The 144,179-nt window shown below is 37.4% G+C and overlaps 1 protein-coding gene across 1 annotated transcript; it reads left to right on the forward strand.

The window, feature by feature from the left end:
• Nucleotides 1-17,989: 17,989 nt before the first annotated feature.
• Nucleotides 17,990-109,508, forward strand: KLF8 (KLF transcription factor 8). The gene is given in 6 exon segments (XM_053201645.1): nucleotides 17,990-18,089; nucleotides 48,678-48,751; nucleotides 72,470-73,031; nucleotides 75,878-75,989; nucleotides 76,633-76,772; nucleotides 103,019-109,508. Coding segments are annotated over 6 exon segments (1,170 nt in total). The 3' UTR covers nucleotides 103,201-109,508.
• The last annotated feature ends 34,671 nt before the right edge of the window (nucleotides 109,509-144,179 follow it).

Raw genomic sequence — 144,179 nt, forward strand, 5'->3', positions numbered from 1 at the left:
TCATTATTGGTGTATAAAAATGCAACAGATTTCTGTACGTTGATTTTATATCCTATGCCTTTACTAAATTTGTTTTTCATTTGTACGAGTTTTTTGGTGGAGACTTTTAGGTTTTCCATATAGAGTATCATGTCATCTAAAATAGTGAAAATTTTAGTTCTTCCTTAGTTATTTGGATGTCTTTGTTTATTTTTGTTGTCTGATTGCTGTGGCTAGGACGTCCAATACAATGTTAAATAACAGTGGTGAGAGTGGACATCTCTGTCTTGTTCCTGACCACAGAGGAAAATCACTCAGTTTTCCCCACTGAGGATCATATTAGCTGTGGGTTTTTCATATATTGCCTTTATTATGTTGAAGTATGGTCCCTCTAAACCTAATTGTTGAGGATTTCTATCATGAATAGATGTACTTTGTCAAATTCTTTTTCTATGTCAATTGAAATTATTTTATAGCTCTTACCCAGTTTGTTTTATTAATGTGGTGTTGGTGGATTGATTTACAAATATTGAAACACTCTAGTAATCCATGAATAAATCCCACATGATCATGGTAAATGATTTTTTAATGTCTTGTGGGATTCAGTTTGCTAATATCTGTTGAGGATTTTTGCATCTATGTTCATCAGGGATATTGGCAAGTAGTTCTCTCTTTATTTGGTCAATCTTTTATCTGGTTTGGTATTGGGGTAATGCTGGCTTCATAGAAGGAATTTGGAAATTGCCCTTCCTTTTCTATTTTTTGGAATATTTTGAGATGAACAGGTACTAACTTTTCTTTACATGTTTGCTAGAATTCCTCTGGGAAACCATCTGGCTCTAGCTTTTTGTTTGTTGGGATTTTTTTTTTTGATTAGTGATTAAATATCCTTGCTGATTATCAGTCTGTTTACCTTTTCTACTTCTTTTTGTTTCAGTTTTGGTAGTTTACATGTTTTGAGGAATTTGCCCATTTTTTCCAGTTTGTCCAATTTATTGGCATTTTTTTCATAGTAGTCTCTTATAATTGTATTTCTGTGCTGTTGGTTGTTATTTTTCCTCTTTCATTTGTGATTTTTGGGTTCTTTCTCTTTTCTTTTTGATAAGTATTGCTAGAGGTTTATCACTTTTTTTTTTTTCAAAGAGTCAGCTCCTCATTTCATTGATCTATCCTTTGTGTTTTTTTTGTTTTGTTTTTTTTTTTTTTAGTTTCTATATCACTTATTCGTTCTCTAATGTTTATTATTTCCTTACCTCTTCTGGCTCTTTCCTTCTTTCTTTCTTTCTTTCTTTTTTTCTTTCTTTCTTCTAGCTTGTTTGTAAGTGTAGGTTTACATAGTTTATTTGGGATTTTTTTTGTTTCTTGAGGCAAGCCTATATTGCCATATTATTCCCTCTCAGAATTGCTATTACTGCATCCTAAACCTTTTAGACCGTGGTGTTTTCATTTTCATTTCTTTCTATGTATTTTATATTTTGCCTTTGATTTCCTGGTTGACCCATTCACTCTTTAGTAGCATGTTGTTTAACTTCCATGTGTTTGTGGTCTTTCCAATTTTTTTCTCATGATTGACTACTAGTTTCATAGTGTTGTTGTCAAAAAAGGTGCATGGTATGATTTCAATCTTTTTGTATATGTTCAGTCCTAATTTGTGACTTTATATGTTATCTATTCTGGACTACGTCTCACGTGCACTTGAAAAGAATGTGTATTCTGCTGTTTTAGGAAGGAATGTTTTAAATATATCTGTTAAGTCCATCTGGGTCAGTGTGTCATTCAAAGTGTGTCATTGTTTCCTTATTCATAATCTGTTTAAATGACCTATTGATGTAAATGGAGTGTTAATGTACCCTACTATTATTGTATTATTATCAATTAGTTCCTTTCTGTTTATTATTAATTGTTTTATATATTTAGGCATTCTGTGATGGGGACATAAGTATTTACAGTTGTTGTACCTTCTGTTTTAATTGTCCCCTTTTTTATGATACATTGTCCTTCTTTGTTTTTGTTACAGTCTGTGTTTTAAAATTTTGAGTGTCCAGGGCACCTGAGTGGCTCAGTCGGTTAAGCATCCAACTCTTGGTTTTGGCTCAGGTCATGATCTCAGAGTTCATGGGTTCAAACCCCACCTTGGGCTGTATGTTGCCAGTGCAGAGCCTGCTTGGGATTCTCTCTCTCTCTCTCTCTCTGTCTCAAGATAAAAAAAATATTTTTCCCCTTCCCTTCTCCCATGGTCTTCTGTTAAGTTTCTCAAGTTCCACATATGAATGTAAACATATGATATCTTTCTCTGACTGATTTATTCACTTAGCATAATAATCTAGAGTTCCTTTCACGTTGCTGCAAATGGCAGTATTTCATTCTTTGCCATTGACAAGCAGTATTACATTGTATATATAAACCACATCTTCTTTACCCATTCATCAGTTGAAGGACATTTAGGCTCTTTCCATAATTTGGCTATTGTTGAAATAGAGGTAGGGAGGCAAACCATAAGAGACTCTTAAATACAGAGAACAAATTGAGGGTTGCTGGGGGGTGCAGGGGAGAGGGGAATTGGGTGATGGGTATTAAGGAAAGCACTTGTTGGGATGAGCACTGGATGTTGTATGTAAGCAATGAATCACGGAAATCCACCCCCAAAACCAAGAGCACACTGTATACACTATATATTAGCCAACTTGACAATAGATTATATGAATAAATAAATAAATAAGCTTAAAATAAAAAAATAAACTCTAGTTTGTCCAATATAAATATTGCTACTTAGACTTTCTTTGACATCCTATTGCATGATAAATATTTCTTCATTCCTTCACTGTCAATCTGTAGGTATCTGAGGACTAATTTGAGTCTCTTGTAGGCAACATGTAGATGGATCTTGTTTTTTATCCATGTTATACCCTATGTCTGTTGATGGAGTATTTATTCCATTTACATTCAAAGTAATTTTTGACAGATATGTGTTTAGTGCCATTCTATTACTTGTTTTGATGTTGTTTCTGGAGATTTTCTCTGGTCCTTTTTTGTCTTTGTCACTTTTGGTCTCTCCTTTCCACTTAAATAGTCTCCTTTAATATTTATTGCAGGGCTGGTTTAGTGGTCACAACTCCTTTAGTTTTTGTTTGTCTGGGAAATTCTTAATCTCCCCTTCTATTCTTAATGTTAGCCTTTTCTTGGCTGCAGATTTTTCCCATTCAGCACTTTGAATATATCATGCCACTCCCTTCTGCTTGCCAAGTTTGTGTTGAGAAATCTTCAGCTAGACTTATTGGTTTTCCCTGGTATATTATTAACATCTTTTGTCTTGCTTCTCTTAATGTTTTTTAATCACTATATTTTGCAAATTTAATTACAATATGTCTTGGTGTTGGCCTGCTTTTGTTGATTTCTATGGAAGTTCTCTATACTTCCTGGTTCTGGGTGTCTGTTACCTTCCCCAGATTAGGTAAATGTTCAGATATTATTTCTTCAAGTAAAATTTCTGCCCCAATTTCTCTCTCTTCTTCTTTTGGGACTCCTATTATATAAATGTTATTAATTTTAATGGAGTCACTGAGTTCCCTGAGTCTAATCTCATATTGCATACTTCTTTCTCTCTTTTGTTTTGCTACATTACTTTCCATTACTTTGGTTTCTAGGTCACTAATTTGTACCTCTGCTTCTTCAAGCCTTGCTATTCATTGCATCAAGTCTGTTTCTAATCTCATTTATTGCATTCTTCATCTCTGAATGATTATATTTTAACTCTCTTATCTCTGTCTCCCAGATGTCTTCTTTCCTGAAGTCCAGTGAGTATCCTTATGATTGTTTCTTTATATTCTTCATTGGGCATTTCACTTATATCTGTTTTGTTTAGATCTGTGGCCATGACATTATCTTGTTCTTTCATTTGAGATACATTCCTCCATCTTTGCATTTTGTCTAAGTTTCTTCCTTCTTCTCTGTGTTAGAAAAGCCAGTTTTCTCTCCTGCTCCTGAAAGTACCGGCCTTATGAAGAAGAGGTCATGTAGTGACCAGGGCCTGGCACTTCATGGAGTATCTCCAGTGTGTGCTGTGTGTGGTCTGATGTTGTATTTTGGCTGTTCTGTCCTTCTGACCACTAGTCTGCAGAGGCTCTACTTACCTGCTCTGGGCAGTGTTTGGTCCCTGGCCTGAATGTGGTGAGTTTTAACTAGGTGTGTTCCAGTCTGCCTAAAAATGAGACTTGACACCATTTCTCCCAGAAATGGTGCCATGCAAGTCTCTCTGGTCAGGAAATATGGTATTTTCAGGGGCTTATGCTGGTCCTCTGGGAGAGGGACCTTCCTTGCTGAGTCTGCAGTAAGCTTCACTGAGAAGAACATTTCTAGCAGAACACAGGAGTGTGGGGCTTGGTGTAAGCAAATTAGTCAGCCAGTGTCTGTGGTGCACTTCTTCCCACAGGTGGTTTCTTCATATCACTGTTTCCATGCTGTCTGCCCCCAGATTGTTTGCCTGCCTTCTCTCCAGGAGCAGTGCAAGGTCCTCTGGATTCTTTCCCAGCCTAGCCCACTGACACTTAAAACTCTAGACTTTAAGCCCTTCTGGTTAAAAGAACTCACAAAATTCAGTCCCTCTTGTTTCCCAAGGCAATGGCTTTGGGGATCCTGCTCCTTGTGCATTCCCCTGTGTGCTTCTCGCATGCACACCTTTCTCCATGACCATGGCTCCCTCACCTCCACATCACCCACCATCCATTTCTTCCCTAAGACAAGTCTCCACACTTCCACCTTTCTTTGATGTGACCTCTTCTCTCTCTTTATTTGTCAAGTTCACTCTGTCAGCTTTCAGGTTGATTTCTGGGGTATTTTGGATGATTTGTTAGTTTTCTAGTTGTGTTCATGGGACAAGGCAAGCCTAGGGTCCTCTCCCTTCACCATCATCTTCCAAACTCTTCTGCTATCCTTTTTAAAAATTAAGTTGTTTTTCTGTTAAAAATGTGTGACATGTATGTTAAACAAAATTTAAATTATAGTTTAAGTGTATTTATGTGTCCTGTTTTTACAGTTAACATTATTACATAAATATTTTTCATGGTCACTGAGAATTATTGAAAAACTTAAATTTTAATGGTTGTATAATATATCATATGGATATACTATAATTTAGTTTCCCAATATCTTGTGTATGTTTAGATTATATATAACTTTTCATTATTATATTTAAATGTAGGATGACCTTTGTCCCATCTCTGATTTTCTGGTGATAGAAATATTTATAGTCACACTTGCAATTGCTTACCTAGTAAACAGTATGTAAAAGCATCTTGGTCTCTGTGAAATAGCATCCCAAGCCTGGGTGTTATTCTCGTTCTGTTCTGATCTACCAAGAAAGTGGAGTGTATTGAAACCATATTATACAAGGAATGTGTTAAACAGGGATGTCTATGGGAGAGTAAAGAAAGTGAAATATTTGAGGGGCTGTAATATGGAAGAATGAGTAGCCTTGCTTTGTGTTTCTCCAGATGTCAGTTCCAGGACTAATAGATAGAAATCTCAAGGAGGCATATTTCAGTTCAAAATAAGAAAGGCTTATTTTTATATAGTGCTTACTTTGTGTCAAGTACAATTCTAAGTATGTTGCATGTACATGTATTATGTTGAACATTATCCTGTGAATATCCTATGAGGTAGTTACTATTATTAATTTTATGTTATACAGACACCAAAACCCAGATATGTTAAATAACTTGTCCAAGGTCACACAGCTAGTAAATGGTGAAGCCAGTAGTCACATCCAGCCCTTGTGGCTCTAAATTATTCCATTCTACTTTTATTGGGTACTTGTCATATAAGAAGCACTGTGCTCAGAGCTAAAAGTATAAAGATGATTGGATTACTGATGATTGAACTCCTGACTTTGAGGTACTAATAGTCAAATGGACAAGACTGTCATACAAAAAAATAGGTGTACTATAATGTGGTCAGCTTCATGAGAGAAGTATTTCAGTGTGCTATAAGGGCTGGAAGAGGGCCTCTTAGCCCAAAATTAAAGTTCAAGGAAAACTTCCTGTTGAAGTATGTTCAGAAATGGTGTAAAGTTTCATCTAGACCCAGTGGAAAACTTACATTTTCTATTAGCAATTTTCCCATGGGCACAGGAGGCAGGCTTGCTATATATATATTGATTCAGGGGTTACACCTTCTCCAAACCAAGGAAACCAATAAAAGAACTCCTGAATTAGGAGAAGAATTGCATTTAGTCATGGTTTGCTAAATTTTATTTATATTTCACCTTCATGATTTAGATTTTAGCTGTGTATCACATGTATAATTATGTACTTAATATGGTTCCTTAAGTAAACTTATTGTAGTAAAATTATAAAAAATTGTTAGTACCTCCATCCATGTCATTGCAAGTGGCAAGATTTCATTCTTTTTTATGTCTCAGTATTCCATTGTATATACGTACCTCATGTTCTTTATCAATTCAGTGAATGGACACTTGGGCTCTTTCCATAGTTTGGCTCTTTTAGATAATGCTGCTATAAACATAGGGGTGCATGTATACCTTTGAATTCATATTTTAGTGTTCTTTGAGTAAATACCTCATCATGCAATTGCTGCTGGATCATAGGGTAGTTCTATTTATAGCTTTTTGAGGAATCTCCATACTGTTTTCCAGAGTGGCTGAATCAGTCAGAGACAGACAAATACCATATGATTTCATTCATATGTGGAATTTAAGAACCAACACAAATGAGCAAAGCTGAAAAAAGAGAGAGAAGCAAACCAAGAAACAGACTCTTAACTTTAAATAACTGATGGTCACCAGAGAGGAAGTGCATAGGGGGATGGCTTATTTATTTATTTATTTATTTTTATTTATTTATTTTTCAATATATGAAGTTTATTGTCAAATTGGTTTCCATACAACACCCAGTGCTCAACCCAAAAGGTGCCCTCCTCAATACCCATCACCCACGCTCCCCTCCCTCCCACCCCCCATTAACCCTCAGTTTGTTCTCAGTTTTTAAGAGTCTCTTATGCTTTGGCTCTCTCTCACTCTAACCCCTTTTTTTTCTTCCCCTCCCCCATGGGTTTATGTTAAGTTTCTCAAGATCCACATAAGAGTGAAACCATATGGTATCTGTCTTTCTCTGTATGGCTTATTTCACTTAGCATCACACTCTCCAGTTCCATCCACGTTGCTACAAAGGGCCATATTTCATTCTTTCTCATTGCCAAATAGTATTCCATTGCGTATATAAACCACAATTTCTTTATCCATTCATCAGTTGATGGACATTTCGGCTCTTTCTATAATTTGGGTATTGTTGAGAGTGCTGCTATAAATATTGGGGTACAAGTGCCCCTATGCATAAGCACTCCTGTATCCCTTGGGTAAATTCCTAGCAGTGCTATTGCTGGGTCATAGGGTAGATCTATTTTTAATTTTTGAGGAACCTCCACACTGTTTTCCAGAGTGGCTACACCAGTTTGTATTTCCACCAAAGGTGCAAGAGGGTTCCCATTTCTCCAAATCATCTCCAGCACTTATACCCTCCTAATTTCTTCATTTGAGCCACTCTGACTGACATGAGGTGATATCACACTGTGGTTTTGATTTGTATTTCCCTGATGAGGAGAGACGTTCAGCATTATTTCATGTGCCTGTTGCCCATCTGGATGTCTTCTATACAGAAATGTCTATTCATGTCTTATGCCCATTTCTTCACTAGATTATTTGTTTTTTTGGTGTGGCATTTGATGAGTTCTTTATAGAGTTTGGATACTAGCCCTTTGTCCGATATGTCATTTGCAAATATCTTTTCCTATTCCGTCGATTGCCTTTTCATTTTGTTGATTGTTTCCTTTGCAGTGCAGAAGCTTTTAATCCTGATGGGGTCCTAATAGTTCATTTTTGTTTTTAATTCTCTTGCCTTTGGAGATGTGTCAAGTAAGAAATTGCTGTGGCTGAGGTCAGAGAGGGTTTTTCCTGCTTTCTCCTCTAGGGTTTTGAAGATTTTCTGTCTCACATTCAGATCCTTCATATATTTTGAGTTTATTTTTGTGAATGGTGTAAGAAAGTGGTCTAGTTTCATCCTTCTGCATGTTGCTGTCCAGTTCTACCAGCACCATTTGTTAAAGAGACTGTCTTTTTTCCATTGGATACTCTTTCCTGCTTTGTCAAAGTTTAGTTGGCCATACTTTTGTGGGTCTAGTTCTGGGGTTCCTATTCTATTCCATTGGTCTATGTGTCTGTTTTTGTTCCAATACCATACTGTCTTGATGATTACAGATTTGTAGTCAAGGCTAAAGTCTGGGATTGTGATGCCTCCTGCTTTGGTCTTCTTCAATATTACTTTGGCTATTTAGGGTATTTTGTGGTTCCATACAAATTTTAGGATTGCTTGTTCTAGATTTGAGAACGATGTTGGTGCAATTTTGATTAGGATTGAATTGAATGTGTAGATAGCTTTGGGTAATATTGACATTTTAACAATATTTATTCTTCTAATCCATGAACACGGAATATTTTTTCCATTTCTTTATATCTTCTTCAATTTTCTTCATAAGCTTTCTCTAGTTTTCAGCATACAGATGTTTTAAATCTTTGGTTAGGTTTATTCCTAGGTTTATTATGATTCTTTTTGCAATTGTGAATGGGATCAGCTTCTTTTTCTTTCTGTTGCTTTATTATTAGTATATAAGAATTCAACTGATTTCTGTATATTGATTTTGTATTCTGTGACATCGCTGAATTCATGTATCAGTTCTAGCAGATTTTGGTGGAGTCTATAGGGTTTTCCATGTACAATATCATGCCATCTGCCAAAAGTGAAAGCCTGACTTAATGTTTGCCAATTTTGATGCCTTTGATTTCCTTTTGTTGTCTGATTGCTGATGCTAGCACTTCCAACACTATGTTAAACAATGGCAGTGAGAGTAGACATCCCTGACATGTTCCTGATCTCAGGGGGAAAGCTCTCAGTTTTTCCCCAATGAGGATGATATTAGCTGTGGGCTTTTCATAAATGGCTTTTATGATGTTTAACTATGTTCCTTTGATTCCAACTTTCTCGAGGGTTTTTATTAAGAAAGGATGCTGAATTTTGTCAAATGTTTTTATGCATTGATTGACAGGATCATATGTTTCTTATCTTTTATGAATGTGATGTGTCACGTTGATGGATTTGCAAATGTTGAACCAGCTCTGAAGTCCAGGAATGAATCCTTCTTGATCATGGTGAATAAAACCTTTTATATGGGGTTGAATTCGATGTGCTAGTATCTTGTTGAGAATTTTTGCATCCATATTCATCAGGGATATTAGCCTGTAGTTCTCTTTTTTCCCCTGTGTATCTGTGTGTTTTGGAATCAAAGAAATACTGGCTTCATAGAATGAGTCTGGAAGTTTTCCTTCCCTTTCTATTTCTTGGAATAGCTTGAGAAGGATAGGTATTATCTCTGCTTTAAACGTCTGGTAGAATTCCCCTGGGAAGCCATCTGGTCCTGGACTTTTTTTTTGTTGGGAGATTTTTGATAACTGATTCAATTTCTTCACTGGTTATGGGTCTTTTCAAGTTTAATATTTATTCCTGTTTGAGTTTTGAAGTGTACGGGTGTTTAGGAATTTGTCCATTTTTTCCAGGTTGTCCATTTTGTTGGCCTATAATTTTTCATAGGATTCCCTGATATTTGCTTGTATTTCTGAGGGATTGGTTGTGATAATTCCATTTTCTCATGATTTTATCTATTTGGGACATCTCCCTTTTCATTTTGAGAAGCCTGGTTTATCCATTTTATTTATTTATTTATTTATTTATTTATTTATTTATTTTTTCAAAAAACCAATTCTTGGTTTCATTGATCTGCGCTACAGTTGTTTTAGATTCTATATTGTTTATTTCTGCTCTGATCTTTATTATTTATCTTCTGCTGAGTTTTGGGTTTCTTTGCTGTTCTGCTTCTATTTCCTTTAGATGTGCTGTTAGATTTTGTATTTGGGATTTTTCTTGTTTCTTGAGATAGGCCTGGATTGCAATGCATTTTCCTCTCAGGACTGCCTTCGCTGCATCCCAAAGTGTTTGGATTTATGTATGTTCCATTTCATTTGTTTCCATATATTTTTTAAATTTCTTCTCTAATTGCCTGGTTGACCCATTCATTCTTTTTTTTTAACTTTATTTTTTTTTTAAACCTTACAACAAAATTAGTTAGCATATAGTGAAGCAATAATTTCAGGTGTAGATTCCTTAATGCTCCTAACCCATTTAGCCCATCCTCCCTCCCACAACCACTCCAGCAACCCTCAGTTTGTTCACCATAATTATGAGTCTGTTTTGTTTTGTCCCCCTCCCTGTTTTTATTTTTGTTTCCATTCCCTTATGTTCATCTGTTTTGTCTCTTAAAGTCCTCATATGATTGAAGTCATATGATTTTTGTCTTTCTCTGACTAATATCACTTAGCATAATACCCTCCAGTTCTGTCCACGTAGTTGCAAATGACAAGATTTCATTGTTTTTGTTTGCAGAGTAATACTCCATTATGTTTATATACCACATTCTCTTTATCCATTCATCCATCGATGGACATTTGGGCTCTTTCCATACTTTGGCTATTGTTGATAGTGCTGTTATAAACATGGGGGTGCATGTGTCCCTTTGAAACAGCACACGTGTATCCCTTAGATAAATGCCTAGTAGTGCAATTGCTGGGTCGTAGGGTAGTTCTATTTTTAGTTTTTTGAAGAACCTCCATACTGTTTTCCTGAGTGGCTGCACCAGCTTGCATTCCCACCAACGATGCAAAAGACATCCTCTTTCTCCGCATCCTTGACAACATCTGTTGTTGTCAGGTTTTTAATGTTAGCCATTCTGACAGGTGTCAGGTGGTATCTCATTGTGGTTTTGATTTGTATTTCCCTAATGATGAGTGATGTGGAGCATTTTTTCGTGTGTTGGTTGGCCATCTGGATGTCTTCTCTGGAGACACGGGAGACACTAGCCCACGGGAGAGGGTAGGAAGGGCGGAGAGGCGGTGCACACTACACGGACTGGTGGGAGGGAGCCGGGGCAGAGGGGCAGCCTGCCAACCAAGTAGAGCCCCCGAGTCTGGTTTGCAAAAGCGGAGGGCCCAGAAGGAGTGTGTTCCGACAGCAAGCGGGACTTAGCATCTGGGAGGTCATAAGTTAACAGCTCTGCTCGGAGAGCGGGAAGGCTAGAGGACAATGGGAAGGAGAGTTGCTGAGCCCCAGGACGACAGAGCTCAGTTTGGCGGGGAACAAGGGCGCTCGCCAGAGCCATCTCCCTCGCCCATCCCCAGCCAAAATCCCAAAGGGAACCAGTTCATGCCAGGGAACTTGCTTGCTCCTTGCAAACACCCAAGGCTATACTTCTGTGGAGCCACCCCTCTGGTAGCAGGTCTGACTCCCTCCCGCTGCCACAGGGCCCCTCTTAAAGTGGATCACTGAAGGAGAAGCAAGCTAAGATTGCCCCTGCTGCCCCCGTGCACCTTGCCAACCCACCCCAGCTAATACGCCAGATCCCAGCACCACAAGCCTGGCAGTGTGCAAGTAGCCCAGACAGGCCACACCACCCCACAGTGAATCCCCCCCCATGAGAGGGGAGGAGAAGGCACACACCAGTCTGACAGTGGCCCCAGTGGTGGGCTGGGGGCACACATCAGGTCAGACTGTGTCCCTGCCCACCAACTCGAGTTATACACCACAGCACAGGGGAAGTGCCCTGCAGGTCCTCACCACTCCAGGGACTATCCAAAATGACCAAATGGAAAAATTTCCCACAAAAGAATCTCCAGGAAATAACAACAGCTAAGGAACTGATAAAAAAAAAGATTTAAATAGTATAACAGAAAGTGAATTTAGAAAATAGTCATAAAATTAATCGCTGGGCTTGAAAACAGTATAGAGGACAGGAGAGAATCTATTGCTACAGAGATCAAGTGACTAAGGAATAGTCAGGAGAAGCTGAAAAACGCTCTACACGAGATGCAAAATAAAATGGAAATGACCACAGCTCGGATTGAAGAGGCGGAGGAGAGAATAGGTGAACTAGAAGATAAAATTGTGGAAGAAGAGGAAGCTGAGAAAAAGAGAGATAAAAAAAATCCAGGAGTATGAGGGGAAAATTAGAGAACTAAGTGATGCACTAAAAAAAATAATATACACATAATTGGTATTCCAGAGGAGGAAAAGAGAGGGAAAGGTGCTGAAGGTGTACTTGAAGAAATAATAGCTGAGAACTTCCCTGAACTGGGGAAGGAAAAAGGCATTGAAATCCAAGAGGCACAGAGAACTCCCTTCAGACGTAACTTGAATCGATCTTCTGCACGACATATCACAGTGAAACTGGCAAAATACAAAGATAAAGAGAAAATTCTGAAAGCAGCAAAGGATAAACGTGCCCTAACATATAAAGGGAGACTTATAAGACTCGTGACTGATCTCTCTTCTGAAACTTGGCAGGCCAGAAAGGATTGGCAGGAGATCGTGAATGGGATGAACAGAAAAAATATGCAGCTGAGAATCCTTTATCCAGCAAGTCTGTCATTTACAATAGAAGGAGAGATAAAGGTCTTTCCAAACAAACACAAACTGAAGGAATTCCTCACCACCAAAGGAGCCCTACAAGAGATCCTAAGGGGGATCCTGTGAGACAAAGTACCAGAGACATTGCTACAAGCATAAAACATACAGACATCACAATGACTCTAAACCCATATCTTTCTATAATAACACTGAATGTAAATGGACTAAATGCGCCAACCAAAAGACATAGGGTATCAGAATGGATAAAAACACAAGACCCATCTATTTGCTGTCTACAAGAGACCCATTTTAGACCTGAGGACACCTTCAGGTTGAGAGTGAGGGGATGGAGAACTATTTATCATGCCACTGGAAGTCAAAAGAAAGTTGGAGTAGCCATACTTATATCAGACAAACTAGACTTTAAATTAAAGGCTGTAACAAGAGAGGAATAAGGGCATTATATAATAATTACAGGGTCTATCCATCAGGAAGAGCTAACAATGATAAATGTCTATGTGCTGAATACAGAAGCCTCCAAATATATAAAACAATTACTCACAAACATAAGCAAACTTATTGATAAGAATGTGGTCATTACAGGGGACGTTAACACTCCACTTACAGAAATGGATAGATCATCTAGACACATGGTCAATAAAGAAACAAGGGCCCTGAATGATACATTGGATCAGATGGACTTGACAGATGTATTTAGAACTCTGCATCCCAAAGCAACAGAATATACTTTCTTCTCAAGTGCACATGCAACATTCTCTAAGAGAGATCATATACTGGGTCACAAAACAACCGTTCATAAGTATACAAGAATTGAAATCATACCATGCATACTTTCAGACCACAATGCTATGAAACTTGAAATCAACCACAGGAAAGAGTCTGGAAAACCTCCAAAAGCGTGGAGGTTAAAGAAAACCCTACTAAAGAATGAGGGGGTCTATCAGGCAATTAGGGAAGAAATTAAAAAATATATGGAAACAAAGGAAAATGAAAATACAACAATCCAAACGCTTTGGAATGCAGCGAAGGCAGTCCTGAGAGGAAAATACATTGCAATCCAGGCCTATCTCAAGAAACAAGAAAAATCCCAAATACAAAATCTAACAGCACACCTAACGGAAATAGAAGCAGAACAGCAAAGGCAGCCTAAACCCAGCAGAAGAAGAGACATAATAAAGATCAGAGCAGAAATAAACACTATAGAATCTAAAAAAACTGTAGAGCAGATCAATGAAACCAAGAGTTGTTTTTATGAAAAAATAAACAAAATTGACAAGCTTCTAGCCAGGCTTCTCAAAAAGAAAAGGGAGATGTCCCAAATAGATAAAATCATGAATGAAAATGGAATTTTTACAACCAATCCCTCAGAGATACAAACGATTATCAGGGAATACTATGAAAAATTATATGCCAACAAATTGGACAACCTGGAAGAAATGGACAAATTCCTAAACACCCACACTCTTCCAAAACTCAATCAGGAGGAAAGAGAAAGCTTGGACAGACCATAACCACCGAAAAAATTGAATCAGTTATCAAAAATCTCCCAACAAATAAGAGTCCAGGACCAGATGGCTTCCCAGTGGAGTTCTGCCAGATGTTTAAAGCAGAGATATTACCTATCCTTCTCAAGCTATTCCAAGAAATAGAAAGGGAAAGAAAACTTCCAGACTCATTCTATGAAGCCAGTATTACTTTGATTCCTAAACCAGACAGAGACCCAGTAAAAAAAGAGAACGACAGGCCAATATCCCTGATGAATATGGATGCAAAAATTCTCAATAAGATACTAGCAAATCGAATTCAACAGCATATAAAAAGAATTATTCACCATGATCAAGTGGGATTCATTCCTGGGATGCAGGGCTGGTTCAACATTCGCAAATCCATCAACGTGATACATCACATTAATAAAAGAAAAGATAAGAACCATATGATCCTGTCAATCGATGCAGAAAAGGCCTTTGACAAAATCCAACACCCTTTCTTAATATAAACCCTTGAGAAAGTCGGGATAGAAGGAACATAGTTAAACATCATAAAAGCCATTTATGAAAAGCCCACAGCTAACATCATCCTCAATGGGGAAAAACTGAGAGCTTTTTCCCTGAGATCAGGAACACGACAGGGATGCCCACTCTCACTGCTGTTGTTTCACATAGTGCTGGAAGTTCTAGCATCAGCAATCAGACAACAAAAGTAAATCAAAAGCATCAAAATTGGCAAAGATGAAGTCAAGCTTTCGTTTTTGCAGATGACATGATATTATACATGGAAAATCCGATAGACTCCACCAAAAGTCTGCTAGAACTGACACATGAATTCAGCAAATTTGCAGCATACAAAATCAAGGTACAGAAATCAGTTGCATTCTTATACACTAACAATGAAGCAACAGAAAGACAAATAAAGAAACTGATCCCATTCACAATTGCACCAAGAAGCATAAAATACATAGGAATAAATCTAACCAAAGATGTAAAAGATCTGTATGCTGAAAACTATAGAAAACTTATGAAGGAAATTGAAGAAGATATAAAGAAATGGAAAGACATTCCCTGCTCATGGATTGGAAGAATAAATATTGTCAAAATGTCAATACTACCCAAAGCTATCTACACATTCAATGCAATCCCAATCAAAATTGCACCAGCATTCTTCTCGAAACTAGAACAAGCAATTCTAAAATTCATATGGAACCATAAAAGGCCCCAAATAGCCAAAGTAATTTTGAAGAAGACCAAAGCAGGAGGCATCACAATCCCAGACTTTAGCCTCTACTACAAAGCTGTACTCATCAAGACAACATGGTATTGGCACAAAAACAGACACATAGACCAATGGAGTATAATAGAAACCCAGAACTAGACCCACAAACGTATGGCCAACTCATCTTTCACAAAGCAGGAAAGACGATCCAATGGAAAAAAGACAGTCTCATTAACAAACGGTGCTGGGAGAACTGGACAGCAACATGCGGAAGGATGAAACTAGACCACTTTCTCACACCATTCACAAAAATAAACTTAAAATGGATAAAGGACCTGAATGTGAGACAAGAAACCATCAAAACCCTAGAGGAGAAAGCAGGAAAAAACCTCTCTGACCTCAGCTGTAGCAATCTCTTACTTGACACATCCCCAAAGGCAAGGGAATTAAAAGCAAAAATGAATTACTGGGACCTTATGAAGATAAAAAGCTTCTGCACAGCAAAGGAAACAACCAAGAAAACTAAAAGGCAACCAACAGAATAGGAAAAGATATTTGCTAATGACATATCAGACAAAGGGCTAGTATCCAAAATCTATAAAGAACTCACCAAACTCCACACCCAAAAAACAAAGAACCCAGTGAAGAAATGGGCAGAAAACATGAATCGACACTTCTCTAAAGAAGACATCCGGATGGCCAACAGGCACATGAAAAGATGCTCAACGTTGCTCCTCATCAGGGAAATACCAATCAAAAGCACACTCAGATATCACCTCACGCCAGTCAGAGTGGCCAAAATGAACAAATCAGGAGACGATAGATGCTGGAGAGGATGTGGAGAAACGGGAACCCTGTTGCACTGTTGGTGGTAATGGAAACTGGTGCAGCTGCTCTGGAAAACAGTGTGGAGGTTCCTCAAAAAATTAAAAATAGACCTACCCTATGACCCAGCAGTAGCACTGCTAGGAATTTACCCAAGTGATACAGTAGTGCTGATGCATTGGGGCCCTTGTACCCCAATGTTTATAGCAGCAATGTCAACAATAGCTAAATTGTGGAAAGAGCCTAAATGTCCATCAGGTGATGAATGGATAAAGAAATTGTGGTTTATATATACAATGGAGTACTACATGGCAATGAGAAAGAACGAAACATGGCCCTTTGTAGCAACGTGGATGGAACTGGAGAATGTGATGCTAAGTGAAATAAGCCATACAGAGAAAGACAGATACCATCTGTTTTCACTGTTATGTGGATCCTGAGAAACTTAACAGAAACCCATGGGGGAGGGGAAGGAAAAAAAAAAGAGGTTAGAGTGGGAGAGAGCCAAAGCATAAGAGACTCTTAAAAACTGAGAACAAACTGAGGGTTGATGGGTATTGAGGAGGGAACCTTTTGGGATGAGCACTGGGTGTTGTATGGAAACCAATTTGACAATAAATTTTATATATTGAAAAAAAATTAACAAAAGAAAAAAAAAGAAAAAATATGCACAAAAGTAGAGAATACAGTAGAAAAAAATTAAAAATATTTTCAATTAAAATTTAAAAGAAATATGAATTTTTTCATTTTCTGTATTTAAGAAAAAGGAAAAAGAAAAAAGATAAAAAAGAACCAAATAAAAGAAATAAAGAAATTGTTAAAAAATTTGAAAAAGTGAATACACTGTAGTAGACTGAAATAAAATGATGGGAGTTAGATAGAATTTGAAAAAAATTACATACAGGCAAAAAATACAGTAATAAAACTAAATAAAAATATTGTAAAGATATTGAATGTAAAAATAAGGTTTTTCTCTTTCTTCATTCAAGAAAAAGAATAGAAATGAAAAAGAGAAAAAAAGAAAAAAGCGAAGAATAAAGGAAATTGTTTGAAAATTTGAAAAGGTGAGTACCCTGAAGTAAAGGGCACTAAAATGAAATGATGGAAGTAAAGTAGAATTTGAAAAAAAATACACAAAATAAAAAATATAGTAACAAAATTAAATACAGATATTTCTAATAAAAATTGAAAATGAAAATGTGTTTTTTCTCTTTCTGTATTCAAGAAAAAGAAAAAAAATTGTAGAAGAAAAAAAGGAAAAAGAGAAAAAAAATGGAAAAAAATTGAAAAAATTTGAATAGGTGAACCTGTTAACATATTGAAATAGGACTGAAATTACTTCGTTTTCCCCTAGAGGTCAGTCCATGTAGCTCTTTATAGCCCATAAATTAAGCTGGTGGTGAGGCTTGTGTTCCAGAAGAGCAAAGTTGGCCCATTTGGGTGGAGCTCGGTGTAACAGCTCCACTCTCAACTAGATAGCGCTACTCGCTTACTTGGGTGGATTGTTGCGATGTGTGTAGTTGTGCATGTGCATGCGCATGCACGGGAGCAGTGAAAATGACGCCACCCAGCTACCCAGTCTGTTTTCCTGGATAAGCATTCACGCACTGGTCCTCTGACTTCAGCTCTCATCCACTCCCAGCTTTTTCACTCTCTGTGACCAGGCCCCAGGCAGTACCTGTCTCCCAAGTTTTGTCTCAGATGTGGTTGTTTTCCCCGGCCCCTTACTTCTGAAGGACTGCGGCTTGACCTGCTCCTCCCCTCCATATGCAGGACGGTATGACCAAGCAATAGCTGAATGAGCAATGGCCGAATGTCGGCTGCACCCAGGAAGGCCAGATGGACCCTGCTGTTGCCAGTACCCGAGACTGCGGCCAGGTGCCAGCCCGCCCCCCCAAAATATTGTGAGACAGTGTAGAGTCAGCATTTCAGGGACCATGGATAATTTCAACACACTTCTGGCACCAGGCTTCACCCTCAACAACCTTGCACCAGCATCAGTGAATTTGGCTGCCTTCTGGGATCTGCTGGGACCAGGTGTATTCAACTGTCTCTACCAAATGTCCTTCCAGCAGTGGAACTGCTTTTCCCCTTGTGGTCTGAGAACCTCCTGGACCCCACTCTGTTCCTAGGGATTCATTTTTCCCATCAGAGCACTACCAGGTATTGAGCTGCAGTTTTGCAGCCTTTGTGGTCCTCTGGTTTACAGTCTTAATGGAATTTAAACCCTCTCCTTTCTCCCTTCTCCCTTTTTAGTTTAGTTGCTGTGGCTGTTTCTAATTTTCCACTTTCTCTCCAGCTGTTTTTGGGGAGGGGTGCTTTTCCCATATGCTCCCCACTCCCCAGTCTCTGCCTTCTCTCCTCCCACAAAAGGGGTTCCCGAACTTTCACGGCTACTTGCTCCACAAGCGCAGCACTTCATGTCGAGTACCTACTGAATTCTGTGGTTCACGTTGTGCAGATTGTTGTGTTAAACTTCCAATCAGTTTTCTAGGTGTGCAGGATGGTTTAGTGTTGGTCTGGCTGTATTTCATGGACGTGAGACATACCAAAAGCTTCCATGCTGTTCTGCCCTCTTGGCTCCTCCTGAAAACTTTTTCAACCCATTCATTCTTTGGTAGGGTGTTCTTTAACCTCCATGCTTTTGGAGGTTTTCCAGATTTTTTCTGTGGTTGATTTCAAGTTCCATAGCATTGTTGTCTGAAAGTATGTATGGTATGGTCTCAATTCTTGTATACTTATGAATGGCTGTTTGTGACCCAGTATGTGATCTATCTTGGAGAATGTTCCATGTGCACTTGAGAAGAAAGTATATTCTGTTGCTTTGGGATGCAGAGTTCTAAATACATCTGTCAAGTCCATCTGATCCAATGTATCATTCAGGGCCCTAATTTCATTATTGATCCTGTGTCTAGATGATCTATCCATTGTTGTAAGTGGAGTATTAAAGTCCCCTGCGATTACCACATTCTTATCAATAAGGTTACTTGTTTGTGATTAATTGTTTTATATATTTGGGGGCTTTCATATTCGGTGCATAGATATTTATAATTGTTAGCTCTTCCTGATGGATATACCCTGTAATTATTATATAATGCCCTTCTTCATCTCTCGTTACAGCCTTTAATTTAAAGTCTAGTTTGTCTGATATAAGTATGGCTATTCCAGCTTTCTTTTGATTTCCAGTAGCATGATAAATAGTTCTCCATCCCCTCACTCTCAATCTGAAGGTGTCCTCAGGTCTAAAATGGGTCTCTTGTAGATAGCAAATAGATGGGTCTTGTTTTTTTTTTTATCCATTCTGATACCCTATGTCTTTTGGTTGGAGCACTTAGTCCACTTACATTCATTGTTATTATCGAAAGATATGGGTATAGAGTCATTTTGATGTCTGTAGTTTTCATGCTTGTAGTGATGTCTCTGGTACTTTGTGATCCTTGGAGCATTTCACTCACAGAATCCCCCTTAGGATCTCTTGTAGGGCTGGTTTAGTGGTGATGAATTCCTTCAGTTTCTGTTTGTTTGGGAGATCCTTTATCTCTCTTTATATTCTGAATGACAGACTTCCTGGATAAAGGTTTCTCGGCTGCATATATTTTCTGTTCATCACATTGAAGATTTACTGCCATTCCTTTCTGGCCTGCCAAGTTTCAGTAGATACATCTGCCACTACTCTCATGTGTCTACCTTTGTAAGTTAGAACATGTTTATCTTTACCTTCTTTCAGAATTTTCCCTTTATCCTTGTATTTTGGCAGTTTCAGTATGACATGTCATGCAGAAGATCGATTCAAGTTACATCTGAAGGGAGTTCTCTGTGCCTCTTGGATTTCAATGATTTTTCCTTCCCCAGATCAGGGTAGTTCTCAGCTATGACTTTTTCAAGCACACCTTCAGCACATTTCTCTCTCTTCTTCTGAAATTCCTATGATATGGATGTTGTTCCATTTGATTGCAGCACTTAGTTCTCTAATTCTCCCCTCATACTCCTGGATTTTTTATCTCTCTTTTTCTCAGCTTCCTCTTTTTCCATAATTTTATCTTTTAATTCACCTATTCTCACCTCTGCCTTTTCCATCTGTGCTATGGCCACCTCCATTTTATTTTGCACCTCATTTACAGCATTTTTTAACTCCTTATGACTATTTCTTAGTCCCTTGATCTCTGTATCAATAGATTCTCTGCTGTCCTCTATGCTTTCTTTCAAGTCCAGCGATTAATTTTATGACTATTATTCTAAATTCTTGTTCTGTTATATTGCTTAAATCATTTTTGATAAATTCGTTAGTTGTCACTACTTCCTGGAGTTTCTTTTGAGGAGAATTCTTCTGTTTCCTCATCTTAGGTAGTCCCTGTGGTGTCTCCAAACTGCAGGGCACTTCTCCTGTGCTGTCCAGAGTAACTTGTGTTGGTGGTCGCAGCTGCATTGAGACGCGATTTCTGTCCCCAGCTTACCACTGGGACACAGTCAGACTGGTGTGTACCTTATGCTCCCCTCTCCCAGGGACAGGACTCACTGTGACGTAGTGTGGCCCCTGTCTGGGCTGCTTGCGTACTTACAGGCTTGTGGTGCTGCTTTGATGTGATCTGGCCAAGTGCATATTAGCGGGGGTGGATCCTCAAGGTGCACAGGGGCAAGAGGGGCAAGCTTAGCTACCTTTTTCATTGGTGGTCACCTGCGGGAGGGGCTCTGCTGCACCAGAAAGGAGGCAGGCTCCTCGGAGGGCTGGATCCACAGAAGCACAATGTTGGGCGTTTGCATGGTGCCATCAATTTCAGTGATGGGAACTGTTTCCCTTTGAACTTACGGCTGGGGGATGAGAGAGTGAAATGGTGCTTGCCAGTGCCTTTTCCCCCGCTGAGCTGAGCTCTGTCTTCCTGGGCTCAACAACTATCCCTCCTGGGGTCCTCTCACCCTTCCTGCTCTCTGAGAGCAGACATATTGACTTTTAACATTTCAGATATTAAGTGCTGCTGGCTGTCAGAATTCATGGAATCCAGCCCCTCCACTTTTGCAAGCTAGACTTCAGGGGCTCTGCCTTGTTCGGTGTCCTGCCCCTCCACTTCCCCAGCTCACTTCCGCCAGTCCATGTAGCATGCACCATCTCTCCACCCTTCCTACCCTCTTCTGTGGGACTCTTGTCTAAGCTTGGCCCCAAGAGTCCATTCTGCTAGTCTTCTGGCAGTTTTCTTGGTTATTTAGGCAGATGTGGGTGGAATCTAAGTAATCAGCAGGAAGAGGTGAGCCCACTTCCTCCCACGCTGTCATCTTCTCCAGCTCCTCCAAGTTGTCATTGTTTTTCTTCCACAATCTTTTTATAGGCTTTCTCCTCTCAGCTAATTAGATTTCCTTCTCTAAAATATCCTTATATTTTGCTGAGAGTAAACTTAGCACTCTCCTCTGGAATGTGTAGTGAACTTAACACTGGTTCAAAATTATCAGAGGGGTAAAAGGTCTCCTTTTAGCTGAGCCCTTAACGGGGATATGTCCTCTGGGAAACTGCAAAGCAAGAAGAAAGTGGGTGAGGAAGGCAATTATGTCCCCATTATATTTGAGGTATGCATGCTTTCAGCTACAGTTTTGTTGTTCCATTAACAACAGTAATTTAAGAATTCAGACTTTAATGATTATGTATTGCTTGACTTCCCTCTTTTCCTCAGACCAGTTTTACCCTTAACTCTCCTCACTTTCTCCATACTTCTCTTTAGTTTCACCCTATTCTACCCCACATTCTTCTCAGCCCCAGCTTTCCAAACCCTCTGTTGTTGTTGTTGTAGTTGTTGTTTCACTAGGAGCAGTGAGGGTGGAGCCCTCTTACTGTGGCTTTTCCTCCCCTCTCTCTAGTCCTCAAACTGGCTCCACCCTAGTAGTTTGTCAGCTGGTTTTCAAAAAAAAGGAAGGAGAAGCAGAAGGATGAAGAGGAGGGGAAGAGTAAAAAGGAAGAACAGCATCTTGTGGGCCCTGATACACTAAGTATCTGCATATCTTTGAGCTGTTGTTCTTTAGGTTCCATGCCTAATTTAACTCTTATACTCATCAACTGTGTCTTTGGGTATAGAGGAAAGCATAGGCTATTACTTCAAGCAGGCCATCTCCCTAAGACTTAGGATGGGCTGAAAGGAGCCGAAGATATTGCCAGTCGCTATTCAGTTTATGCTTTAAGCCAGCTTATAAAAAAGAGAGCCTGTGGTTCTTCCTAGAAGGAGAGAGAAACTGATAACAACTTTTAGTTCTTCATACATCCTCCTACACACCCTTTTTTATGACTTCTACAATGCCAGCCACATGATGATTATTGATGTGTCAAGAGGCAAAGAATATAAAGGAAAAGCTGTGCCTTTGCCCTTACCTATGGTCATGGGGTACACAGTTCCCTGTGAGCCACATTTGAGTCGTAATTTGAGACAGAAGCCAAGTCTAAAAGACTAAAGGAAAATATGGACTAACGTGCTGTGTTTCATTAACTAAATTTTCCTTCACCAGAGCTTCTTGCAAATATGAATGTTATCATTTCTCCCCCTAACAGCATGGTTCTTGGTATAGTGCAGTGCTTAACACATTTTATTGACTAAATGGATAGAAGAATGGACAGGGAAGAATATTGTGTTTATTTTCCAAGTTTCAATAATTTATTTATGTTTTTAAAAATTTGAATTTGCCATATGAGGTTTTAGTTTTCCCCACAAATATGGTTGAGGAAGTATTACTAAAAAGCAAAGAAATAAACAAAAAAAAAACCCTAGGGTTTAAAATAAATTAAAGACTGTTAATAAGAATGTAAACTGTTTAACTATCTGAAGATGGATATTGCTTTTTAAAAAGCTTTTACAGATTGGACAAGGGACTCATTATTACCTTGAAGCACACCTAGCCTACACAAGGAATTGTATTGGCTACTCTTTAACATTTATTTCAGTTATATGCTGATTTTCATCTGCACATCACAAAAATGGTTTAATTCTTGCTATAGACAGTTCATTGTCCTTTCATGAACTTGAATCTAATAGAATATTTTCTACTATTGTTGAAAATAGCATTTGTTGGAGTGATGGGAATCCTATGTTGTGTACAACTCCCAAAATTTTATACACTGAGATTCTAAGTCTCCATGGGATAAAGTGATTCATTTTTAAAGAATGTGTGGAGAGTTGTACACTTGCCTATATGGATCCACGCCAATATATCTTACCTTGATGGCTAGGCAGATGGTGGAAAAACATGATATAGTAAGACAGGGAGTTCTTTATAACCCCTACTGCAAGGATATTCTTTCATCCAATAGGGATATTATTTCATTCAACAAATTCATATGCATGTTAACTTAATCTTTTCCCCTTAAATTTTCTCATATGTAAAATGGGGGTAGTTACAATACCTACCCATAGGTTATTAGAAGGATTCAATAACTTTATGTGTGTATATAAAATATATAACATATGTACATAATATGTATATACACATATATATGAATATAATTCAGTGACTTTAAGTGTATATAAAATATGTAACATGCATATATATATCAGATATATGTATATATAATAGAGAAACGGAGAGAGAGAGATATGCTTAGAACAGAATTTGACACATAGTTAATGCTCAATAACTGTTATTGTGAATAATAATACCGGATACCCAGGTTACAGATATGATAATGCCTAGTGCCTAAACTCAGGAACTTTATAATGTAGTGGGGTGAGGCAATTCTGTCAACAAATATGGTAGAAAAGAGCACAGAGGAAGCAATGGTCAGTTTACATGAAGGAATTAAGGAGGGAAGGTGGATAGAGATCTTAGGCCATTTCAAATAAAGAAAGCAAGATTAGCCAAAGTATAGAGGATGGAAGAAGCCTGTCATTCTCAGGGATTTGTAATACAGGTAAGCAGCAAAACCTCTGCTGCTTGAGAAGTAGTTAGAGTCCAGATCACAGCAGGTCAAAGATGATTCCCAGGGTGCTGCCTTAGATGCTGAGGTGCCTGGTGATGCCATTCAAGTAGTAAGCTGGTGAAATACAGCAGGAATAACAGAGAGTTTGGGACAGAGTAAGAGAAGATTATTAGACGGCATTCAGGTAGAAATATTAAGCCAGTGGGCATATATGTGTTTGGAAGTACTGGGCTCTGAATCTCAAATTCCTTATTTGAAAAAAAGGGGGCGGTCTTGGGGAGTATCATAGTACTTACTTTCCAGGGTTGTTATATAGCCTGGATAACAGGTTGTCACCTAGCCCAGTGACTTCCCCATAGTAGGTACTGAATACACAGCAGCTATTATTTATTCTGCCCCTCTGCTCTATCTCTCCCCCTGTTTTGTTTCTTACTTCTCTTTCCTCTTTAAAATAATTGTGGTAGAGGGGCACCTGGGTGGCTCAGTCAGTGAAGCGTATGGTTTTGGTCATGACCTCATGGTTCATGAGTTTGAGCCTTGGATCAGACTCTGTGCTGACAACTCAGAGCCTGGAGCCTGCTTCAGATTCTGTGTCTCCCTCTCCCTCTGCCCCTTGCCGGGTCACACTCTGTCTCTCTCTCTCTCTCTGTGTCTCAAAAATAAATAAACATTTAAAAAAAATTTTAAGAATTGTGTTAGAGAAGAGACACTGAAAAGAGCTTGTGGTTGTTTGTGACTTCCTGACCTCATTTTAAAGTGAGCTGGAGAAAGACTTCCAGGCAAGGGCAAAGAAATCCTGGAAATGTGACTGTTATCCTATGGATTCAGTTCTACAGGAATCTTTACTGATGCGCGGCTGACAGGCAGTCTCAGGGGGTTGAGAAATCCATTCTTACAGGTCTGGTATCTGGGAGATTAAAAGCTTTCTGTATTCACAAATCCCTCAACTCTTTCTTTCCCACCCACTCTCAGTTCCTTCGCTTATCCCTTATGAGAAAATTCCACCAGCTCCATTTTCCTTTGCTCTTAGTCTCCTCCCTTAGAAGATACTGTGACCTCATGGAAGCCGAAGACAAAGGATGGGTGTGTGACTGCTGATTGGGAAGAAAAAAGTTCCGATACTAGAGACTGGGTAGCAGTGTGATGCCATTTTCACCGCTCCCAAGCATGTGCCTACGCACCTACAAGCGCCACAAGGATCCACCCCAGTAAGCTAAGCAGTGCCATCTAGTGGTGAACAGAGCTGGTAACCAACACCTGCCCAACTGGGCCAACCTCACTCTTCAAGAACACAAGTCTCACCTCCTGCTTAGTTTATGGACTATAAAATGCTTCATAGTTTGATTTATAGGGGAAAATGAAGTAATTCCAGTTGTATTTAAGTCTGTTAGCCAGTCCATCTATTCAATTTTCTTTCTTTTTTCTCTTTTTTGTTTCTTTTCTTTTTCTTGAATACAGAAAGAGAAAAAAAATAATTTTTTATTTTCAATTTTTATTAAAGTATTTTCTTTAATTATTTTCTACTATATATTTTACATTTGTGTAAATTTTTCAAATTCTATTTACTTCTATTTTTACTAGTCTACTTCAGTGTATTCATTTCTTCAAATTTTCAAATGATTTCTTTGACTTCCCCCTTTTCCATTTTTTTTCTCTAATCCATCAAGCTATTTTCAACACAGAGACCAAATCACCTAGGATCTAGCATCATTTATTCAATTTTTATGTGTGTGTGTGTGTGTTTGTTTTCAATTTGTTAATTTTAATATTTTTTTATTTTGATTTTTTTAATTTTAATATTTTCTACCTCATTAATTCCTTTTATTACTTCAAAATGACAAAATGAGGGAATTAACCCCAAAAGAAAGATCAGGAAGAAACGACAGCCAGGGACTTAACCAACACAGATAAGCAAGATGTCTGAACCAGAATTCAAAATCACGATAAAAAGAATACTAGCTGTAGTTGAAAATAGACTAGAATTCCTTTCTACAGAGATAAAAGTAGTAGAAGCTAGTCAGGATGAAATAAAATGCTATAAATGAGCTACAATCTCGAATGGAGGCCATGGTGGCAAGGAAGGATGAGGCAGAACAGAGAATCATTGATATAGAGGACAAACTTATGGAGAATAATGAAACAGAAAAAAAGAGGGAGATTAAGGCAAAAGAGCATGATTTAAGAAGTAGAGAGATCAGTGACTCATTAAAAAGAAACACCATCAGAATCATAGGGGTCCCAGAAGAGGAAGAGAGAGAAATAGGGGTAGAAGGGTTATGTGAGCAAATCATAGTGGAAAACTTTCCTATCCTGGGGAAAGACACAGACATAAAAATTCAGGAAGCACAGATGACTCCCATAAGATTCAACAAAAACTGACCATAAACAAGGCATATAATAGTCAAATTCACAAAATAGTCAGGCAAGGAGAGAATCATGAAAGCAGCAAGGGGAAAAAAGTCCTTAACTTACAAGGGAAGACAGATCAGGTTTGCAGCAGACCTATCCACAGAAGCTTGGCAGGCCAGAAAGGAGTGGCAGGATATATTTAATGAGTTGAATCAGAAAAATATGCAGCCAAGAATTCTTTATCAATCAAGGCTGTTATTCAAAATATAAGAAGAGATAAAATGTTTCCCAGACGAAAAAAAAAAATTAAGGGAGTTTGTGACCACTAAACTAGCCCTGCAAGAAATTTTAAGGGGGACTCTCAGAGTGGAAAAAAGATTTAAAATATAAATTTAAAAAAAAAACAAATAAATAAAGACCAAAGTCTAGAAAGGACCAGACATCACCACCAGAAACTCCAACTCTACAAGCAACATAGTGGCAATAAATTCATATCTTTTGGTACTCACTCTAAATGCCAATGGATTAAATGCTCCAATCAAAAGACATAGGGTAACATAATGGATAAGAAAACAAGATCCATCTATATGCTGTTTACAGGAGACCCACGTTAGACCTAAAGACACCTTCAGATTGAAAGTAAGGGATTGGAGAAACATCTATCATGCTAATGGTCAACAAAAGAAAGCCAGAGTAGCCATACTTATATCAGACAATCAAGACTTTAAAATAAAGACTGTATCAAGAGATAAAGAAGGGAATTATATAATATTAGGGGTCTATCCACCAAGAAGACCTAACAATTGAAACTATTTATGCACCAAATGTGTAGAAACTTAAATACATAAATCAGTTAATCACAAACATAAAGAAACTCATTGATAGTAATACCATAATAGTAGGGGACTTCAATACCCCACTCACAACAATGGACAAATCATCTAAACAAAAAAGTCAACAAGGAAACAATGGCTTTGAATGACACACTGGACCAGATGGACTTCACAGATATATGCAGAACATTTCATCCTAAAGCAGCAGAATATACATTCTTCTCCAGTGCACATGGAACATTCTCCAGAATAGACCATACACTGGGACACAAATCAGCCCTAAGTAAGAACAAAAAGATCGATTTCATACTGTGCATATTTTCAGACTACAATGCTATGAATGTGGAAATCAAGCATGTGAGAAAATTTGGAAAGGTAACAAAGATTTGGAGATTAAAAACATCCTACTAAAGAACAAATAGGAAAACCAAAAAGTTAAAGACGAAATTAAAAAGTACATGGAAGCCAATGAAAATGATAACACCACAGCCCAAAACCTCTAGGACGCAGCAAAGGCGGTCATAAGGGGAGAGTATATAACAATTCAGGCCTTCCTAAAGAAGGAAGAAAGATCTCAGATACACAACCTAACCTTATGCCTTAAGGAGCTGGAAAATGAACAGCAAATAAAACCCAAAACCAGCAGAAGACAGGAAATAATAAAGATTACAACAGAAATCAATGCTATCGAAACAAACAAACAAACAAAAAACAGTAGAAGAGATCAATGAAACCAGAAGCTGGCACTTTGAACTAATTAACAAAATTGATACACCACTAGCCAGTTTGATCAAGAAGAAAAAGGATCCAAATAAGTAAAATCAAGAACGAAAGAGGAGAGATCACAACCAACACAACAGAAATAAAACAATAATAAGAGAATCTTATGAGCAATTATAGGCCAATAAAATGGGCAATCTGGAAGAAATGAACAAATCCTAGAAACATATACACTACCAAAACTGAAACAGGAAGAAATAGAAAATTTGAACAGACCCAAAACCAGTAAGGAAATCGAATTAGTAATCAAAAATCCCCCAAAACACAAGAGTCCAGGGCCAGATGGCTTTCCAAGGGAATTCTACCAAACATTTGAGGAAGAGTTACCACCTATTCTCTTGAAACTGTTCCAAAAAAATGAAATGGAAAAAAAAACTGCCAAACTCTTTCTTTTTTTTGTCTTTTTTTCTTTTTTTTATTATTTTTTTTCAATATATGAAATTTATTGTCAAATTGGTTTCCATACAACACCCAGTGCTCATCCCAAAATGAGCCCTCCTCAATACCCATCACCCACCCTTCCCTCCCTCCCACCCCGCATCAACCCTCAGTTTGTCCTCAGTTTTTAAGAGTCTCTTATGCTTTGGCTCTCTCCCACTCTAACCTCTTTTTTTTTTCCTTCCCCTCCCCCATGGGTTTCTGTTAAGTTTCTCAGGATCCACATAAGAGTGAAACCATATGGTATCTGTCTTTCTCTGTATGGTTTATTTCACTTAGCATCACACTCTCCAGTTCCATCCACGTTGCTACAAAGGGCCATATTTCATTCTTTCTCATTGCCACGTAGTATTCCATTGTGTATATAAACCACAATTTCTTTATCCATTCATCACCTGATGGACATTTAGGCTCTTTCCATAATTTGGCTATTGTTGAGAGTGCTGCTATAAACATTGGGGTACAAGTGCCCCTATGCATCAGTACTCCTGTATCCCTTGGGTAAATTCCTAGCAGTGCTATTGCTGGGTCATAGGGTAGGTCTATTTTTAATTTTTTTGAGCCACCTCCACACTGTTTTCCAGAGCAGCTGCACCAGTTTCCATTACCACCAACAGTGCAACAGGGTTCCCGTTTCTCCACATCCTCTCCAGCATCTATCGTCTCCTGATTTGTTCATTTTGGCCACTCTGACTGGCGTGAGGTGATATCTGAGAGTGGTTTTGATTGGTATTTCCCTGGTGAGGAGCAACGTTGAGCATCTTTTCATGTGCCTGTTGGCCATCCGGATGTCTTCTTTAGAGAAGTGTCGATTCATGTTTTCTGCCCATTTCTTCACTGGGTTATTTGTTTTTCGGGTGTGGAGTTTGGTGAGCTCTTTATAGATTTTGGATACTAGCCCTTTGTCCGATATGTCATTAGCAAATATCTTTTCCCATTCTGTTGGTTGCCTTTTAGTTTTGTTGGTTGTTTCCTTTGCTGTGCAGAAGCTTTTTATCTTCATAAGGTCCCAGTAATTCATTTTTGCTTTTAATTCCCTTGCCTTTGGGGATGTGTCAAGTAAGAGATTGCTACGGCTGAGGTCAGAGAGGTCTTTTCCTGCTTTCTCCTCTAAGGTTTTGATGGTTTCCTGTCTCACATTCAGGTCCTTTATCCATTTTGAGTTTATTTTTGTGAATGGTGTAAGAGAGTGGTCTAGTTTCATCCTTCTGCATGTTGCTGTCCAGTTCTCCCAGCACCATTTGTTAAAGAGACTGTCTTTTTTCCATTGGATCTTCTTTCCTGCTTTGTCAAAGATTAGTTGGCCATACGTTTGTGGGTCCAGGTCTGGGATTTCTATTCTATTCCGTTGGTCTATGTGTCTGTTTTTGTGCCAATACCATGCTGTCTTGATGAGTACAGCTTTGTAGTAGAGGCTAAAGTCTGGGATTGTGATGCCTCCTGCTTCGGTCTTCTTTTTCAACATTACTTTGGCTATTTGGGGCTTTTTGTGGTTCCATATGAATTTTAGGATTGCTTGTTCTAGTTTCGAGAAGAATGCTGGTGCAATTTTGATTGGGATTGCATTGAATGTGTAGATAGCTTTGAGTAGTATTGACATTTTGACAATATTTATTCTTCCAATCCTTGAGCAGGGAATGTCTTTCCATTGCTTTATATATCTTCAATTTCCTTCATAAGCTTTCTATAGATTTCAGCATACAAATCTTTTACATCTTTGGTCAGGTTTATTCCTATGTATTTTATGCTTCTTGGTGCAATTGTGAATGGGATCAGTTTCTTTATTTGTCTTTCTGTTGCTTCATTGTTAGTGTATAAGAATGCAACTCATTTCTGTACCTTGATTTTGTATGCTGCAACTTTGCTGAATTCATGTATCAGTTCTAGGAGACTTTTGGTGGAGTCTATCGGACTTTCCATATATAATACCATGTCATCTGCAAAAAGCGAAAGCTTGACTTCATCTTTGCCAATTTTGATGCCTTTGATTTCCTTTTGTTGTCTGATTGCTGATGCTAGAACTTCCAGCACTATGTGAAACAACAGCAGTGAGAGTGGGCATCCCTGTCATGTTCCTGATCTCAGGGAAAAAGCTCTCAGTTTTTCCCCATTGAGGATGATGTTAGCTGTGGGCTTTTCATAAATGGCTTTTATGATGTTTAACTATGTTCCTTCTATCCCGACTTTCTCAAGGGTTTATATTAAGAAAGGGTGTTGGATTTTGTCAAAGGCCTTTTCTGCATCGATTGACAGGATCATATGGTTCTTATCTTTTCTTTTATTAATGTGATGTATCACGTTGATGGATTTGCGAATGTTGAACCAGCCCTGCATCCCAGGAATGAATCCCACTTGATCATGGTGAATAATTCTTTTTATATGCTGTTGAATTCGATTTGCTAGTATCTTATTGAGAATTTTTGCATCCATATTCATCAGGGATATTGGCCTGTAGTTCTCTTTTTTTACTGGGTCTCTGTCTGGTTTAGGAATCAAAGTAATACTGGCTTCATAAAATGACTCTGGAAGTTTTCCTTCCCTTTCTATTTCTTGGAATAGCTTGAGAAGGATAGGTATTATCTCCGCTTTAAATATCTGGTAGAATTCCCCTGGGAAGCCATCTGGTCCTGGACTCTTATTTGTTGGGAGATTTTTGATAACTGATTCAATTTTTTCGGTGGTTATGGTCTGTTCAAGCTTTCTCTTTCCTCCTGATTGAGTTTTGGAAGAGTGTGGGTGTTTAGGAATGTGTCCATTTCTTCCAGGTTGTCCAATCTGTTGGCAAATAATTTTTCATAGTATTCCCTGATAATTGTTTGTATCTCTGAGGGATTGGTTGTAACAATTCCATTTTCATTCATGATTTTATCTATTTGGGTCATCTCCCTTTTCTTTTTGAGAATCCTGGCTAGTCAATTTCGTTGATCTGCTCTACAGTTTTTTTAGATTCTATAGTGTTTGTTTCTGCTCTGATCTTTATTATGTCTCTTCTTCTGCTGGGTTTAGGCTGCCTTTGCTGTTCTGATTCTATTTCCTTTAGGTGTGCTGTTAGATTTTGTATTTGGGATTTTTCTTGTTTCTTGAGATAGGCCTGGATTGCAATGTATTTTCCTCTCAGGACTGCCTTCACTGCGTCCCAAAGCGTTTGGATTGTTGTATTTTCATTTTCCTTTGTTTCCATATATTTTTTAATTTCTTCTCTAATTGCCTGGTTGACCCACTCATTCGTTAGTAGGGTGTTCTTTAACCTCCATGCTTTTGGAGGTTTTCCAGACTTTTTCCTGTGGTTGATTTCAAGCTTCATAGCATTGTGGTCTGAAAGTAGGCATGGTATAATTTCAATTCTTGTAAACTTATGAAGGGCTGTTTTGTGACCCAGTATATGCTCTATCTTGGAGAATGTTGCATGTGCACTCGAGAAGAATGTATATTCTGTTGCTTTGGGATGCAGAGTTCTAAATATATCTGTCAAGTCCATCTGATCCAAAGTCTCATTCAGGGCCCTTGTTTCTTTATTGACCGTGTGTCTAGATGATCTATCCATTTCTGTAAGTGGAGTGTTAAAGTCCCCTGTAATGACCACATTCTTATTAATAAGGTTGCTTTTGTTTATGAGTAATTGTTTTATATATTTGGGGGCTCACATATTTGGTGCATAGACATATATAATTGTTAGCTCTTCCTGATGGATAGACCCTGTGATTATTATATAATACCCTTCTTCATCTCTTGTTACAGTCTTTAATTTAAAGTCTAGTTTGTCTGATATAAGTATGGCTACTCCAGCTTTCTTTTGACTTCCAGTGGCATGATAAATAGTTCTCCATCCCCTCACTCTCAATCTGAAGGTGTCCTCAGGTCTAAAATGAGTCTCCTGTAGACAGCAAATAGATGGGTCTTGTTTTTTTTTTTTCCATTCTGATACCCTATGTCTTTTGGTTGGTGCATTTAGTCCATTTACATTCAGCGTTATTATAGAAAAATATGGGTTTAGAGTCATTGTGATCTGTATGTTTTATGCTTGTAGCAATATCTCTGGTACTTTGTCTCACAGGATCCCCCTTACGATCTCTTGTAGGGCTCCTTTGGTGGTGAGGAATTCCTTCAGTTTTTGTTTGTTTGGGAAGACCTTTATCTCTCCTTCTATTCTAAATGACAGACTTGCTGGATAAAGGATTCTCGGCTGCATATTTTTTCTGTTCATCACATTCATGATCTCCTGCCAATCCTCTGGCCTGCCAAGTTTCAGAAGAGAGATCAGTCACGAGTCTTATACGTCTCCCTTTATATGTTAGGGCATGTTTATCCCTTGCTGCTTTCAGAATTTTCTCTTTATCCTTGTATTTTGCCAGTTTCACTATGATATGCATGCAGAAGATCGATTCAAGTTACGTCTGAAGGGAGTTCTTTGTGCCTCTTGGATTTCAATACCTTTTTCCTTCCCCAGTTCAGGGAAGTTCTCAGCTATGATTTCTTCAAGTACACCTTCAGCACCTTTCCATCTCTCTTCCTTCTCTGGAATACCAATTATGTGTATATTTTTTTTTTTTTAGTGTATCACTTAGTTCTCTAATTTTCCCCTCATACTCCTGGATTTTTTTATCTCTCTTTTTCTCAGCTTTCTCTTTATCCATAATTTTATCTTCTAGTTCACCTATTCTCTCCTCTGCCTCTTCATTCCGAGCCGTGGTCATTTCCATTTTGTTTTGCATCTCGTTTATAGCGTTTTTCAGCTCCTCCTGACTGTTGCTTAGTCCCTTGATCTCTGTAGCAATAGATTCCTGCTGTCCTCTATACTGTTTTCAAGCCCAGTGATTAATTTTGTGACTATTATTCTAAATTCACTTTCTGTTATATTATTTTAATCCTTTTAGATCAGTTCATTAGCTGTTGTTATAATACTTCATGGAAGGGTTGTTAGAGGGGCGATGGGCTAAATGGGTAAGCAGCATTAAGGAATATACTCCTGAAATCATTTTTGCACTTTTTGATAACTAAGTAGGATGTAAATTTAAAAAATAAAATTAAAAACAAAAAGAAGATACTGTGTCCTCACTCTCCTGGCTGGTGTCATACTGTTACCATGGAGAGCAAGGAGGTTAAATAATGCTTCCAGTTGCCGGCTTTCTTGCTCTTCCCTTACCCCATTCCTCTCTTCTTATGGAGTCCCCCAACACCCCCCCCCCGCATCCCTTTCATCCTTCTATGGTGAGTTAATTTTACCAGAATGTGTAGATGACCAGGCAGTGTGATTGTAAGCCTCCTCCTGGGAAGGATAAAGAACTGTAATTGGAGTTATATCTGCTGCTGCTGGAGACTGAGAGGAGGCTCCCAAGGGCGAGGTCAGAGCTCCCTGCCCAGAGCCCCACCACACCCCCTCCCTTCTCCCTTCCTGTTCTCAGCCCCACACTTCTCCACCTCCTCCCTTTGTGGCTGCCTGTCCCATTTTATGAACTCCACCTTTACCAAAGTTACATCTCTTTGGGTCTAGCCAGGCCAGAGACAGAGTCACTGCATCCATTAAAGTTACCCAGTGAACAATTTAGGTTCTGATCCACATGAGCACGGGGTCCCCAATGGGACAACTAGATGCCTTTAAGAAACCTTGCCCCAGAGGGGAGCATGGGTGGGTCCGTGGGATAAGCATCTGACTCTTGATCTAGGCTCAGGTCATGATCTCATGGTTCATGAATTCAGCCTGCACTGGGCTCTGCACTGATTGTGCAGAGCCTGCTTGAAATTCTGTCTCTCCTTCCTTCTGCCCCTCACCTGCTTGTGTGCTCTTCTCTCTCTCTCTCTCTCTCTCTCTCTCAAAATAAATAAACTTTAAAAAAATGGAAGAAACTTTCCCCACAGAACCAGCACCAATAAGTGACATTTTTTGCTGAAGCCTCTCCCCTGAGCAGAGTGTCTGGTGGTGTGTCTACATGTTTCTATGTTTCCACCAAATGTAGGCATGTTCTCCCTGCCCTGGCGTTTTTGTTTTTGTTTTTGTTTTTTTGGTAGGCACTGGGGTGCGCGTTGTCAACTTGCAGCAGTAAAGGGATCACCTTGTAGTATCGTCTCGTGGGTTCCTTCCCTTAGTAATTTTATTTTATTTATTTTTATATGAAATTTATTGTCAAATTGGCTTATATACAACACCCTGTGCTCATCCCAAAAGGTGCCCTCCTCAATACCCATCACCCACCCACCCCTCCCTCCCACCCCCCATCAACCCTCAGTTTGTTCTCAGTGGTGGGTTCCTTTCTGTCTTAAAGGATTCCTTCTCAACCTCAACGTTTTTTCAAGTAGTATTTTGAGATTTGGCTTGGGTTTTTTAGCTCCTACCCCAGTCCTCTTTTTAAGGGTATATGGAGCTCAGAGATGGGTTGAAAGTGGGCCTGGCCAGAACTGAATTAGCAGAAGTGAAAGGGAAACAGGAACCCCAGCCTTGGCCACTTACACCTTATTTTTAGCCAAGGAAAAGATCTGCATTGGAAGCAGGGGGATGATACTTTTTAGGAAGTCTATTTTGCTAATCTACCATCCACCAGAGTTTGGGGTTTGATGCCTGAGAGCTTTGTTTACCTTTTTCCAAGAGTAGCACAGCTGTGTCTGAATTGATTCCCTTTGCTCTGGCCCTCCTCCTCATTTTCCAGCCAGGAGGAAAACAGGAGGTTGGGGTAGAGAAAGAGAATGCAAGAGTTAGTTGCTCAGTGCGCTGACAGGGGCAGGTGTGAGAGAAACAGCTGTTTAGCAATCAGCTCAGGAGTATGAGCCTCCCAGAGGACAGCATGAGCTTCAGATACTTCAGGAGTCACCAGCTAGAGACATGGGCGGTAAGTGATTCCCGGATTAGAACCCACTCACTCCTATCTCCTGGATCTCGGTTCTATCCCCCACTCCCATTTCTCTTTAGGTTTTAGCAGTGGACAGGCAGGTGGTTGAGGAATGAAGGATATAAACACTATATGGAGTCAAATGAAACTCAAGGAAAAAATGACTGCTAAGGGTTGAACAAAGAGGGGCTAGGAAAGGGAGAAGGACTTTGGGGGAGACTCGAGGGAGAAATGAGGGGGGAGCATGAATGGATAGATTTGTCTAACTTAGTCTGCCCAGGCTTGGCATTCTCATTTCTCCTTAAGGAGAGGTTTGTCTTTGACTTAACCCTACACAGCCAAAGTTACAGCCAGAAAGAACAGGGTTCAGAAGGCCAACGTTCCCAAGTAACCCCCTAAGGAGTAGCAGGTACCTAGAGATGCTTCAAAAGGGAAAGAAGAGCAGGCAGAAGGTTAGGTTTCCAGCCTAAGCTAGTGGGCTCACTGACCTGTGGAGCCCTGGATGCCGCCTCTGGGTAGGAGCTGCTTTGGGCATGCCGGCCCTTTAAGGAGGGGCTGGACTTGGTTAGAGGAGGAACCTAGGTCCTAACCAGGCTCTTTAAGACATGGCCATGGGAGTTGGCTCATCCGTGTAGGTAGAAGATTGGGCTAAATTCCTGAGGTTGCTGTAGTGAATTAACTTGCAATGGTGATTTGGAAGAATTGTCTTTTTGTGGGCTTTTTCTTTAATTCTAAGAATTTGAGGAAATATAAATACAAAAAAATATGTAAAATTCACTCTTTGGAAAAAATAAATCCAAACAAATGGTAAGGGAATGATCACATATTTCCTTTGGCATTGTCTTTATTGTAAAGAGAAAACATTTATTAAGCACCTGTATGATGTCACTCAGTGTGATAATAATCGTACAAAGAGAATAATCTCAAAGTTTGAATTAGATACTGATACAGACTGTGATGGTGTAGAGTAACAGACAGATCTGATTTGAAACCCAAAGCAGATTTACTTACTGATTTACTTACTAGATGCATGAGCCTTGGGCATTGCTTTTCTCCTCTAGAGAATGTGGATTGATTATCTTATCTCAAAAGATATTTGAGTAGATTAAATACCATAGTGTATGTGACAGAGGCTGCATATGTATCTTAGTTTTACTTCATCTTCCTATTCAGTTTGAAACTCTTTCTCTGCAGCACTACTGATATAATTAGTGTTTTGCTGTTTTGTAAAATTCCTTGCAGATGGGGTGAAAGGAGACCTCAGAAGAATGAATTAGCTTGCCCTATGGCTGAGGCTAGAATAATGGTTTTATTTGCTTGTGATTTAACATTGTTCCCACTGGACTTTAGCACCCCTGAGAGAAAGGGCCTCTGGCCTGCCTTTCACCCTCATTCTTTGGGCAACTTAACCAGGATGCTATAACCAACAGGACCTTTGGACAACAGGAACTAGTGACTCACAAATGACCTCATCCCATTCTTCAGAATTTGTGAGGGGATCCCTTGTATATGAGGGTTGTTAATCTTTGGTGACTGTTGGGGACACAGAGAATGGGCTGGGAACAGTGTCTTCAGGTTATCTTTGAGGACAGAGAGCAGAAAACAGGAAGGATAGAAATATAAATTCAAAAGTAAAAGTGACATGTATATCCTCAAGACCAAGCTGGTTAATGACTCTACTTCCAGAGCTCTGGGGAGTAGTAGGTCCCTCTTGTTTAGGCTTTCAGGATACATTGGAAAGAAAATTGGGGAAAAAACATTCTTCTCTCCAGCTTGTGTGTCTGATGGTGAGAAAAATCTACCATTTATCCTTTATCATTATTTCAGGGGTATCATTATTATTTGAAACATTTATATATTCACCCTTGCCTTGAGTCAGTTGTAGTTTATTACTTCACTTAAATTGATGAGTAATGAGAAAGTTGCCTTTAGCTATATAATTCATTTAGCAACTGTGTATTGGCATACTATATATCAGGAACTGAAACAATTGTTAAAAAGTCATTTTCTATTCCTTATTAAATGTCTTAAGTCTTAACTGTCTTCAGTGTCTTCTTCTTTGCCTGCCCCTCCCATCCATTTTAGTCCTTGACCCTCGCATCAAGCCTTCCTTATATCCTCAGCTATTCCTTAGACCTTGTACGTTACTGTCTGTTCTGCTCAGTTGATACTTACCATAAATGAACTTAGAATGTACTTACATTCATTACTTTTTCCTTAAAACAATAGTTATATTATTCCCTCAGTTATTAACCCAAAATCAAATGCCATTTATATGAAACTTTCCCTGATCCTTGCATATAGAAATAAATTCTTTTGAGTTTCCATAGCATTTTGACCTGCATTATCTGAAATCTACACTATTGTCTTCCCTGTATTATGGTCACTTGTGTACATGTCTAAGCCCCTGCCCCCTTTTCAGACAGAAAAAGGATATGTACTATTATTGTATCTTCAAAATACTGACCCCATTACCTTTCCCATGTAAACATTTGGTACATATTTTATAGATGATCTTCTAAGATTTAGATCCAAAAAGTCATGTTTTTGTTAGTGAAGGAAATCTTGATTGGGATTTTTGACCTAGATGATCATATAGTAGAATTGCCATCTTAATACTAAGTAGAGTGTGAATGAGTAACTATCATATTGGGCTCACTAGTTTATGCAAAGAAAGTGTGAGAATTTGTTTGATTTACTTTCTGGTGCTCATATAATAATCTTTTCAATTTGGATTTTTATACCTGAAGTTGGGTTTCGGATGCATGTATTATTCCCAACTCACCTTTGTTATCTAGCCTTAGCTTCCTCACCTCTAAAATAATATGGTAACTTGTGATTATAAATAGTGTAAGTAAAACATTGGACCCCCATCTGACTTCTAATACATATTTCATAATTGGAGAGTGTCATCATTTTTGTTATTTTAAGTAATTTATTTTATTTAAGTGCTGCTTGTGTGTTTGGAGAAGAAGAAGGTAGAGTGGTGGGATAAGACTCTGGTTTTAAATGTCTGTAACATGCTAGATGCTTTATATAATAAACTAAAAGAGATTAAATTGTACTTTGACCAAGTATGTAAGGTGGGAAACTAATCTCTAAGATTATTAAACATTTTAAATTAAGAAGATATAACCTAACTCTATAGTCAAATCCAGGTATTTGATACCAATCCAGGTATGAAATCATTAGCATTTTGACTATTTTGTTGTAACCTTAAACATCATTTCTAAATAGAATTTGTCACTACTTCTAGACTCTTTTCCCATCTCTCATTCCAAACTTTTCCTTTTCATCTCCCTGGTTGCACAACTTACCATCATCATAACTTTAACAAGGTTATTTAAACTCTGCACTTGACTCTTGTCATTCATGAATTGAGGTTACTAATACAAACTACCTCATAAGGTTGCAGTAGGGAATAAATATGTTATTTTTATACAGCACTTAGAATAAGTGACAGTGTAGTAAACAGTGGGGGAAATATGGTTGTTGTGGTTCCCATACTCCATGCTCAAAATGCTGGCATCAACTTTTCCTTTTTCTTCAGTTTGCTTATCTACTTAGTTGCCAAGGACTGTTATTTTTTCCCCTTTGTATATAGCATCAGTTCCTTTCTTTTTATTCTGCAACCACATTAATTTAGTCCAGAGGTACAAACAACTAGCCTACAGAGTAAAAACAGCTCACACACGTTTTGCTTGCCCTAAATAGGTAAAAATTTCATTTTAAAATGTATTTAAATTGGTAATGCATTCTACATTGCTCAAAAATCAAAAAAGCACAAAAGGATATACAGTATTGAGTCTCCCTCTTAGTCCTTTCCCCTTGGCACTCATTTTGCCTCCCTGGAGGCAACTCTAAATTTATCCATTTATTAGAAATCCTTCCACAAACATTTTATGCATGTCATAAAAGAGTAAATCTATATATTTTTTCTTCCCCTTCCCTTTTATACACAGTTATGAAGACACTCTACATATTTCTTTGTTTACTTGAAAATATACTTTGGAGACCTTTCCATGTCTGGTGTAAAGAAATCCATTTGTGTGACTGCATAGTTTTTCACTACAGTTGATGCTTGAACAACACAGATTTAAACTGTGGGTCCACTTATACATGGATCTTTTTGGATAGATACAATACAGTACTATAAATGTATTTTCTCTTATGATTTTCTTAATGCCATTTTTTCTAGCTTTATTGTACAATTACAGTACATAATATATATAACATACAAAATATGTGTTAATCATCTGTCAAAAGTTATATATGGATTTTTGTCTATGCAGAGGTCAGTGCCCCTAACTTCCTTATCATTCAAGGGTCAACTGTATATGGATGAGCCATAATTTATTAAGTAGTCTTCTACTGAGTGGGATTTAATATATTCCCCAACTTTTGAAGTGTTGTTTGTAAGAGCAATAATAAAAAAAAAACCTGTAAGTATGTGTATTAGTCTGCTAGGGGTATAGTAACAAAATACTATAGATTAAGTGGCTTAAACAAAAGGAACTTATTTTCTCACAATTTTGGAGACAATCAGGTTGCCAGCATGACCATGTTTTTTTTTTTCTGGCTTGCAGAAGGCTGTCTATGCTTTGTATGCTTATATAACCTCTTCTTTGTGCTCCTGGAGAAAAAAAGTGAGTTTTCTGGTGTCTCTTCTTATAAGGACACTAATCCCACTGGATGAAGGCCTTACCCTTATGACATCATTTAACCTAATTAATTCCATAAAGGCCCTATCTTCAAATACAGTCACATTTCAGGTTAGGGCTTCCACATATGCATTTGGGAGTAGGGAACACAGTTCAGTCTAGAGTATGTCAGTTTTCCAAGACCCATACTTTAAAAAAATGAATGATTGCCAATATTTCAAAATCATATTTTAGTTAAAACTGAGAATTCCAGCTTCTGTTGAATAATCAGAAGATACTGGACCAGTATTTCTTCTTGTCAACAATTACATGGAGTTGTTGTTCCTTCCCTCCCCATCTGGCCTAGTTGACCTTAACCTGCCTGGACCCTGTAGCTATTGAGTTTGTGACACCTATGTAAGCTCTTACCATGAAATAAATAGAGTATTCCAGTAGCTTCTAGTTCTACCTTGATTCTTTCTGACTTCTACGTTCTGTAGACCCCTGCCAGGACAACTTCCTTAAAACACACTTCTTAAATTATGCCATTGTCCTTCACTTTGCAATCATTTCCTGGGTGCCTACAAAGTTCTAGGCATGATACTAGAAATTGGGGTTGGAGTGGTGAATAATTAGGATGGAACGCTGGCCTTCATACAGTGTATAGTCTACTTACTCTTCCTCTCACTGGATTTCCTTTCTGTCTCTTCTTGACTGATTCTAGATCCTCAAGGCCCACCTCACCACAGGTCGTTTCTTAGGAATTTTTTCTGACTATTCCACTTTTAGCTATCTCCTCTTCTAATTAGTGCTCATAGCCTCAAATCATAATCCAGCACTGCAGCATCTATTATCTTGTGATGTTTTGTTGTTATTGTTTTATTCTTAATTTTACCTCCCACACAGACTTGGAATCTGAAATCTCTTTTTTTATTTTCCAAAATAAGAACAGCATGCTCTATATAAAAGGAGCACCCATTGATCAGGTTTAGCTAATTTTTTCTCTCATGCTAGTGTAGACTCCATGTTGTAAGATCTCCCAACTTTTTCAGAAAAGCAAGAAATGGAATTTAAAAAAATCTGCTTTTGATTTTAACTTTTAACATCATTGTGATAATAAGCCAACATCTACTGTGAGCTGCCAATTTTCTCTATCTGACATAGACTACAAATTCCCTGAGGGTAGAAACCAGGTAACGACCAGGTGGAAATCTGCCGTTATCTGCTTTTCCCTCTCATACATACACACAGTGTCTACTACAGTGTTGGATATTTAGTAAGTTCTCTGTAAAGACTTGATTATTATCAGTAAGTTCCTCTTTAAGTTGATTATAATCTCCAATAATAATATAACATTTCTGCTTTCTTTAAATTCCTAACATGTGCCTTTACAAACAATTGTCAGGACAGTCTTCTTCTCTACTTCCTTTTTTCCCAAATGTAACCATGCAAATTCCTTGACCTAGCTCCATTTTTGTATTTTAAAAAGTGACCCTTTATTTTTCTAGAGTATCTTTATTTTATTTATTTATTTTTTGCATTTCTCTTCCATTTTACTTCCCTTGAATACAAATTCACAAACAAGGTGCAGTATTCTCAGAAAGATCTTCACAATGCTGAGCATATATTTAACTTTTATTTATTTGGGACTGATTATCCTAGTTATTTTTTTTTTTCTGTGCTGCCAATAATCTTGTTGTTTCATGTTAAATTAGAATGGGAGTGTATGATATGAATCTATTTTTTCTTGTTTTTTTAAACTAATTCTGATAAATATACACTATATAGTTATTTAGTTTTTTGTAGTTATATTCTAGAATCAATATGTAGCCTTAATAATAATAATAATAATAATAATAATATAATCAATATGTAGCCTTGAGAAATAATAATCAATATGTAGCCTTGATGATTATTGGCTCCTTTATTAAGCTTGCCTCTTGGTGGTCCTACAAATTGAGATGGCCCAAGACTCTTCTAGAATGCCTTGAGTTGGTACTTCTGAGCCCAGGCAGTGAGTGGAAATGCCATTGAACAGATAAAGTCTCTACCCTTAGGTACCTGTTTTTCTAACCATGGACAAGGACCACTGTATTATTGTTTTGGTTGCTGCAGTGGCACCATGTTTAATTTGCTAGAAGAGACTGTTACATGAAATAATGGTATCATTAAGTGAATTGCATGAGATTTTACATGTTATAGAGAAATGAGCTTATACTACTGTGGCTCTTTGTCCTTTTCCTAAACTGATGCCTCAGTGCCATGCTGAAGCTCTGTATTCTTACAGGTTTTGTCTGATGATTAACATCATGATTAAGGGTAATCCTTTAATACTCTTTGCAAATTTATAATAGTAGACCTCACTGCTAATTTAACATCTGCTAACACCTCAAATCACCTCCATTATCATGATATTCAAATCATCAAACTATTCCAAAGTACAGGATAGTAGAAAGTACTTTAAGCAGTTAAAAAAAAAAAAAGCTTTGGTATCAGACATCATCACTGGGTTCAAATCCCAGTAATTTACCAGCTTTGTGACCTTGGGGTTAATCTCCCTGGGCCTCTATTTCATCATGTGTATAATGGAATCAACAATAGTACCTACTTCACAGAAATTGTGAAAATTAAATATGTCCTATTAGAAATGCCACAAGAATGAAGTAATATGATATTTGGGATTTGCCTAAAAATACCCATTGAGGTGGGGAGAGTGTGTTGGGGGTACAGATGAAACAAAAATTTCTATGAGCTGAAAATTATTGAAGCTAGTAATAGGCACATGGGGGATCATCTTTACTTTCGTATGCATTTGAAATGATACATAATAAACAAAAAATTTTTTTTAATGCTGTGGGAGTGATACTCAAGTTTACCTAATAGTTTGTGGAGAACTTGTTTTTCTTGACTTCAATTTCATAGATTAAGAAGAAATTTGGAAAGATATTATACACCTTCTTTCCATGTCCCTATCATAGAATCATATGTCATACAATGTTATAACTGGAAAAGAACTGAAAAGGGCTAAGTAGTTTACTCAAAATGACACTGCTAGGTAACAATGGAGCCTGGACTAGAACCCAGGTTTTCTAGCTCCTAGTTAAAAGATTTTCCCATTTTTTGACACTGTCTCATTTAATTATAGCACTTTTGTTGCGTATAAAAGTAGTTATTATTTTTTTAAAAAAATTACCTTGGGGCGCCTGAGTGGCTCAGGCGGTTGAACATTCAGCTTTGGCTCAGGTCATGATCTCACAGATTGTGTGTTTGAGCCCCACATCAGACCCTGTGCTGACAGCTAAGAACCTGGAGCTGATTCAGATTCTGCATTTCCCTTTCTCTCTGCCCCTCCCCTGTTTGTGCTCGCTTTCTCTCTGTGTCTCAAAAATAAACAAACATTAAAAAAATTTAAAAATGAACTTATACCTTGTGGTGGGGGTACCAGACAAGGGGACTAGTTCTAATACTCGGAGGCTATATTCATATAATATACTTTCAAAGTCATAGTGAGCTACTTCCTGAGAAGCCACATGTGAGGGTTCTTTGAGTTTGGGTTTTCCAATGGATCCCGTGGTGATAGGTGTGACCTTGTTTGGGGGATCTGAAGATCTTGCAATCTCCTTCTATTTTTTTAATGTATTTTTTTTTATTTTGAGAGAAAAAGAGAGCACAAGTGGGGGAGGGGCAGAGAGAAAGAATCCCAAGTGGGCTTGGAGCCCAGTCTGGGGCTTGATTTCATGAATGCTGAGATCATGACCTGAGCCTAAATTAAGAGTGGGATGCTTAACCGACTGAGCCACCCCACAATCTCATTCTATCAGATACTTTCCCTCCAGCAACCATTCACTCTCCATTATGTGATCTGCTTCAAGCACAAGCAGGGGGATTCCACTGACTCTCAGGTCAAAGAGAGTTATAGCTTCATTATAGCTCTAGACTGCTATGGTTCAAATCTCAGTTCTGCCATTTACTAGCTTGGTGATTTGGGGATAAACTACTTTATCTCTCTGTGTTTCAGTTTCCTCATTTTAAAAATGAAGAAATAATGTGCCCAGTCAGAATTATGAATATTAAATGAATTAATACAAGTATTTTTTTTCTTTTAACAGAACAGTACTTGGTACATAGTAAGTACTCAGTGAATGTTGACAATTATTGTTCTTTTATCACCATTCTGTTTTTAATGTCATGCTGCAAAGTAGCCTGAAGGTTTTCCCAGAGGCCTATCCCAAAAGTACTTTCTATTCCCCTGCAAGATACACAATTAAACTGTCTGAAAATATATGTGTATTCTAGGTGTTCTTTAAGTATCTTTTTCTAATATTAAAGGCACAGGTAATACTTTTAAAAAACTACTTATAATCTCAAAACTGTAAAATACTGATTTTCATTTTTCAATAGTTCCAGCATTTCTTATAGTTCAGAGGCTGAAGGTGAATGGCTTCTCCTCAAGATCTGCCAAAATGATTGGTTTGTTGTCCTTAAACTTGTTCTTCTTTTAGAAGTTTTTGTTTTGTTTTGTTTTGTTTGTTTCATTTTATAAAGGTGCTTACCAGATTTAGGATATTGGAAAGCAGTGAGGAACACTGCAATTTGAGTGAGAGGATAAGAATTCTAGCTCTGATTCCATTTCTTCTAAGCTATGTGACTTTGGGCCTCCAAATTCATTATCTGTTAAATGGGAATGATATATGAAATCTATTTCTTTACTGTAAAATCTATGTAGATACACATGAGGAATTATTATTTGTGTTGTCCAAATTCTCTATCTTGTTGTTAAGATACTAGGTACCTTCTTAAGTCTGTTTTAGGGCCCACAGTGCTTTGCTTGATTTTGAAGTTGTGGGCCCCAGTGACTATTCCTTGGTTTCCACCTTAAAGGTTTGACTGCTCTCTTTATCCCTAGATTTTTTTTTCCTCTCAGGACTGACCCAAGAATAAGATGTGGTCTATTAGCCAGCCACCAACTCCTGTACCTTAAAGGAACTGTTCACTTTCATAAAACAAACAGATCACTATGGAAAATGCTACTTTGGTAAAAAAAAAAATGGAAACATGACAAAAGTAATATAATCATATCCAATTTCTATGGTCATAGTCCCTGGAATATGGTTTGTGATGTTCTGCATATATGAGATATTGATATGCTGTGGATGAGGCTCAATCCTCCCTATCTCCTCTTCTATTTCCTCTTCCAGTACTCCCTTCCTTAGGAGAAGGACCAAAAATTCCAGCTTCCAGACACAAATGCTTGAAGAGTCCAATCCAGGCTGAAAAATGGTTATTGTTTCAATTAGGTAATTTGCATTTCTGAAGCTCTCCTCCTGGTGTAAGTGACATCTCAATGACCCAAGACACTCTAAACCCTTTTGGGTATTTCCTCTCCACTTTCTTCCCAGCTTCTGTGCAGCTGTCTCGTCCCAGACAAGGAGCAGCAACTCCAACTCTAGAGAAAAGCAAAAGGCTTAAGAAGTCCTCTTTTTTTTTTTTTAAGAAAAACTGAACTTTAAGACCATTCTGTAGGCCCAAATTTCATTCAGTTTTAAATTTTGGCTGGCTAATTATTAAAACTTTTGTTTGTTTGTTTGTTTGTTTGTTTGTTTGTTTTAAAAAAGCTTTCTGTTAGCTTTCTCTCTGTGCACTCCCACCAACATTTAGGATGTTGTCCAGAGTTACCTAATGGCTATTCAAATTTTGCTGTTCTTTAAGTGAGAGGATACTAACAAGAAATGGCAGAGACATTCCTAATTGCCAGCTATCCTTTTTATGTCATTTGACTAACATATTGGCATTAGGGATGGGGCAAGAAGTATTATTAGACTCTTTGATTATTGCTGTTAAATAATATTGATATTATTTAACATTACAATATAATTGCTGTTAAATAACCTTTCTTATTTCCATGACCATTCATTGGGCATTAATTAGTACATTCTATGGAGGAGATATTCTGCTAAAAGATACAAGAGACGGTAGGCAATAGATACTAATTATTGAAGGGCTCAGTTGATGGTGAGGGAAACAGACAGACAATGCCTCCTTGTGCCAGGAACTGTTGTAAATACTTGAGCACATATTAACTTGATAAATATTTATTACAACTCTATAAACTGGTACTATTATTATTCTCATTTAACAGATAAGGAAACAGACACAGGGAGGTGGAAAAAACTTGTCCAAGGTCTTATTGTTGAGAAACTAAAAAGCCAGGATGTGACTCTAGGCACTCACTCTAGAGCCCACACATCTTTACCATACTTAGGTAGCAATGTACAATATGGACTAGAAGGAAAAGTGACTAGGAGATGATGAAGGACTACATTTAAGAGATATTTCTGCTGTAAAATTTATTTCAACTGATGACCAGTTGGCTGGAGATAAGGAGAGAGAACTCAAAGGTGACTGATTCTCGGGTTTCTATACTGAGACTGGCTTGATGATGGTGCTGAAAATTGAGATTGTAAACATAAAATGAGGAGAGGTTTGTGAGCACATTGAGTATGAAAGACTTGTTTGATGCCTCAAGAGATAACCTTCTGAGCTAAAGCTAAGGATTCTGGCCTTCAACAATAATAATGCTGGTGATGATAATAATAGCTAATTATAAGAACTTTTATATGAAAAAAAGTTATAAATGAATTTCCATGTACTAATTCATGGGATCCTCATAGTAACCCTATTAAATCAGAACCACCACCACCACCACCACCCCACTCCTGGAAGGTAAAGAAACTTAGGCTCATAGGGACTAAATAGCTTGTCAAAGTCACTCTTCTTCCTCAGCCCTGCTATCTTATAAGCCACAGGAATTGAAGAAGACCAATAGGAGATGACTCTTATAAGTTTGTCTAGCTAAAAATAATGAGATCTAGTCAAAGGATATGTGAATGGAAAGGAAGAACCAAATTCACTCCACTCTCTCCTACAAATGTTTCTGGCAGCAACCAAGCAAACTCTCCTGGCTTCACGGTGCCCAACTGTGACTATATGACAGTCATCTGACCTAACATTCTTTTTCTACCATTGTATTTCCTTTTCTCCCCCTCTTCCTTGAAATCAGAAAAGGCTGCCCTCTCTGGAAACTCACACTTCATAGCTAATTACACCTCAAACATCTCTTACACATAACATCTCTAATTTTCTTTCATTCTTTCCCACTCTTGTCCAATTCTTGTACTTGAGAAAACACATTTCCTCATTCTCCTTTTCTGTCACTCATCAAAAACCTTCATAAATGTGTTGAACACCTACTATGTGCCAGGTACCATTATAAGATCTTGAAATACATCACTAAGAAAAATATCAAAGATGAAAATCTCTGCCTGCAAAGAGCTTACAGTCTAAAGGAAATCGTATTTTTCTGTGTCTGACTTATGTGTTCATTCTTTTCACTGCTTCCTCCATTAACAGCGACTTCACCCCCCCCCAAGAGGCTTCATAGAAGCCTTATGACTCTGCAGAAAATAGTTTGAAATATTTTAATTCTAGAAAGAAAAGTTGGACCTTCCAAAAAAAAGTCCTTGATAAAGATTATGGGATGCAATTCCTGGGCATCTATCAGGTCAGTGATCTCTGCTACACTTGCTGACTCTATGTCTGGTTGATCCAGATCCCAACCTGATAACAATGTGCCTAGCATAACTTCTGATACATAGTAATTATGCAATAAATATTTAGTAAATTATTGATGTATATGTGAACAGTTCTACTCATATACTTGGATGAAAAGAAAAAAGAAAAGAAGGGAAGAGAAGAGAAGGGAAAAGAAAATCTATGTGTTTTCAGATAAAATTGAGGCTATTTTAATGTGTCAAAATTATCCAAACTCTTTGATAATGGCACAAAAGTTTTCCTCATACTCTCAATAGAAGATTCTTTGTGTGTTACTTCCATCAAATTAGGAATGGTTTCCTCAATTCCTGACATTCAATAAATAAAGGATTATTTTTAGCTTATTTTTGCTTTTTTTTGTGTGGCTATAATATAATTTTGTATCTTTGTTCATTGTATATTTCTTGTATTTTAACTGCATTAGGTATTAAATGACTATTGTGAATTGACCTGTAAAATGAACATTTTTATGGGTAAATGTATTTGATATCAAAAACAATTAACTGATTTATGGACTACCTTTTGAAACACAATCAGGTCATAAATGAGGACACTAATTGTAATTGATTTGGAGACACTTAGTATGATCTAAAATCTGATAAATTAAGTTATAAGCAAGCTATGGATTTATCTTCTTTGCCCTATGTTTTCCTCTTTAGTGAGATTAGACTGTAGATCAATCAAAGGAAATCTGGTTGAAGAAGTACTGGTAGATGCTTCTGGTGGGAATGATTGTGATTGTGTAGGGCAGCATAATGAGGCCACCAAGTCTTTCCTTTTTATAGAAAGACAAATGAACAAGGAAATAGAAGACTACTTATACTAAGCCTACCTAGCTTGTGTGTTTAAGAGAGATAGACAGAAAAAACTTATTTAGAGAGATTTCGTGCTAATGTGTTAACAAGCTCATTAGGATAAATATCCATACAAGTGTATGGAACTCCTTAGAAGGAGAACTAGACCAGGAAGGGGGAAATTATGTCACTATGCTGGTATCCTCCTTATGGATAGGGCTGGTTGGAGAGATTGGATTCTCATGTATATAGGATTTTGGGGGGCGGGGGGGCAGCCAATTCCATTTTGATGAGTAGAATATACAAATTAGAATGTTGTCCAAACACTGACTTCTCAATATCTAGTAAGTCTGAAAAGTAATGTTCATAGAATGCAAACAGGTATAACCAAGGGTAAATGGCATACGGTATGCATGTAGAGGATTAGATATTATTCTAAAATTGTGTTTCCCTTGTCTTTTTTTTTTCCAGATATGGATCAACTCATAAACAACTTGGGGGTCTAACTTAATTCAGAAAGTGGCTCAATGCATGTCTTCAAACAGGTCAGTTATCAGGAAAATGAGATGCTAATAATATTGAACCATAATAGTGCTGAGTACCTGGCAATCATTATAGAGCTAATGCTCGTTTTTTTCCTACATGTTTTTTGTAGCGTGTTGAGGACTGAAAAGGGGTGAAGGAAGGGATATTTCTAGGAAGTACCTGAAAGCTTGGGTTTCATGTCTGAATAAAGAATAGATCTGACCTAAGAGAAATATAGCCCCTGGGATCAAGACTATAGGGGCAAGTTAGACACTTGGTAGACAACGCCAACCATTTACCTAACACTGTTCCATATTTCAGGTACTATGAAGATTAAATAAATTGTCTTACTTAATCTTCATAATAACTGTTGAATAGTGTATTAGTTAGGGTTCTCCAAAGAAACAAAACTAACAGAATATGTATGTCTCAATCTCTCCCTAGATGATAGATAGAAAGATAGATAGATAGACAGAGAAATAGAGATATAAATTAAAATATTTATCTATATACAACCTATATCTAGCTAGCTCGCTAGCTATTTAGAGAGAGAGAGATTTTAATGAATTGGTTCACATGACTGTAGAATTCCAATGAGTTCAAAATTTAATAGGGGGTAGGTTGATAGATTGGAAAGCCAGGGAAGAGTTGCAGTTCCAATGACAGTCTGCTGGTAGGGTTCTTTCCTGCTTGAAGGGGCTTAATCTTTGTCTATTAAGGCCTTCAAGTGATTGAATGAGGCCAACCCATATTAATGAGGTGGGTTGCTTAACTCAAAGTCGAGTGATCTAAATGTTAATTTCACCCAAAAAATATCTTCACAGAAACATTCAGAATAATGTATGATCAAATATATGAGCACCATGACCCAGCTAAATTGACACAAAATTAACCATCATGGATAGGTTTTATCAATATTCCCATTTTACAGATAAGAAAATTGTGACCTTGGGCACTCCCAGGACAAGGATTGTTTTTCAAAGACAAGCATTCTGTTAGAATCAGAAGTCCCATTTTGCTCAGGGTTAAGTTGTAAAGTCACCCCATGAGTGAAACACAAATACAGTCAAAATTAACCTTGAAAAATCCCTTAAATTGTCTATAAAGTTGAGTGAATATACAGTTTTGTATATCCAATAACTATCTGTTTCTTTATTTAAGTCACTAGATTAAGTATCTGGCTTACATTTAAGAGTCATATTTTACAAAAAAAAAAGTTTTCTTTGATTTTTTTATGTATTATTATTTTTTAATATGAAATTTATTGTCAAATTGGTTTCCGTACAACACCCAGTGCTCATCCCAACAGGTGCCCTCCTCAATGCCCATCACCCACTTTTTCCTCCCGCCCACCCCCCATCAACCCTCAGTGTATTCTCAGTTTTTAAGAGTCTCTTATGGTTTGGATACCTCCCCTTTTTTTTTCCCCATCCCCTCCCCCATGGTCTTCTGTTAAGTTTCGCAGGATCCACATAAGAGTGAAAACATATGACATATGTCTTTCTCTGTATGACTTATTTCACTTATTTCACTTCTAACACTCTCCAGTTCCATCCACGTTGCTACAAAAGGCCATATTTCATTCTTTCTCATTGCCAAGTAGTATTCCATTGTGTATATAAACCACAACTTCTTTACCCATTCATCAGTTGATGGACATTTAGGCTCTTTCCATAATTTGGCTATTGTTAAAATTGCTGCTATAAACATTGGGTACAAGTGCTCCTATGCATCAGCACTCCTGTATCCCTTGGGTAAATTCCTAGCAGTACTATTGCTGGGTCATAGGGTAGTTCTATTTTTAATTTTTTGAAGAACCTCCACACTGTTTTCCAGCATGGCCACACAAGTTTGCATTCCCACCAACAGTGCAAGAGGTTTCCCTTTTGTCCACATCCTCTCCTGCATGTAGAGTCTCCTGATTTGCTCATTTTAGCCACTCTGACCTGTGTGAGGTGGTATCTCAGTATGGTTTTGATTTGTATTTCCTTGATGAGGAGTGACGTTGAGCATCTTTTCATGTGTCTGTTGGCCATCTGGATGTCTTCTTTAGAAAACTGTTAGTAATGTCTTCTGCCCCTTTCTTCACTGGATTATTTGTTTTTTGGGTGTGGAGTTTGGTGAGTTCTTTATATATTTTGGATACTAGCCCTTGGTCCGACATGTCATTTGCAAATATCTTTTCCCATTCTTTCGGTTGCCTTTTAGTTATGTTGATTGTTTCCTTTGCAGTGCAAAAGTTTTTTATCTTCATGAGGTCCCAATAGTTTATTTTTGCTTTTAATTCCCTTGCCTTTGGAGATGTGTCAAGTAAGAAATTGCTGCGGCTGAGGGAAGAGAAGTTTTTTTCTGCTTTCTCCTCTAGGGTTTTGATGGTTTCCTGTCTCACATTCAGGTCCTTTATCCATTTTGAGTTTATTTTTGTGAATGGTGTAAGAGAGTGGTCTAGTTTCATCCTTCTGCATGTTGCTGTCCAGTTCTCCCAGCACCATTTGTTAAAGAGACTGTCTTTTTTTCCATTGGATATTCTTTCCTGATTTGTCAAAGATTAGTTGGCCATACTTTTGTGGGTCTAATTCTGATGTCAATACTACCCAAAGCAATCTACACATTCAATGCAATCCAAATCAAAATTGCACCAGGATTCTTCTTGAAGCTAGAACAAGCAATCCTAAAATTTGTATGGAACCACAAAAGATCCCGAATAGCCAAAGTAATATTGGAGAAGAGGAACAAAGTGGGAGGCATCACAATCCCAGACTTTAGCCTGTACTACAAAGCTGTGATCAAGACAGCATGGTATTGGCACAAAAACAGACACATAGAAGAATGGAATAGAATAGAGACTCCAGAATTGGACCCACAAAAAAAGTTTTTCACCATTAAATGGTTTTGCCTTTGTTGTACAATTGAATTTAAGTTACATGTGCATATGTGTGATACTCCTTTGTACTGTGTTAACACCAAACCTAATTTGAAATTTTGTTTACCTTGTAGCTGTTGCGAATTAGGGACTATTAGCACATCAACACTTGCTAATTGTTGGCAAAACATCTGCTGGTTGCTGGTGCTAAGTCATAATTAATACTAAAAGGAAGCTGAGTATAAGTGTTAGATAAAAATCTATTGGACATGTAATAAAAAGTATCCTCAGTGAAATGTTGTCAGGTATGCATAGCTATTTTATTATGAAATCTCAGCACACCTCAGTACAATTCCAAAAATATTTTTCCATGCATTGTTAAAGTATACTAATTTTCCAGAATTTGAAGGAACTTTGAAATTTGTTCAATGTATATAATATTCTGGATAGTAGATGATCTGAGAACTTTTTGTTTCTTGCCATTTCCAAGATATCTTGTTTTTAGTAAAGGTACGGTGCTTGTGGTTACATGACCACAGAACACTGGCCATATCCCAGGGAAAAAAGTCTCAGAACTTCTGTTCTATAAACTGCAATGTTGGCAACATTTAGGTGGGCAGACACCTACTGTTTTGGCTCATTATATGATTTGTTTATGTCACGAGAGAGGATTAGTGGGTGGCTGTCTAGCTCAGTACACACATGCTGCTCCCCCTTCTTTGAATTCCTATATACCATACCATATAATGAATATATTTGGTTGTCACTATCCTTTGTTTATAGTTTCTGATTATTTCCTAGAAGTAGGATTTCTTGGACAAAGTATATGAGTAACTTTAGGGTTCATATTGTATCATACATGTCTCCATCATCCAATTTAATATTTATTAACATTTCACATGTATTCTCACATAATTGCATGCTCTCTCTCTTTCACTCACTCTCTCCATCCCTCTAACTCCCCGCGCCTTTCTCTCATTTCTTCCCTTTCAAAGTAATTTGCATCAAGAAACTTCACCCATAAATAACTTAGCATGCATCACCTAAAATGACATTATCCTACATAACTACATCAACAATATTATACCCAAGTAATTAACAATATTTTAATAATATTATTTAATTGGGTCATATATTTCTAAAAGATCCTCAGTGACACCTTTTTCACACCTTTCTGCCTTGAATGTTCTTCAGTTAGCCTGTCTAATTAGCCAAATTCCACACTTTTCTTAGGGCCCAAATTTCACTTCCATCTCTTCCATAAAGCTTTTACTGATAATTAATCTTACTAATCTCTAGTGCACTGGAATTCCTGGCATGCTAAATTATCTGTACCAGTTACTCATGTGGCTCTGTTCTCACCTAATTATCAACTGATTATATATATCTTATTTTTACAGTGATATTTTTGTTTTCCAAAATTCAATTATGTATGTACCACTTATACAATTTCTGCCATATCCTTATTATGGATATTATTTACATACCTTTAGAAGATTAGTGCAGCGACAAATAAATAAATACCTATACTGGTTCTGTCCTAAGCAATCTGGAGAATTCAGGTTTGATGTGGAGTATTGGTTTCCCAGGGTTGCTGCAAAAAATTGCCACCAGTTGGGTGGCTTAAAATAACATAAATGTATTTTCTCACAGTTCTAGAATCCAGAAGTCAACAATTGTGTCATCACTAGGATCCTTTCCTAGGCTTTAGGGGATAATCTGTTTCTTGTCTCTTCCATCTTTTGGTGGATTCAGGTGTTCCTTGGCTTGCAGACTCAGCACTCCAGTGTCTACCTACATCTTCACATTGCTTTCTCCTGTGTGTCTCTCTGTGTGTCTTTGCTCTGTGTACCTATTTAAAGACAATTGTCATTGAATTTAGAGCTCACTCAAATAATCCAGGATAATCTCTTTTAAGATCCTTAGTTTAACTATATCTGCAAAGACTCTTTCCAAATAAGGTAATATTCATGGGTTCTAGGGATTACGATGTAGACATATATTTGGGGGGAACATCATTCAGCCCACTACAGTGTATTATACATTTACATATATTTCTAATATATAGTAAGTAATGCAGTACACAAAACAATTATAGAACTTTGAGAAAGAAAAAGTATTTCATCAAATTGTGTTTTTAAATTTTATTTTTTAAATCTATTTACCTAAATTCAAGTTAGTTAACATACAGTGTAGTATTGGTTTCAGGAGTAGAATATAGTGATTCACCACTAACATATAACACCCAGTGCTTATCCCAACAAGTGCCCTACGTAATGCACAGCACCCATTTAGCCCAACCTCCCACCCATCTCCCCTCCAGCACCCCTCAGTTTGTTCTCTGTGTTTAAGAGTCTCTTATGGGTTGCCCCCTCTCTCTTTTTATCTTATTTTTTCCTTCCATTCTTCTGTGTTCATCTTTTGTGTTTCTTAAATTCCACATGTGATAGCAAGCATATGATATTTGCCTCTCTCGAACTTATTTCATTTATCATAATATACTCTATTTCAATCCACGTTGTTGCAAATGGCAAGATTTCATTCCTTTTGATCACTGAGTAATACTCCATGGTATATATATATATCATCTCTTCTTTCTCCATTCATCAGTTGAGGCACATTGGGGTACTTTCCATAATTTTGCTATTATTGATAGTGCTGCTCTAAACATTGGGGTGCATGTACTCCTCTGAATCAGCATTTTTGTATCCTTTGGATAAATACCTAGTAGTGCAATTGCTGGATTGAAGAACAGTACTTTTTTTTTTTTTGAGGAACCTCTATACTGTTTTCCAGAGTGACTGAACCATTTTGCATTCCCACCAACAGTGCAAAAGGGTTCCCCTTTCTCTGCATCCTCACCAACATCTGTTGTTTCCTGAATTGTTCATTTTAGCCATTCTGATAAGTGTGAAGTGGCATCTAATTGGGGTTTTGATTTGTATTTCTCTGATTATGAATGATGTTGAGCATCTTTTCATGTGTCTGCTAGCCATCTGGATGCCTTCTTTGGAAAAGTGTCTGTTCATGTCTATTCTGCCCATTGCTTCCCTGGATTATTTGCTATTTCGGTGTGAGTTTGATAAGTTCTTCATAGATTTTGGATACTGACCCTTTATTTTATATGTTATTTACAAATATCTCTTCCCATTCTATCAGTTGCCTTTTAGTTTTAATGATTGTTTCCTTCACTGTGCAGTAGCTTTTTATCTTGATGAGGTCCCAATCATTAATTTTTGCTTTTATTTACCTTGCCTGTGGAGACATGTCTAGTAAGAAGCTGCTGCTGCCGAGATCAGAGAGGTTGCTGGCTGTGTTCTCCTATAGGATTTTAGTGGTTTCCTATCTCAAATTTAGGTCTTGCATCCATTTTGAATTTATTTTTGTGTATTGTGTAAGAAAGTGGTTCAGGTTCATTCTTCTGCATGTAGCTGTCCAGTTTTCCCATCACCATTTGCTGGAGATACTGTCTTTTACTCATGGGATACTCTTTCTTGTTTGTTGAAGATTAGTCGGCCATACATTTGTGGGTCTGTTTCTGAGTTTTCTATTCTGTTCCATTGATCCATGTGTCTGTTTTTGTGCTAGTACCATACTGTCTTGATGATTACAGCATTGTGATACAATTTCAAGTCCAGAATTGTGATGCCTCTAGCTTTGGTTTTCTTTTTCAACATTCAGGGTCTTTACTGATTCCATATAAGTTTGAGACTTGTTTGTTCTAACTCTGTGAAGAACGTTGGTGTTATTTGGATAGGGATTGCATTGAATGTGTAGATTGCTTTGTGTAGTATTGACATTTTAACAATATTTGTTCTTCAAATCCATGTGTATTGAATGTTTTTCCATTGCTTTGTGTCTTCTTCAATTTCTTTCATAAGCTTCCTATAGTTTTCAGCATACTGTTGTTTTACCTCTTTGGTTTGGTTTATTCCTAAGTATCTTATGGTTTTCGGTGCAATTGTAAATGGGATCAATTTTCTATAGTTTCATGCCAGGTAATAATTTTTCCATATTTTCAAGCTAGGTACTAATCAAATACCTAATGAATTAATATAGCCACACGTATACATACATACATACATACAAGCAACATAAATATGTACATATCTAACCTTATTTTGCTTGGATGCAGCTACTCTGCTTGATACTTTCTCTCAGTCCTTTAGGACTGCTTATTAGGACTGTTCATTAGTTTGTACAAAATGAATAATTCTATTGTCTCATAGTGCTACATTTCCAGGTACTATTGAGATGGTGATGATGTAAAATTTGAAATCCCTCTAGGTTTAGGTTAGGTCTAACTGTTAATAATACCCAACTCCAATCACTTCTCCTTCCTCTAATACATATACACTTGAAATCCTTATTGGAGAAGGATTAAGGTTTCAGAAAGTTAAACTGACTCTTTGACTTAAACAATGAATGTGCACATATATTTCTGTATTTACATACTTGTGTACCCAGGCATGAAAATAATAAGTTTAAACATAGATTAAAGCTAGAAGGGACCTGTGTACATGAGCAGCTTTCCTCTTTCTGTTTAGGAGCCTGGGTTTTATCTTAACTACCATAAAAATACTCTTTCCTCTCTTTTCCATCTGTTGTGCTGTCTGGAGTATTTTCTTTCATTTTATTTCTAGTCTTGCTTTCCCACTTTTAAGCTCTAAATCAGGGCTATTTTATTTATTTTTTATATTTAAATGTGTGAATTTGTGACAGTCAATTACACCTCAAGAAAACTGTTTCAAAATAGAAAAAGTATCATGCATCTACCCAGAATTTTTACTCCTAGGTATTCTGTTTTTTTTTTTTTTTCACACAAAGTGTCCATCGACTGATGGATGAATAAAGAACAAGTGGTAAATATATGTACACTGAAATATTACTCAGCCATAAAAAGAATGAAACCTTGCCATTTGAAATAATGTGGCTGGAGCTAGAGGGTATTATGCTAAGCGAAATGAGTCAGAGAAAGACACCATATGATATCACTCATACGTGGAATGTAAGAAACAAAACAATTGAACATAGGGGGAAAAAAGAGAGGCAAACCAAGAAACAGACTCTTAATTACAAACCGATGGTTACCAGAGGTGGTGAGGTGGTGGGGTGGTGGGTTAAATAAGTGATGGGGATTAAGGAGTGTACTTGTTGTGAGTGCACTGGGTATTGTATGGAAGTGCTGAATCACTAAATTCTATACCTGAAACTAATATTACACTGTATGTTAAAAAACTGGAATTTAAATAAAAGCTTGGAATTTTTTAAATTAAAAATAAATAACGTAGTAAATCAGAGCTGTTTTAAACACTTGATTCCCCCGACCCTCGACCTCCCGGGGCATTTCTACCTATCTTCATCAAATTCTAAAGAGCATAAATATTTGGAAATTAACTACTTTTTTTCTGGATTTCTTTCTAGAATTGAGGGTGCCTTTATCCATCATCTTTGATGATATATCAATAAATAACTCTTTTTTGTCAACTCAAAATGACTTAAAATCTGATTAAGATTCTGGACCTTTGAGAAGGACTGTGGAAATTAAACTTCTTTTTAAATTAGCCCCATAAATGTCTGTGGTTTTTTTTTCATACTCAACCTTCTTCATAGACTCAGAAATTTGAGAAAGCAGAAGTCTGAAGTTTTAAAGTAGCAAATGGGTGCAGTAGCTATTCTCTTTCTTTGAAAAATGATAGTGACTGATGACAGAACACTTAAAAACTGAAGCCATCACACAGTATTGAATATGAAAAGAGGCTATTTAAAAAGAAAAATCTGATGGCACAGTTTTAAATTAATCCTCAGATGCACTATTAAAACTGTGATAATTATATTCATTTTGTGGAATGGGGAGCCATCTTGAGACATGTCAGTGAGAATTTTTAAAAATCACCAAAACTCTAAGGCTGAAAATTCACTTACTCCTTACACTATGTCTCTTTAGAAACTTTAGGTATGGTATGTCATGTACAAGAAGAAGGTATGGCAATAGTGTTTGTTTTATGTTTGTTTAACCATAGGTGTAGTTATATTCAAAATATAGAAGAAATTAGACTATATATTGGAATTATTATTAAAAGTGTTTGGCCATATAGAAAAGAGCATTCTCAGTGCACACAGAAATTATTCAATATAGGGGTTTAGTCAATTGAGTGTCTGACTCTTGATTTCACCTCAGGTCATGATCTTAGGGTTCATGGGTTCCAGCCCCATGTTGGGCTCTATGCTGTCAGTACAGATTCTCTCTTTCCTTGTCTCACTCACATACGCTCTCTCTCCCTTTCAAAATATATAAATAAACTTAAAAAAAGAAATTATTCACTATAGTAATGTGTGGGTATGAGATGTTTGTCCTATTATGCCTTCACATTACAAAGCAAGAAAAAGTAAGTTCAACCTTTAGACCTACTTTTGAACATAGTTTTTCTTGAGGAAGCTTGCTTACAGAATAAATCAATCACAAACCAGAAAATCCTTGCTACAGACTGGATTCACTTAGGCATAGCAGGTGCACTTGAAAATGATATATACAGAAGGAAATGCATAATGATATGCTGTGAGGAAGTTACTGTTAAAACAGGAAAACCGAAACACCTGGACTTCCAACATTACCTTCAAAGTCTTATAATGATGGCAGAAGAGGAGTAATGATTGGAGTTTTATTGTGGAAATGATTTTTATTAAGAACTGAAGATCACAGGGCAGGCTTAGTCTACAGAAGCACAACTCATGATGGGTGTTTAAAAAGACCTTGCAATATCTTATCTCATCAGGACAAGAATATTCTCTATGATATGAAAGCAACCTGAGTGTCCATTCATAGATGAAAGGGTTAGAAGATGTGGTATACGGCCCTCCCCACGCCTCCCACCATGGCGCCCCTCACATCTCCATGGGGGGAAGTTACTTCCTGACTCTGAGCTCTCCCCCGGCTCAGGCAGCCGAATGCAGTGATCATTCTAGATCCCAAAAGTGTCTCTACACCCCTTGGGGAGTGAGAAGAGTGCAGCGTCCTTGGAAGCCAGCTTTGAGCAAGGCACCTGACCTTCCAGGACCTCAGGAGGCACCTCAGAGAAACGCTGCCTCACTGCTCGCGTCTCAGACATCTGTCTACATGGAATCTACAGACCTTCTTTCAGAAGAGGAATCGTAGGAGAACTATTGACAGCCTTCAAGCAGTATCATGGCTGGATTTGTGTTTTAGGATAATCTGCTTGGCTCCTGTGTGGGGTAGATTCTGAAGATCCCATCAAAGCAGTACCACAAGAATGGCAGTGTTCAAGTAGCCCATACAGAGGCCACCCCACCCCACAGTGAGTCCTGCCCTTGGGAGAGGGGAAGATAAGGTACACACCAGTCTTACTGTGGCCTCAGTGGTGGGCTGGGGGCAGACATCAGGTCTGACTGCAACATGCCCACCAAAACAAGTTACTCCAGACAGCACAGAGGAAGAGCCCTGCAGTTCTCTGCACTCCAGGGACTATCTAAAATGACAAAACGGAGGAATTCTCCTCAAAAGAAACTCCAGGAAGTAGCGAATTGATCAAAAACGAACTGATCAAAAACGATTTAAGCAATATACCAGAAAATGAATTTAAAATGATAGTCATAAAATTAATCGCTGGGCTTGAAAAAAGTATAGAGGACAGCAGAGAATCTATTACTGCAGAGATCAAGGGACTAAGAAACAGTCAGGAGGAGCTAAAAAAAAAAGCTATAAATGAACTGAAAAATAAAATGGAGATGACCACAGCTCGGATTGAAGAAGCAGAGGATAGAATAGGTGAACTAGAAGATAAAATTATGGAAAAAGAAGAAGCTGAGAAAGAGAGAGATAAAAAAAAATCCAGGAGTATGAGGGGAGACTTAGAGAACTAAGTGACATAATTAAGCGAAATAATGTACGCATAATTGGGATTCCAGGGGAGGAAGACAGAGGGAAAGGTGCTGAAGGTGTACTTGAAGAAATCATAGCTGAGAACTTCCCTGAACTGGGGAAGGAAAAAGGCACTGAAATCAAAGAGGCACAGAGAACTCCCTTCAGATGTAACATGAACTGATCTTCTGCATGACATATCATAGTGAAACTGGCAAAATACAAGGATAAAAAGAGAATTCTGAAAGCAGCTAGGGATAAACACGCTTTAACATATAAAGGGAGACCAATGAGACTCGTGATGGATCTGTCTACTGAAAGTTGGCAGGCCAGAAAGGAATGGCAGGAAATCTTCAATGTGATGAACAGAAAAAAAAATATGCAGCCGAGAATCCTTTATATAGCAAGTCTGTCATTTACAACAGAAGGAGAGGTAAAGGTCTTCCCAAACAAACACTGAAGGAATTAATCACCACTAAACCAGCCCTACCAGAGATCCCAAGGGGGAATCCTGTGAGACAAAGTACGAGAGACATCACTGCAAGCATGAAACCTACAGACATCACAATGACTCTAAACCCATATCTTTCAATAATAACACTGAATGTAAATGGACTAAATCCTCCAACCAAAAAAACAAAAGACATAGGGTATCAGAATGGATAAAAAAAACAAGACCCATCTATTTGCTGTCTACAAGAGACTCATTTTAGACCTGAGGACACCTTCAGATTGAAAGTGAGGGGATGGAGAACTATCATGGTACTGGAAGTCAAAAGAAAGCTGGAGTAGCCACACTTATATCAGACAAACTAGACTTTATATTAAAGGCTGTAACAAGAGATGAAGAAGGGCATTATATAATCATTACAGGGTCTATCCATCAGGAAGAGCTAACAATTATAAATGTCTATGTGCTGAATATGGGAGCCCCCAAATATATAAAACAATTACAAACATAAGCAACCTTATTGAGAAGAATGTGGTAATTGCAGGGGACTTTAATACAACATTTGATAGATTATCTAGACACAGGATCAATAAAGAAACAAGGGCCCTGAATGATACACTGGATCAGATGGACTTGATAGATATATTTAGAACTCTGCATCCCAAAGCAACAGAATATACTTTCTTCTCGAGTGCACATGGAACACTCTCCACGATAGATCACATACTGGGTCACAAAACAGCCCTTCATAAACATACAAGAATTGAGATCGTACCATGCATACTTTCAGACCACAAAGTGATGAAGCTTGAAATCAACCACAACAAAAGGCTGGAAAACCTCCACAACCATGGAGGTTAAAGAACACCCTACTGAAGAATGAATGGGTCAACCAGGCAATTAGAAAAGAAATTTAAAATATATATGGAAAAAAATGAAAATGAAAATACAACAATCCAAATGCTTTGGGATGCAGCGAAGGCAGTCCTGAGAGGAAAATACATTGCAATCCAGGCCAATCTCAAAAAACAAGAAAAATCCCAAATGCAAAATCTAACAGCACACCTAAGGGAAATAGAAGCAGAACAGCAAAGTCACCCCAAATCCAGCAGAAGAAGAGAAATAATAAAGAACAGAACAGAAATAAACAATATAGAATCTAAAAAAACCTGTAGAGCAGATCAACGAAACCAAGAGTTGGTTTTTTGAAAAAATTAACAAAATTGATAAACCTCTAGCCAGGCTTCTCAAAAAGAAAAGGGGATGACCCAAATAGATAGAATCATGAATGAAAATGGAATTATTACAACCAATCCCTCAGCAATACAAGCAATTATCAGGGAATACTATGAAAAAATATATGCCAACAAACTGGACAACCTGGAAGAAATGCACAAATTCCTAAACACCAACAAACTTCCAAAACTCAAACAGGAAGAAATAGAAAGCTTGAGCAGACCCATAACCAGCGAAGAAATTGAATCACTTATCAAAAATCTCCCACCAAGTAAGAGTCCAGGACCAGATGGCTACCCAGGGGAATTCTACCAGACATTTAAAGCAGAGATAATACCTATCCTTCTCAAGCTATTCCAAAAAATAGAAAGGAAAGGAAAACTTCCAGACTCATTCTATGAGGCCAGCATTACTTTGATTCCTAACCCAGACAGGGACCCAGTAAAAAAAGAGACCTGCAGGCCAATATCCCTGATGAATATGGATGCAAAAATTCGCAATAAGATACTAGCAAATCGAACTCAACAGCATATAAAAAGAATTATTCACCATGATCAAGTGGGATTCATTCCTGGGATGCAGGGCTGGTTCAACATTCACAAATCAACCAATGTGATACATCACATTAATAAAAGAAAAGATAAGAACCACGTGATCCTGTCAATCGATTCAGAAAAGCATTTGACAAAATTCAGCATCCTTTCTTAATAAAAACCCTTGAGAAAGTCGTGATAGAAGGAAGATAGTTAAACATCATTAAAGCCATTTATGAAAAGACCACAGATAATATCATCCTCAATGGGGAAAAGCCGAGAGCTTTCCCCCTGAGATCAGGAACATGACAGGGATGCCCACTCTCACCGCTGTTGTTTCACATAGTGTTGGAAGTTCTAGCATCAGCAATCAGACAACAAAAGGACACCAAAGGCATCAAAATTGGCAAAGATGAAGTCAAGCTTTCGCTTTTTGCAGATGACATGATATTATACATGGAAAATCCGATAGACTCCACCAAAAGTCTGCTAGAACTGATCCATGAATTCATCAAAGTCTCAGGATACAAAATCAATGTACAGAAATCAATTGCATCCTTACACACTAATAATGAAGCAACAGAAAGACAAATAAACAAACTGATCCCTTTCACAATTGCACCAAGAAGCATAAAATACCTAGGAATAAACCTGACCAAAGTTGTAAAAGATCTGTATGCTGAAAACTATAGAAAGCTTATGAAGGAAATTGAAGAAGATATAAAGAAATGGAAAAATATTCCGTGCTCATGGATTGGAAGAATAAATATTGTCAAAATGTCAACACTACCCAAAGCTATCTACACATTCAATGCAATCCCAAACAAAATTGCACCAGCATTATTCTCGAAGCTAGAACAGGCAATCCTAAAATTTGTATGGAACCACAAAAGACCCCGAATAGCCCAAGTAATTTTGAAGAAGAAGACCAAAGCAGGAGGCATCACAATCCCAGACTTTAGCCTCTACTACAAAGCTGTAATCATCAAGACAGCATGGTATTGGCACAAAAAACAGACACATAGACCAATGGAATAGAATAGAAACCCCAGAACTAGACCCACAAAATTGTGGCCAGCCAATCTTTGACAAAGCAGGAAGGAATATCCAATGGGAAAAAGACGGTCTCTTTAACAAATGGTGCTGGGAGAACTGGACAGCAACATGCAGAAGGATGAAACTAGACCACTTACACCATTCACAAAAACAAACTCAAAATGGATAATGGACCAAAATGTAAGACAGGAAACCATCAAAACCCTAGAGGAGAAAGCAGGGAAAAACCTCTCTGACCTCAGCTGCAGCAATTTCGTATTTGACATATCCCCAATGGCAAGGGAATTAAAAGCAAAAATGAAGTATTTGGACCTCATGAAGATAAAAAGATTCTGCACTGCAAAAGAAACAATCAACAAAACTAAAAGGTAACCAACAGAATGGGAAAAGATATTTGCAAATGACATATCGGACGAAGGGCCAGTATCCAAAATCTATAAAGAGCTCACCAAACTCCACACCCGAAAAACAAATAATCCAGTGAAGAAATGGGCAGAAAACATGAATAGACACGTCTCTAAAGAAGACATCCAGATGGCCAACAGGCACACGAAAAGATGCTCAACGTCCCTCCTCATCAGGGAAATACAAATGAAAACCACACTCAGATATCACCTCACGCCAGTCAGAGTGGCTAAAATTAACAAAACAGGAGACTATAGATACTGGAGAGGATGTGTAGAAATGGGAACTCTCTTGCACTGTTGGTGGGAATGCAAATTGGTGCAGCCACTCTGCAAAACAGTGTGGAGGTTCCTCAGAAAATTAAAAATAGACCTACCCTATGGCCCAGTAGTAGCACTACTAGGAATTTATCCAAGGGATACAGGAGTGCTGATGCATAGGGGCACTTGTACCCCAATGTTTATAGCAGGACTCTCAACAATAGGTACATTATGGAAAGAGCCTAAATGTCCATCAACTGACGAATGGATAAAGAAATTTTGGTTTATATACAAAATGGAATTTTACATGGCAATGAGAAAGAATGAAATATGGCCTTTTGTAGCAACATGGATGGAACTGGAGAGTGTTATGCTAAGTGAAATAAGTCATACAGAGAAGGGCAGATTCTATAGGTTTTCACTCCTATGTGGATCCTGAGAAACTTAACAGAAGACCATGGGGGAGGGGAAGAAAAAAAAATGGTTAGGGAGGCAGGGAGCCAAAACATAAGAGACTCCTAAAAACTGAGAACAAACTGAGGGTTTATGGGGGGTGGGAGGGAGGGGTGGGTGGGTGATGGGTATTGAGGGCACCTGTTGGGATGAGCACTGGGTTTTGTATGGAAACCAATTTGATAATAAATTTCATAATAAAAAAATAAAAATAAATTTAAAAAAAGATGTGGTACACACACACACACACACACACACACACACACACACACACAAGGGAATATTATGCATCCACAGAAAAAGGATGAAGCCTTGCCATTTGCGACAACATGGATGAACCTAGAGGGTGTGATGCCAAGTGTAATAACTCAGAGTGAGAAAAACAAATATTGTATTTCACTCATATGTGGAATCTCAAATAAACCGAATAAACAAATGAATAAAAAGCATAATCAGACCAGTAAATACAGAGAGCAAACTGATGGATTCCAGAGGTGAGTGGGGTAAGGGATGGGCAAAGTTGATGAAGGGGAGTGGGAGATACAGGCTTCTAATTATGAAATAAGTAATTCATAGGAATAAAAGGCACAAGATAAGAAATATGGTCAATGATATTGGGATAGTGTTGTATGGTGACACATCATAGGTATACTTGTGGTGAGCATAGCATAAACTTGTTGAATCACTATGTTGTACACTTAAAACTAATGTAACATTGTATGTCGACTATGCTCAAAAACATTTTAAAAAAAGAATAGTCTGTATGTTCTTTAGTTTCTTTATTCTTATTGGTCAGTTTCCATTTTGGATTTTCCTGAATAATGTATTTTTCAATAAAATGAATAACTGTGGATTGAGTAACAGCTATCCTACTGTTCCTTAGAGATTCCTGGGGTTCTGCCTTTTAATCTGGGAAGAGAGATTGTCAGGTTAAGTGACAAGTGGGAAATGTAGATAAAAATAGCAGCTCAAGTAGATTTGAAAGATTCAGAGGATAAGGAAGTTTTAAATTCAATACAGTCATTCTTTACAATTTCCATCCCTTCTCTCCCCCCCCCCCCACCCCAGTAAGATTCTACTGCCTTCCTTATCTGGATGAAATGAATCCACCTATGAGGGATAGATCACATTACACATGTATGTGGAACAATAAATACAGAAAACAAACTGATAGTTGCCAGAGGAGAGGAATGGGAAAATGGACAAAACGGATGAAAGGGAATGGGAGATACAGGCTTTTCGTCATGGGATTAAAATGTATAGCATAGGGAATGTTGTCAATGTTATTATAATAGTGTCTTAGTGACAGATGGTAGCTACACTTGCACTGAGCATAGGATAATTTATAGAAATGTTTAATCATTATGTTATACACCTGCAACTAATGTAATATTGTGGGTCGACTATACTGAAATAAAAATAGATTTAAAAGTATGTTAAATGATGGGGGAAATCACAGAAGTTAGGACTTACAGGAGTAGTTGGAAACAGTACTTGGACCACAGACAAGGCCTCAGTTGGGGTCTGGGCTTATAAATCAGGAAACCAAGAGTATCATAGCACAGCAGAGGGAAAACACAGATGGGAGGCTGGGTAGATTCTGTAGATAAAGTATGGATATCTCTTGATGCCTATACTCACTCCTAGCATGCTCTGAGGGTTTTTTGAATAAAGTCAAACTCAGAGAACACTTCCTGTACTTACCGCTCTATTTTCTGAGTTCAGACCTTTATTAACTCTCACCTAAATTTTTTAAAAATCATAATGGTAATGTTTTATCAAACCCCTTTTTAAAGATATGTGCTTTCATTTTTATTTATTTCCTTATTAATTTTTAACATACAGCGTTTTATTAGTTTTAGTACAACATACAATATAGTGATTCAACAATTCCTTACCAACACCCTGTGCTCATCATGACAAGTGCACTCCTTAATTCCCATCACCTATTTAACCCATCCCCCACACCATCCCTTCTTGTAACCATAAGTTTGTTCTCTATAATTAAGAGTCTGTTTCTTGATTTGTCTCATTCTCTTTTTTTTCTCTTTGCTTGTTGTGTTTCTTTAGTTCCACATATCAGTGAAATCATGTGGTATTTGTCTTTCTCTGACTTATTTCACTTAGGATTAAACTTTCTAGCTCCTTCCATATTGATACAAATAGGAATATTTCATTCATTCTTTTTTATGGCTGAAATATATATATATATAAAACACCTCTTCTTTATCCATTCATCCGTCAATGGATACTTGGGCTGCTTCCACAATTTGGCTATTGTAAATAATATTGCTATATGCATCAGGATGCATGCATCCCTTTAAATTAATGTCTTTGTATTCCTTGGGTAAATACCCAGTATTGTGATTGTTAGATTATAGGGTAGTTCTATTTTTAATTTTTTTAGTAACTTCCACAATGTTTTCCACAGTGGCTGCATCAGTTTGCATTCTTTTCAACAGTGCACAAGTGTTCCTTTTTTGTCACATCTTCACCGACAACTGTTGTTTCTTGTGTTGTTGATTTTAGCCATTCTGACAGGTGTGAGGTGATATCTCATTACAGTTGTAATTTCCATTTCCCTGATGGTAAGTGATGTTGAGCATATTTGCATGTGTCTGTTGGCTGTCTGGATGTCTTCTTTGGAGAAATTTCTGTTCATGCCTTCTGCCCAGTTTTCATTTGGATTATTTGTTCTTTGGGTGTTGAGTTTTTATAAATTATTTCTATATTTTGGATATTAACTCTTTGTCGGATATGTCATCTGCAAATACCTTCTTCCATTCCATAGTTTGCCTTTTAGTTTGGTTGGATATTTTCCTTGCTGTTCAGAAGCTTTTCATTTTGATTTAGTTCTAAAAGCTTATTTTTCTTTTGCTTCCCTTTTCTCAGGAGATATATCTAGAAAGAAGATTCTATGGCCTATGTCAAAGAAGTTACTGCCTGTGTTCTTCTATAGTATTTTTTGGTTTTAGGTCTCACATGTATGTCTTTAATCCAGTTTGTATTAATTCCTTGTATGGTATAAGAAAGTGGTCCACTTTCATTCTTTTGCATGCTGCTGTTCAGTTTTCCCAACACCCCTTTGTTAAAGAGACTGCTTTTTCCCATTGGATATGCTTTTCTGCTTTGTCCACATTAATTGACCATATAGTTGTGGGTTCATTTCTGGGTTTCTGTATTGTTCTATGATCTATGTGTCTATTTTTGTGTCATTACCATATTGTTTTGATGACTACAGCTTTGTAACATAACTTGAAGTCTGGAATTGTGATGTCTTCAGCCTTGCTTTTATTTTTCAAGGTTACTTTGGCTATTCGGGGTCGTTTGTGCCTCCATATAAATTTTAGGATTGTTTGCTTTAGCTGAGTGAAAAATGCTGGTAGTATTTTGGTAGGGATTCCATTAAATGTGTAGATAGATTTGGGTAGTAAAGACATTTTAACAACATTTGTTCTTCCAATCCATGAACATGGAATGTTTTTCCATTTCTTTGTGTCATCTTCAATTACTTTCATCAGTTTTTTTTTTTTTCAGAGTACATGTCTTTTCCCTCTTTGGTTAGGTTTATTCCTAGGTATCTTTATACTGTTAGTGCCATTGTATATGGCATTGTTTTCTTAATTTCTCTTTATGCTGCTTCAGTATTGGTGTATAAAATTGCAACAGATTTCTCTACATTTATTTTGTACCCTGTGAGCTTGCTGAATTTGTTTACCAGTTCTAGCAAAACTTTTGGTAGAGTCTTCAGGGTTTTCTGTGTATAGTATCATGTCATCTGTAAAAGATTTACATCTTCCTTAATGATTTGGATGCCTTTTATTTATTTTTGTCGTCTGATTGTTGTGGCTAGAACTTTCAATATTATGTTGAATAGAAGTGGTGGCAGTGGACATCCTTGTCTTGTTCCTGACCTGAGGGGACAATCTCTCAGTTTTTCCCCATTGATGATGATGCTTGCTGTGGGTTCTTCATATATGGCCTTTGTTATGTTGAGGTATGTTCCCTCTAAACCTACTTTGTTGAGGGTTTTTATCATGAATGTATATTGTACTTTGTAAGTGTTTTTATCCATCTATTGAAATGATCATATGGTTCTTATCCTTTCTTTTATATATAACATTTATTGATTTGTAAATACTGAACCACACTTGCAACACAGAAATAAATTCCACTTGATTGTGGTTAATGATTTTTTAAATGCATTCTTGAATTCAGTTTGCTAGTATTTTGTTCAGGATTTTTGCATCTATTTTCATCAGGGATATTGGCATATAGTTCTCTTTTTTAGTGGTATATTTATCTAGTTTTGGTATCAGGGTAATGCTGACTTCATAGAATGAATTTGGAAGCTTTCCATCCTCTTCTATTTTTTGGAATATTTTGAGAAGAATATGTATTAACTCTTTAAATGTTTGGTAGAATTCACCTGTGAAGCCATTTGTTCCTGGACTTTTGTTTCTTGGGAGTTTTTTGAACACTAGTTGAATTTCTTTGCTGGCTATTGGTCTGTTCAAATTTCTGTTTCTTCCTGTTTCTGTCTTGATAATTTATATGTTTCTAGGAATTTATACATTTCTCCAGGTTGTCCAATTTGTTGGCATACAATTTTTCATAATATTCTCTTATAATGGCTTATATTTCTGTGGTGTTATTTGTTATTTCTCCATCAGTTTTGATTTTATTTATTTGAGTTTTCTATTTTTTCTTGATAAGTCTGGCTAGGGATTCAACTTTATTGATTTTTTTCCAATAGCCATCTCCTGTTTCATTGAGCTGTTCTGTTTTCCATGTCATTTATTTCTGCTTTAGTCTTTATTATTTCCTCCTTTATCTTGGTTTAGGTTTTTTTTTTTTTCATTTTTTCTAGTTTCTTTATGTGAAAGGTTAGGTTCTTGATTTGATATTTTTCTTATTTCTTTAGGTAAGCCTGTATTGCTATAAACTTCTCTCTTAGAACCGATTTGCTGTATCCCAAAGGCTTTGGACTGTTCTGTTTTAATTTTCATGTACGTTTTCATTTTTTCTTTGATTTCATGGTTGACATATTTATTGTTTAGTGGCATGTTATTTGATCTCCATGTATTGGTGTTCTTTCAGATTTTTCTTGTAGTTTTATTCTATTTTAATAGCATTGTGGTCAGAAAAGTTGCATGGTATGACTTCATTGATCCTTGGACTTGTTGAAGCTTGTTTTGTGACTTAGAGTTCTATTATGGATAATATTCCATGTGCACTTGAAAAGAGTGTGTATTCTGATGTCTTAGGATGGAATGTTCTGAATATATCTATTAAGTCCTGTTCCAGTGTGTCATTCAAAGCCATTTTTTTCTTGTTGATTTTCTGTTTAGATCATCTGTCCATTGATGTAAGTGTGCTGTTAAAATCCCCTACCATCATTGTATTATTATCAATTAGTTCCTTTATGTTTATTGTTGTTTTGTAAACATGGTTGCTTCTATGGGTGCATAAATATTTACAATTATTTTATGTTCTTTTTTGGATTATCCTCTTTATTATTAATATGTCCTTTTTTGTCTCTTGTTACAGTCTGTGTTTTAAAATCTAGTTTTTCTGGGGTGCCTGGGTGGCTAGGTTGGTTAAGTGTCTGACTTCGGGTCAGTTCATGATTGCGTGGCTCATGAGTTTGAGCCCTGCATTGGGCTCTGTGCTGACAGCTCAGCTTTGGATTTTGTGTCTCCTTCTCTCCCTACACCTCCCCTGCCCACATTCTGTCTCTCTCTCTTGAAAATAAACATTTAAAAAATAAAGTCTATTTTTTCTAATATAAGTATTGCTACTGCAGCCTTTTCTTGACATGTATTTTCATGATATTTCTCAGTCCCCTCACTTTCAATCTGCAGGGGTCTTTGGGTCTAAAATTAGTCTCTTTTAGGCAGCATATAGACATATTTTTTTTTAATCCATTCCATCACCCTATGCTTTTTTTCATTGGAGTGTTTAGTCCATTTACATTCAGAGTAATCATTGATAGATATGTATTTATTGTCATTGTATTATTTGTTATGTGATTATTTCTGAAATTTTTCTTTGATCCTTTCTTTCATGCTTTGCTGAATTTCTTTAATAATATATTTGACTTTATTTCTCTCTATTCTTTGTATATGTATTTGTGATTTTTGATGTGTGGGTATTTGTATATAACATTATTTGTATATAACTACTTCTGTATACAGCAGTCTATATTAAGTCGATGGTCATTTATGTTTGAACCCATTCTTTACTCCTCTCCTCCCCATGTTCAAGGTAAAAGTTGTCATATTTTAGATGTTTTCTTTCATGAGTTCCTTGACTTATTGTTTACAGAAATAGTCGTTTATACTGCTTTTGTGTTACCTACCTTCAGATTGTCACTTATAATGCCCTGCCATGTAGTGTCCTGTTCCCTAGGGCCAGGCACTTCTGGGAGTATTTCTATTGTGTGCTGCATGTGCACTGCTGTTTTGCCCTGCCACTTTAGCCTTCAGGCCAGTAGTTCCAGAGGCTCTCTTTGCTTGTTGTGGGCAATATTTGGCCTCTGGAATGAATGTGACACATTTTAACTAGGTATGCTCTGGTCTGCTTGTGAAATGAGAGCTGTCACCTCCACGAATGGAACTGAGACTCTGCAAATCTCCTGAGCTGGGGCACTGGGTATAATCCAGGGTTTGGGCCTGTATTCTAGGGTAGGGGGCATACAGTCTGGGACTGAGGCAGAAAATACTGGGAGGTGGTGTTTTCTGGAACACAGAGAGGGGGGCTTGGTGTAAACAAGTTAGTGAGCATTGGTGCCGGGCTTGTTCCTACTGGTAGCCCTGTGCTCATGCAGAGAAGCATGGGTAGGAAATGGCTCCACCCAATTTCTTTGTTGCAAGAATGTCTCTCCATAGATGCTGCCTCTGTGGGATGCACTCTGAAATGAGCAAATAACTTCCCCATTCTATAACTCAGGTGCTCTTCAAATCACTGTTTCCATGCTGTATGTTCTTGGGTTGTTTGCTTGCTTTCTCTCTAAGAGCAGTACATTGCCATCTGGGCTGCATCCCAGCCAAGCCAACTGACTTTAAAACTCCAGGCTTTAAGCTCCCCCTATGTTAGTCTGTCTCTTGCTCTCCTGTGTGACTGTGGCTCCCTCCCCACTGCAGCATCCACAATCTGTTTCTGTCTTAAAACATGTCTCCACCCTTCCTCCCTTCTTCAATGTGGCCTCTTCTGTACCTTTAGTTGTGGAGTTTGTTCTGCCAGTCTTCAGGTCAATTTCTGGAGTGTTTAGGATGATTTGATAGTATTCTAGTTGTATTCATGGGATGAGGAGAGCCTAGGGTCCTCCTACTCCACTGTCATCTTCCAACAACCTATATCAAACCTATAAACATTAACAATAATTCTTTAATATCATCCAAAATCCAGCCAATATTCAAATTTTTACAATCATTTCATAAATGTCACCATTATTATTCCTGTTGCTTTCTTTATGGTCCCTTTGAATGCAGTCTTATTCTTCCTTCAATCTATCCTTCATTGGGAGCTAGTTAATTACCACCAAAATAGCTGTGCACTTGTAACTCCCCTCTTTGAAAGAATTATACTTTATCACCCAGCCTTTCTTTGAATTCAACCTTCCATCATATTCCAAATGTAAAAAAAAAGGATAGTTTTATTCTGTGTAAAGGATGAATTATTGAACATCTATCATAATTCAAAACCCCTATAAACCAAATCCAATTGTGAGAGAGAATGAGGTCTTATTTTGTTAACTGGATAAAGTAGCACCACTATCTCCAAGGCCATCTTCAAGAACCAGGGTGTTGCTTAGCAATGGCAGACACAGTTCAAAATATCATTGACATTTACATTAATAGAATTTTTAGGAAGTTTTAAATTAGATTGAGGTTTTATGGGTTTTTACAAATATGTATTACCTATAAAGTGACCATTTAATTCATATTTTTTTAATGTAGAAGTTTCACATTTTGGCTTTGCATATAATACAATTGACAATACTGCTTCATTATTCCCTAAGAATATTGTCTCTTGTTATATCTCTATAGACTCAAAAAATCTCTCTTACTCATTTTCTGCCTAGATAATTCTTATTAATTCTCTAAGATCCATATATCATAGCTCTTCCTCCTTGAAGCCTTTTCTCATCTTGCCTAGAATGAATTTTTCCCTTTACTTTTTCTTAAATGCCTTGAATGTATATCTGCTGCATCACTTATGGTATGACTTATAAGCTATTCACATTACTCTATCATTATAGTTAGTATGTTAGTATACACTTTGTGGCTAGACCCTTACATTTGTTGTCACTGAGCTTAGCACAGTACTTATGGTTGATATTCAGAAAATGTTGACTTTAATTTTTCAGCGTTATTATGAAGATTAAATGAAATAATTTGTATCAGTTGCCTGATACAGTGCCTGGTACTAGTGTTTAGTAACGTTTCCTTTCCTTTTTCCTCATACTCCTGCCTCATTTCTCTCAACTCTCTATATATTGTGTCTATGAGAAGAAAATATAGATTTCTTGATTTCATTCTTCACATGACTTTTCAGGGTAATGGATATTTTGCACCTTTCATTTATTTATTTATTCTAGGTCACTGGCTCTGTTCATATCAGAGATCCTCTTAAGACAGAAGATAGAGGGAATATGACATCTCCACCATTCCCAGATGCCAGTCCCATGGAGAACCCAGCACTATTTAGTGACATCAATATTGAGCCCCCAGAAGAACTTCTGGCTAATGATTTCAACCTGCCCCAGGTGGAACCAGTTGACCTCTCTTTTCACAAGCCCAAGGCTCATCTCCAGCCTGCCAGCATGCTGCAACCTCCAATATTCACTCCCAAGCCAAAGCCTGCTCTCCAGACACTTGTAGTGTCCACTTCAACGTCTGACACAGGCACTTCAGCAAATATCCCTACTGTTCTGACTCCAAGGTCTATCCTGGCCTCCTCTCAAGGAACTGGTGGCCAGCAGATCTTTCATGTGATTCACACCATCCCCTCAGTCAGACTGCCAAATAAGTTGGGTGGCCTAAAGACCATCCCAGTAGTGGTACAGTCACTTCCAATGGTGTATACTAATTTGCCTGCTGATGGGGGCCCTGCAGCCATTACAGTCCCACTCAGAGGAGATGGCAGAAATGCTGGATCAGGTAAGCATCAGTGTCCCCCTTTCCTGGGCCTCACCTTCCTCCATTTATTCTTTTAGAATTATTCTATCTTTTATTTAATTTCATCCCTTCCAATTATTCTTGCACACAGCTTCAAGAATAATTATTTGTAAACACTGTTTTTATCATGTCTCTTTAGTGCTTAATATAGTACAAATACTCTCTTCTTTCGTCCATGATTCTAAATTGGGGTATGCATATATATTTTTAAGTTTTTATTTATTATTTTTGAGAGAGAGTTAGTGGGAGGGGGGCAGAGAGAGGGGGCTAGAGGATCTGAAGGGGGCTCCACACTCACAACAATGACCCTGATGTGGGGCTTGGACTCTCAAACTGTGAGATTATGACCTAAGCCCAAGTTGGATGCTCAACCAACTGAGTCACCCAGGCACCCCTGGGGTATGCATATTTTTGAGTAAAATACTGTGTATCTTTCTGTATTCTGTATGTTATTTGATAACAAGTAATTTAATCACATTTCATATTTAAAAAATTTTATTAAAGAGAAAATGGACAAATTTAATGACCTTTTATAATAAGACACAAATGTCAAAAATAGTTTTAACCTTATTAAGGAACACACTCGGATTTTCTAGCAAAATGCATTTATTTGTCTATGCCATTAGGAATGCTTTTGTGGAAAAGTTAAGAACATTTCTAGTGCTACATTTCTAGCCAGGCTTAGCACCTGCGTCTGCCAATACCATAACTATTCTCTTCCCTAACAGGTAAATAGTCTTCTTTGAAACATTAACATCTTCCCGCTGCTCTCCTTCATTTGGCATCTATCATCCTCCATTTTACTTTCTCATTTGCCTGTGTCACAAGCGTATGGGCATTCTTCTCAACTAAATTGCAAATTCCTCGAGAAGGAAACGATATTATTTCCCTTTGTGCATCTCTAGAGAACCCAACCCGGTGGTAGATAGTAGTTGTCTTGCAACAAATACTTTGATGAACAAACTTGAAAACCTGTATAGGAGAGAGTTCACATGCTGCAATCTTCCCTTTTTTTTAATTTAAAAAATAAGTTCAGAATTCAGAAAGCAGTAAATTAAGTCCTTCTTTCACCACTATTTCCTAGCCAGTTCTCATCTCTGTAGATGTATCTATTTTAGTTTGTAATTGGAAGTGATCAAGGAAAATTTTAGCCCCTGAGTGGTTCAAAATATTTAGCTTCACCACAGCTCTAGAATTATAATCAGTTTTCAATATTGTGCCTTAGGAAGGACATTGGGAAGTTGGAGTATAATCAGAAGAGAGAGTTAGGATGGTGAGAGGTTTCAAACACATGTCAAAGGAGGAGTTGATAAATGTTTAGCATGAATTAAAAAACCAAAAGCGAGATATGTGGGTGGAAATGACTAAAAATCAGATCTTAGATCATTATAGGAAAAAACTTTCTAAGGGTTTTCTATCTTTGAAATTAAATGCCTTGTAATCACTCCATCACCAAATGTAGGAGACTGGAAAACAACATACTAAGCATCAAGTTGCTGAGACTCTGCAGTTGTGTTTTTCTGATTTAAAATGTCATCACTACTTACTAGTGGCTAATTGTTGTAATGGTAAGTGTTTATAACAGTCTTGTTTTTGAGATTCCTCTGAGGGGACTAATTAAAATTTTGGTATCAGTTCTCCTATGGGGAAAGAGATACAAACAAAAGGGGAAATGAGAAAATAAAATCCCTAGTGAGAATTTGCTGAAATCAAGGCAGTGATAGCACCAAGCAATGATATGATGGGTCTTTCAATTGCACCCATAATATCCATGAGTCCATCAGGCCACTCTAAATAAGAAAAATAGGTTTTAAAAGTTTCAATGTAATTTTAAGCTAAAATCATTAGCCTAGTAGTCTCCAAAATGGTATTCTTACACCTTGGTTTGGAGGTGGGGAAGTGAGGAATGTAAACAAAACAATTGGAACACAAGAATAAGTATCAACATTTCTATTTGTATTTTCTCACTCTTTACATTTTAGTTTGATTTTTCATAATGTATACAGAATTTTAGTCTGCTACTACATTTATTACATATGTGCACACACACATGCAAAGACACACATACATACTGAGATGTATGATTAAAACTTTTTAGTGAATGATACACAATTAGTGTATAGAGGCAACTGCACTAGCCAAAATTCCACCCCACCAACTTTATTGCCACCCTTAAGTTTCTTCTATATAGAAATTTTGAAACTTTGACTAGATCTAGGAGACTGGTGACCATTTGATTGAGTTTTGTTAGGTATGAGAAATATCAGTGGTTGATAATAAAAGATACTCGAGGGCTTCTCTTGACAAAGGTGGAAAGGAAGGATGCCAACATGTATCAAGCTAAGTACTAGTTATGCATTTCATCTTATTGACTTGTTTCCATTTAGGGGCACAAAACCCAAAGGAGTTCTTATCTCTGAGGTGAACCTAGGCATTTACCTTAGGACAGCCAGATAACTATTCAGAAAGTTCAATTCAACAAACATACATTAATCCTGACTTTTCAGGAGACATTTTGTCCTGGGGGCTGGAGATAGAAAGTTAAATCATACCCAGACCCTATTCCATTAACTTACTATCCTAGAGAAGCTCATTCCAGTGGTACTAGAATGCTCCTTATTACCTTTCCCTCAAAGGAATTTTAGCTATGCTAGAATTTTTTTAAGTTCTTCTGTTCCTTCCATATACATACACTTCTTTCATCTTTATTTTTCTTTACTTACCTATCTTGTTGCTACTTCTCATTGTGGGCTAAAGTGGGAATCCTGAAAATGATATCAGAGGCACATATATTTGTAGCTCACACTGGTCTTTTTCTTTGCTTTTAGTGAAAGTTGACCCCACCTCCATGTCTTCACTGGAGAGCCCAAGTGACAGTGAGGAGAGTGAGATTAAGAGTGGATCCTCAGCTTTACAGGGTGTTCAGGGACTACAGCAAGAGTGAGTACTTTTGTCTTTACTTCAGGCCTGTCTATATATGTGTGTGTTTGTGATAGAAGTGGAACAAATTCTCATACACAATGGCAAACATTTAATGATAACAAAATGTAGGTAAATTGCCTTCCCAGCAAAGGTGTTAGTTTGTGTGCACACATGTGCATGGACATGCATGTTATGGAAGTGTTATGTCCTAATTGTCTACTTCATCAACTTTGTCCTTGAAAAATTTTCAAATTTCCTCTAAAGTACAGTTGAATAATGTTTTTCTCTTTAAGATTAAAGCACTCTTGTCTTCCAATGTTAGAACCAATAAGGCATTGTTTTGTGTTTTAACAACCATGTTGTATGAAAAAATACATTTATGTAAACACAAACATGAGACTTGTTAGAGTGAAATGCTCACAACTAGAACAGAAAACACCCAAGGAAACATTACCACCTCTCAGGACCTGCACTTACTGCAAAGAATGGCCTAGTTGAGGGAATTGCTTGAACTATTTCAATTATTTCTTCTCTTGAAGACTTACTGTTAAATTTGCATAAATTAAATGCATGTATGAGGTGATCCCACTCTATGTAAGTCCATTTATTTAGCTTCCACGTTAAAATCATTCTTTGGTCCTATCTCTCTTTCTTTGCTCAGACCATCAGCAATGACCCAAATGCAGGGAGAAGAGTCTCTTGATTTGAAGAGAAGACGGATTCACCAATGTGACTTTGCAGGATGCAACAAAGTGTACACCAAAAGCTCCCACCTGAAAGCCCACCGCAGAATCCATACAGGTCTGCCCACCTCCACTCCATCCCCAACATACATACACACACACACACACACACACACACACACACACAAGTCTGAGAGATCGGAGGAAAGAAAGTCTTGAAACAAAGACTGATCCATTTATACACATGGGACCAAGCTTCATTAGTTGATTTTACTCTTATGTCTTGTTCTTACTCACATGTGGCTTTTATGAAGCCAAACTAGGAAAACACTAAGTCTGGTGTCTTCTGAATAGGCATTACCCCACTGAGAACCTGTGGCTCTTTCTAACTGGTAAATAATAACATTTATGTTAAAATTAAGCAGCTGAGACACCACTCCTTCCCTTATTACCACAGCGCCACAGGTTTTGTTGAGTATTGAAAAACAGAAAGGCAGTTTAAACCGAGTGAAATTAAAGCAGGCTTTTGGAGCTAAGCACAATACACCAACCTATAACATGCTCTTGTTCACTAGAAAAAAGGGTGCACATTAAAAAAATAGTAAGTAAAGCAGACCTGGTAGGGATGTGTCAAACCTGAGGGCACCTGCCCCCTCTGAAACAGAATTGTCACTCAACTCCAACTTATTATTACCAAATTTACCAAATTTTAAAGAAAAGCAGAAATTTAATACTTTTATGTGAAATATGCTAGAATTTGGATATTGGCCTATAATGTAAAAAGTTTTATAGCACCATGGAATCAAAGTAGCTTGCCTATGGGCCAGATGTAGATCGTCAATCATTAGGTTATACCCTCTGCTTTGTAGACTCCTTCTCCCCAGTCATCTCTAGCTCAGAATTGAGGCTTGGACACCATGGATAAGAAAAGGGCCTTTCTTTCTTGTAAACATGCATTGTGTTAACACTTGCTTTGTTAGGATTTGTATGTAGGAAACCAGAATCCTTGTTGCTGTGCCCTGAAGCTCTGAACAGGTGACAAATTTCCAGGTTGCATTGTCCCAACATTCCTGTGGCACTCTTCTTATTCGTTTATGTTTTGTTTGCCTCTCCTTCATGTAGAGTACAGGCTTATTCCACACACGTGTGTAAGTGTGTATATATGTGTGTATATATATGTATTTTTGTGTATAAACATAAATATATATTAAGTATTTGAGCTTAAAATTTCAACATGTAAAAGTAAAATAGTTTACTGGACTTTCAAGTACGCTTCACCCAATTTAACAATTATATCAGTATATGCCCAATTTTGCTTTCTCCACATCCCTACTGACTCCCCCAATCTGTAGTGTATTATTTTGGACAATATTACAGACATCATATAATCTTAGTCATAAATACTTCAACATGTTTTTCAAAAAGATAAAGATTTTTAAAAATAGGCACAATATTACTATCACATACAAATTCCTTAATATTGATTTTTCTTAATATTGATATCACATTTCATAATATCAAATTTCCCCAACAGTCTAATAAATGTTTTTTTTAATATTTGTTCAAATTAAAATTTAAACAAACCTCATATATTAAATAATTTAGTCAACATGAGAAGGAGAGAGCTATGACAAATTTTGAGGAAATAGTGTTCTTTGCTAGGCAGAATACAAAAGCTGCTGTGATATGGCAGTAAGCTTGCCTTCTTTTTTTTTTCCAATATATGAAATTTATTCTCAAATTGGTTTCCATACAACACCCAGTGCTCATCCCAAAAGATGACCTCCTCAATACCCATCACCCACCCTCCCCAACCTCCCACACCCCATCAACCCTCAGTTTGTTCTCAGTTTTTAACAGTCTCTTATGCTTTGGCTCTCTCCCACTCTAACCTCTTTTTTTTTCTTCCCCTCCCCCATGGGTTTCTGTTAAGTTTCTCAGGATCCACATAAGAGTGAAACCATATGGTATCTGTCTTTCTCTGTATGGCTTATTTCACTTAGCATCACACTCTCCAGTTCCATCCACGTTGCTACAAAGGGCCATATTTCGTTCTTTCTCATTGCCCTGTAGTACTCCATTGTGTTCAAAAACCACAATTTCTTTATCCATTCATCAGTTGATGGACATTTAGGCTCTTTCCATAATTGGCTATTGTTGAGAGTGCTGCTATAAACATTGGGGTGCAAGTGCCCCTATGCATCAGTACTCCTGTATCCCTTGGGTAAATTCCTAGCAGTGCTATTGCTGGGTCATAGGGTAGGTCTATTTTTATTTTCTGAGGAACCTCCACACTGTTTTCCAGAGGTGCTGCACCAATTTGCATTCCCACCAACAGTGCAAGAGGGTTCCCGTTTCTCCACATCCTCTCCAGCATCTATAGTCTCCTGATTTGTTCATTTGGCCACTCTGGCGTGAGGTGATATCTGAGTGTGGTTTTGATTTGTATTTCCCTGATAAGGAGCGACGTTGAGCACCTTTTCATGTGCCTGTTGGCCATCCGGATGTATTCCTTAGAGAATTGTCTATTCATGTTTTCTGCCCATTTCTTCACTGGATTATTTGTTTTTCGGGTGTGGAGTTTGGTGAGCTCTTTATAGATTTTGGATACTGGCCCTTTGTCCGATATGTCATTTGCAAATATCTTTTCCCATTCTGTTGGTTGCCTTTTAGTTTTGTTGGTTGTTTCCTTTGCTGTGCAGAAGCTGTTTATCTTCATAAGGTCCCAGTAATTCATTTTTGCTTTTAATTCCCTTGCCTTTGGGGATGTGTCAAGTAAGACACTGCTACGGCTGAGGTCAGAGAGGTCTTTTCCTGCTTTCTCCTCTAGGGTTTTGATGGTTTCCTGTCTCACATTCAGGTCCTTTATCCATTTTGAGTTTATTTTTGTGAATGGTGTGAGAAAGTGGTCTAGTTTCATCCTTCGGCATGTTGCTGTCCAGTTCTCCCAGCACCATTTGTTAAAGAGACTGTCTTTTCCATTGGATCTTCTTTCCTGCTTTGTCAAAGATGAGTTGGCCATATGTTTGTGGGTCTAGTTCTGGGGTTTCTATTCTATTCCATTGGTCTATGTGTCTCTTTTTGTGCCAATACCATGCTATCTTGATGATGACAGCTTTGTAGTAGAGGCTAAAGTCTGGGATTGTGATGCCTCCTGCTTTGGTCTTCTTCTTCAAAATTCCTTTGGCTATTCGGGGACTTTTGTGGTTCCATATGAATTTTAGGATTGCTTATTCTAGTTTCGAGAAGAATGCTGGTGCAATTTTGCTTGGGATTGCATTGAATGTGTAGATAGCTTTGGGTAGTATTGACATTTTGACAATATTTATTCTTCCAATCCATGAGCAGGGAATGTCTTTCCATTTCTTTATATCTTCGTCTAATACCTTCATAAGCTTTCTATAGTTTTCAGCATACAGATCCTTTACATCTTTGGTTAGGTTTATTCCTAGGTATTTTATGCTTCTTGGTGCAATTGTGAACGGGATCAGTTTCTTTATTTGTCTTTATTAGTGTATAAGAATGCAACTGATTTATGTACATTGATTTTGTATATTGCAACTTTGCTAAATTCATGTATGAGTTCTGGCAGATTTTGGTGGAGTCTATCAGATTTTCCATATATAATATCATGTCATCTGCAAAAAACAAAAGCCTGACTTCATCTTTGCCAATTTTGATGCCTTTGATTTCCTTTTGTTGTCTGATTGCTGATGCTAGAACTTCCAACACTATGCGAAACAACAGCGGTGAGAGTGGGCATCCCTGTCGTGTTCCTGATCTCACGGAAAAAGCTCTCAGTTTTTCCCCGTTGAGGATGATGTTAGCTGTGGGCTTTTCATAAATGGCTTTTATGATGTTTAACTATGTTCCTTCTATCCGGACTTTCTCAAAGGTTTTTATTAAGAAAGGGTGCTGAATTTTGTCAAAGGCCTTTTCTGCATCGATTGACAGGATCATATGGTTCTTATCTTTTCTTTTATTAATGTGATGTATCACCTTGATTGACTTGTGAATGTTGAACCAGCCCTGCATCCCAGGAATGTATCTGGCTTGATCATGGTGAATAATTCTTTTTATATGCTGTTGAATTCGATTAGCTAGTATCTTATTGAGAATTTTTGCATCCATATTCATCAGGGATATTGGCCTGTCGTTCTCTTTTTTTACTGGGTCTCTGTCTGGTTTAGGAATCAAAGTAATACTGGCTTCATAGAATGAGTCTGGAAGTTTTCCTTCCCTTTCTATTTCTTGGAATAGCTTGAGAAGGATAGATATTATCTCTGCTTTAAACGTCTGGTAGAACTCCCCTAGGGAAGCCATCTGGTCCTGGACTCTTATTTGTTGGGAAATTTTTGATAACCGATTCAATTTCTTCACTGGTTATGGGTGTGTTCAAGCTTTCTATTTCCTCCTGATTGAGTTTTGGAAGCGTGTGGGTGTTGAGGAATTTGTCCATTTCTTCCAGGTTGTCCCATTTGTTGGCATGTAATTTTTCATAGTATTCCCTGATAATTGTTTGTATCTCTGAGGGATTGGTTGTAACAATTCCATTTTCATTCATGATTTTATCTATTTGGGTCATCTCCCTTTTCTTTTTGAGAAGCCTGGCTAGAGGTTTGTCAATTTTGTTAATTTTTTCAAAAAACCAACTCTTGGTTTCATTATCTGCTCTACAGTTTTTTTAGATTCTATATTGTTTATTTCTGCTCTGATCTTTATTAGGTCTCTTCTTCTGCTGGGTTTAGGCTGCCTTTGCTGTTCTGCTTCTAGTTCCTTTAGGTGTGCTGGTAGATTTTGTATTTGGGATTTTTCTTGTTTCTTGAGATAGGCCTGGATTGCAATGTATTTTCCTCTCAGGACTGCCTTCGCTGCATCCCAAAGCGTTTGGATTGTTGTATTTTCATTTTCGTTTGTTTCCATATATTTTTTAATTTCTTCTCTAATTGCCTGGTAGACCCACTCATTCTTTCGTAGGCTGTTCTTTAACCTCCATGTTTTTGGAGGTTTCCCAGACTTTTTCCTGTGGTTGATTTCAAGCTTCATAGCATTGTGGTCTGAAAGTATGCATGGTATAATTTCAATTCTTGTATACTTATGAAGGGCTGTTTTGTGACCCAGTATATGATCTATCTTGGAGAATGTTCCATGTGCACTCGAGAAGAAAGTATATTCTGTTGCTTTGGGTGGCAGAGTTCTAAATACATCTGTCAAGTCCATCTGATCCAATGTAACATTCAGGGCCCTTGTTTCTTTATTGACTGTGTGTCTAGATGATCTATCCCTTTCTGTAAGTGGAGTGTTAAAGTCCCCTGCAATGACCACATTCTTATCAATAAGGTTGCTTATGTTTATGAGTAATTGTTTTATATATTTGGGGGCTCCCGTACTTGGCACATAGACATTTATAACTGTTAGCTCTTCCTGATGGATACACCCTGTAATTATTATATAATTCCCTTCTTCCTCTCTTGTTACAGCCTTTAAGTTAAAGTCTAGTTTGTCTGATATAAGTATGGCTACTCCAGCTTTCTTTTGGCTTCCAGTAGCATGATAAATAGTTCTCCATCCCTTCACTCTCTATTTAAAGGTGTCCTATGTCTAAAATGAGTCTCTTGTAGACAGCAAATAGGTGGGTCTTGTTTTTTAATCCATTCTGATACCCTATGTCTTTTGGTTGGAGCGTTTAGTCCATTTACATTCAGTGTTATTATAGAAAGATATGGGTTTAGAGTCATTGTGATATCTGTATGTTTTATGCTTGTAGCAATGTCTCTGGTACTTTGTCTCACAAGATTCCCCTTAGGATCTCTTGTAGGGCTGGTTTGGTGGTGACAAATTCCTTTAGGTTTGTTTGTTTGGGAAGACCTTTATCTCGCCTTCTATTCTAAATGACAGACTTGCTGGATAAAGGATTCTCGGCTGCGTATTTTTTCTGTTCATCGCATTGAAGATCTCCTGCCATGCCTTTCTGGCCTGCCAAGTTTCAAAAGAGAGATCAGTCACGAGTCTTATAGGTCTCCCTTTATATGTGAGGGCACGTTTATCCCTTGCTGCTTTCAGAATTTTCTCTTTATCCTTGTATTTTGCCAGTTTCACTATGATAGGTCGTGCAGAAGATTGATTCAAGTTATGTCTGAAGGGAGTTCTCTGTGCCTCTTGGATTTCAATGCCTTTTCCTTCCCCAGTTCAGGGCAGTTCTCAGCTATTATTTCTTCAAGTACCCCTTCAGCACCTTTCCTTCTCTCTTTCTCCTCTGGGATACCAATTATGCATATATTATTTCTTTTTAGTGTATCACTTAGTTCTCTAATTTTCCCCTCATACTCCTGGATTTTTTTATCTCTCTTTTTCTCAGCTTTCTCTTTATCCATAATTTTATCTTCTAGTTCACCTATTCTCTCCTCTGCCTCTTCAATCCGAACCGTGGACGTTTCCATTTTATTTTGCATCTCGTTTAAAGCATTTTTCAGCTCCTCCTGACTATTCTTTAGTCCCTTGATCTCTGTAGCAAGAAATTCTCTGCTGTCCTCTATACTGTTTCCAAGCACAGCGATTAATTTTATGACTATTATTCTAAATTCACTTTCTGTTATGTTATTTAAATCCTTTTTGATCAGTTCATTAGCTGTTGTCATTTCCTGGAGATTCTTTTGAGGGGAAATCTTCCGTTTGGTCATTTTGGATAGTCCCTGGAGTGGTGCAGACCTGCAGGGCACTTCCCCTGTGCTGTGGTGTATAACTGGAGTTGGTGGGCGGGGCCGCAGTCAGACCTGAAGTCTGTCCCCACCCCACCAATGGTGCCAGAGTCTGACTGGTGTGTGTCTTCTCTTCCCCTCTCCTAGGGGCGGGATTCACTGTGGGGTGGCGTAGCCCATCTGGGCTACTTGCACACTGCCAGGGTTGTGGTCCTGGGAATCTGGCATATTAGCTGGGGTGGGTAGGCAAGGTGCATGGGGGCAGGAGGGGTAGGCTTAGCTCGCTTCTCCTTAGGTGATCCACTTCAGGAGGAGCCCTGTGGCAGCGAGTGGGGGTCAGACCCACTGCCAGAGTGGTGGTTCCACAGAAGCACAGCATTGGGTGTTTGCGCGGAGCAAGCAAGTTCCCTGGCAAGAACTGGTTCCCTTTGGGATTTGGCTGGGGATGGGCGGGGGAGATGGTGCTGGCTAGCACCCTTGTTCTCTGCCAAACTGAGCTCTGTCATCCCAGGGCTCAGCAACTCTCCCTCCCTTTGTCCTCTAGCCTTCCCGCTTTCTGAGCAGAGCTGATAACTTATGACCTCCTAGATGCTAAGTCCCGCTTGCTGTCGGAACACACTCCGTCCGGCCCCTTCACTTTTGCAAGCCAGACTCGGGGCTCTGCTTGGCCGGCGGGTCGCCCCTCTGCCCCAGATCCCTCCCACCAGTCCGTGGAGTGCACACCGCCTCGCCGCCTTTCCTACCCTCTTCTGTTTACCTCTCGTCTGCACTTGGCTCTGGAGACTCCATTCTGCTAATCCTCTGGCGGTTTTCTAGGTTATTTAGGCAGGTGTAGGTGGAATCTAAGTGATCAGCACGACGCGCGGTGAGCCCAGGGTCCTCCTATGCCGCCATCTTCCCTGTTCCCTCTGCTTGTCTTCTTTTAATAACTGACAGAATATCAGCATAACTAGGGTGTATTGAATACAGTGGTTGGTGGGAGAAACCTTCATGTGCAAGAGTGAAAGGGGGAAGACCACTTAAGAGGCTACTGTAATGATCCAGGCAAAAAAAAAATTATAAAGTCTGACTAGTAGGTTGGGAGTGGATGTGGAGAAAAATGAGTGTATTGAGATGGAAAGGACACTTACAAGTGTCAGATTTCTGTTTGGGGGGGCTGTGTGGACAGAGGTGTCATTTACAGAGATAGGGAGTTTGTCAATGATGAACACAGTAGTGGGAAAATTGCCATGGAATCAAACCTTGGTATTCAACCAAGGTATACTTTTCTCTATTCCTGGTATTCCACAGGTTCTTTAAAACTGAGGTAGCTGCAGAAATGCCTGCTCCATTGATATCCAAAGATTAGAGTTCATTGCAAGGGGCCCAGAGAATAGTATCCCTGTCTCTGGTAGATATTCTCTCAGCAGAAAACCATGAGGTCCATGTTTATTTGGATACCACCTGTAGCATACAGCACAGCTGTTCATCTTCACTGAGCTTACAATTATACAAAGCAAGAGTTGCAGATACAACAATTCTTACTAAACAACTTTCAAGTTCTACTGTTTAAGAATGGGACCACCCAATCACCCTGGCTCAAAATTGATCATTGATTTTTAACATTCTTTTATGATCTCAGTTATTTGTTTCTGAAGTTCTATTATTTCTTTCTTCAAATAGTTCTTTTATTGAGGATGTAGACAATGTATGCCAAAAGCATATATTGTGGAGCTACATTGTCTGAATTTGACTTCCCAGGCTACTATCATTAGCTGAACGTTACTCCACCATTTTCAGCCTTGGTTTTCTTATCTACTATCTGCATATTAATAGTGAAAAACACTTATAATAATATCTGACATACAGTAAACACTCAGCAAATATTAGCTATTATTAAGGTTCTCTCAGTTCCAATCTCACTGCCACACCCCTTAGCCTTTTTGTCTTGATTAATTCTTTTGCCCCTAACTTTGATAAACACTAGTTGACAATTAAAATTGTATATATTTGAGGTAAAGAAAATGGTAATGGAGTAGGAGGACCCTAGGTCACTTTGTCCTATGAACACAGCCAGATAACTATCAAATCAACCTAAATATTCCAGAAATATACCTGAAGACATACAGAACAAATTACACAGCTAAAAAGACAGGGGTCACACCAAAGAAGGTAGGAAGTGTGGTCACGTGATTTAGGAAAAAAACATTGCTGTTGCTGCAAAGGGAAGGGATCCATGCTTTCAACAGAGAAAGTTGAGAGAGGACCACACAGGGGAACACACAAGGAAAATATTTACCCAGTCATTGGCTTGGAAAAAGAAAGGTGCTAAATTTCCTGACTTCATGCAATCAGCAGGGCTTAGAGCTTGGACTTTTAAATGTCAGCAAGCTAGACTGGGATATAGCAGAAGGGCACTGCTCTGCTCCTAGAGAGAAAGAGGGCAAGACACCAAAGGGTAGATAGTATGGAAACAGTGAATTGAAGAGTGCCTGGGGCATTGAGCAGAGATATTATTTTCTTTCCTCAGAACAAGTCCCTGAGAGGTAGTACTCATGGAGATACATTTCCAGGAACAAAGGAGGTGGCATGTGTCACTTCCTCTACCCACCCCTCAGCATAGACACAAAGCCACCTACAGGAAGCAGCACAGTGCAGACATTGGCTGCCTAACTTTCATACACAAAGCCCCATTGTCCCATACACAGGTGGGTCTGCCCTTTACAGTCAAACTTGCCTCAGTCCCTACAAGCAGGCCCCTCCCCCATAAGACTAGCACAAACACCTGCCCACACCACATCTCCTGACCTGAGAGTACTGTAGAGCCTCAGTACCAGTAAAGATGGTGACAGATATCATTTCACAAGCAGACCAAGCACAACTAGTTGAAACGTGGCATATTCAAGCCAGGAACCAAACATTACCAACAGTAGGCAAGGAGAGCCTCAGCAGATGACAGACCTGAAAGATAGAGCAGACAAAATACAAGAACAGTACACATGCAAAACATACCAGAGATACTTGGTGAAGTGCCAAGCCCTCACATTATGTGACCTCTTCATAAGGCCATTACTTTCCTGAGCAGGAAACATAACTGGCTTTTCTAACATACAGAAGAAGGCAGAGACATAGACAAAACTTAAACACAGAGGAATTTATCCCAAAATAAAGAAATAGATAAGGTTAAACCCAGAGATCTAAGTGAAACAGATATAAGTAAAATGCCTGATTTAAAGCAACAATGATAAGGATACACAATGGGCTTGAGAAAAGTATACAAACCATCAGTGAGACACTTATGACAGAGACAAAGAGTTAAAAAAAGAATCAATTAGAGATGAAAAGTGCAATAAATGAGATTAAAAACATGCTTGATGCAATGAACAGCAGGATGGAAGAAGCAGAGGAATGAATTAGTGACCTAGATGACAAAGTAATGGAAAGTAATGAAGCTGAACAAAAGAGAAGAATTATACAACATGTGAGTAGACTTAAGAACTCAGTGACTCTGTCAAATGTAATAATATTTGTACTATAGGAGTCCCAGAAGAAGCAAAGAGAGACATGGAAGTAGAAAATTTATTTGAAGAAATAATAGCTGAAAAAATCCCTAATCTGGGGACAGAAACACATATCCAGATCCAGGAGGCACAGAGAATTCCCACCAGAATCAACAAGAACAGGCTAACCCCAAGACATATTGTAATTAAATTTGCAAAATATAATGACAAAGAAAAAATATTAAAAACAGCAAGACAAAAGAGGTCCTTAAACTACAAGGAAAACCCATAAGAATAGCCAGGGATTTCTCAACAGAAACCTGGCAAGCCAGATGGGAATGGAATGGTATATGCAAAGTACTAAATGGGAAAAATCTGAAGCCAAGAATACTCCATCCAGGAATACTATCATTCATAATAGGAGTGGTAAAAGTTTCTGATATAAAAACTGAATAGCTCCATGCAAAGAATGAAATTTGAACACTTTCTTGCACCATACAAAAAATTAAGTCAAAATGGATTAAAGACATAAATGTAAGACAGGAAATCATTAAAATCCTAGAGAAGAACACAGGTAATAACATCTTTGACATTGGCAATACCAACTTTTTACTAGATATGCCTCATGAGGTGAGGGAAACAAAAACAAAAATAAATTACTGCCACTTCATCAAAATGAAAAGCATCTCACAGTAAAGGAAACAAACAAGCAAAATAACCTAAAAGGCCACCTATGGAATGGGATAAAATTTTTGCAAATAACATGTCTGGTAAAAGGTTACTGTCCAAAATATATAAAGAACTTAAAATAGTCAACATAAAACACACAAGTAATCCAGATAAAATATAGCCAGAAGGCATGAATAGATATTTTTCCAAAGAACACAGAAGATGGCCAGTGGAAATATGAAAATATGCTCAACATCACTGATCATCAGAAATACAAATCAAAACTACAATGAGATACCACCTCACACATTTCATAATGGCTAAAATTAACAACACAGCAAATAATAGGTGTTGGTAAGGATGTGGAAAAAGGGAAATCTTCTTGCACTGTTGGTGGGAATGCAAACTGGTGCAGCCACTCTGGAAAAGTGTGGATCTTCCTCAGAGTGTTAAAGATAGAACTACCCTATGATCCAGCAATGCACTACTAAGCATTTATGTAAAAAATACACAAATACTTATTTGAAGGGATACATGCATTCTAATGTTTATAGCAGCATTATCAACAATAGCCAAATTATGGAAAGAGCCCAAATGTCCTTTGACTGATGAATGGATAAAGAAGATGTGGTATGTATAATATAAAGCCAATATTACTCAGCCATCAAAAAGAATGAAATCTTGCCTTTTGCAGTAATGTGGATGAAGCTAAAGAGTATTATGGAAAGTGAAATATGACATATTTCACTCATATATTTCCACATATATATTTACTCATATGTGGGATTTAAAAATCAAAACAATCATGGGAGAAAAGAAGAGAAAAAGCAAACCAAGAAAACAACTTTTAACCATAGAGAGCAAACTGATGTTTACCAGAGGGCAGGTGGGTGGGAATTTGGGTTAAACTGGTGATGGGGATTAAGGAGTGCACTTGTTGTGAAGAGCACTTGGCATTGTTTGGAAGTGTTGAATAACTGAATTATGCACCTGAAACTAATATTATACTATATGTTAACTAACTGGAATTTAAATTTAAAAAAGAAGCTTATGGGAATAGCTGCATGCTTAGCACATGGAAAACCCACTGTGTGTAAACTTTCTGTCGAGTAATATCTGCTTTCATTAAGATATAAGTTATGTGTAGAAAGATATGATAGTATCAGTATGCTTAACTAGTTGGAATTATCATGTGTATAATGCATCCTTCAACTAATGTCTTCTTTGAGTAAGATACAGGTGTTTGTAAATGTATGTGTAGAAGCATATGGGAATAGCTGCATGCTTAACACTCTGAAACCATGCTATGTATAATCTGTCTTTCAAGTATCATCTTATTTCATTAAAGTTTCTACACATACGTGTAAAGGCATATGGGAATAGTCATATGCTTAACTCTTTGAAACTACTTTGTATATAAATCATCATTCAAGTAACTTCTTTCATTGATATAGATGTGTTTATAAATGTATGTGTAGAAGCATGTGGGAATAGACCTATTCTTTCTTGAATGAAACTAGGTAGCGTATAATGTATATTTCAAGTAACACCTTCTTTCATTAAGATATACATGTTTGTAAACATATGTTAGAAGCATATAGGAAGATCCCTGTCCTTATCTCACTGAAACTACACTGTGTATAATCCCTCATTCAAATAACATTTTATTTAATTAACATGTGTGTTTATAAATGGATGAAATAGAAGTACAAGGGAAGAGCCTGGTGCTTCACACATTGAAATTACAATGTGTATATACAAATGGAATACTACGTGGCAATGAGAAAGAATGAAATATGGCCTTTTGTAGCAACATGGATGGAACTGGAGAGTGTTATGCTAAGTGAAAATAAGCCATACATAGAAAGATACCATATGTTTTCACACTTATATAGGTCCTAAGAAACTTAACAGAAGTCCATGGGGGAGGGGAAGAAAAAAAAGAAGTTAGAGAAGGAGAGAGCCAAAGCATAAGAGACTCTTAAAAACTAAGAACAAACAGAGGGTTGATGGGGGTGGGAGGGAGGGGAGGGTGGTTGATGGGTATTGAGGAGGGCACCTTTTGGGATGAGCACTGGGTGTTGTATGGAAACCAATTTGACAATAAATTTCATATTAAAAAAAAGAAAAAAGAAATTACAATGTATAAACTGTCATCTAAGTAACATCTTCTTTCAGTAATATAAACCCACTAATAACTGACCCCATAACCCTAGGTATAAACCTTAACACTAACCTTAACTCCCAATAACTAAACCTAAACCTAAATCCTAACCTCTATCCCTAACCTTAAACTTAACCCTAAATATAAACCTCTGGTTTTAGAGGGTTATAGTTTTGTAAACTATAGTATACCAGGAACATACACTTACCCTGACCCTAAACCTAACCCTAACCCTATATCTGAGAAGAAAAAAAAAATGGAATGTATATGTGTATACACACACACACACACACACACACACACACAATGGAATATTACTCAGCGATTTAAAAAAAAAAAAAAGAATGAAATCTTGCCATTAGCAATGACATGGATGGAGATAGAGCAGTGTATGCTAACTGAAATGAGACAGTCACAGAAAGAAAAATAACATGTGATTTAGAATTTAAGAAACAAAACAAATGAGAAAAGGGGGGAAAAAGAATGAGAGGCAAACCCAGAAACAGACCATTAACCATAGATCAAAAACTAATGGTTACCAGAAGCGAGTTGGGTAGGGATATGTTTTAAATAGGTGATAAGGATTAAGAAGTACACTTGTTATGATGAACACCAGGTGTTCTATGTAAGCGTTGAATCACTATTTTATACACCTGAAAAAATATTACAAATATGGTAACTAACTGGAATTTAAATAAAAACACTAAAAAGAATTTCCCAGGCAAACAAAAATTAAAGCAGTTCAGGACAACTAAAAGAGGCATGCAGGAAATATTAAGGGAACTTGTTGAGTGCAAAGGAGAGGCCAAAAGTGACAGAGACAAGAAAGAATTAGAGAAAATCTCTATAAACAATGACAAAATAAGTAAAATGGCACTAAATACACTCCTATCAATAATTACTTTGAATTTAAATGGACTAAACACTCCAAGAAAAGACAAAGAGTGTCAGAATGGATTTAAAAAACCACAAGACCCATCTATTTGTTGCCAACAAGAGACTCATTTTAGACCTAAAGACACCTTCAGACTGAAAATGAGGGCATGAAGAAAATTTATTGTGCAAATGGGTGTCAAAAGAAGGCCAAAGTATCAATACTTATATTAGACTAACTACATGTACAACAAAGACTGCAACAAGGAACAAAAAAGGGGAATATATAAAGATAAAAAGAAGACAATACAACAAGAAGATATAATCATTGTAAATATTTACGCACCCAACATGAGAGCACCCGGATATATAAAATAATTAATAACAAATATAAAAAAACTAATTTAAAATAATACAATAACAGTAGGGAACTTTATTTATTTTATTTTTAATATGAAATTTATTGTCAAATTGGTTTCCATACAACACCCAGTGGTCATCCCAACAGGTGCCCTCCTCAATGCCCATCACCCACTTTCCCTTCCCTCCCACCCCCCATGAACCCTCAGTTTGTTCTCAGTTTTTAAGAGTCTCTTATGTTTTGGCTTCCTCCCTCTCTAACCTCTTTTTTTTTGTTTTCTTCCCCTCCCCCATGGTCTTCTGTTAAGTTTCTCAGGATTCACATAAGAGTGAAAACATACATTACCTGTCTTTCTCTGTATGACTTACTTCACTTAGCATAACACTCTCCAGTTCTCTCCACGTTGCTACAAAAGGCCAGATTTCATTCTTTCTCATCGCAAAGTAGTATTCTATTGTATATATAAACCACAACTTCTTTATCCGTTCATCAGTTGATGGACATTTAGACTTATCAGGGAAATACAAATCAAAACCACACTGAGACATCACCTCACGCCAGTCAGAGAGGCTAAAATGAACAAATCAGGAGACTACAGATGCTGGCGAGGATGTGGAGAAACGGGAACCCTCTTGCACTGTTGGTGGGAATGTAAACTGGTGCAACTGCTCTGGAAAACAGTGTGGAGGTTCCTCACAAAATTAAAAATAGATCTACCCTATGACCCAGCAATAGCACTGCTAGGAATTTACGCAAGGGATACAGGAGTGCTGATGCATAGGGGCACTTTTACCCTAATGTTTATGGCAACACTTTCAACAATAGCCAAATTATGGGAATACTAGGGAACTTTAACTCCCCACTTACATAAATGGACAGAAGAACTAAACAGAAAATCAACAAACAATGGCTTTTAATGACAAACTGTACCAGATGGACTACCAGATACATTCAGAACATTCCATCCTAGAACAACAGAATACACATTCTTTTCAAGTGCATTTGGAACATTCTCCAGAATAGATCAATATTAGAACACCAAACAGACCTCAACAAATAAAAAAAAAAATGTAAACCATACCATACAACTTTTCTGATGACAATGGTATGAAACTAGAAATCAACCATAAAAAAAACTATAGAGAGAACACAAATACATGCAGGTGAAACAACATGCTACGTAGCAATAAGTGGGTCAATCAGACAATGAAAGAATAAACTTAAAAGTACACAGAAACAAATGAAAGTGAAAACACAATGGTCCCAAAGCTTTAAGGTGCAGCAAAAGCAGTGTTAAAAGGAAAGTATATAGCAATACAGGCCTATCTCAGAAGCAAGAAAAATTTCAAACAGTCCAACCTTACACCTAAAGGAGCTACTAAAAGAACAACAAAAACAAAACAAATAAAAACAAAAACAAAGCCTAAGCTACCATAAGGAAGGAAATAATAAAGATTAGAGAAGAAATAAATGATATAGAAGCTAAAAATAAAAACAATAGAAAAGATCAATGAAATAAAGACTTAGTTCTTTTACAAGTTAATGAAAAAGATAAGCCTCTAGCCAGACTCATCAAAAAGAGAAAGGACCCAATTAAATAAAATCACAAATGAGAGAGTAGAAATAACAATCAACACCACAGAAATACAAACCATTATAAAATAATTTTATGAAAATGATATGCTAAAAAAAACTGGACAACCTGGAAGAAATGGATGATTTCCTAAAAACATAAACTACCAAAACTGAAACAGTAAGAAATAGACAACTTGAACAGACAAATAACCAGAAAAATAGTTGAATCAGTAATCAAAGACTGCCAACAAACAAAACTCCAGGACCAGGTGGCTACACAGGAAAATTATACCAAACATTTAAGAAGAGCTAATACCTATTTTCCATAAACTATTCCAAAATTAACAGAAAAGGATAGAAGACTTCCAAATTCATTTTATGAGGAAAGCATTACCCTGTTACCCAAACCAGAAAAAGACACCAATTATAAAAAGGGAACTAAAGGAGAATACCCTTAATAAACACAGATGCAAAAATTCTTAGTAAAATACTAGCAAGCCAAATCCAACAATACATTAAAAATTATTCACCACAATCACGTGGGATTTATTCCTGGGTTACAATGCTGGCTTGATATTTGCAAATCAACCAATGTGATACACCACATTAATAAATCAAATTATAAGAACCATACCACCATTTCGATAGATGCTGAAAAAAACATTTGACAAACTACAACATCCATTCATGATAAAAACCCTCAGCAAGGTAGGATAAGAGAGAGCATATCTCAACATAATGAAGGACATCTATGAAAGACCCACAACTAATATTATCCTCAATACGGAAAAAATCAGAGCTTTTCCTCTACAATCAAGAAAAAGACACTGCTGTCAACTAACACCACTGTTATTTAACATAATACTGGAAGTCTTAGCCACAGGAATCAGGCAACAAAAAGAAATAAAATGCATTGAAATCAGCACGGAGGAAGTAAAACTTACACTCTTTGCAGATGATATGGTAGTCTATATAGAAAACCTGAAAGTCTCCACCAAAAATTGCTAGAACTGATAAATGAATTGTGCAAAGTTTTAGGATACAAAATCAATATACACAAATCTATTGCATTTTTATCCAACAATAATGAATCAACAGAAAGAGAAATTAACAAAACGGCACATTTACAACTGCACCAAAATCAATAAGAAACATAGGAATAAATGTAACCAAAGAGATTAAAGACCCATATTCTGAAAAGTGTAAATACTCATGAAAGAAATAGAAAATGACACAAATAAATGAAAATAAATTCCATGCTCATGGATTGAAAGAACAAATATTGTTAAAAATTACACTACACAAAGAAATCTACACATTTCATAAAATTTATTTCAAAATTAAAACAGCATTTTTCAGAGTTAGAACAAAGATTCCTAAAATTTGTATGGAACCACACAAGACCCCAAATAGTGAAAGCACCCTTGAAAAAGAAAAGTTTGATGCATCACAATTCTGAACTTCAAGTTATATTAAAAAGCTTTAGTAATCAAAAAAGTATGGTACTGGCACAAAAATGGACACTTAGATGTAACAGAACAAAAGACCCAGAAATGAACGCACAACTATATGGCCAACTGATCCTCAAAGAAGTAGGAAAGAATATTAAATGGGATCAAGAATGTGTCTTCAACAAATGGTGTTGGGAAAACTGGACAGTAACATGCAAAATAATAAAAGTGGACCACTTTCTTACACCATACAAACAATAAATTCAAAATGGATTAAAGGCCTAAATGTGAGAACTGAAACCATAAAAATCCTAGAGAAGAACACAGGCAGTGACTTCTTTGATATTGGCCAATGAAATTTATTTCTAGATATCTCTCCTAACACAAGGAAACAAGAGCAAAAAATACACTGTTAAGACTATATCAAAATAAAAAGCTTCTGCACAACTAAGTAAAAAATCAATAAAAAAAGAAGGTAACCTATAGAATGGGAGAAGATATTTGCAAATGACATATCTGATAAAGGGTTAGTATCCAACATTCATAAAGAATTTATACAATTAATCACCTAAGCAAGGAATAATCCAGTTAAAAAATGGGCAGAATACATGAATAAATATTTTTTCCAAAGAATACATACAGATGGCCACCAGACACATGAAAAGATACTCAACATCACTTATAATCAGGGAATCAAAACCATGATGAGACATATCACCTTACACCAATCAGAATGGCTAAAATCAACAATACAAGAAACAACACGTGTTGGCGAGGATGTGGAGAAAAAGGAACACTTGTGTACTGTTGGTGGGAATGCACACTGGTGCAGCCACTCTGGAACACAGTATGGAGGTTCTTCAAAAATTAAAAATAGAATTACCCTATGGCCCAGCAATTGCACTACTAGGTATCTACACAATGAATACAAAAATACTAACTGAAATTAATGCATGCACCCTGATCTTATAGCAGCATTATCTACAAGAGCCACATTATGGAAACAGCCCAAGTGTCCACTGACTACTGAATGGATAAATAATATGTAGTGTGTGTGTGTGTGTGTGTGTGTGTGTGTGTATTCACACACATATACAATGTAATATTACTGAGTCTTAGAATGATATCTTGCCATTTGTAATGATGTGGATGGAGCTAGAAAGTATTATGCTAAGCAAAGTCAGTCAGTCAGAGAAAGGCAAATACCATAGGATTTCATTCATATGTGGAATTTAAGAAACAAAACAATCCAGCACAGGGAAAAAATGAAAAAACATACTCAACTGTAGAGAACAAAGTGATTGTTACGAGAAGGGAGGTGGGTGAGGGGATGTTAAATAGGTGATGGGAATTAAGGAGTGCACTTGTGATGAGCAATAGTTGTAGGGAAGTGTTGAATCACTGTATTGTATACCTGGAACTAACATTACAACTGTGTGTCAAGTAACTTGAATTTAAATAAAAACTTGAAAAACAAATAAAATTGTATATATTTAATATATGCAATTTTGTGATATGATATATGTATACATTGTGAAATATACACCACAATCAAGTTAATTAACATATTCCTTACCTCATAGTTACTTTCTTGGTGATGGAAACACCTAAGTTCTACACTCTTAGCAAACTTCAAGTATACAGTACAACATTGTTAACTATAGTCAAATGGTTTTCCATTAGATCTCCAGGACTTATGTATCCTGCAAAACTAACACTTTGTACCATTTATCAACATCTCACCATACACCCCACCAGCCACTAGCAATCACCATACTTTTTTAAATATATATTTTATTTTATTTTAAATTGCAGTATAGTTAATATTCCATGTTATATTGGTTTCAAGTGTACAAAATAGTGATTCAACAACAATATACATCACACAAGCCTAATCACAACAGGTGCACTCCTTAATTCCCATTACACCTTTTACTCACACAAACCCATCTCCCCTCTGGTAACCATCAGTTTGTTCTCTGTAGTTAAGAGTTTGTTTCTTGGCTTGCCTCTCTCTTTCTCCTTTTGCCCTTTACTTTCTTAAATTCCACATATGAATGAAATCATATAGTATGTGTCTTTCTCTGGCTTATTTCACAACAGATGTATATGTTGTTATATATTTATTGCTGGTTATTGGGGTGCTCAAGTGTTATATTTCTTCCTGTTTTAGTTTTGGTAGTTTATATGTTTCTAGAAGTTTATTCATCCCTTCCAACTTGTCCAATTTGCTGGCATGTAGTTTTTCATAATATTGTCTTATAATGGTTTGTATTTCTGTGGTGTTGGTTATTATTTCTCTTCTCTCATTTGTGATTTTATTTATATGTGTCTTTTGCATTTTCTTCTTGATAACTCTGTCTAGGAGTTTGTCAATTTTATTAATTTTTTCAAAGAACCACATCCTCATTTTATTTATCTCTTTTTTTCTATATCATTTATTTCTGCTCTAATTTTTATTATTTCATTCCTTCTACTGGCTTTGGGCTTTGTTCTTTTTCTAGCTTTTTTAGGTATAAGGTTAGATTGTTTACTTGAGATTTTTCTTCTTGCAGTAACCCTGTATTGCTATATATTTCCCTCTTAGGACCACTTTTGCTGCATCTCAGTATTTGGAGCATTGTGTTGTCATTTTCATGTGTTTCCCTGTCTGTTTTTTTTATTCTTCTTTTATTTTCTGGCTGACCCATTCATTGTTTAGTAGCATGTTGTGTAACCTTTTGTATTTTTTATCTTTCCAGATTTTGTTGTAATGTACTTCTAGTTTCATAAGAGTTGTAGTCAAAAAAATGGTCCATGGTATTATTTCAATCTTTCTGTATTTGTTGAGGCCTATTGTGTGACCTAATGTATAATCTGTTCTGCATAATGTTCCCTGTGCACTTGAAAAGATTGTGTATTCTACTGTTTTAAGAAGGAATGTTCTGAATATATCTGTTAAGTCCATCTGGTCCAGTGTGTCATTCAAAACCATTGATTCTTTGTCGATTTTCTGTTTATTTGATCTGTCCATTGATGTAAGTGAGGTGTTAAAAATTATTATATTATTGTCAATAAGTTCCTTTATGTTTATCATTAATTGTTTTATATATTTGGGTGATCCCATATCAAGTGCATAAATATTTCCAATTGTATATCTTCTTGCTTGATTTCCTCTTTATGATTATATAGTGGCATTATTTGTCTCATGTTAGTATTTGTTTTAAATTCTAGTTTGTCTGATGTATTACTACTCTTTCTTTTGACACCCATTTGTACGAAAAATGCCTCTCCTTCCCCTCACTTTCAATCTTTAGGTGTCTTAAGGTCTACAATGCATCTCTTGTAGGAAGCATAGAGATGGGTCTTTTTAACATTTATTCTGACATCCTATGTCTTTTGATGGAGCATTTATTCCATTTACATTCAAATCAATTACTGATAGATATGGATTTAGTATCATTTTGTTACATCTTTTGATATTGTTTCTGAAGATTTTCTTTTTCTAATCCTTTCTGGTCTTTGTCACTTTTGGTCTCTCCTTTTCACTCAAAGAGTTCCCTTTAATATTTCCTGCATGGATGGTTTTGTGGTCATGAACTCCTTTAGTTTTTATTTTTCAGGGAAACTATTTATCTCTCCTCCTATTCTGAATGATAACCTTGCTAAATCAGGCATTCGGCTCCAGATTTTTTCCCATTCAGCACTTTGAATATACCATGCCATTCACTTCTACCTTGCTCCTATTTTTGTTGAGAAATCTCCAGATAGCCTTATGTGTCTTTCTTTTATGTTAAGGAATTATTTTGTCTTCCTACTTTTAAGATTTTTCTTTATCACATTTTGCAAATTTAATTACAAAATGTCTTGTTAATGACCTGCTTTTGTTGATTTTGATGGGAGTTATCTGCCTCCTGTATCTGGTTGTCTGTTTCCTTCCCCAGAGTAGGGAAGTTTTCAGCTATTAATTTCTTCAAATAAATTTTGTGTCCCCCCCTTTTTTTCTGTGCTTCATCTTGGACTTTTATAATAGGGATGTTATTATGTGCGATGGAGTCTCTGAATTCCCTAAATCTGTTCCCATGTTTCATAATTCTTCCTTCTCTCTTTTGGTTAGCTTAATTGCTTTCCATTACTTTGTCTTCTAGGTCTATAATTCACTCCTCTGCTTCTTCCAGCCTGCTCTCCCTTGCATCATGGGTATTTCTAATCCTGTTTATTGCACTTTTCATCTCTGATTGATTCTTTTTTAAGTCTTTTATCTTTATAGTAATGGTCTCACTGATCTCTTGTATACTTTTCGCAAGCTCAGTGTGTATCTTTATGATTGGTGCTGTTAATTCTCCATCGGGCATGTTACTTATATCTGTTTCCCTTATATCTTTCCCCATGGCCTCTTCTTGTTCCTTCATTTGGGATAAATTCCTCCATCTTTGCATTTTTTTTAAGTCTCTGCCTTATTCTTTGTATTAGAAAAGCCACTTATGTCTCCTGTTTCTGAAAATAATGACCTTAGGAAGAGGTCATGTAGTGCTCAGAGACTGGTACTTCAAGGAGTGTCTCTGGTGTTTGCTGCATGCACTCTGCTATTGTGTCTTGGCTGCTTTATCCTTCAGGCCAGTTGTCTTCACAGACTTTTCTTGCCTACTGTGGGAACTGTTTGGTCCTTGGCCTGAATGTGGTGAGTTTTAACTTGTTATGCTCTGGTGTGCTTATGAAATGAGACCTGTCACCATCTCCTCAGAAATGGGGCCATGCAGACCTCTCTGGTCGGAAATGTGTTGTGGGCAGCTGTTTGTGCTGGTCTTAGGGAGAAGTCTGCTGCACTCGGTTCAGGTAAGCATAACTGAGAAGGGCTGTCCCATTAGAGTGCAGGGGTGTGGGGCCTGGTGTATGCAAATTAGGCAGCCAGTGTCAGCACTGAACTGTTTCCAGCAGGTCGCTCTGTTTATGCTGAGGGGAATAGGAGGGAAATGGCACCAGCCAGCTCCCTTTTTCCCAGAGAGATGTCTCTGGGAAAGGTGCCACTCAGGGACACACTCAGAAGAGTGAATTGTCTTCACTTCATGTGCCTGAGGCACTCTTCAGATTGCTGTTTCCATACTGTCTCCCACTGGGTTATTATTTGCCTGCTTACTCTCTTGGAGCTGTGAAGTGCCTTCTGGGCTCTATCCCATCCAAGTTTGCTATCCTTTAAAACTACAAGTTTTAAGCTCTATTGATTGCAAGAACTCAGGAATTTCAGCCCCCCCTCCCCCGCTTTACCAAGACAGTGGCTTTGGGAAGCACTCATTCTTGTGCATTCCCTTGTGATCTCCTCTGGTTGTATTCATGGGACAAGGTGATCTTAGGGTCCTCCTACTCCATCGTCATCTTTTCCCCAACTTATTAGTGGTTTTTGATATATAGTTACCATTAGGTTTGTGTATAGCCTCTTCTGCATATAGTGGTCTATATTAAGTTGATTGTCATTTAAATTTGAACCCATTTTTCATTCCTCCCCTCCCCATGTTTTGGGTAAATGTTTTTATATTTTACATCCTTTTATTTTGTGAGTTTGTTGACCCATTTTTTACAAAAATATTCATTTTTATTGTTTTTGTGTTTCCTACCTTCAGACTGTCACTTTTGATCTTTTTTTTTTCCACTCAAAGAATCCCCTTTAATATTTATTGCAGGGCTGGTTTAGTGCTCAGGAACTTCTTTAGTATTTGTTTGCCTGAAAAACTCTTTATCTCTCCTTCTATTCTGAATGGTAGCTTTGCTGGACAGAGTGTTCTTGGCTGCGTATTTTTTTCCATTCAGCAGTTTGAATATATCATGCCACTCCCTTCTGACTTGCAAAGTTTCTGTTAAAAATATCTTCTGCCTTATAGGTTCCCCTTGTCACTTATTGTCTTCTTTTGTCTTGCTGCCTTAAAAATGTTTCTTTATAACTTATTTTTGCCAACTTAATTACTACATGTCTTGGTTTGGGTCTGCCTTTGTTGATTTTGATGGCAGTTCTCTGTGCTTCCCTGATCTGGATACCTGTTTCCTTCCCCAGATTAGTGAAATTTTCAACTATTATTTCCTCAAATAAATTTTCTGTCCATTCTCTCTCTCTCTTATTTTTCTGGGACTCCTATTATATGAATGTTATTATGTCTGATGTAGTTGCTGATTTCCCTAACTCTTATTTTGCATAATTCTTTTTTCTTTCTTCTGTTCATCTTGATTAGAGTAATGGTACTGTATATTCTAGTTCACTAATATGTTCCTTTCCTTTTTCCAGCTTGCTGTTAATTCCATCAAGTGTGTTTGTCATTTTGTGTATTGGCCCTTTTATCTCTGTTATGGTATTCCTCATTTCAATGTTAAGGGTCTCACTCATGTCTTCCACTCTTTTCTCAAACCCATTGGGTTTCCTTATGATCATTACTTTAGATGATCTTTCAGGCATGTTACTTATATTGGTTTTGCTTAGGTCTCTGGCTGTGTCCTCATCCTTTTCTTTCATTTGGAATAAATTTCTCTTTCTTTTCATTTTGTCTAAGTCTCTTTGTTTCCGTGTGTTAAGAAAGTTATGCCACCTGTTCTTGAGGGTAATGGCTTTATGAAGAAGTCCTGTAGTGCCCTGTTCTGTGGTGGCTCCGGTTCCCCAAGTGCTCACACTTCCCAAAGTGTCTCCATTGTTGGCTGTTTGTGTTCTGCTGTTTTGTCCTGACGACTTTATCCCTCAGGCCAGTCATCTGTAGAGGCTATCTTGTCTACTGTGGTGTTATGGGAAGTGTTTGGTCCATGACCTAAATGTGGTGCTTTTTAACTAGTTGTGCTTTGGTCTGTTTGTGAAATGAGACCTTTTGCCACTGCTGCTGAAACTGAGTCTCTACAAAACTCCCAAGTTGGGAGACACAACTTGAGCAGAGTTTTGAGGCAGTCTTCTGGGGGAGGGCAGCCACTGTTCTGGGACTGAGGCAAGCTAGACTTGGAGTAGCGGTTCCACCAGAACATGGGGTGGGGAGACTTGGTACAAGCAGGTGAGGTAGAGAGTACAGACAATGTGCTGGTTTCCACAGGTTGCCCTGTGCTTATGCTAAAGGACAAGGGAGGGAAATGGCACCAGCCAGTTCCTTTGTTCCTAGAAGGGTCTCTCCATAAACACTGCCTGTCTTGGATATGCTCTGAGATGAGTAAATAACCTCCCCACTCTGTGCCCCTGGCACTTCTCTGTTAGAAGTTTCCATGCTGTATGTCCATTGTTGTGTGTGTGTGTGTGTGTTTGTGTGTTTCTTTATTTGCCTGCCTTCTCTCCAGAAGCCACTATGTCCTCCAGGCTCTAACCCATCCAAGCCCACTGACCTTTAAAACTCTAGGCTTTAAGCCCTGCTCATTGTGAGAACTCATGAAATTCAGTCCCTCTTTCTTTCTAAGCAATTGATATGGGGATTTTTTTCCCCTGTGTGCTCCACTTTCTGTTAGTCTGACTCTTGCCCCTCTCCGTAACTGTGGCTCCCTCTCCACCACAGCGGCCACAATATGTTTCTCTCCCAAACTCTCTTTTCACTTCCTACCTTCTTCAATGTGGCATCTTCTCTATCATTAGTTGTGGAGTTTGTTCTGCCAGTCTTCAGGCCGATTTCTCGGGTATTTAGGATGATTTGGTAGTTATCAAGTTGCATTCATGGGACAAGGTGGGCCTAGGGTCCTCCTACTCTATCACCATCTTCCAACCACCAATCTCCCTGTGCCTATATAAAAATTTTTATTATAAGATACATCATGATTTTAAAAACATTCAAACAATACAGAAATATGGGGAAAAAAGGAAAGGTCACTTTTCTACTATTCTCATCCTTATTTTCTATATATCCACTCACTGTTAATCATTTCTCATGATTTACACTTAAGTGTATTGGTACTGCCTTTATTCTGAGTATATACATATGTGGTGTGTGATCCATACACCATAATGGGGGTCATACGGTGTTAATGTTTTTTATATTACTTCATAAAATATTTAAGTTTATTTATTTATTTGGAGAGAGACAGAGAGAGCAGGGGAGGGGAAAAGAGAAAGGTAGAGAGAGAACTCCAAGCAGTCTCTGTGCTGTCAGCACAGAATCTGTGCTGAACTCATGAACCTGGGGTCAAACTCACAAACTGTGAGATGATGATCTGAGCCAAAACCAAGAATCAGATACTTCACCTACTGAGCCACCTTGTTGCCCCTTTCATTTAGCTTTCTTTATGGAGTATACATATCCCATATACAATCCAGATGCAACATAAGGATACTAAGCATGGAGCTATTTCAAAAAGTTTGATGAGCTTCTTCCAACGCCATTCCATGCCCTTGAGTTTCTGACCTTACACAGAAGGCCTGTAGCCTTAGCTGAGGGCCTATTCTAGTGAATCACATTGTGTCTGTGTATATGGCTTTATTTTTGAGTATATATTAGGATATATTAGAAGAGAGGATATAGTTACTATAATGTGGTATGGTAGAAAGCGTCAGAGACCTGGGTTTGCATCCACTTTTTTTTTTTCAACTTTTTTTTAAATTTATTTTTGGGACAGAGAGAGACAGAGCATGAATGGGGGACGGGCAGAGAGAGAGGGAGACACAGAATCGGAAACAGGCTCCAGGCTCTGAGCCATCAGCCCAGAGCCCGACGCGGGGCTCGAACCCACGGACCGCGAGATCGTGACCTGGCTGAAGTCGGACGCTTAACCGACTGCGCCACCCAGGCGCCCCTGCATCCACTTTTTATTGTTCACTGTGATTAAAAAAAAAAAGATGTCTCAAACATCCCGTGAGGTATTTCTATCCCCTTTTAAAGCTGAAGTAACAGAGATTGAACCAGGGAGAAGTGACTTATTTAAAGTCACACATCTAATATATAGTAGAGCCAGAATTCAAGAAAAGGCCTGTTTCAGGCAGAACCTGTGTGGTTTCTACTCTACCATTTTTGGCTCTTCTTTAGTACATCTGTAAGGATAGAGAAAATTTCTTCAAAGTGATTGCCACAAATTTTGACCAAAGCCTTGATAAAAGATTAAGTACTCTGTTCTCTTTCCAGTATCCAAATATCTCTTCTCTGACTCCCTTTGTTTTGTCATATCCCCCTTTTAGGAGAGAAGCCTTATAAATGTACCTGGGATGGCTGTTCCTGGAAATTTGCTCGTTCAGATGAGCTCACCCGCCATTTTCGCAAGCACACAGGCATCAAGCCCTTCCAGTGCACAGACTGCAACCGTAGCTTCTCTCGCTCTGACCACCTATCCCTGCACCGCAGGCGCCATGACACAATGTGAGCAGCATAGACTACACCAGAAGAGCTGTGCTGGTCTTGTGTGTGTGTGTGTGTGTGTGTGTGTGTGTGTATGCATGCACACCGAGATCATAACCATCTTTTCCTCTTTGACTTCAGCTTGCCTCAGGGATGGGGTAGGCACAGCTCACTGAGCCAGGTTGATGAGACTGTAGGAAAAAATAGATGGTCTCCCATGGGGGCTCCTCATATTCTACTTTCACTTCTCCACTGTCCAGTCTCCAATTTTTTCAGCCTTGCATGGATTGAATTCCAGTGTGGCACCCATGGCTTCCCCCCATTCCTCCACCATACGCTTGCTCTGACATAAGACATTTCCCTACAAAAACAAAACGGGAAATCAAACTCAAGGCTGTGAACAAACATGCACTGCTTTTTATTCCAATTTGTCTCTTATTTTCTAGAATTCTTATCCTTTTTTTCTTTTTTTTTTTTGGAATCAGCATTTAAGAGTGGTTGGTAGTGTCTTAAAATGACATTTTGTAAATTTCTTAAACATACAAAGGCATAATAATTTAGTTGATTGTTAAGATTTACAGGGATTTTGGTCCTGAGTATAGGGCACATCCTCAATGAATAAGATGAGTCCCTTGCCAAACTGAAAGATTTTGTAAATCCAATCCTATATGTTATTACAGTTTGGTTTTCAGAAAGTGCTGATGCTTCTTCACAAGTCTATCAGAAGGAATGAAATGATCTTCTCCTACTTGTCCTCTTTTTCTTCGTCCTTCTTCAGGATAAAGATTTGGCTGCACAGTTATCTTCTCCGTTAGGTTAAATTTGAAAAAGCTTTCAAAGCACATACTGACATGCCAGTAGGGAGAAAAGTGTTCCAGGAAAATATGTTGGGCAGCGACAGGAACAAACAAAACCAGTATCATTCTGAAAACAAATAGAGGGGGACTTTCATTTGGATAAGATTTCAGAAGCTCTGTAATCACAAACCTCATTCAAATGGCAGCCTGTTGAGGCAGTGTCTTGAGGGGCTGTTTATTCTTTTGTTTATGTAAAGCAACTGTTTTGAGCATATTGCATGGTGAGAAATCACACACTGGGGTTATTTTATACAGAAGTGAGGGGTTAGAAGAAAAAAAAATGTGTTCATTCTGTGGCATTATTAGCATGAATTCTTATATTTCAAATGGAATTTAAAAGGATTTTAGAGAAAACTGACACAAAAAACCATCTGATGTTCTGCAACTGCTATAAACCGCTAGCCATTTCTTTAGTCATTAAGGCAGGTTACATATTATACGCATTACCCAATTGGACTTTTAAGTAATAGTCTCTGGGACATCAAACCCTCTGTTCTAGGCTGTGGACTTCAGATCTACCTCCAAATGGCATATTTTCTCTACCTGGGGGCAGGGAGGGCTTTGCATCACTTAGTTTTAAATTCAGCCTCTCTTCTAAACGTTGTCTTTATATTGAACCCCTTTTCTGTGGCAGATATTCAATCAGTCCCTGTGTGAATACTTTAGGTTACTACTTCCAAAGACCATCCATTCCAACTAAATCAAGAAATTCTAGTACCAAGAATGGATCTTATTAACCACTTAGTACTATCTATCATTTATATTTTAAAGATGAAACAAATATGGGCCAGATTCTTTCCCCAGATTTTTTATGGAAGTGTTATAGATCTGTGCACCCATTCTCCCAGGGATCACATTCTAAAACCAAAATAAAGAAAAATTTTACATAATTGGTTGCAGTATTTCTCCAATTTTATATGCTATGCTTCAGAAAACTAGACCACTCACAGTATTATTTACAGTTGATTAAATACTAAGTAAAATGTGTTTGTGGTCATTGGTATATAACATTAGACACACAATTTTTCTATTCAAACACTATCTATAATATTTCATATTTGATTTACCTCATTTTCACTTACAGTGTCTTTCCAGACTATAAACTGTCATAAATTCAAAGACTGTATCTTTCTCAAAATGACATATGAATTTTTAATATTATTGTTATTTTGATATAGGCTTTCCCCTGACTTTGGGTGTTCAAGTTACACACTGTAAACTAATTGATGAAGCATTAGGAGATATCTAGGGCCAGTCTGTTAAAGGGAAATTCTATGTAGCTATAAGACAGATGGTTAAAGGTGAATTACCATCACACATAAGTTTAAGCATTTAATTGGGTAGTTGATGTGGCATTTCATAGTAAAGAGCTTAGCCATTTTCTCCAGAACTTTGATCCTGAGTCTCCTTTTCTAGAGTACACACATAAATGACTTGTGCCCCTTGGACCTCAGGATCTTTTGCACTGAGCATATAATCTTATAAATAAAGGCTATCAATCATACTGTTGTACTAAGATGATCAAATTAAGTTTCTAAATACTGGTATCTCTGACATCCTTAAGTCTAACCCTTTACTCATTTTTTTCCCCTTCAAAGTAATGTGGGACTTTGTTAATGCTTTATTGTTACAAAACATTTCAAACCCTATTCTCATTGCCCTGTCCCCTCCAAATAATGGTTAAAAAAATCCTTCCAATTATTTACATATATTGTAATAAATATGTCTAAATGCATTTAGAGTGTTTCATAGAGATCCAAATACAGTACACTACAGTACCACACCAAAACTACATATAATTTTGCTAAATAAACAGTGAGATGGAAAGGAACTATTTTAGCTGACATTTGGAATTAATTGAATTTACTGTGCTCATGCCAGCAAAGCACCATTAAGTGGACATTTCCCATGACATGAAAAATAGCCTTGTTTGATAAGGTTGGATAATATTCTGGGATTCGTTGCCATGGAATTCTTCCATCTGTAGATGATTGGCAGTTGAACATAGGTATCAATAATTATGATTGGAGAATTCAGGGAAAACTATGAGGAATTGAACTGGTTGGGTATGTTAGGTGGATTGAATTATGGTAACACAAAATGTTTCTGAGAGTAAGATCTTTTTTTTAAGAGTAAGATATTTTTAAATAAACTTTTTTAAATTTAACTTTTTAATATTTATTTTTGAGAGAGAATACGAGTGGGGGTGGGCAGATAGAGAGGGAGACACAGAATCTGAAGCTGGCTGCAGGCTCTGAGCTGTCCGCACAGAGTCCAACATGGGGCTCGAACTTACAAACTATGAGATCATAACCTGAGCCAAAGTCAGATGTTTAACCAACTGAGGCATGCAGGGACGCCCTTTTTACTTTAGAACTGTTTTAGATTTACAGAAAATTGTGAAGATAGTACAGAGAGTTTACCTATAAACAGTATCCAGTTTTCCCTTTTATTAATATCTTTTATGAATTCATTAGTAAGGTATATTTGTTACAGCTAATGAAGTAATATGATACATTATTATTACCTAAAGTTCAAACTTTATTCAGATTTTCTCAGTTTTTACCTAATATTCTTTTTTTAAGCATCCTATTCAGGATACCACATTACATTTAATAGTTATGCCTCCTTATGCTTCTCTTGGTTGTGACAATTTCTCAGACTTTCCTTGTTTCCTATGACATTGACAGTTTTGAGGAGTATGTCCCAAATTGTCTGATGTTTTCTTCATGATGAAACTGAGGTTATGGTTTGAAGAAGGAAGATCATAGAGGTGAACTACCATTTGTATCACATTATATTAACATGGCTTATACTCTGGATGTTAACCTTGATCATCTGGCTGAGATTGTGTTTGTTAGATTTCTCCTCTGTACCCTTCCTTTCCCTATCTCCACGCTGTACTTTCTGGAAGGAAGTCACTATGTGAAGCCCACACTTAAGCAGTGGTAAATTATGCACCACATCCTAGAGGGTCTCTAGATAAATTATTTTAATTCTTTGCATGAGAGATTTGTCTTTTCTCTCTCATTTATTTATTTATTTATTAAATCATTTACTTGTATCAGTAGGGGTTCATGGATATTTATTTTGTACCTTGAGTTATAATCCAATACAACTTTATTTTGTTTCTCAAATTGCTCCAGCTTTGCCCACTGGGCACTCTTGGGTTGACTTCCAAGTACTTTTGACATGCCCTCATTACATTTTTATTAGCACATTCTTATTTTCTGGTACTACAAAATGCTCCAGTCTAATCATATATATTTTTTTGCCCCCAGTCTAATCATATATATATTTTTTTGCCTTCTCTTACAATCAACCATTTATTTAAAGTGTACTGGTTCATTTTACTGGAGAATTATCTTAGAAACCAAGACCTGGATATTTGATATGCTTGTTGCTACTGGGCATTGTTGATTCTAGGTGATCTCAGCTGACAGAGCAGGAAATATGTGTGTGTACACTAACCCATGTATATACATATCTAGAAATATGTCTATATGTAATCATCCATATCCTTATTAAGCTGAATGTGAGTTTATACTGATGTCTGCAATTCATTACCACATGGTTCATTGTAAACCTTTACCTTTGTTTATATATAACCTCCCATTCCAACACTGAGAATCCTACTCCCACACTCTGTCATCTATTTACTTAACTGTTCAATCACAGTCTACACGTATAGTGGCATCTCAATTGTTAACCTGTACACCTGTGAGAAACAACTAGAGCACAGTGCTTAGGTATATAATAGTAATATATTTAGAACCCCAACAGCTATTTGAAACAAAATGATCTGCAAAATTCAGGAATTAGGGATTTCTGTGATCTGAGTTCCAGGAATATGGGGTCTATCTCTTCCAAAAAAAACTTTTCTCAAGGATCAAAACATTGGGAATTGACCTAACCTTGAATAAGTCAAGATAAATTATTGACTCTTCAGTATGTTAATACTTATATAGAGAGGTGGACACAGAATAAAGTAGGTGAGCCCAATTGAATTATTGAGCATTATTTTTCTCACTGGTAAATATGTCTCTCTGAAAATAGGGGTGCTACCCTAAATTATCTCTCTTCATATTTTCCTGTCCCTCACTTGGTAAAAGTTAGGCAAGTCACAACAACTCTCTGTGACTCAGTCAACCCATCTACAAAGTGGAGATCCAAAAATCTACCTCACAGAAATGTTGTGAGGATTCTCATTAAGAGATGTTGGCAAAAATAATAAGAGATATTTAAATTAACAACAAAGTATTATGATCATCACTATGATAATAACTATAGTACTCAAAATTTACCTTAGAAAAGGGAGAGACTTAGGCTGCCCGTGTCATAAAGAACTAAATTTGAATCAATAAGAAAGATAATTGAAGAGTGGTCGCTGGAAGTAATATTATTTCTTCTCTTTCTTCCCCTTACATTCACTTTATTACTACCTGTAGGATTCTCATCTGTTTCCGTCCGGACTTGAAGCACATAAGGACCCAAATGAATAAGTAGGCAAAACCCATTGCTTCAAAAGCTGAATTCTTCCCTTATTCTCACTTTGGACCACATTATATGTAACCCTGTTAGAAGCACAAAGGTAATTTCCCAGAGCCTTTCAGACTTTGGCCAGTTCAACTTCACCAGTTACATTTTTCTTTTTCCCTACTTACTGTTCTCTAAATAGTATAGATAAGGAAGGATGTGAGGTGAGGTGGTTGGGGAGAGAGTGGTATGGAATAGGATACAATTTATGCCAGTGACAGAATATTTCTTTGATTCCCAAACACTGGTTTTACTATCAATTTCCTTTTTTTCTGGTGGTGGGTCAAGGGCAGAGGGAAAGAGGATATTTTGTTAACTGTTAAGAAACTTTCCTTCCCTTCCAGTAGATATTTCCCAGGATCAGTACAAGTAGCTGTGTTGGCCATTACATTATAACTATGTTGTATAGAGTGCCATTTTAATTGTATTGTTGAATAAGAAGAGGAAGAAAATTCCTAATAAGTGTCCATTCTTGTTTTTTGACATGAGGTCACAGCAGGAAAGCAATTTCAGAAACTGAGTCCTTTTTTGTGAGTTGAGAAAAGGAGCCTGCAGTGAAGGGATTGCTTAAATTTTATGTCATCATTTAAAGAGATTATAAAACAGTATATTAAGCTTTAGCCTCTATTACTCTTATGTTTGTGCCTCCTTCTTTTAGTGTTTTAGAGCAATACTTGATTTTTCCTCTATTTTATGTTAGTTCTTGCTCCAGAGATATGGTTTCAAGGCTACGATCATGAGGAATCTCTCACATACAACTCCGTTATGCACCTGGGGATACTCAAAAATTACTTAAGTTAGCATAGCCACTCAGAGTATTCTCTTCCTAGCCCAATGGGGCTCTCATTCTGTTGCAGCCAGGTAGGGTGTATGCTTGGGTACTAAGCAATCTTGTTTGATTGTTGTACTTTTTTTATTAATAAAAATATATTAAACTCCAGAAACCATGGTTAATATCTTGACTTTTTCTCCATTTTATGTTTCCTCAACATGGCATGTAGTAGATTATTATCTTTACATTAGCTGGGTAAACTTGTGGGGAAGATACATTACAGTAACATGGTGCAGGAAAGGAAGCTGGGCTATATAAATACAATAATTTCTCTGTTTCAGCACATAATTTCTCTGTTTCCCCATGTTCGGGAGCATATTCACCTATGTCTCTGAATGAGGTTCCATGAAGACTGTGTGTTCCTTTTATATATTTCCTAAAGTGGAACTCACAAGACTTTATGAGATACTCAATAGGCTAAGTTTTCCTGCTCATCCCTGTTGTCCTCAAAATTTTATTTTATTCTATGAATACTGGAGAAGAAGGTATTGGGACATCGTTAGCTACCTTAGTACAAATACCAGTCCTGGGTGGGGATGTAGGAAACTGCTGTGACTAAAGACTGTGCTTTTACACAACCTAAAACAGCAGAACACACATCCTTTTCAAGTGTACACAAAGGATTCTCCAGAGTAGATCACATATTTTTCCATGAAACAAGCTTCAACAGAATTAGAATAGAAGTCATACCATGCATCTTTTCTGACCACAATGCTATAAAACTAGAAGTCAACCACAAGAAAAAAATATGGAAAGAGCACAAATAAATGGAGGTTTAACAACATTCTGCTAAACAGTGAAGGGGTAACCAAGAAATAAAACAAGAAACTAAAAACACATGGAAACAAATGAAAATGAAAACACAACTGTCCAAGAACACTGGGATGCAGCAAAAGTGATTCTAAGACACAAGTATATAGCAATACAGGCCTACATCAAAAGGCAAGAAAAATCACAAAAAAACAACCTGACTGTACACCTAAAGCAGTTAGAAAAAGAACACAAACAAAACATAAAGCCAGCAGAAGGAAGGAAATAATAAAAGGGCAGAAATAAATGACAAAGAAACTAAAAGACAGAATAGATCAATTAAACCAGGAGTTGGTTCTTTGAAAAACTCAATACAATTAATAAGCCTCTAACCAAACTTATCAAGAAAAAAGGAGAGAGGACTCATGAATAAAATCACAAAAGAGAGGAAAAATAAACACCACCACAGAAATACAAACAATCATAGGAGAATTTTATGAAAAATCATATGACAACAAATTGGATAACCTAGAAGAAATGTATAAATTCCTAGGAACATATAAACTACCAAAACAAACAGGATGAAAGAGAAAATTTGAATATACTGATAAACAGCAAAGAAATTGAATTGGTAATCAAAAAATTCACAAGAAACAAAAATCTAGAACCAAGTGGACTCACTGGCAAATTCTACCAAACATTTAAAGAACAGATAGATAATACCTATTTTTTCTCAAATTATTCCAATAAATAGAAAAGTAAAGAAAATTTCCAAATTGATCCTATGAGGCCAGCATTACCCTGATACCAAATCCAGATATAGACACCACCAGAAATGAACTAGAGGCCAATATCTCTGATGAACATAGATGCAAAAATCCTCAACAAAATAATGCAAACCAAATCCAACTTTCTTTTTTAAATTTATTCACCTTTTCCAAGTGGTATTTATTCTTGAGTTTCAAGTGTGGTTCAATATTCACAAATGAATCAATTGACATAATACATCACATCAATAAGAAAAGGGATATGAACCATATGATCTGTTAAATAGATGCAGAAAAAATCCTTTCACAAAGTACAACATAGAATTATGAAGAAAACGCTCAACAAAGGTGGTTTAGAGGAAGCATACCTCAACATACTAAAGACCATCTAAAAACCACCCAAATATAACATCTTTAGTGGAGAAAAACCGGGGCTTTTCCCCTAAGGCCAGGACCAACACAAGGATGTCAATTCTCACCAATTTTATTCAAAATAGTACTGGAAGTCCTAGCCACAAGAATCAGGCAACAACAAGAAATAAAAAGCATCCAGATCGGTAAGGAAGAAGTAAATCTCAGTATTCATGAATGATTTTTTTCTTCCAAATTTTAATTTAAATTACAGGTCGTTAACATATAGTGTAATGTTGGTTTCCAGAGTAAATCTAGTGATTCTTCACTTACATATAACACCCTGTGCTCATCATAACAAGTGTCCTCCTTAGTACTCATTGCCTATTTAGCTCACCCTCCTGCCCACCTATCCTCCAACAACCCTCAGTTATCTATTGTTAAGCATCTCTTATGGTTTACTTCCCTCTTTCTGTCTTTTTTCCCCTTCCCATTTGTTCATGTTTTGTTTCCTAAATTCCACATATGAGTGAAATCATAAGGTATTTGTCTTTCTCTGCCTGACTTATTTCCCTTAGCATAATACACTCTAATTCCATCCACATCATTGTAAATAGTGAGATTTCATTCTTTTTTGATGGCTAATGTTCCATTGTATATATGTATCACTTCTTTTTATTTTATTTCCTTTTATTATTTTATTTCATTTCATTATTTATTTACTTTTATTTTACTTATTACTTTACCTTATTTCATTTTAGAAAGAGAGAGCCCAGGCTCAATCCCATGAACCTGGGATCATGACTTGAGCTAATTTCAAGAGCTGGACATTCAACTGACTGAGTCACTCAGGCACCCCAATATAACACATCTTTTTATCCACTCATCAGTCGAAGGACATTTGGGCTTTTTCCATAATTTGGCTATTGTTGATATTGCTGCTATAAACATTAGGGTGAATGTGACACTATGAATCAGTATTTTTATATCCTTTGGAGAAATAACTAGTAGTACAACTGCTGGGTAATAGGATACTTCTATCTTTAACATTCTGAGGAATCTCCACACTGTTTTCCGGAGTGGCTGCATCACTTTGCATTTCCACCAACAGTGTAAGAGGGGTCCCCTTTCTCCACATGTTCAACAACATCTATTGTTTCCTAAGTTGTTAATTTCAGCGATTCTGGCAGGTGTGAGGTGTCCTTCTGACAGGATTTTTGTGGATTTGATTTGTATTATCCTGATCATGAGTGATGATAAGCATTTTTTCATCATCAGTGTCTGTTAGCCATTTGTATTTCTTCTTTGGAGAAGTGTCTATTCATGTCTTTTACCCATTTCCTAATTAGATTATTTGTTTTTTGGTGTTGAGCTTGATAAGTTCTTAATAGATTTTGTATACTAACTGTTTATCTGATATGCCATTGGCAAATATCTTCTCCCGTTCCATAGGTTGCCTTTTAGTTTTGTTGATTGTTTCCTTTGCTGTGTACAAGCTTTTTATCTTGATGAAGTCCAAATGGCTCATTTTTGCTTTCATTTTCATTGCCTCCAGAGACATGTCTAGTAAGAAGTTACTATGACCTACATCAAAGAAGTTGCTGCCTATGTTCTTTTCTAGGATTTTGATGGTTTCCTGTCTCACATTTAGCTCTTTCATCCATTTTGAATTTATTTTTATGTATAGTGTAGCCACTATGGAAAACAGCATGGAAGTTCCTCAAAAAGTTAAAAATAGAACTACCCTATGATCCAGCAATTGCACTACTAGGTATTTACCCAAAGGATACTTATTGAAAGGGATGCATGCACCCCAATGTTTGTAGCAGCATTGTCTACAATAACCACATTATGGAAATAGCCCAAGTGTACACTGACAGATGAATGGATGAAGAAGATATAGTACATATGTACAATGGAATATTACTCAACCATAAAAAAGAACAAAATCTTGCCATTTTCATGGATGTAGATGGAGCTAGGGAGTATTATGCTAAATAAAATAAGTTAGAGAAAGACAAATGCCATATGATTTTCCTAACACGTGGAGATTAAGAAGCAAAACAAATGTACATAGCTGAAAGAAAAAGAGAATAAAATCAAGAAATAGACTCATACCTATAGAGAACAAACTGATGGTTACAGAAGGGGTGTTAGGTGGGGGGATGTGTTAAATAGGTGATGGATAATTAGGAGAGCAGTTGTTGTGATGAACACCAGGTGTTGTATGTAAGTGGTAAATCACTAAATTCCACACCTTAAATTAATATTACAAAGTATGTTAAGTAACCAGAATTTAAATACTAACTTGGAGAAAATTTTTAAAAGCTTATGGGGAAAAATATTGCACATATGAAAGAAAGCATATATTATGTTTCTTTTTCTAACAGACTTATTTTACTTAGCAAAATACTCTCTAGCTACATCGATGTCATTGCAAATGGTAAGATTTCATTATTTTTCATGGCTGAGTAATATTCCATTGTGTATATACTACTTCTTCTTTTTCCATTTGTCAATTGATAGACTTTGGGGATCTTTCCATAATTTTACTATGGATGAAAATGCTGCTAAACATATCAGGTTGTATGTGTCCCTTCACATCAGTATTTTTATATCCTTTGGGTAAATACATAGTTGTGCAATTGCTGAGTCATAGGTAGTTCTATTTTTAACTCTTTGAGGAAACTCCATACTATTTTACAGAGTGACTGCACCACTTTACATTCCCACCAACAGCATAAGAGGGTTCACTTTTCTCCACATCCTCACCAATATCTGTTGTTTCCTATGTTGTTAATTTTAGCAATTCTGACAGGTGTGAGGTAGTATCTCTTTATGGATTTTATTTGTATTTCCCTAAGGATGAGTGATGCTGAACATCTTTTCCTGTGTCTGTTAGCCATCTATATGACTTCTTTGGATACATGCCTTTTAATTTCTTTTGTTGTCTGATTGCTGAGGGTAGATATCCCAGTAATATGCTAAATAACAATGGTGAGAGTGGACATCCCTGTCTTGTTCCTGACTGTGGAGGAAACGATCTCAGTTGTTCCCCATTGAGGATGATATTAGCTGTGAGTCTTTTGTGTATGGCCTTCATTATGTTGAGATATGTTCCCTATATCCCTACTTGTTGAGGGTTTATATCAAGAAAGGATGCTGACTTTGACAAATGCTTTTTCTGCATCTTTTGAGAGGATCATATGGTTCTTATCCTTTCTTTTATTAACGTGGTATATCACATTGATTGATTTACAAATAGCAAACCTCCCTTGCAGCTCAAGAATCAATCCCACTAGATCGTGGTGAATAAATCTTTTATTTTCTGTGTAGAAAGCAACTTTATTTTGTTTTTTAACTTTTATTTAAATTTTAGTTAGTTAACATAAAATGCAATATTGGTATCTGGAGTAGAATTCATTGATTCATCACTTACATACAACACCCAGAGCTCATCATAACAATTGCCCTCTTTCATACCCATCACCCATCTAGCTCACCTCCCACCCCCCTCTCTCCATCATCCTTAGTTTGTTCTCTATTGCTCACAGACTCTTGTGATTTGCTTCCCTCCCTCCTCATTCCCCTTATCATATGTTCATCTTTTTTTTTCTTAAATTCCACACATGAGTGAAATCATACAGTATTTGTTTTTCTCTGATTGACTTATTTCTCTTGACGTAATACATTCTACCTCCACCCACATTGTTGCAAATGGCAGGTTTAATTCTTTTGATGGCTGAGTAATATTCCATTTTATATTTACATATATAGATAGATTATAGATAGATAGATAATTAGATAGATAGATAGATAGATAGATACATCTTCCTTATCCATTCATTAGGTGATAAACATTTGGGTTTTCCCCATAGTTTGTTACTATTGGTAATGCTTGTATAAACATTGAGGTATATGTACACTTTCAAATCTGTACTTGTGTAATATTTTTGTAAATACCTAGTACTGCAATTGCTGTATCATAAGGTAGTTCCACTTTTAGTTTTGGAGAAACCTCCATAATGTTCTCCAGAGTGGCTGTATCTGTTTGCATTCCCACAAACACTTCAAGAGGGTTGCCCTTTTCTGAAACATTGTCAATACCTGTTGTGTCTTGTGTTGTTAATTTTACCCATTCTGACAGGTGTATAGTGGTATCTCATCGTGGTTTTGATTTGTATTTCGTGGATGATCAGTGATGTGGGACATCATTTCGTGTGTCTCTTAGGCACATGAATGTCTTATTTGGAAGCGTGTCTATGTCTTCTGCCCATTTTTTAACTGGGTTATTTGTTTTGTGTGTGTGTGTGTCTTGAGTTTGATAAGTTCTTTATAGATTTTGGATACTAACCGATTATTAAATATGTTGTTTGAAAATCTCTTCTCCCATTCTGTAAGTTGCCTTTCAGTTTTGTTTACTGTCTCTTTCACTGTGTAGAAGCTTTTTATCTTGATAAAGTCCCAATACTTCATGTTTCCTTTTGTTTCCATTCCGTGATAATGTGTCTAGTAAGAAGTTGGTATGGCTGGTGTCAAAGAGGTTGCTGCCTGTGCTCTACTCCAGAATTTTGATGGTTTCCTGTCTCACATTAGGTATTTCACCCCCTTTTCAATTTTTTATTGTGTATGGTGTAAGAAAGTGGTCCAGTTTCCTTCTTCTGCATGTTGTTGTCCAGTGTTTTCAACACATTTTTTTTGAAGAGGCTTTTTCCATTGGATATTCTTTCCTGCTTTGTTGAAGATTTGGTGACCATATACTTGTCAATCCATTTCTGGGTTTTATATTCTGTTCCATTGATCTATGTGTCTGTTTTTGTGTCAGTACCATACTGTCTTATTACTACACCTTTGTAGTAGAGCTTGAAATCCATAATTGTGATGCCTCCAGTTTTGTTTTTCATATATGTATATAATTTTTTTGAAAAATTGGTTTCCATACAACACCCAGTGCTCATCCCAACAGGTGTCCTCCCCAATGCCCATCACCCACTCTCTCCTCTCCCCCACCCCCCATCAACCCTCAGCTTGTTCTCAGTATTTAAGAGTCTCCTATGGTTTGCCTCATTCCCTCTCTGTAAATTTTCCCCCTTCCCCTCCCCCACCCTGGTCTTCTGTTAAGTTTCGCAGGATCCACATAAGAGTGAAAACATATGGTATCTGTCTTTCTCTGTATGGCTTATTTCAATTAGCAAAACACAATCCAGATCCATCCATGTTGCTACAAATGGCCATATTTCATTCTTTCTCATTGCCAAGTAGTATTCCATTGCATTTATAAACCACAATTTCTTTATCCATTCGTCACTTGATGGACATTTAGGCTCTTTCCATAATTGCCTATTGTTGAAAGTGCTGCTATAAACATTGGGGTACAAGTGCCCCTATGCATCAGCACTCCTGTATCCCTTGGGTAAATTCCTAGTAGTGCTATTGCTGCGTCATAGGGTAGTTCTATTTTTAATTTTTTGAGGAACCTCCACACTGTTTTCCAGAGTGGCTGCACCAATTTGCATTCCCACCAGCAGTGCAAGAGGGTTCCCGATTCTCCACATCCTCACCAGCACCTATAGTCTCCTGACATGTTCATTTTAGCCACTGTGAATGGCGTGAGGTGATATCTCAGTGTGGTTTCGATTTGTATTTCCCTGATGAGGAGTGACGTTGTGCATCTTTTCATGTGCCTGTTGGCCATCTGGATGTCTTCTTTAGAAAAGTCTCTATTCATGTTTTCTGCCCATTTCTTCACTGGATTATTTGTTTTTCGGGTGTGGAGTTTGGTGAGCTCTTTATAGATTTTGGATACTGGCCCTTTGTCCGATATGTCATTTGCAAATATCTTTTCCCATTCTGTTGGTTACCTTTTAGTTTTGTTGATTGTTTCTTTTGCAGTGCAGAATCTTTTTATCTTCATGAGGTCCAAATACTTCATTTTTGCTTTTAATTCCCTTGCCATTGGGGATATGTCAAATACGAAATTGCTGCAGCTGAGGTCAGAGAGGTTTTTCCCTGCTTTCTCCTCTAGGGTTTTGATGGTTTCCTGTCTTACATTTTGGTCCATTATCCATTTTGAGTTTGTTTTTGTGAATGGTGTAAGTAAGTGGTCTAGTTTCATTCTTCTGATTGCTGCTGTCCAGTTCTCCCAGCACCACTTGTTAAAGAGACTGTCTTTTTTTCCATTGGATATTCTTTCCTGCTTTGTCAAAGATTAGTTGGCCATATTTTTGTAGGTCCAAATCTGGAGTCTTTATTCTATTCCATTGGTCTGTGTGTCTGTTTTTGTGCCAATACCATAGTGTCTTGATGAGTACAGCTTTGTAGTAGAGGCTAAAGTCTGGGATTATGATGCCTCCAGCTTTGATATTCTTCTTCAGTATTACTTTGGCTATTCGGGGTCTTTTGTGGTTCCATACAAATTTTAGGATTGCTTGTTCCAACTTTGAGAAGAAGGCTGGTGCAATTTTGATTGGGATTGCATTGAATGTGTAGATAGCTTTGGGTAGTGTTGACATTTTAACAATATTTATTCTTCCAATCCATGAACACGGAATATATTTCCATTTCTTTGTATCTTCTTCAATTTCCTTCATAAGCTTTCTAAAGTTTTCAGCATACAGATCTTTTACATCTTCGGTTATGTTTAGTCCTAGGTATTTTATGCTTCTTGGTGCAATTGTGAATGGGATCAGCTTCTTTATTTGTCTTTCTGTTGCTTAATTATTGCTGTATAAAAATGCAACTGATTTCTGTACATTAATTTTGTATTTTGAGACTTTGCTGAATTCATGTATCAGTTCTAGCGGACTTTGGGTGGAGTCTGTCGCGTTTTCCATGTATAGTATCATGTCATCTGCAAAAAGTGAAAGCTTGACTTCATCTTTGCCAATTTTGATGCCTTTGATTTCATTTTGTTGTCTGATGGCTGATGCTACAACTTCCAGCACTATGTTAAACAGCAGTGGTGAGAGTGGGCATCACTGTCGTGTTCCTGATCTCAGGGGGAAAGCTCTCAGTTTTTCCCCATTGAGGATGATATTAGCTGTGGGCTTTTCATAAATGGCTTTTATGATGTTTAAGTATGTTCCTTCTCTCCAGACTTTCTCGAGTGATTTTACTAAGAAAAGATGCTGAATTTTGACAAATGTTTTTTTCTGCATCGATTAACAGGATCATATGGTTCTCATCTTTTTTTTTTATTATTAATGTGATGTATCACAGTGATTGATTTGTGAATGTTGAACCAGCCATGCAGCACAGGAACAAATGCCACCTGATCATGGTGAATAATTCTTTTTATATGCTGTTGAATTCAATTTGCTAGTATCTTGTTGAGAATTTTTGCATCCATATTCATCTGGGGTATTGGCCTGTAGTTCTCTCTCTCTCTCTCTCTCTCTCTCTCTCTCTCTCTCTCTCTTTTGCTGGGTCACTGTATGCTTTGGGAATCAAAGAAATGCTGGCTTCAAGGAATGAGTCTGGAAGTTTTCCTTCCCTTTCTATTTTTTGGAATAGCTTGAGAAGGATAGGTATTATCTCTGCTTTAAATGTCTGGTGGAATTCCCCAGGGAAGCCTTCTGGTTCTGGACTGTTATTTGTCCGGAGATTTTTGATAACTGATTCAATTTATTAACTAGTTATAGGTCTTTTCAAATTTTCTATTTCTTCCCGTTTGAGTTTTGGAAGTGTGTGGATGTTTAGGAATTTGTCCATTTCTTCCAGGTTGTCCATTTGCTTGGCATATAATTTTTCATAGTATTCCCTGATAATTGGTTGTGTTTCTGAGGGATTGGTAGTAATAATTCCATTTTCATGAATTATTTATCTATTTGGGTCCTCTCCCTTTTCTTTTTGAGAAGTTGGCTAGAGGTTTATCAATTCTGTTTATTTTTTCAAAACAATAACTCTTGGTTTCATTGATCTTCTCTACTGTTTTATTTTTAGATTCTATATTGTTTATTTATGCTCTGATCTTTATTATTTCTCTTCTGCTGGTTTTGGGGTGTCTTTGCTGTTCTGCGTCTATTTCCTTTATGTGCGTTGTTAGATTTTGTATTTGGGATTTTTCTTGTTTCTTGAGATAGCCTGGATTGGAATGTATTTTCCTTTTCAGAATTGCTTTGGATATTCACGTTTTCTGTTTTTCCATACAAATTTTAGCATTGTTTTTTATATCTATGAAAAAATTTCTGGTACTATATTGATAGGTATTGCATTAAATGTGTAGATTCATTTGTGTAGTATAGACATTTTAAGAACGCTTGTTCTTCTAATACATGAACACGGAATACTTTTCCTTTTCTTTGTATGTTTTTCTATATATTTCATAAGTGTTCTATAGTTTTCAGAGTACAGATCTTTTACTTCTTTATTTAGGTTTAATCCTATGTATTTGTTGGGTTTTGGTGCAATTGCAAATAGTATTAATTCCCTGATTTCTCTATTTACTGCTTCATTATCAGTGTATAGAAATTAAACACATTTGTACACATTGATTTTATATCCTGTGACTTTTCTGAATTAATGTAGAAGTTCAAGAAGTTTGTGCTAGATTCTTTTAGTATTTCTACATAGAGTATCATGTCGAATTAATGTATTAGTTCAAGCATTTTTTATTGGATTCTTTTAGTATTTCTACATAGAGTATCATGTCTTTTGCAAATCGTGAAAGTTTGATTTCTTTACTGATTTGGATGCCTGTTATTTCTTTTTTGTTGTCTGATTACTGAAGTTAAAATTTCCAGTACTATGTAAATAATGTTGAGAGTGGACATCTTTGTCTTATTCCTGATCATAGGGGAAGACTCTCAGTTTTGCCCATTAAGGATGATGTTAGCTGTGGGACTTTTGATGTGGCCTTTATGATGTTGAGGTATGTTCCTTCTATCTCCAATTTGTTGAGGGCGTTTATCAACAATGGATACTGTACTTTGTCAAATTATTTCTCTGCAACTATTGATAGGGCCATATGGTTCTTATCCTTTCTTCTATTAATATGGTATATCACATTTGATTTATTTGTGAGTACTGAACCAATCTGGAGCCCAGAAATAAATCCTACTTGATCATAATGAGTAATTCTCTTGATGTACTGTTGAATTCAATTTGCTAGTACACTATTGAGAATTTTTGTATCCATGTTCATCAAGGATATTGGCTTGTAATTCTCCTTTATAGTGGAGCTTTTGTCAAGTTTTGAAGTCAATATAATGCTGGCTTTGTAGAATGAGTTTTGGAGCTTTCCTTCCATTTCTATCTTATCGAACAGTTTGAGAAGAATAAGTATTAACTTTTCTTTAAATGTCAGGTAGAATTCCCCCTGGAAGACATCTGGCCCAGGACTTTGTTGGGTGATTTTGACTACTGATTCAATTTCTTTTCTGGGTACTGGTCTGTTCAAATTTTCTATTTCTTCCTGTTTCAGTTTTGGTAGTTTATAAGTCTCTAGGACTTTGTCTACTTCTTTCAGATTGTCCAATTTGTTGGCATATAATTTTTCATAGTATTCTGTTATAATTGTTTGTATTTTTGTCTTGTTTGTTGTGATCTCTGCTCTTTCATCTGTGATTTTATCTATTTGGTACTTTCTCTTTCCTTTCTGATAAGTCTGGCTAAAGGTTTAACCATTTAATTTAATAAATTGTTTCAAAGAACCAGATACTAATTGTATTGTTTTGTTCTACTGTTTGTTTGCTTCTTTGTTTTATATTATTTATTTCTGCTCTAATCTTTTTATTTCCCTTCTGCTCTTATTAAGCTTCATTTGCTGTTAGTTTTCTAGCTCCCTTACATGTAAGGTTAGGTTGTGTATTTGAGACCTTTTTTGCTTCTTGAATAGGCCTGTATGCAATATACTTCCCTCTTAGTACTGCCTTTGCTGAATCCCAAACGTTTTGGAGTTTCATGTTTTCATTTTCATTTGCTTCTATGTATTTTTTTTAATTTCTTTTCTAATTTCCTGGACAACCCATTTATTTTTTCGTAGAATGTTTTTTAACCTCCATGTATTTGAGGGAATTCCAATTTTTCTTGTGCTAGACCTCAATTTTCATAGCATTGTGGTTTCAAAATGTGGATGGTAATATCTCAGTCTTTTTGTACTTGAAAGCTGATTTGTGACCCATATATGAACTATTTTGGAGAATGTTCCATGTGCACTCAAGAAGAATGTGTATTCTGCTGTTTATGATGAAATGTTCTGAATGTATCTGTTAATTCCTCTGGTCTAGTGTGTCTTTCAAAGCCATTGCTTCCTAAAGCTTTTTTTGTGTAAGTGATCTGTCCAGTGCTATATATAAGTCGGGTGTTAAATTCCCCTAGCATTATAATATTATAGTATTGTAATCAATGAGTTTATTTTTAAAAATTTTCTACTGTTTATTTATTTTGAGAGAGATTGAGAGAGACAGAGAGAGATGGAGAGAGAGACAGAAAGAGAGGGAGACACAGAATCTGAATCAGGCCCCAGGCTCTGAGCTATCAGCACAGAGCCTGATGTGGGACTCATGAGCTGTGAGATCATGACATGAGCTGAAGTTGGATTTAACTTAACTGACTCAGCCACCCAGGTGTCCCTCAATGAGTTTCTTTATGTTTATGATTAACTGATTTATATCTGTGAGTGTTCCAAATGGGGGGGCATAAATATTTACAGTTGTTACATTTTTCTTTTTAGATAGAACCCTTAATTGTGATATAATGCTCTTCTTGAATTCTTGTTACTATCTTTGGTCTAAAATCTAGTTTGTCTGATATAAGTATGGCTACACTCGCTTTTGTTTGTGGTCCATTAGCATAATACAGTGTTCTCCATCCCCTCACTTTCAATCTGCAGGTGTATTTAGGTCTAAAAAGAGTCTTTTGTAAGTATCATATAGATGGTTCTTGTCTTTTTTTTTTTTATCCATTCTTGTGCCCTATGTCTTCTGTTTGGATCATGTAGTCCAATTACCTTCAGAGTGATTATTAAAAGATATTAATTTTGCCATTGTTTTACCTGTGCAGTTATTTCTTTTGGTGATGTTCTCTGGTCCTTTCTAGTCTTTGATGCTTTTGCTCCCCTCCCCCCACCAAAGGGTCCCCTTTCAAATTTCTTTCAGGGCTGATTTAGTGGTCACCAACTCCTTTAGTTTTTATTTGTCTGGGAAACCCTTTATCTCTCCTTCTATTCTGAATACAGCCTTGTTGGATAAAGTATTATTGGCTGCATATGTTTCCCATTCAACACATTGAGTGTATCATGCCACTCCCTTCTGGCCTGCCAAGTTTCTCTGGATAAGACTCCTGCTAACCTGCTTTGTCTTTCCTTTTAAGTTTAGGATTTCTTTTCCCTTGCTGCTTTTAGGATATTTTCCTTATCTGTTTATTTTGCAAACTTTACTAAGATATATTTTGGTGTTGGCCTGCTTTGTTGACTTTGATGAGAGCTCCCTGTGAGTACTGGATTTGGACATCTATTTCTTTCCCCAGATTAAGGAAGTTTTCAACTAAAATTTCCTCAAATAAACCTCTGTCCCCCTTCCACTCTCTTCTTCTCCTGGAAATCCTATGATACAAATGTTATTTTATGGAGTTGATAGGCATCTTAAGTGTATATTCATGAACAGATATTTTCCTTTCCCTCCTCTTTTTACCTTCACTCTTCCATAATTTTATCTTTTATATCACTTATTACTTTGTCTGCTTCTTCTATCCTTGTGGTCATTACATCCACTTGGTTTTGCACATTGGTTATAGTAATTTTTGTTTTGGCTTGACTAGTTTTTAGGTATTTTATCTCTGTGATGAGGGACTCTCTGTGGTATTCTATATTTTCTTCAAGCCTAGTTGAAATCCTTATGATTGCTGTTATAAATGTTAGATCCATACTATTATTTACATCCTTTTTTATTATATCCCTGGCTTGTTCTTGATCTTCTTGTTCTTTCTTTTGGCGTGAATTACTCTGCCTTTACACTTTGTCTATATCTTCTGTGTTTCACGAAAGTCTATTATGTTTCCTGATCTTGAGAGTAATGGCTATATTAAGAAGATGTCATATACTGTCCAGGGCCTGGAACTTCAGGAAATATCTCCGGTGTAACTGTGTGCTGTAGTGTTTTGGCTGCTGTTTCTCTCTGGTCAGTCCTGTACAGAGCTTCTCCTTGCCTACAGTGTGAAGTGTTTGGATTTTGTCCAGAAAACTGTGAGTTTTAACTAGGTGTGTGTTTTGGTCTGCTTGTTAAAAGAGGCTATATCCTATTTCTGCTACAGCTGAAGCTTTGCAGCACTGTAAGGTATGTAGACTTGGTGCATGAGGGGAGGGGTTTGGCTGGACTTCTAATTTTTTTACATTTATTTATTATTTTTGAGAGACACAGTGTGAGAAGAGGAGGGGAAGAGAAAGAGGAAAACACAGAATCAGAATTAGGCTCCAGTCTCCTAGCTGTCATCACAGAGGCCGACGTGGGGCTCGAACCCATGAACCGTGACATCATGACCTGAGCTGAGGTTGGACGTTTAACCAACTGAGCCACCCAGGAACCCCTGGTTGGTCTTCTAGAAGAGGGGCTCACTGCTACTCTCACTGTAAAGTGCACTTGCACTAGTAAAAAGAGCACCTGTAGAGCACAGGGTTGTGCAAGCCTCTACTGTGGGCACTGTGCTGCTCAGTGAAATCTATCTTTGCTGATCAGTGGGATGGATAATTGCATCAACTTGCTCTTTTATGCCAAAAGTGGATTTTTTACCCTCAACTCTTCAGGAAGCTCCCACAGAAGAGTGAACAATCTCCCCTCATGCATCCCAGGAATTTCTCAGATCCCTGCCTTTATCCTGTCTGTGATTGAGCCATCTGTCCATCAAGTGTTGCACTGCTCCTGTGTTTTATTTCAAGCGCACTGGCTGGGTTTCAAAACTCCAAATTTTGGGGGCTTGGCATGAAATGGACCGGCTCTGATCCTCTGGGGGAGGGTCTCACTGCACTGTGACTGATGCTGATTTGTCTCAGAAGAGCAGTTGCACGAACACAAAAAGACTTGGAGTTTATGGTTATGGGCAGGAAAAAGCTGATTTCTGGACTTGCTGCCCTCATCAGATGCCTCTGCTCCTATGCTAATGAATGGGGCAGTTCAATGGTTCCCACTGACTCTTTTGTCCCCTGAAAAGCAGTACCATCTCTCCCAAAGGCACTCCAAAGAGGGGAATTGCCTCTCCCAGTGTGACCCAGGGTAACCTCAGACCATGTTATCCCCCTTAGGCCTTTGCCCTCCTTGTCCACAGGAGCACCACGATGCCCACCAGGCTCAACTCTGGTGATGACACAGAGTTCTAAAAGTTCAGACTCTGAGCTCCACTGCTTGTAAAACCTTGCAATAATCATCCCCTCTCATTTTCCAGTCAATCATATTGGGGAAACACTTTTCTTGTGCAACGGCCTGCTTGCTACTCTCTCTCTCTCTTTCTGTCCACTCTCTGTAATAAGGCTTCCTCCCCTGAACAACATCATGATTCTTTTCTCCCCAAATTACATCTTGCCACCTCCTTCCATGATGTGGCCTCATTTCTCCTTCTAGATTTCAGTGTGTTTTCTCAATACTCAGATCAATTTTTTAGGTGTTCAGAATGATTTTATATTTATCTACCTGTGTTCAAGGGATGAGGGAAGTATAGGATCCCCCCTCTTACTCTGCCACTTTAACTTTTACTTTGATATCTTATTATTTTTATGTGAATGTGAGTGGGTTTGTTTTCTTGATTGCTCTTTCTGCTACTTCATTAAAACTATATTGAATACAACAGATTTCTGTACATTGATTTTCTATCCCACAACTTTGCTGAATTCATTTATCATTTCAAGTAGGTTTTTTTAATAATGTTTATTTATTTTTGAGAGAGAGGGAGAGGAGGGGGAAGGGCAGAGAGACAGAGAGAGGGAGACACAAAATCCAAAGTGGGCTCCAGGCTCTGAGCTGTCAGAACAGAGCCCAATGCGGGGCTCAAATTCATGAATGGTGAGATCATGACCTGAGCCTACGTCAGACACTTAACCAACTGAGCCATCCAGGCAACCCTCAAGTAGCTTTTTGATTCAGTCTTTAAGGTTTTCTATGCATAGTACATGTCATATGCAAGACTTTTATATGCATAGTACATGTTATATGCAAACAGTGAAGGATTTACTTCTTTACTAACTTGGATGCCTTTTATATCTTTTTGTTGTCTGATTGGCTTGGCTAGGACTTCCACTACTGTGTTGAATAAGGGTAGATATCCTTGTCTTCTTCCTGAACTTAGGGGAAAAGCTCTCAGACTTTCACCATTAAGGATGATGTCACTGTTTTTCATACACAGTCTTCATTTGGTTGTGGCATGTACCTTCTAAACCTACATTGTTGAAAGCTCTTAACAGAAATGGACATTGCACTCTCCAGATTTCTATTTCTTCCTGCTTCACTACTGGTAGATATTTGTTTCTAGGAATTTATCCAATTCTTGGTTGTCTAATTTGTTGGCATATAGTTTTCATAATATTCTCTTAAAATTATTTGGATATCTGTATTCTTGGTTGTTTTATCTCCTTCGGTTGTGATTTTGTTTAGGGAGTACATTGTTTTTTGATTAGTTTGGCTAGAAGTTTACCAACTTTATTGATATTTTCAAATAACTCACTCTTTGTTTCATTAATCTCTTCTATTTTTAAAATTTCTATATCATTTATTTCTATTCTAATATTTATTATTTCCTGCCTCATGTTGGTGTTTTCGCTTGTTGTTATTTTTATTTTACTACTTTTAGATGTAAGCTTTCTTCCTTCTTGATGTAGGCCTGTATTGCTATTGCTATAAACATCCCTCTTAGAAATGCTTTTGCTGTATCCCAAAGATTTTGACCCATTTTGTTTTCAGCTCTTTTTGTTTCCATGTACTTTTTTTTATTTCTTCTTTGATTTCTTGGTTGCCTAATTCATTGCTACATATTACGTTCTTTACCCTCCATGTATTTGCAATTTTCCAGATTTTTTTCTTCTGTTTGATTTCTAGTTTCATAGCATTTCCATCAGAAAACATTCATGGTATAATTTGATCTCCTTGAATATCTTGAGACGTGTTTTCTGCCTTAATATGAGGTACATTGTGAAGAACATTCTATACGCACTTGGAAAAATATGTATTTTGCGGTCTTAAAATGGAATATTCTGAATATATCTGTAAAATCCATCTAGTCCAATATGTCATCCAAAGCCACTCTTTCCTTGTTGGTTTTCTGTTTTGATCTGTCCATCTATTGTTAAAGATCTATACTATTTTTCATTGCCATCTATTAGTTCCTTTAGTTTTTTTATTAACTGCTTTACATATTTTGGTGTTATCTGTTGGGTACATAATTATTTCTAAACGTTATATCTTCTTGTTGGATTGCCCCCTTTATTATTATGTAGTGTACTTTGTCTTATTCTATGGTCTTATTTTATAATATATTTGGGAAAACTGGTCAGCTACATACAAAGGAATGAAACTAGACCTCCTTCTTACATTATACTAAGAAATAAACTCAATGTGGTTTAAAGATCAAAATGTGAGACCTAAACCATAAAAACTCTAGAAGAAGACACAGGCAGTAATGTCTCTGGCATCTACCATAGCAACATTTTACACCTCCTGAGCAAGGGAAATAAAAACAAAAAAAAAAAAACTATTTTACATCAAAACAAAAAACTTCCACACAGCAAAGGAAACAATCAACAAAAATAAAAGGCAAACTACAGAAGTATAATAAACAGTATGATAGGAAGAATATTATTTCAGATAGCGATAACTGCTGGAAAGAAAGAAATAAAACATGTTGAATTGATTTAAATGTTATAAGGTGATACTTTAGTGATTGCAGATGGTCCATATGAGGAGATGAGATTTAAGGAGAACCTTGAAAGCGAGCTATGAGGAATTCTGAAGGAAAAGCATTCGAGAGGAGTAAGTGTAAATGAAAAAGCTTTGAGATAGAAATGAGTTTTGGGTATTTTAAAGACACCAAAAAAATGGTGGTAACAGACACTGTATATATCCAGTTGAAGGTTATTATATTTATTTGGTATCCCAGCCCAAAGTTAATGCACGAAACATTCAGTTCTCTCGACATCTACTCAATTGAACCTCTCCCTACACTTATAAGTCCAGAAGTCCATTCCATCCCTGTGCTGCACAGGAAATTCTGGCTAGCTGTTTTCCAAACCTTATTTTTGATAAATCAAATACTGAGTCATAATGATGTTCAGGATTTAAAAGTTATAGGGTTTACACTACAGTTTTCCAGAAATCACTCATTGCATTATATTGTTGATCATCTAAGAAAACACTATCCAGACCATACTGCTTGCTCTCAGTAATTCACACTGCTTCTTCACTGGAGCACCACCAGACACTGAGCTCTGAAACATCAGACTTCACACTTCACTATTTATAAAATACCAGTGGTGTTGAAACCTTTTTCTCCATCTATTTTGGGGAACAGATTTCTTGTCCAATCTCCTGAGAGTGATTTCAGTCTTTCTCTTCAGCTATTTCAAGGTGAGTGCTTTTCTTGAGCAATCCCAGCCCACTGCACTTTCTCCCCATTTCTTTCTCTCTAGTTTTCTATTGGCAAAAAAGACTCCCAGCCTTTTGCAGCACTATGGCTTTTCTCTCTCCCATTTCACCTCTCCTCACTGTGTACCTGCCAAGATATCTCACTGAAATTATGCATATTTTGCATTAACCCTCAGATCAATTTCTTAGGTGTTCAAAATTGTTCGATGATGATAAAGCTGTGTTTCAAGGATGAGACAAACGCAGGGTCTCCATACTACTCTACCATTTGCAAAAGATACAGAAATGCTGATTTGAAGGGGCACATGCACTACAATGTTTACAGCAGTGCCATCAACAACAGCCAAATTATGGAAAGAGACCAAACGTCCAGAGACTGATGAATGAATAATTTGGTGTGTGTGTGTGTATATATATATATATATATATATATAATGGAATATTATTCAGTGATCAAAAAGAATGAGATCTTGGGGGTGGGCTAACATGACGAAGAACTAGGGGGGCCCATAATTCCCTCGTCTCTCAAAGAAGTGCTAAAGCCAAAGGACTTTGAACCCCAAGAGTCTGGGAGGAAAAGACTTAGTCTACCAGGGAGAAACCAGAACAACCTGACGGGCCATAGGTGGGTGATTGCTAACTGGGGGAGGTAAAACGGGCTGTGTAGGCATGGAGGGGACGGATCCCCTTCTGCAGAGAGACAAAAGGAAGAGAAAGAGCAACTGGGGAAGCATAAGACTGTATCTGGAAAAGAAAAAAAATCTCAGGGACGGAGAGAGATCCCATCTCTAACTGCAGGGTTTTCTTCAGAATGGGGCCAGCTACCCCTTAGGGAAGATACATAAACCAATGGAATAGAATAGAGACTCCAGAATTAGACCCACAAAAGTATGGCCAACCAATCTTTGACAAAGCAAGAAAGAATATCCAATGGAAAAAAGACAGTCACTTTAACAAATGGTGCTGGGAGAACTGGACATCAACATGCAGAAGAATGAAACTAGACCACTTTCTTACACTATTAACAATAATAAACTCAAAATGGATGAAGAACCTGAATGTGAGACAGGAAACCATAAAAACCCCAGAAGAGAAAGCAGGAAAAAGCCTCATTGACCTCAGCCACAGCAATTTCCTACTCGACACATTTCCAAAGGCAAGTGAATTAAAAGCAACAATGAACTATTGGGACCTCATCAGGATAAAAAGCTTCTGCACTGCAAAGGAAATAATCAACAAAACTAAAATGCAACCGATGGAATGGGAAAAGATATTTGCAAATTACATTTTGGACAAAGGGCTAGTATCCAAAATGTATAAAGAACTCACCAAACTCCACACCCAAAAAACAAATAATCCAATGAAGAAATGGGCATAAAACATGAATAGACACTTCTCTAAGGAAGACATCCAGATGGCCAACAGACACATGAAAAGATGCTCAATGTCACTCCTCATCAAGGAAATACAAATCAAAACCACAGTGAGATACCACCTCACACAGGTCAGAGTGACTAAAATGAACAAATCAGGAGACTCTAGATGCAGGAGAGGATGTGGACAAAAGGGAACCCTCTTGCACTGTTGGTGGGAATGCAAACTTGTGTGGCCATGCTGGAAAACAGTGTGGAGGTTCTTCAAAAAATTACAAATAGAACTACCATATGACCCAACAATAACACTGCTAGAAATCTACACAAGGGTTACAGGAGTGCTGATGCATAGGGGCACTTGTGCCCCAATGTTTATAGCAGCACTTTCAACAATAGCCAAATTATGGAAAGAGCCTAAATGTCCATCAACTGATGGATGGATAAAGAAGTTGTGGTTTATATACACAATGGAATACTACTTGGCAATGAGAAAGAATGAAATCTGGTCATTTGTAGCAACGGGGGTGGTACTGGAGAGTGTTATGCTGAGTGAAATAAGTCAGGCAGAGAAAAACAGATACCATATGTTTCACTCATATGTGGATCCTGAGAAACTCAACAGAAGACCATGGGGGATAGGAAGGGGGAAAAAGTTACAGAGAGGGAAGGAGGCAAACCATAAGAGGCTGTTAATTACTGAGAACAAACTGAGGGTTGATGGAGGGTGGGGGAGAGGGGAAAGTGGGTGATGGGCATCTGTTGGGATGAGCACTGGGTGTTGTATGGAAACCAATTTGACAATAAATTACATTAAAAAGTGATACAGCATAGAACAAAGCTGAAAGTATCAGACTATCAGATGTCAAGATATACAAGTCTGTAGTAATCAAAAAAAGGATGGTTCAGGCACAAAAACAGAGACATAGATCAATGACACAAAATAGGGACCCCAGAAATAATTCTACAATTACATGGTCAATTAATTTATGACAAAAGAGGCAAGAATATTAAATGGGGAAAAGACAGTGACTTTAATAAGTGGGTTGACAAAACTGGACAGCTACATGCAAAAGAATAAAATAACCACTTTCTAACATCATACTGAAACAAAACAAACAAACAAACAAAAACCCTCAAAATGGATTAAAGAACTGAGTACCAGACCTGAAACCATAAAAACATCTTATAAGAGAGCACGGGCAGTAATTTCTCTTACATGTATACACTGCAACATTTTTTTTAGATATGTCTTCTGAGGCAAGGGAAACAAAAGCAAAAATAAATTACTGGGACTACATTAAAATAAAAATATTTTCAACAGAAAAGTAAACCATCAATAAGACAAAAAGAAAACTTACTGGATGATATTATATATTTGCAAATGATATATGCAATAAAAGGTTAATATCATATATATATATATATATAACTTATACAACTCAACACCACAAAACTAAGAGATCCAATTTAAAAATGACAGAGAAAATGAATAGACATTTTTCTAAAGAAAACATACAGATGGCCAACAGACACATGAAAAGATACTCAACATCACTAATCATCAGGGAAATGTAAATCAAAACCACAATGAGATACCACTTACTCCAGTTAGAATAGCTAAAATCAAAAAGACAATAACAAGTGTTGATGAAGATATGGAGAAAAAGGAACCTGCATGATATGTTGGTGGGAATATAAATTGTTGCAGCCTCTATGGGAAACAGTATAGAGGTTTCTTAAAAAATTAAAAATAGAAATGCCATGAAACCTAATAATTCTACTATTGTGTATTTAACCAAATACAATGAAAACGCTAATTCAAAAAGATATATGTACCCGTAGGTTTACTGCAGCATTATTTACAATATTCAAGATATGGGAGCTACTCAAGTGCCCATCAATAGACAAATGAGTAAAGAAGATGTGGTATAGATATACAATGGAATATTACACAGACATATAAAGATGAGATTGTGTCATTTGAGACAGCATGGGTATACCCGGAAGGTATTATGTAAGTGAAACATGTCACGCTGAGAAAGAACAAATACCATATGATTCCACTCATAATTAAAATCTAAAAATAATGAATAAAAAAACAAAAAGTAGAAACAGACTTACAAATAAAGATAATAAACTGATGGTTGCCAGACAAGAAGGGGTGCAGGGTTGGGCAAAATGGGTTAAGAGATGAGAGAGATAAAAGATTCCAGTCATGGGAATAAGAGACAAAGCATAAGGTAATGCAAGCATCATAGAAATGTAAGGAGACAGATGGTAGCTACACTTGTGGTGAACTAGCATATCATATAAAGCTGTAAAATCACTAAGTTGTAAATATGGAACATTGTCAACTACACTTATATTTAGAAAGGTGGTGTTACATGGGATGCCTGGGTGGCTCAGTCGGTTAAGCGTCCGACTTCAGCTCAGGTCATGATCTAACAATTTGTGAGTTTGAGCCCTGTGTCGGGCTCTCTGCTGACAGCTCAGGGCCTGGGGCCTGCTTTGGATTCTGAGTCTCCCTCTTTCTCTGCCCTTCCTCTGCTCACAATCTGTCTCTCTCTTTCTCAAAAATAAATAAAACATTTTTAATTTTTTTAAAAAAAGGTGGTATTACATTGCAAAAAAAAAATCTTATTTATAAGACCTTTGCCTTCAAAATCAGTAGAAGTAGCTGACTTTCTTAATACATAGAAGAAAAAAAAAGAGAGATGCCTGGGGGAGATGGCGGCCTAGGAGGACGCTGGGATCACCGCGCGTCCTGCTGATCACTTAGATTCCACCTACATCTGCCTAAATAACCCAGAAAACCGCCAGAGGATTAGAACGGAGTCGCCGGAGCCAAGCACAGACGAGAGGCCCAAGGAAGAGGGTAGGAAGGGCAGCGAGGCGGTGAGCGCTCCAGGGACTGGCGGGAGGGAGCCCGGGCGGAGGGGCGGCTCCCCGGCCAAGCAGAGCCCCCGAGTCTGGCTTGCAAAAGTGGAGGGGCCTGACAGACTGTTCCTACAGCAAGCTCGACTTAGCGTCTGGGAGGTCATAAGTTAACAGCTCTGCTCGGGAAAGCAGGAAGGCTGGAGGACAAAGGGAGGGAGAGCTGCTGAGCCCCCGGATGACAGAGCTCAGTTTGGTGGGAAACAAAGGCGCTCGCCAGCGCCATCTCCCCCGCCCATCCCCCAGCCAAAATCCCAAAGAGAACCCGTTCCTGCCAGGGAACTTGCTCCCTCCGAGCAAACACCCAACTCTGTGCTTCTGCAGAGCCAAACCTCCGGCAGCGGATGTGACTCCCTCCCGCTGCCACAGGGCCCCTCCTGAAGTGGATCACCTAAGGAGAAGCAAGCTAAGCCTGCCCCTCCTGCCCCTGTGCAAGTTGCCTACCCACCCCAGCTAAGACGCCAGATCCCCAGCATCACAAGCCTGGCAGTGTGCAAGTAGCACAGACAGGCCACGCCACCCCACAATGAATCCCGCCCCTAGGAGAGGGGAAGAGAAGGCACACACCAGTCTGACTGTGGCCCCAGCGGTGGGCTGGGGGCAGACATCAGGTTGGACTGCGGCCCCGCCCACCAACTCCAGTTATACACCACAGCACAGGGGAAGTGCCCTGCGGGTCCTCACCACACCAGGGACTATCCAAAATGACCAAGCTGAAGAATTCCCCTCAGAAGAATCTCCAGGAAATAACAACAGCTAATGAACTGATCAAAAAGGATTTAAATAATATAACAGAAAGGGAATTTAGAATAATAGTCATAAAATTAATCGCTGGGCTTGAAAACAGTATAGAGGACAGCAGAGAATCTCTTGCTACAGAGATCAAGGGACTAAGGAACAGTCAGGAGGAGCTGAAAAACGCTTTACATGAAATGCAAAACAAAATGGAAACCACCACGGCTAGGATTGAAGAGGCAGAGGAGAGAATAGGTGAACTAGAAGATAAAGTTATGGAAAAAGAGGAAGCTGAGAAAAAGAGAGATAAAAAAATCCAGGAGTATGAGGGGAAAATTAGAGAACTAAGTGATACACTAAAAAGAAATAATATATGCATAATTGGTATCCCAGAGGAGGAAGAGAGAAGGAAAGGTGCTGAAGGGGTACTTGAAGAAATAATAGCCGAGAACTTCCCTGAACTGGGGAAGGAAAAAGGCATTGAAATCCAAGAGGCACAGAGAACTCCCTTCAGACGTAACTTGAATCGATCTTCTGCACGACATATCACAGTGAAACTGGCAAAATACAAGGATAAAGAGAAAATTCTGAAAGCAGCAAGGGGTAAACGTGCCCTCACATATAAAGGGAGACCTATAAGACTCCTGACTGATCTCTCTTTTGAAACTTGGCAGGCCAGAAAGAATTGGCACGAGATCTTCAGTGTGCTAAACAGAAAAAAAAATATGCAGCCGAGAATCCTTTATCCAGCAAGTCTGTCATTTAGAATAGAAGGAGAGATAAAGGTCTTCCCAAACAAACAAAAACTGAAGGAATTTGTCACCACTAAACCAGCCCTACAAGAGATCCTAAGGGGGACCCTGTGAGACAAAGTACCAGAGACATCACTACAAACATAAAACATACAGACATCACAATGACTCTAAACCCATATCTTTCTATAATAACACTGAATGTAAATGGACTAAATGCGCCAACCAAAAGACATAGGGTAACAGAATGGATAAAAAAACAAGACCCATCTATTTGCTGTCTACAAGAGACTCATTTTAGACCTGGGGACACCTTTAGATTGAGAGTGAGGGGATGGAGAACTATTTATCATGCTACTGGAAGCCAAAAGAAAGCTGGAGTAGCCATACTTATATCAGACAAACTAGACTTTAAATTAAAGGCTGTAACAAGAGATGAAGAAGGACATTATATAAAGTTACAGGGTCTATCCATCAGGAAGAGCTAATAATTATAAATGTCTATGCGCCGAATACCGGAGCCCCCAAATATATAAAACAACTACTCATAAACATAAGCAACCTTATTGATAAGAATGTGGTAATTGCAGGGGACTTTAACACCCCACTTACAGAAATGGATAGATCATCTAGACACACGGTCAATAAAGAAACAAGGGCCCTGAATGAGACATTGGATCAGATGGACTTGACAGATCTATTTAGAACTCTTCATCCCAAAGCAACAGAATATACTTTCTTCTCAAGTGCACATGGAACATTCTCCAAGATAGATCATATACTGGGTCACAAAACAGCCCTTCCTAAGTTTACCAGAATTGAAATTATACCATGCATACTTTCAGACCACAATGCTATGAAGCTTGAAATCAACCACAAGAAAAAGGTCTGGAAAACCTCCAAAAGCATGGAGGTTAAAGAACACCCTACTAACGAATGAGTGGGTCAACCAGGCAATTAGAGAAGAAATTAAAAAATATACGGAAACAAACGAAAATGAAAATACAACAATCCAAACGCTTTGGGACGCAGCAAAGGCAGTCCTGAGAGGAAAATACATTGCAATCCAGGCCTATCTCAAGAAACAAGAAAAATCCCAAATACAAAATCTAACAGCACACCTAACGGAAACAGAAGCAGAACAGCAAGACAGCCTAAATCCAGCAGAAGAAGAGAAATAATAAAGATCAGAGCAGAAATAAACAATATAGAATCTAAAAAAAACTGTAGAGCAGATCAACGAAACCAAGAATTGGTTTTTTGAAAAAATAAACAAAATTGACAAACCTCGAGCCAGGCTTCTCAAAAAGAAAAGGGAGATGACCCAAATAGATAAAATCATGAATGAAAATGGAATTATTACAACCACTCCCTCAGAGATACAAACAATTATCAGGAATACTATGAAAAATTATATGCCAACAAACTGGACAACCTGGAAGAAATGGACACATTCCTAAACACCCACACCCTTCCAAAACTCAATCAGGAGGAAATAGAAAGCTTGAACAGACCCATAAGCAGCGAAGAAATTGAATCGGTTATCAAAAACCTCCCAACAAATAAGAGTCCAGGACCAGATGGCTTCCCAGGGGAGTTCTACCAGACGTTTAAAGCAGAGAGAATACCTATCCTTCTCAAACTATTCCAAGAAATATAAGGGGAAGGAAAACTTCCAGACTCATTCTATGAAGCCAGTATTACTTTGATTCCTAAACCAGACAGAGACCCAGTAAAAAAAGAGAACTGCAGGCCAATATCCCTGATGAATATGGATTCAAAAATTGTCAATAAGATACTAGCAAATCGAATTCAACGGCATATAAAAAGAATTATTCACCATGACTAAGTGGGATTCATTCCTGGGATGCAGGGCTGGTTCAACATTCGCAAATCCATCAACGTGATACATCACATTAACAAAAAAAAAAGAGAAGAACCATATGATCCTGTCAATCGATGCAGAAAAGGCCTTTGACAAAATCCAACACCCTTTCTTAATAAAAACCTTTGAGAAAGTCGGGATAGAAGGAACATACTTACAGATCATAAAAGCCATTTATGAAAAGCCCACAGCTAACATCATCCTCAACGGGGAAAAACTGAGAGCTTTTTCCCTGAGATCAGGAACACGACAGGGATGCCCACTCTCACCGCTGTTGTTTCACATAGTGCTGGAAGTTCTCGCATCAGCAATCAGACAACAAAAGGAAATCAAAGGCATCAAAATTGGCAATGATGAAGTCAAGCTTTCGCTTTTTGCAGATGACATGATATTATACATGGAAAATCCGATAGACTCCACCAAAAGTCTGCTAGAACTGATACATGAATTCAGCAAAGTTGCAGGATACAAAATCAATGTACAGAAATCAGTTGCATTCTTATACACTAACAATGAAGCAACAGAAAGACAAATAAAGAAACTGATCACATTCACAATTGCACCAAGAATCATAAAATACCTAGGAATAAATCTAACCAAAGATGTAAAGGATCTATATGCTGAAAACTATAGAAAGCTTATGAAGGTAATTGAAGAAGATTTAAAGAAATGGAAAGACATTCCCTGCTCATGGATTGGAAGAATAAATATTGTCAAAATGTCAATACTACCCAAAGCTATCTACACATTCAATGCAATCCCAAGCAAAATTGCACCAGCATTCTTCTCGAAACTAGAACAAGCAATCCTAAAATTCATATGGAACCACAAAAGGCCCCGAATAGCCCAAGTAATTTTGAAGAAGAAGACCAAAGCAGGAGGCATCACAATCCCAGACTTTAGCCTCTACTACAAAGCTGTAATCCTCAAGACAGCATGGTATTGGCACAAAAACAGACACATAGACCAATGGAATAGAATAGAAACCCCAGAACTAGACCCACAAACGTAAGGCCAACTCATCTTTGACAAAGCAGGAAAGAACATCCAATGGAAAAAAGACAGTCTCTTTAACAAATGGTGCTGGGAGAACTGGACAGCAACATGCAGAATGTTGAAACTAGACCACTTTCTCACACCATTCACAAAAATAAACTCAAAATGGATAAAGGACCTGAATGTGAGACAGGAAACCATCAAAACCCTAGAGGAGAAAGCAGGAAAAGACCTCTCTGACCTCAGCCATAGCAATCTCTTACTCAACACATCCCCAAAGGCGAGGGAATTAAAAGCAAAAATGAACTACTGGGACCTTATGAAGATCAAAAGCTTCTGCACAGCAAAGGAAACAACCAACAAAACTAAAAGGCAACCAACGGAATGGGAAAAGATATTTGCAAATGACATATCGGACAAAGGGCCAGTATCCAAAATCTATAAAGAGCTCACCAAACTCCACACCCGAAAAACAAAGAACCCAGTGAAGAAATGGGCAGAAAACATGAATAGAGACTTTTCTAAAGAAGATATCCAGATGGCCAACAGGCACATGAAAAGATGTTCAGCGTCGCTCCTTATCAGGGAAATACAAATCAAAACCACACTCAGGTATCACCTCACGCCAGTCAGAGTGGCCAAAATGAAAAATCAGGGGACTATAGGTGCTGGAGAGGATGTGGAGAAACGGGAACCCTCTTGTACTGTTGGTGGGAATGCAAATTGGTGCAGCCACTCTGGAAAGCAGTGTGGAGGTTCCTCAGAAAATTAAAAATAGACCTACCCTATGACCCAGCAATAGCACTGCTAGGAATTTACCCAAGGGATACAGGAGTACTCATGCATAGGGGCACTTGTACCCCAATGTTTATAGCAGCACTCTCAACAATAGCCAAGTTATGGAAAGAGCCTAAATGTCCATCAACTGATGAATGGATAAAGAAATTGTGGTTTATATACACAATGGAATACTACGTGGCAATGAGAAAGAATGAAATATGGCCTTTTGTAGCAATGTGGATGGAAGTGGAGAGTGTGATGCTAAGTGAAATAAGCTATACAGAGAAAGACAGATACCATATGGTTTCACTCTTATGTGGATCCTGAGAAACTTAACAGAAACCCATGGGGGAGGGGAAGGAAAAAAAAAAGAGGTTAGAGTGGGAGTGAGCCAAAGCATAAGAGACTGTTAAAAACTGAGAACAAACTGAGGGTTGATGGGGGGTGGGAGGGAGGAGAGTGTGGGTGATGGGTGTTGAGGAGGGCACCTTTTGGGATGAGCACTGGGTGTTGTATGGAAACCAATTTGACAATAAATTTCATATATTAAAAAAAATAAAATAAAATAAAATTTCTTAGAAAAAAAAAGAACATTACATGCTTAAACAGAAGTATACACATTAGTTTCCAGTCCATAAGGAGCATTTTCCAAACTAGATCAAACGTTGGGCCACAAAACAAATCTCAAAATTAAAAGACTGAATTTATATCATGCATTTTTTTAATTTATTTTATTATTTTTTAAAATTTATATCCAAGTTAGCCTATAGTGTAACAATGCCTTCAGGAGTACATTCCTTAATGCCCCTTACCCATTTAGCCCATCCCCCCTTCCACACCCTCTCCAGTAACCCTTTCTTTATTCTCCATATTTAATAGTCTCTTATGTTTTTGTCCCTCTCCCTGTTTTTATATTATTTTTGCTTCCCTTCCCTTATGTTCATATATTTTGAATCTTAAAGTCCTAATATCAGTGAAGCCATATGATATTTGTCTTTCTCTGACTGAGTAATTTTGCTTAGCATAATACCATCTAGGTCCATCCACATAGTGGCAAATGCCAAGATTTGATTCTCTTTGATTGCCAAGTAATACTCCATTGTGTGTGTGTATGTATATATATATATATATATATATATATATATATATATACCACATCTTCTTTATCCATCGATGGACATTTGGGCTCTTTCCATACTTTGACTATTGTTGATAGTGCTTCTATAAACATTGGAGTGTATGTGCCCCTTCAAAACAGCATACATGTATCTCTTGGACAAAGACCTAGTAGTGCAATTGTTGGGTCATAGGGTAGTTCTATTTTTAACGTTTTGAGGAACCTCCATATTGTTTTCCAGAGTGGCTGCAACAGTTTGCATTCCCCCCAGCAGTGCAAAAGAAATCCTCTCTCTCCGGATCCTCACTAACGTCTTTTGTTGACTGAGTTGCTAATGTTAGCTATTCTCCAGGTGTGAGGTGGTATCACATTGTGGTTTTGATTTGTATTTCCCTGATGATGAGTGATGTTGGGCATTTTTCATGTGTCTGTTCACCATCTGGATGTCTTCTTTAGAAGACATTATTTTGCCTATTTATTCACTGGATTATTTGTTTTTTGGGTGAGTTTGGTAAGGACCTTATAGATTTTGGATACTAACCATTTATCTGCTATGTCATTTGCAAATATCTTCTCCCATTCTGTCAGTTGCCTTTTAGTTTTCCTGATGGTTTCCTTCACTGTGCAGAAGCTTTTTATTTTTATGAGGACCCAAGAGTTCGTTTTTGCTTTTTTTACCCTTTCCCCCAGAAACGTGTTGAGTAACAAGTTGCTGTGGCCAAGGTCAAAGAGGTATTTGCCTGCTTTCTCCTTGAGTATTTTGATGGTTTCCTGTCTTACAATTAGGTATTTCATTCATTTTGAGTTTATTTTTGTGTATGGTATAAGAAAGTGGTCCAGATTCATTTTTCTGCATGTAGCTGTCCAGTTTTCTGAGCACCACTTGCTAAAGATACTCTCTTTATGCCATTGGATATTCTTTCCTGCTTTGTGAAAGATTAGTTGGCCATACGTTTGTGGGTCCATTTCTGGGTGCTCTATTCTGTAGCATTGATCTGAGTGTCTGTATTTGTGTCAATACTATAGTGTCTTGATGATTACAGCTCTGTTTTATGGCTTGAAGTCTGGGATTGTCATATCTTCTACTTTGGTTTTCTTTTTCAAGATTGCTTTGCTTATTCAGGGTCTCTTTTGCTTCCATACAAATTTTAGGATTGTTTGTTCTAGCTCTGTGAAGAATGTTCGTGTTATTTTGATAGGTATTGCATTGAATATGTAGATTGTTTTGGGTACTATTGACATTTTAGCAACATTTGTTCTTCCTATCCAGGAGCATGGAGTATTTTTCCATTGTTTTGTGTGTCTTCCTCAATTTCTTTCATAAGCCTTCTATAGTTTTCAGTGTATAGATTTTCACCTCTTTGGTAAGATTTATTCCTAGGTATATTATGGTTTTTGGTGCAATAGTAACTAGGATCGATTCCTTGATTTCTCTTTATGTTGTTTTATTGTTGGTGTTTAGGAATGCAACCAATTTCTGTGCATTGATTTTATATCCAGCCACTTTGCTGAATACATGAACTATTTCTACAAGTTTTGGTGAAATCTTTTGGGTTTTCCACATAGAGTATCATGTCATCTGTGAAGAGTGAAAGTTTGACCTCTTCTTGGCCGATTTGGATGCTTTTCATTTCTTTGTCTTGTCGGAATTCTGAGCCAAGACTTCCAATAATTTTTTGACTAACAGTGGCGAGAGTGGACATCCTTGTCTTGTTCTTGACTTTAGGGGGAAAGCTGTCAGTTTTTCCCCACTGAGGATATTAGCATTGGGTCTTTCATATATGGCTTTTATGATCTCAAGGTATGACCCTTGTATCCCTACTTTCTTGAGGGTTTTTATCAAGAAAGGATGTTGTATTTTGTCAAATGCTTTCTCTGCATCAATTGAGAGCATCATGTGGTTCTTGTTCTTTCTGCTATTGATGTGATGAATCACATTGATTGTTTTGTGGATATTGAACCAGCCCTGCATCCCAGGATCCCACTTGGTCATGATGAATATTTTTTTAATGTACTGTTGGCTCCAGTTGGCTAATATATTGTTGAGGACTTTTGCATCCATGTTCATCAGGGAGATTGGTCTATATTTCTCCTTTTTAGTGAGGTTTTTGTCTGGTTTTGGAATAAAGGTAATGGTGGCCTCGTAGAAAGAGTTTGGAAGTTCTCCTTCCATTTCTATCTTTTGGAACAGCTTCAAGAGAATAGGTGTTAACTCTTCCTTAAATGGATGGTAGAATTCCCCTGGAAAGCCATCCGGCCATGTACTCTTGTTTTTGGGGGAGATTTTTGATTACTAATTCTATTTCTTTACTGGTTATATGTCTGTTCAAAGTTTCTATTTCTTTCTGTTTCAGTTTTGGTAGCTTATATGTTTCTAGGAATTTGTCCATTTCTTCCAGATTGGCCATTTTATTGGCATATAATTGCTCATAATATTCTCTTATTATTGTTTTTATTTCTGCTGTGTTGGTTGTGATCTCTCCTCTTTCATTCTTGATTTTATTTATTTGGGTCCTTCTCTTTTTCTTTTTGAGCAAACTGGCTAGTGGTTTATCAGTTTCGTTAATTATTTCAAAGAATCAGCTTCTGATTTCATTGATCTGTTCTACTGTGTTGTTGTTGTTGTTGTTGTTGTTGTTGTTATTTATATAACATTGATTTCTGGTCTAATCTTTATTTTTTCCTGTCCTCTGCTTGTTTTGTGTTTTATTTGCTGTTCATTTTTCCATCTTTTTAAGGTGTAAGCTTAGGTTGTGTAACTGAGACCTTTCTTCCTTCTTTAGGAAGTTCTGGATTGCTATTTCCTCTTATGACCGCCTTTGCTGAGTCCCAGAGATTTGGGGCTATGATGTCATCATTTTCTTAGGCTTCCATGTACTTTTTAATTTCCTCTTTAACTCCTTGGTTAGCCCATTCATTCTTTAGTATGATGGTCTTTATCTCCTAGTATTTGTTATCTTTCCACATTTTTTCTTGTGTTTGATTTTGAGTGTTTGTAGAATTTTGGTGTGAAAATATGCATGGTAGGATATCAATCTTTTTGTACTTGTTAAGCGCTCATTTGTGTCCCAGTATGTGATGTATTTTGGAGAACATTCCATGTGCACTGGAGAAGAATGTATATTCCACTGCTTTAGGATGAAACGTTCTGAATATATCTGTTAAGTCCATCTGGTCCAGTGTGTCCTTCAAAGCCATTGTTTCCTTGTTGATTTTCTGATTACCTGGTCTGTCCATTGTTGTAAGTGGCGTGTTGTAGTCCCCTAGTATTGTCGTATTATTATCATGAGTTTCTTTATGTTTGTGATGAATTGATTTATATATTTAGGTGCTCTCACATTTGGAGCATAAATGTTTACAATTGTTAGGTCTTCTTGGTGGATAGATCCCTTAATTATGATGTAATTCCCTTCTTCATCTTTTGTTACAGTCTTCATTTTAAAGTCTATATTATCTGATATAATGATGGATACTCTGGCTTTCTTTTGTTGACCATTAGCATGATAGATCATTCTCCATCCCCTTACTTTCAATCCAAAGGTGTCTTTAGGCCTAAAGCATATGGGTCTCTTGTAAACAGCATATAGATGGATCTTGTTTTCTTATCCATTTGGTCACCTTATTTCTTTTGGTTGGAACATGTATTCCATTGACCTTTAGAGTGAGTACTGAAAGGTATGAAATTTTTGACATTGTGTTCTCTGTAGAGTTGGAGTTTCTGGTGGTGTTCTCTGGTCCTTACTAATCTTTGTTGCTTCTTGCTTTTGGTCTTTCTTTTTCTTCATCTTTTTTCCCCTCAGAAAGTCCCCCTTAAAATTTCTTGCTGGGCTGGTTTAGTGGTCACAAACTCCTTTGTTTGTCTGGGAAACTTTTAATCTCTCTTCTGTTGTGAATGACAGCCTTTCTGGATAAAGAATTCTTAGATGCATATTTTTTTCTGATTCAGCAGATTGAATATATCCTGCCACTCGTTTCTGGCCTGTCATGCTTCTGTGGATAGGTCTGCTGCAAACCTGATCTGTCTTCTCCTGTAGGTTAAGGACTATTTTCCCTTGCTGCTTTCATAATTCTTTATTTGCCTGAATATTTTGTGAATTTGACTATGATATGCCTTTTTGATGGTTGGTTTTTGTTGAATTTAATGGGAGTCTTCTGTGCTTCCTGGATTTTGATATCTGTATCTTTCCCCAGGTTAGGAAAGTTTTCCGCTATGATTTGCTCACATAACCTTCTACATTTTTTTCTCTCTCTTCATCTTCTGAGACCCCTAAGATTCCAATGTTGTTCTTTTTTAATGAGTCACTTATTTCTCTAATTCCTAAATCATGCTATTTTGCATTAGTCTCTCTCTTTTTTCTGCTTCATTATTCTCCATAGGTTGTCCTCTATATAGCTGATTCCAGCCTTGTCTCATCCATCCTTGTTGCTGTGCCATCCATTTGAGATTGCAGCTAAGTAATAGCATTTTTTTTTTTCATTCTGACTAGCTTTTACTTCTCTTATCTCCACATAAAGGATTCTAATCTATTTTCGACCCCAGCTACTATTCTTATTATCGTGATTCTAAATTCTGGTTCAGAACTTGCTTGTATCTGTTTTGGTTAAGTCCCTGCCTGTAGTCACTTCCTGCTCTTTCTGCTGAGGTGAATTCCTTCATTTTGTCATTTTGAAGGAACAGAATGAATTAATAAGGTAAAATAAAAAGTTTAAATTAAAATATGAAAAACAAAACACGCACAAAAAAATAAAATAAATGATGCTAGATTCTAGGTGTGTTTTGGTCTGGTTGTTGGAAGATGCTTGATAGAGAAAAAAAGGAAAAAAGGAAAATGTTTGAAAATTTGAGAAAATGAATACAATGAAATAGAATAAAATGAAATTATGGAAGTAAAATAGAATTTAAAAATTTTACAAAAATGTAAAAAAATACAGTAGAATAAAAAAATGAAATAAAAATATTTTTAATAAAAATTTCTGTATTCAAGGGGTGCCTGGGTGGCTCAGTCAGTTAAGTGGCTGACTTCGGCTCAGGTCATGATCTCGTGGTCCGTGAGTTCGAGTCCCATGTCAGGCTCTGTGCTGACAGCTCAGAACCTGGAGCCTGTTTCAGATTCTGTGTCTCCCTCTCTCTGACCCTCCCCCGTTTATGCTCTGTCTCTCTCTGTCCCCAAAATAAATAAACGTTAAAAAAATTCTGTATTCAAGAAAAAGAAAAAAAATGAAAAAAAAAGAAACTGTATAGATGGACCAGTGAACAGACTGAAATACGGTTGAAATTACATTGTTTTCCCCTAGAAGTCAAACTATGAAGCACTTTATTGTCCATAAACTAAGCAGATGAAGACATTTGTGGTGTCCCTGAAGAGCGAGGTTGGCCCAGTTTGGTGGGGCTTAGTGTGATGGCTCAGTTCTCTGCTAAATGGTGCTACTTAGCTTCTCAAGGTGGATTGTTTTGGTGCTTGTAGGTGTGTATGTGCATGTGCAGGATGGATGAAAATGGCATCACCCAGCTACCCAGTCTCTAGCATCAGAACTCTGTTCTCCCCAATCAGTGATCACACAGCCATCCTTTGTCTCAGGCTTCCATTCACTTCCCATTTTTACGCTGTCTGTGACCAAGCCATCAGGCTGCCAGGGGGCACCTCCCTCCTGAGTTTTATCTCAGATGTGGCTGTTTTTCCCAACCCATCACTTGTGAGGTACTGTGGCTTTGACCAATTCTTACCCCCTGGGCGAGGGTCTCACTGAGCAACAGCCAGGTGCCTGCCTGCCCCCAGAAG

This window comes from Acinonyx jubatus, chromosome X (assembly GCF_027475565.1).
Source record: "Acinonyx jubatus isolate Ajub_Pintada_27869175 chromosome X, VMU_Ajub_asm_v1.0, whole genome shotgun sequence".
Classification (NCBI taxonomy): domain Eukaryota; kingdom Metazoa; phylum Chordata; class Mammalia; order Carnivora; family Felidae; genus Acinonyx; species Acinonyx jubatus.